The 135525-nt window shown below is 48.7% G+C and overlaps 1 protein-coding gene across 2 annotated transcripts; it reads right to left on the reverse strand.

Annotated features, from left to right (window-relative positions):
• Positions 1–48326: 48326 nt before the first annotated feature.
• Positions 48327–104585, reverse strand: LOC144339523 (SH3 domain and tetratricopeptide repeat-containing protein 1-like). 2 transcript variants are annotated; one of them, XM_077994201.1, is made up of 7 exons: positions 104401–104585; positions 58491–58671; positions 57164–57314; positions 53594–53716; positions 52707–52863; positions 51547–51743; positions 48327–48727 (listed from the first exon to the last, which is right to left on the reverse strand). In XM_077994201.1, the coding sequence occupies exons 5-6, from the start codon at positions 52840–52842 to the stop codon at positions 51640–51642; spliced, it is 240 nt and encodes a 79-aa protein (XP_077850327.1). In that variant the 5' UTR covers positions 52843–52863; positions 53594–53716; positions 57164–57314; positions 58491–58671; positions 104401–104585; the 3' UTR covers positions 48327–48727; positions 51547–51639. The 2 variants fall into 2 exon arrangements, with proteins under 2 accessions (XP_077850327.1, XP_077850326.1); XM_077994200.1 differs by lacking the exon at positions 52707–52863 and having other exon boundaries at positions 58501–58671.
• Positions 104586–135525: the final 30940 nt, after the last annotated feature.

Below are 135525 nucleotides of genomic sequence, written 5' to 3' on the forward strand. Positions count from 1 at the left end.
CTGCCCGAAGTCACGTAGTCCCATTCACTCGTTCACCTTGTCATTCAGCAAACATTTGGAAGCACGTATGGTGGGCGTTAGGAGTGAAGTAGGGCCGGGCGCGGTGGCTCAGCACCTGTAATCCCAGCACTTTGTGGGGCCCAGGCAGGTGGATCACTTGAGGCCAGGAGTTCGAAACCAGCCTGGCCAACAAGATGAAACCCAATCTCTGCTAAAAATACAAAAACTTAGCCGATCGTGGTGGCGCGTACCTGTGGTTCCAGCTACTGGGAAGGCTGAGGCAGGAGAATCGTTTGAACCCGGGAGGTGGAGGTTGTAGTGAACTGAGATGGTGCCACTGCATGCGCTCCTGCCTGGGCGACAGAATGAGACTCTGTCTCCAAAGAAAAAAAAAAAAATAATAGATGGGAAGTAGAAGCGAACTTAGGGCTTCCCTGAAGGAGCTTGGCCAAGGAGTACCTGAAATGTCTCTGCATCTCTTTAAGGTCTGATAAAGGAACCAGGAGCGAGCGCTAATCACTTCCCTTTCCTGCCTCAAAGCTTTCATGTGTTTGCTGTTCCCCGCCTGAAATGCCAAGTTCCAATGGTATTTATTTATTTATAGAAATGGGGTCTCCCTATGTTGCTCAGGCTGGTCTCAAACTCCTGGCCTCAAGCTACCCTCTCGTCTCAGCCTCCCAAAGTGTTGGGATTACAGGCATGAACCACTGTCCCCAGCCCTGATCGTCTTTAAAAACGTCTTTCCTCATCTTATTTGAGCTTCCTGCTTCATGTGCCCCCACACACTTGGTTTCCCTGTACTTCCATAGCTGCTCCTCGGTGGGTCCCGGGGACCCACCCCCTTCTCTGCCCAACTTGTATATGTCTGGGCTCAGGCCAAATGCCCTTCCATTTGCAGTGGGCACTGCCACAGGAAATCTCATGCCCTTCTGGGCTTCACAAACCATCCACATGCTCTGCTGCCTGCCAGAGACATCTATCCCAGTCAGATGCCCAGCCCTGACCTTTCCCAAAGCCCCAGCTGGACACAGGGAAGCATCTCAAATTTTCTGCGGGCCAAAACAGAGTGCTTTATTAGTGTCCTAACCTGCTCATCCACATTCTTCTGATTCTCTGTAAACAGCCCCTCCATCCACCCAGCTGCTCAGGTGAAAATCTCAAATCCTCCTCCAGTCCTTCCTCCCCGAACCTCTCATGCAGCCCTCTGCCTTCCTAGGACGCTGAGCACCCCTCACTCCCAGCGCCAGCTGGGGTGCTGTCTGAGTGGCTGCCACCCACGTGGCATGAAGTGTGACCTTTCGCCCGGTGTGGTGGCTTATGCCCGTAGTCACAGCACTTTGGGAGGCTGAGGCGGGCAGATCGCTTGAGGCCAGGAGACTGGGACCAGCCTGGCCAATACGGTGAAACTAAAATACAACAATTAGCCAGGCATGGTAATGCGTGCCTATCATCCCAGCTACCCTACCCAGGAGGCTGAGGCAGGAAAATTGCTCAAACCTGGGAGGCAGAGGTTGCAGTGAGCCAAGGTGACACCACTGTGCTCCAGCCTGGGCAACAGAGTGAGACTCTGTCACAAATTAAAAAAAAAAAAAAAAAAAAAAAGAAGAAAGAGAAGAAGTGTGACCTCTCTAAGGCAAGGCAGTGTCCCACTCTGATTCACTTCCATGTGTAAAACAGGACCTGCACCCTGAAGGCACTCACTCAGGGAGGCTGCTGGGATGGGTGGATGCACAGTTCAGGTCTTCATGGTGGTTGGGCCTGACCCCATCCCCATCGCTCTTCCCACACACACCTGCACACTCATCACTCCCACGCTCGCACCCACCACTGAAAACCTGGCCCCTAATCTGATTTGCCTAACAAGGTCCCCGGATGAACAACACATGCTTCCCTACCTCTCCCCTGCTAGGGCCCCACCGTGTTCTGGGATGTACTCAGGGATCAGGAGAACAAAACCTCAGGGGGTGAAAGGACATTCCAGGGTGCAGGCCTCTGCATCCCCCTCCATGCCCTCACCCCTGCCTGACACACCCTCACCCCTGTACTTGGCCAGCTCCTACCAACCCTTAAAGTCTCACCAAGTTCAGTGGTGACAGCCACACCCTAAAGTGACTGACCCCCCAATGACCTATGCCCTTGCATAGTCTTCCTGACCTTGGGTACGAGCAAAACCGGTGACTGGCTTCTAACCCATAGAGCCTGGCAAAAGCAATGGGATGTCATTGTCACAGTGCATCACCTTCCCACACTAGAGAGAAAGGTTCCGTCTGCAGGCGCTACAGGAGGGAGATGCTGTGCTGAGAAAGGACCTTTGGAGGGGCCCCGTAGGCAAGGAAGCAAAAAGCTGGGCCCTTGCTAAGCGGGTCCGAGGAAATGAATTCTGCCAGTAACCTCGGCAGACCTGGAAATGGATTCTGCCCTGGTGGAGCCTCAGATGAGGATGCAGCCCAGCTGCTTAGCGTGAGATCCCCAGCACAGGACCCACTAAAATGTGCTCAACTCCTAGCTTGCCAAAATTGGCTTAAAGGTGTGTGTTGTTTTAAGCTTCTAAGTGTTTAGTTATTGCCTATGAAAGTGTTAAAATATGAGACAATAACTTAGGTCCCCTACCCATCACACACATTCTGCTTTCTGGCATTCATCACAATTATACTTATTGATTTAAAATCTCCCTCTTGACTGGGTGCAGTGGCTCAGGAGTTCCAGACCAGCCTGGCCAACATGGTGAAACCCCATCTCTACTAAAAATACAAAAATTAGCTAGATGTGGTGGTGCAATCCTGTAATCCCAGCTACTCGGAAGGCTGAGGCAGGAGAATTGCTTAAATCCAGGAGGCAGAAGTTGCAGTGAGCCGAGATTACACCATTGCCCTCCAGACTGAGTGACAAGAACAAAACTCTGTCTCAAAAAAAAAAAAAAAAAAAAAAAAAAAAAATTGTCTCTTGCCACTAGCATGAAGGTCCCATGAGAAGAAAAATGGAAACTCTTGCTGATAACAGTGCCCCCAAATGCCCAGCACCGTGTAGCTCTAGGGCAGTTGGTCGATGGTGGACGCTGCTGGTTGGAGGGCCCAGCTGGCCCCCCCAGCTGCCTTCTCTCTGGTCATGTTCCATTATAGAGAACAGAATAGTTTCTTGCCTTTCCAGAGTCCCTCTTAGTGGGAATTGGCCAAGTGACATTGTCCTGCCCTGGGAGAAATAAGTGGAAGTTGGCCGAAAGGTTTCTAGCCTTGGTGTGCTAGGACGATTTGAACCAGGACATGACAGCTGACCGTCCATTGTTCGGGAATTCTGCAAGTTGGTTGTTCAACACATTCGGTACTTCAAAATATTAAATAATATAAACTTGCAAATTAAAAAATGCATTAGACCAGATGCAGTGGCCCACGTCTAACACATTGGAAGCCTGAGGCAGGAAGATCACTTGAGCCCAGGAGTTCAAGACCAGCTTAGGCAAAAAAGGAAGACCCTGTCTCTACAAAAAATTTTAAAATTCGCTAGGCATGGTGGTGTATGCATGCAATCCTAGCCACTCAGGAGGCTGAGATGGGAGGATCGCTTGAGCCATCTGTTCAAGGCTCCAATGAGCTATGATAGTGTCACTGCACTCCAGCCTGGGTGACAGAGCCAGACCCTGTCTCAGAAATAAATGTATTTCATATATTAATAAATTTATAATAAATGTATGTATATACACATTTATGTATTATAATTATATATTTAGATATAAATATATATTTCTTGTTTTATTTATTTATTTATTTATTTATTTTGAGATGGAGTTTAACCCTTGCCGCCCAGGCTGGAGTGCAATGACACAATCTGGGCTCACCACAACCTCCATCTCCCGGGTTCAAGTGATTTTCCTGCCTCAGTCTCCTGAGTACCTGGGATTACAGGCACGCACCACCATGCCTAGCTAATTTTTGTATCTTTAGTAGAGATGGGGTTTCTCCATGTTGGTCAGGCTAGTCTCGAACTTCTGACCTCAGGTGATCTGCCCACCTCGGCCTCCCAAATTGCTGGGATTACAGGTATAAGCCACTGTGCTCAGCCTATATATTTACATATTATAATTATGTATATTAATTTTATATAATTATATATAAATATAAATATAAAAACTTTCCTTGCGTTCTCTTGTTTCTAACTATAGTCAGTCCCATGACTTCAAATGCTATCTACATGTGATAATTTTAAATGTATATATATATATATACACACACATATATATATATACACACATATATATATATATATATATATAGTTTTTTTTGAAACAGAGTCTCACCCTGTTGCCAGGCTGCAGTACAATGGCGCAGTCTCAGCTCACTGCAACCTCTGACTCCCAGGTTCAAGCGATTCTCCTGCCTCAGCCTCCCAAGTGGCTGGGCTTATAGGCGCCCACCACGACGTCCAGCTAATTTTTGTATTTTTAGTAGGGACAGGGTTTTGCCATGTTGGCTAGGTTGGTGTCGAACTCCTGACCTTAACTGATCGCCCACCTCGGCCTCCTAAAGTGCTGGGAATACAGGCGTGAGCCACCTTGGCCAAAATATTTTTCTGTTTCCAAACATTTTACATGAGAGGAAAGCGGAGACTAAATCATCTGACACTCGACTGTAAAAAAAAAATCTTTGTACCTCTCTTCTTTTCATCTTTCCTAAGTGTACATATTACCAAAATGTCTTTAGGTTGAGGTCGCCCCGTGAAAACTTTACAGGGCGTTGTGTCCTCAGCCACACTCCTGTCTTTTCCTAGTCCTGGCATTTTAGAACTGTCTGGGGATGACCCAGGATACCCACAGTGGCCATGTCTATTGGAGGGTCTAGTGAGTATCAGCCCCAGGGTCATCTCATCTCCAAGGACAGCCTGAGGTAGGGGGTAGAGTCTCTCAGGGGAGCAGCTGGATGCTCTTGGCCTTAGAGGAATCTCCTGGTATAATTTCATCTAAAATGGTGACCCCTTAGGGTTATTAAAATTTTAGGACATTAAAATTAATAGACAATTCAACGTAGGATCCACGGTGGACACACAGCGTGTTTATGATTTTGTGAGTAATATCATCTCCCCCTCTAGACATTACGAACAGTATCAAAGGCAAGTGTACACCCTCTGCAATATAGGGAGGAATATCATCCTCTCCCCACCTGGATATTAGGAACAATATCAAAGGAGTGTTTTTGACCCCTGCGATATTGGGAGTAATATCATCCTCTCCCAGGTGGAAATTAGGAACAGTATCACCGGGGGCGTGTACACCCCCTGCCATATTGAAAGTAATGTCATCCTCTTCCCTCCTGGGTCATGGGAACAACATCACTGGGGGGTGTACATTTTCTGTGATAATGGGAGTAATATCATCTTCTGTGCCTTGGAATATTGAGGACAATATCACGGGGGGACGTGTACATCTTCTGCAATATTGGGAATGAAATTATCCTCTCTCCCCCTGCATATTAGGAAAGATATCACAGAGTGGGTGTTCACCTCCTGCGATATGGGGATTAATACCATCTTCTCCCCTTCCGGATATCAGGAAGAGTATCACACAGGGGTGTACAGTGTCTGCGATACTGGGAGTAATATCAACCTCTTGGCCTTGAAATATTAAGAAGAATATCACAGGGTGGATGTTCACTCCCTGGCATATTGGGAGTAATATCAGCCTCTCCCCTCCATGGATATTAGGAACAATATCCCAGGCTGGGTGTACACCTCCTGCTCTATGGGGAGTAATATCATCCTCTCCCTTCTAGGATACTCATAACAATATCACAGGGTAGGTGAACACAGCCTGCGATACTGGAATTATTGTCATGCTCTCCCCCTCCGAATACTACGAACAATATCACAGAAGAGCTGTACCCTCCCTGCAATATTGGGAGTAATATCATACGCTGCTTCTGTGGATATTAGGAGCAATATCACCAGGTGGCTGTCCCTTCATTGCTATGTTGGGAGTCATGTTTTGAGAAATTCAGAAATGCTTTCTCAAAAATGAATAAAGTGAGATTGTCACCTCAAGTAAAATAACAAAGAGTATCTGTTGCCAAAGATAAAATCTGAACTCAAGAGAAAATAAAAACTATAGAAAACTTATGTCTATCACAGTGAGCTTGACAGTTTCCTTATAGAGACTATTCTGATGAGATTGGTGGTAATATTGTTAAAAAATGATTTTTGACGTTGTATAAAAAAATTCGTTGAAATTGAAAGATCTATATAACTCAGTGAACCAGTATCTTCCAAATGTTACAAAATCATGCATAGATAAAATGTATTCAAAGTGCAGAATAAATCAGTGGAATTCCTGTAACAGAAGAAAAAGTCCATTGTTAAAGTTGCACAAAACTCCATTGTTAAGGCTGCAGATTCCACACTGAAATTAACTTCTAAGAAACTAGTACTTACGGAACTTAGGTATAGTATCACACCAGAAGCACCAATACCTGAAAAAGCTATTAAAATATTTCTCCCCTACACAGAGGCTGATTTTTCTTCACGAACTTCCACTAAAACAAGTTATTACAACAGGCTGAGTGTAGAAGCGGAGTGGATATGAGAATCCAGCTGTTTTCTATTAAGCTAGACATTAAAGAGATCTGTAAACTGTAAATGACATCACTCTCCTCACCACATTTTTGTTTTGTTTTGGAAAATGCATTTTTCATAAACTGTGTTATTTATATTAACATATAATATATTACTTTTACTTTTATATGAATAAATAATTTAAGACTTCCCCAGTATTATTATTTAATTTATTTTATTTTGAGATTGAGTCTCACTCTGTCACCCAGGCTAACGTGCAGTGGCACGATCTCAGCTTACTGCGACCTCACCTCCCATGTTCAAGCGATTCTCCTGTCTCAGCCTCCCAACTAGGTGGGATTACAAGCGTGCACCACTATGCCCAGCTAATTTTTTTATTTTTAGTAGAGATGGAATTTCTCCATGTTGGCCAGGCTAGTCTTGAACTCCTGACATCAAGTGATCTGCCCACCTCGGCTTCCCATAGTGCTGGGATTACAGGTGTGAGCTACCGTGCCCAACCCTGAGTATTATTTGTGAATATAGTAAATATCAATAAGCCACACTTCAAAAGCCATTTGGAATCCTCAATTTTTAAGAAAGTAGGTGGGTTCTGAGACCAAAATATTTGAGAACTTCAGATGTAGATTAGGCCTAAGAGAACTCGCCAGTGGCTCCACTGTACACGAGGCATTTTCCTCTCACTTTTCTCTTTGAGGCCCAAGTCCACACAAATTAAACAAAATAGAAAAATTAAATGGGGCCGGCCGTGGTGGCTCATCCCTGTAACCCCAACACTTTGGGAGACTGAGACAGGTGGATCGTTCGACTCCAGGAGTTCAAGATCAGCCTGGGCGACATGGTGAAACCTCGTCTCTACAAAAAATACAAAAATTAGCTGTGTGTGGTGTCACACCTGTAGTCCCAGATACTTGGGAGGCTGAGGTGGGAGGATCACCTGAGCCCAGGGAGGTTGAGGCTCCTGTGAGCCATGATTCTGCCACTGCATTCTAGTCAGGGTGACAGAAGGAGACCCTGTCTCAGGAAAAAAAAAAAAAAAAAAATATATATATATATATATATGTGTGTGTAAAACTTAAATATATATGTAATATTTACTATACATAATTTTTATATAATTATATATAATACTGTCTAAAATTTAATATATATAAATATATATTAAATATTTAATAATTACTAAATATACATATATGTCTGAAAGAAACGGCTAATATTTCCTGGTGTGTCTTCATGCCATAGAACATTGACTCTCATTTTCACCTCAGAACTATTCTGGAAGGCAATAGTTGATCAATCTCATTTTGGTAGAGGAAGGAAGAGGCTCAGAACAGTTAAGTAAGTTACCCAAGGTTACAGAGCTAGTAAGTGGATAGTAGCCCCATAGATTTTCTCAGCATTTCCCATGAGGCCAGGATGCATCTGATGATTATCGGAAATATTTAGGTCCAAAATACTTTTGCCTAAAGTATAAGCACAATTGAGGTGAAATACGGCTTTGATTTGTTTGAATTATCCCCATAACTGCCTTGGTATGGCTACTTTCCTGGGCCAGGGAAGACAATGGCATCACAGAGGTCCCCAAATTTCCTGCAAAATTCTATAAACCAGCTGGGCCTCTCTTTAAACTTCTTGGTATAAATCCTCTTCCAAAGGAAAAGGAGGGTTGGAGTTATTTTTTTTCTTTTCCTTCTGTTTTTGTTCTGGCATTCTCTTGTGAGTATGGAACTGATTACTAAATAGGGTCAAACAGCTTGAGTCGGGCTTCCTGTGTGAATGTGAACAGTGCTGATTTCTAGCCTTGCATTTGATATGTTATCTGTGGCGGCTGTGCCCGACGTTGAAGTTTCAGATGGCTTCCTTCAATTTCCTGTATTGTTGTAATTGTGGCTGTGTGTGCACATGTGCAGGTGTGGGCAGAGAAAGCAGTGAAGACAGAAGAGAGGATGTTTCTCTGTGTTTACTTGGATTTTGTGAAAGGTTTTTAGTTACATAGTGAGAGGGCCACATGTTTCAATGGAAAGAGCCCTGGTTAGCAAAAAGGAAGGTCCTCTCTTGTCTGCCACTAATTGCCTGTGTGGTTTTTGGCAACTATTTAGTCCTCGGGCCCAATTCTGCTTCCTCATAAGGCCCCTTCCAGCTCTGAAATTTTTTAACTCTGGTTTCTACTCAGAGCTTCACTTTCCAACTCCCCACACTTGGCTGTTCTAAAACGTTTGTTTTGCCTCCTGATTTTACTTTCCATGCCTTTTTTGTTCTCCTCCACTTCTCATTACTATCCCATAGCCTTTCGGATTTAAGTTCTTCTAGAAAAGTTCCTCCTTCCTCAGCAATTATTTTTCAGCTTCCGTTGTCTCTGGAAAAAAAAATACTATAAAAGGTCGCCTTTATCTTGGAAAGAAGATTCAGAATGTGTTGGCTTCCTGTTTTGTTGGTGAGATGTGTAGAGCTTGGAGATTGGACTGTGGGTCAGGATTCTCCGCTAAGCCTTACATGAGAGCTCAGAGCTGCTGGTCTGCCAGCCATTTCTCTCTCTGCTCTGTTTTTATTAAACTCAAATAAGTTCAAATATGCATGATAGGCCAGGCGCGGTGGCTCACGCCTGTAATCCCAGCACTTTGGGAGGCCAAGGCTGGTGGATCACGAGCTCAGGAGTTCGAGACTAGCCTGACCAACATGGTAAAACCCCGTCTCTACTAAAAATACAAAATTTAGCCGGATGTGGTGGTGCGTGCCTGTAATCCCAGCCACTGAGGAGGCTGAGGCAGGAGAATCGATTGAACCCGGAGGCGGAGGTTGCAGTGAATTGAGATCCCGCCAGTGCACTCCAGCCTGGGTGACAGAGCGAGACTCTGTCTATCTCTCTCTTTCTCTCTCTCTCTCTCTATATATATATATAAAATAAAATATAAATATATATATTCAGGATAATGGCATATCTAATTCATCTGCTTTTATGGCCCAGGATGAACGTTTAAATGGAACCCGGAAATGAAACTTCTCGTTTTTCGTCAGCTTCTAGTCCCAAGCTGATGGCGACCCCAGAGCCTCCACAAGTGGGTCTGGCGCCATCTGGTGGTGGGATGCGCTGATGCTTTGCTGCCTGATGGACAGAAAACGCAGTGCGTAATGAAGAAAACCTGCTGACTGAAATACACGCAGAGACTTAAACAAAGGACCGGTGACATTTGCAGCACATGACTCAGTAGCCCAAAAGTTCAAATTTGTTATTAAATATGCAAATTTGTGAAAGTTACAGAATCTTTGGGACCATGCAAAGTGAAGATTGATAATAGGTGTGTGCACTTTAGGCATGAGGCATGTTCAGTTTGTAACTTTGTAGTGAGATGCTTGTTCTTAGTATGGAATCCAGATGTTGTCTGCTGGTAATTTATGCTCCTGTGCAAAACGTGGGCAAATTGATTAATTTTTATCAATCTCATTTCATCTCGTTCTCATCTGTAAAAGATCATGTCTAAGGACCCTTACACGCTTTAAAAACTTTCAAGGAACCCCAAACATTGCAATATTCTGATTTCCTCTAGTGATTGTATGTGCTTCACATCCATGCTTTCTTCCATCCTCCAAGAGTTTAATGTTATCAGGAGGTGTGGAGGTAATACTAAGAATTGTCATTTATTGGATGCTGCTATGTTTTTTATACTATCTTAGGTAGTTTAACATTTTTAAAATTCTGGCTTACAAAAGTCTGTAACGTAAGTATCACTGTGCTCATTTTACAGATAAGGCATGTAAAGCTTACCGCACTCTGCTTTCCATGTTTACAAACTAAAAGATAAATGAGAAACAAGGAAGAAATATGCTAATTGTCTTTATAATTCAGCACAACACCATTTATAGTGTATTTACAGCTCAGTGCAATTTGCCACTTTGCAACAATACAAAATGTCAAGTATCCAAGCCACATCATCGCTCTGTCTTCACATACTGATAAAGCTGCTGCCACACCGAAAGTGTAGGAAGAGTTTTAAAAATGCCTTTTCCAGGGTGCCAGGGGAAACAAATATTTACCAAGACCAGAGCTGGTATTTCACAAATCTCTTTTCTGTGAGCTGAGGAGTGAGGAGAGGTGGAGTGACAAGCTGTCAAGTGTAATGACCATGTCCCAGATGCTGATGCAGGGATGGCGAGTGGCAGAGGACTATTGGCAGGTGTCTCGGGCATGGCACTAGAGCAGCACTCCATTTCTGTTGACCGGTTTGTTTGGGTCTTCCTTCTAAAAGTCAGTCATCCTTTTCCAAAGTGTGCTCTGTAAGGCATTCATACATTTTATATGGAAAATAAAGCTTTTGAGGCCGGGCGCGGTGGCTCAAGCCTGTAATCCCAGCACTTTGGGAGGCCGAGACAGGCGGATCACGAGGTCAGGAGATCGAGACCATCCTGGTTAACACGGTGAAACCCCGTCTCTACTAAAAAATACAAAAAACACCTAGCCAGGCGAGGTAGCGGGCGCCTGTAGTCCCAGCTACTCGGGAGGCTGAGGCAGGAGAATGGTGTAAACCCAGGAGGCGGAGCTTGCAGTGAGCTGAGATCTGGCCACTGCACTCCAGCCTGGGTGACAGAGCGAGAATCTGTCTCAAAAAAAAAAAAAAAAAAAAAGAAAAGAAAGCTTTTGAATGAAATACTGTGAGAAACAAGGGGCTGAATACAGTTAAATGAGTTTCTTTGCTCTAGTATAGGATTTCTTGAAACCTTTCATGTGTCAATGTGTACTTTTAACCTAATTTATAAATTAAATGTATTTTATTGTGTAAATTAAATACAGGTGATAGGGTTTGGCTGTGTCCCCACCCAAATCTCATCTTGAATTGTAGTTCTCATAATCCCCATGTGAGTCGGGAGGGACCTGGTAGGAGGTAATTGAATCATGGGGGTGATTGACCCCATGCTATTCTCATGATAGTGAGTTCTCACGAGATCTGATGGTTTTATAAGGGGCTTTCCCGTTCTCTCAGCTTACATTCTTCTCCTTGCTGTTACCATGTGAAGAAGGACATGTTTGCTTCCCCTTCCACCATAATTGTAAGTTTCCTGAGGCCTCCCTAGCCATGTAGAACTGTGAGTCAATGAAACTTCTTTCCTTTATAAATTACCCAGTCTCAGATATGTCTTTATTAGTAGTGTGAGAATGGACTAATCCAACAGGTCAAGGTTAAATAATTCAAATAACCCCAATAGCTGGGGAGCTGGGGATAAGGCAAAAAATGTAACCTTTCTCCCAGAGCTAGGAATCCTTCACCCTAACTACTTTAGCAGACTTGTGTGTGTGTAAATTTCTAAAACCTACCCTAGTAGCATCACCTTGCTTATGTGGTATCATAGTGCATTAAATCTGATGAATGTTGAAATAATGCTCTGTAGACGTCAAACAGCAACCCTGGTCCACACTTACATAGGGCAACAATGAACCCAGAAACAGCTTCTCTTTTGAGGAGGGCTTGTGCTCTCTAGGTGGTACACCCTCCTGCCATTGCAACCTTAGGTGACCCACCTGGCTCCTCGAGACATTGGGGTTTGTTTCCAATGGTTGAAATGAATGATCAAACCCACACTGACTTGATATCCAGACAGACTTTCCTATATCATAGATATTAGTCATCAACATTTTAGGGCATAAATTATGTTTCAGAAGTCTGTTGAGAATTCCTAGGCTGCTAAACACTTGGGAAAATCCCAGACCCTGATGCATTGCATCTTACCATTTGCTTTGTTTTGTTTTTTGTTTTTTGAGATGGAGTCTCACCTCATCACCCAGGCTGAAGTGCAGTGGCGCGATCTCATCTCACTGCAACCTCTGCCTCCTGGATTCAAACAATCCTCCTGTCCCAGCCTCCCGAGCAGCGCCCGCCATCACGCTGGCTAATTTTTAGTAGAGATGAGGTTTCACCATCTTGGCCAGGCTTATCTTGAACTCCTGACCTCGTGATCCACCCGCCTCGGCCTCCCAAAGTGCTGAGATTGCAGGCATGAGCTACTGCGCCCAGCCACATCTTACCATTTTAATAGCAACATCTTTACTTTGTGCCTGGAACTTTACAGGCAGGAACTTCATGAAGCCTCCCGGCAGCCCTATAAAGGTAGGGACATGTAACATCTTTGATGTATAGAAGATGAACTGAGTCAGAGAGTCGTTAAGCAACTTTCATCCCTAGACAACTTCCAGAATCTCTTAGTGACTCCTACTGTTTCCCCTAGTTAGCTTTTGATTCTCTCCATGAGATCTGCTCTCAGAACTTCAGCTGATCCTGATGCAGCCTTGCTGACCTATGGAATTTCCCCTCCTTTTCCAGTGCTTACCTCTCATTAGGACCTATGAGTCATTCCTCTGAGCATGACACACTGGGGCAAATGTCCGTGTCAAACTCTGTTAGAAGTTTCTATATTAAGATATAAAGAGAAAGAAGCAGAAAGCAAACTTTTATGTACACTCTGACTTCAGTTATGGGAAATGCATGGAAAAGAAAGCTGGAAGGAAGGACGGTGATGACATTGCATTAGAGTTGTAGGACAATGGATAGTTTTTTCTATTTTCTTAGTTTTATGAAATATGGTATATCAGTTATTAAATGAGAAAGGTTTACCTTCTTACTAATTTAAATATTTCTTTCCGAAAACTGAAATACGTCTATCAACTCAGATGGTTACCAGGCAATATCACAAAATTTGCATTTTTTTTTTTTTTTTGAGATGGAGTCTTGATCTGTTGCCCAGGCTGGAGTGCACTGGTGCAATCTCCGCTCACTGCAAGGTCCACCTCCTGGGTTCACACCATTCTCCTGCCTCAGCCTCCCAAGTAGCTGGGACTACAGGTGTGTGCCACCACGCCTGGCTAATTTTTTGTATTTTTAGTAGAGATAGGAGTTCACTGTCTTAGCTAGGATGGTCTCGATCTCCTGACTTTGTGATCCGCCCATCTCAGCCTCCCAAAGTGCTGGGACTACAGGCATGAACCACCATGCCCGGCCAATATGCAATATTCTTTAAAATAGTTACCATTTATCAATTGCTAAATAATTGTATCTTACATATGTAACCTTGAACCCCTGTAAGAACTGACCAAAGCAGCTATTATTATTATTATTATTATTATTATTATTGAGATGGAGTGTCACTCTGTCGCCCAGGCTGGAGTGCAATGGCACGATCTTGGTTCATGGCAACTTCTGCCTCCGGGGTTCAAGTGATTCTTTTGCCTCAGCCTCCTGAGTAGCTGGGACTACAGGTGCAAGCCATCACGCCTGGCTAATTTTTGTATTTTTAGTAGAGACAGGTTTCACCATATTGGCCAGGCTGGTCTGGAACTCCTGACCTTGTGCTCTGCCCTTCTCAGCCTCCCAAAGTGCTGGGATTAGAGGCATGAGCCACTGCGCCCAGCCCAAAGCAGTTATTATTATACACTTTTTGAAGCTGAGGAAACCAAGGCCTAGAGAAGGGCAGTGATTTTTTTCCAAGAACACATTGCTGGATTTGCACGGCCAGGCTCATGTTACTTCAAAGTGACCATCATCACCTAATCATTCACCTGGTTGAAACTTATTCTTTCCATTTTCAGGGTACCCAGAAATTTTGTTACTGTATCAAGATCACAGGAAGAGTGTTTGAGACATCACCAGAATCTACAGCCTCTGCTGGTGCTCCTGGGTTCAGCTTCTAGCATTACAGGTGTGCTAGCTTGTCTCCAAGATGGCACCCATGAGCCCTAAATTCCTGGATTGATGCTCTTGCCTAGTCCTCTATTGTGTCATATCAGGATTGTTCCAAGTAACCAATAGAACACAGCAGAGGTGATGGCATGTCACAAAGTTAGGTCATAAAGGACATCATGGTTTCCATGTTGCTGGCTTCCTCTTAGATAATTTTCTCTGGAGGAAACCCAACTGTGTGTTGTGAGAAGATTTAAGCCATCCAGGGAGAGATCCACATGGTAAGGAATGGAGGCCACCAGCCGACAACCATGCCGGTGAGGGATTTTTAGAGGCAGATCCTCCAGCCCCAATCAGGCCTTCAGATTACTGCATCCCACATAGATTACAATGTTGTGAAATGACACTGAGTCAGACTCATACAGCAAAACCACTGAACTCCTGACCCACAGACACTGAGATAAATGTTGCTTATTAAATCACAGAGTTTTGGGGGTAATTAGTCACACAGTGATAGATAATTGATAGACATTGCAGATAACTTGTCTCTTTAGTCCACAAGACTTTAGACAGAGAGGAACTCTACTTGAAGATCTATTCTTAAAGAACTACACCTGGTCAGGCACGGTGGCTTATGCCTGTAATCCCAACATTTTGATAGGTCGAGGCAAGATGATTGCTTGAGCCCAAAAGTTTGAGAACAGCCTGAGAAACACGGTGAAACCCCATCACCACAAAAAACTTTCAAAAAATTAGCCAGCCATTATGGTGTGTGCCTGTCATCCCAGCTACTTGGGAGGCTGAAGCAGGAGGATTGCTTGAGTCCAGGGGTCAAGGGGTCAAGGCTACAAGTGAGCTGAGATTGCACCACTGCACTCCAGACTGGGCAACAGAGTGAGACTCTGTCTCAAAAAAAAAAAAAAAAAAAAAAAAAAAAAAAAAAAAAGAACTACACCTGAGAAGAATTCTCTGTATTGGGATCTGATTTAAATAATTACATCCTGGACTTCAAACCTAGATATCCTGTACAAGTTTGAAACTTTTGGGAGGAGTTGAGAGGAATGAGAGTATTTTACATGTGGGAGAAATATAAATAATTTGTGGCCAGATGGTGGACTGTGATGATTTAAAATACATCCACTGATTATTTAATATTCCTTTCAAAAGATGGAACATAATTCCCCTCCACCTGAATGTGGGCTGGAGTTAGTGACTCGTTTGTGGTAAATAGAATGTAGAAGTGATTGTGTGTGATGTCAGAGGCTAGGTCATGAAAGTGATGGTGTCTTTCGGCTTGCTCTTACTCTTGGATGATCTGCTCTGGGGATAGTTGTGAGTAGGCCTGCAGCCCACAGCCATGTGAGTGAGCCTTTTGAAGAGTGGACCTTCCAGGCCCAGTCAAGCCTTCAGGTGACTGCAGCCCCAGCCAACATCTTGGGAGACCCTGAGTCAGAACCCCTGCTAAGTCACTTCCAGATCCCTAAGCCTCAGAAACTGTGAAGAAAAAAAAATGGATGTGGTTTTAAGCCCTAAGTTTGGGGCATAGTTTGTTATGTAGCAATAGATAATATGTCTGATATGGTTTAGCTCTGTCCCCACCCAAATCTCACCTTGAATTGTAGCTCCCATAATTCCTTCATGTTGTGGGAGGGACCTGGTGGGAGATAATTGAATCATAGGGTGGTTTCCCCCGAACTGTTCTCATGGTAGTGAATCAGTCTCACAAGATCTGATGGTTTTATCAGGGGAAACCCCTTTTGCTTGGTTCTCATTCTCTTCTCTTGTTTGCTGCCATGTGAGATGTGCCTTTCACCTTCCACCATGAGAGTGAGGCCTCCCCAGCCATGTAGAATGGTGAATCTATTAAACCTCTTTTTTTTTTTTTTTTTTTTTTTGGTAAATGGTCATGTCTTGGATATGATTTTATCAGCAGCATGAAAATGGACTAATACAATGTTATTGCTGAAAATTTGCCTTATAATATTTTCATATTTGGATGAGAAAAAAGATTTTGGATAAATCGAAGCAAACTCTTTTCATCCTAAGATAACAGAAACAGAGTAATTCGCCTCTATTCTTGCTCCTATTTTGTCCAATATAAGCCCAGAAATGCCTTTTGTCTTTATTGTCTAATTTTTTTATTGTAGAAATGTATTCAATCACTATATTTAGTTTAGAGAACTTTGCTGTAAACAGAACATTCACAATTTTTTTAAATATATATTTTCTGAATAGCTACTTTATAATGTACACTGGGCATCCAGAGGCTATAAAGATGAATGAGGTGCAGTTATTGTCTTCATGGAATTTAACCTACTCATGGACTATTAAATAATTAAAAAACAATAATATATATTAAAGTACCAAATGCCATATATCCATATATTCTAAATTGTCTATTACCCTTTTACTCCTATCTTTTCAACTTAGCCTTTGCAACTGAAATCTTTCTTAAATTTTAAGTACATTTTATTTTTAAAAATCTTTTAGAGATGGAGTCTCACTATGTCACCCAGACTGGTCTTGAACTCTTTGCCTCAAGCAATCCTCCAGCCTCAGCCTTTCAAAGTCCTGGGACTACAGGTGTGAGTCACCGCACCCAGCCAATTCATTTATAGCTGAATATACCACCAGGTGTGGTGGTGTATGCCTATAGTCCCAGCTTCTCCAGCTACTCAGAAGGCTGTGGCAGGAGGAGCCCTTGAGCCTAGGAGTTCTGGACTGCATTACAGCCTGGGAGACAGAGCAAGACCCCGTCTCTTAAATATATATATATATATATATATATATATATATATATATATATATACACACACATACACACACACATATATACATATATAAAATACAAAGTAAAAAACTCACATATCAAAGTGTGTACTCCTGAATTCACACAGTGACACACCCATGTATCCACACAGTGACCTACCCTTGTATCCACAATTAGATTTGGGAGCAGAACATTACCCAGCCCATATCCTGAGGAGCTGTTATTTTGCCTTCCATCGCCATACAAAAATTTTGCCAGTTTTTGAAATTTGTGAATGGAATGATATATGTAATTTTTGATTTGGCTTCTTTCACTTAAGTTACGCTTGTGAGATTTACTTTTGCTGTTCAGGGTAGCAGTAAATTCCCATAGGTCTATTACATTAAATTATATGAATACACTTGTATAAATACACTTGTCCATTCTACTGTTGATGGATAATTCGATGATTTCCAGGTTTGGGCTATAATGGAAAGTACTGCTAGGGACATACACGTACATATCTTTTGGTATCATAGAACTCTTTTTATCTGGTCTACACTGGCAGTGGAATTGCTGGGTCGTAGTGTACTGTCTTAGATTGGACTTTTAGCTCAGCTCTGTCTCCCTCTCTGTGTCCTTGCTGTCTGGCTTTTCAGTATCTCCTATTAGTAGAGTTTCAAGTTTTCCCACATCTCGTTCCACATCTGCAACAACATTTGATATTATAACTCTTTTTTTTTCATTTGAGATGTTCAGAAAGTGTGAAGAAAAAAAAAAAATGGATGTGGTTTTAAGCCCTAAGTTTGGGGCATAGTTTGTTATGTAGCAATAGATAATATGTCTGATATGGTTTAGCTGTGTCCCCACCCAAATCTCACCTTGAATCTTAGCTCCCATAATTCCTTCATGTTGTGAGAGGGACCCAGTGGGAGATAATTGAATCATAGGGTGGTTTCCCCCGAACTGTTCTCATGGTAGTGAATCAGTCTCACAAGATCTGATGGTTTTATCAGGGGAAACCCCTTTTGCTTGGTTCTCATTCTCTTCTCTTGTTTGCTGCCATGTGAGATGTGTCTTTCACCTTCCACCATGATTGTGAGGCCTCCCTAGTGTTTTATTATTTATTTTTTACCTAGGTTTTCTCTTTTTTTTTTTTTTTTGAGACGGAGTCTCGCTCTGTCGCCCAGGCTGGAGTGCAGCGGCGCAATCTCGCCTCACTGCAAGCTCCGCCTCCCGGGTTTACGCCATTCTCTTGCCTCAGCCTCCCGAGTAGCTGGGACTACAGGCGCCCGCCACCTCGCCTGGCTAGTTTTTTTCTATTTTTTAGTAGAGACGGGGTTTCAGTGTGTTAGCCAGGATGGTCTCGATCTGCTGACCTTGTGATCCGCCCGTCTCGGCCTCCCAAAGTGCTGGGATTACAGGCTCGAGCCACCGCGCCCGGCCTTTACCTAGGTTTTCTCCTGTGCTTGACAAGTCTGAAGGAATCAGAGAGGCAGAGACTGTGCAAAATATAAACTGCTCCTGAGTCTGAATAGGATGCATTAGAAGATGTAACAACTTGTTTGACAGACCCTTGTTCTCCCTGAACAACCAGATTTGTCCGAATTCCTACCTGGTTACCAAGTCATTAGTTACTAGTTGTTTGTTAGTTGACTAGTTAGTATCAACTCAGCATCGGTCCGTTCTGTATGGATGTATATGTATATATATAAGACATATATTTAAATATATATAAGGATGTGTATTTAAACGTGCTGATGGCCAGGTGTGATGGCTCACACCTGTAATCCCAGCACATTAGGAGGCCAAGTTGGGAGGATCGCTTGAAGCCAGGAGTTTGAAACCAGCCTGGGCGACATAATGAGACCTGTCTACAAACAAACAAAATAACTGGGTGTAGTGGCACACACATGTAGTCCCAGCTACTCAGGAGGCTGAGGCAGGAGGATCGCTTGAGCCCGGGAGATCGAGGTTACAGTGAGCTATGATTGCATCATTGCACTCCGGCCTGGGCAACACAGCAAGACCCTGTCTCTGAAAATAAAATAATAATAATAATAAATTGTCCTGGGCATATGAGGATTTTGATTCAGCATCCGGCTTTCATTGTCCAGAAGAGGGCAGCCTCGTTCCACGTTTTGTCTGTAGCCTCCCTGCAGACACCTCCTCCCTCCTCTGTTTGTTAAAGGGCAGGCTTTATTTGTTAAGCGCATGACAGCCTCCTGGGCAGCCAGGTGGGAACTTGGGAGGTATTTTTTCGCTTTGTTCTTTCTGGCTCTCTAACCAGATTCTAGTTAATTCCACCTGAGGTCTGGACGTGTCCTAGTTTCATTTCTAGACCTGCTGTCCCAGCTCCCTACTGTGTCTCCCAACCTCCTGCTGCAGACCCCTCAAATCTCAGACCCTCCCCTCCCCTCCCTCACCTTCTCTGTTTTCCAGAGGAATGTTTCCAAAGCACGTGCTCAAAAACGTTCCAAGGCTAGCATTTGAAGAAATAAATACATGTGATTAGGTTAAAGTCTAAATCCCCCGGTGGCATTCTTGACCGCTAAGAATCAAACTGCAATCCACTTCTCCACTTTCCTCTGCTTGTACTCCCCTCAAAAAACCCACGTTTCCGTGGAATAAGCAGAACTACGGTTTGAACAACTCTAGGTCCGAGTCTAAATGCAAAGCTCAATGTCTTTACTTTCCATCCATATGACCATGGCAAGGAAGTTAACCTCTATGAACCCTGGTTTTCATATCACTAGATGGGGCTCAGTGATACCTGCCCCTCATGGTTGGCATGAGCCATCTTGCCCAATTGCCAACCAAGTTTTTAAGAATCCTCCAATAATCCCCCAAACTCTCCCTTCTCTTTCAGATAGTGGGACTCTGTGCTCATGCCAGTAAGTAAAGAAGAAGGAGTAAGAAAGACACTGTGTGATCTAGTATTAATAAGGAAGTAAGTGATCAAGTTACTCCAGCTAGATCAGTAGAATCTATTATCAAGCACGTTGAGGCCGACAGCATTCACAAATTAACTGTCTACGTTTATACTCACTGATGACTCGTGTTTCCTTTCGAGGACAAGTAAGCTTTTTAAATGATCAAGACGTTTACATTAGTTTTGCTCTTCAATGGCTTTTCTCAAAAAAGATCCAAAGGCAAAAGTTAAATTTAAAAGAGCTTTCCATGTGACTACCCCAAAGAGAGATTATCAATCACCAAATTAAATATTTGTATACAAAATAATATCTGGATGCATAGATCCTTATGTTCATCAGATGAAGAGTGAAAGACTTATTAGTCACCACGCTTTATTTACACCCCTGTCAAAATTACATGAAAATATTTCTCTCCAAAGAACCATTCTAGAGAACCCTTTCATACAAAGTGGTGTGTGTACATCTAAGAGCTTGCTCAGTTTAGCTCAAAGGCTAAAGAGTTTAGTAAACTGAGTTCCACCACCTCATGACTTTTAAGTGGTACGTTACCACCAGAAAGAGACGACTTCAAGCACAGATTTCTAGCAGCAAGGCCAGGATTAAAAACCCATGTGACAACAGGCTTCAGAGAGAGGAACAATCCATTCCTAATTCAAAGGCCATCAAGCCCGAGTTGTAAGAACATTTTTGACTCTGAGGATCTTCTCTTTTCACCAAGAAAATCCCTTACAGCCATGGTTTAACATTCCTAAATTAAGAAATAGAAGAAACCAAATTAATTTTTAATTTATACTCCACTTTTTTATGTTTTCAATCGTCCACTACTGCAAGATGTACACTGAACGGTACAAGTCATGCGCATCATTTTCATCAGACAACCTCATCTACCAAAATGGTGATAACACAATCTTATTTTGAAGCCAAAAGAGAGTTATAAACATCAATCGTTTTCAGATATGCTTTAAAAATGTTCAAAAGTAACATCATTATTTTAAGTTACAGCACAATCATTAAAGGAAAAAAGAACCCAAGAACAAATAAAATTCGTTATTATTTTAGTTACTTTTAGTGGGAAAAATAAAACAAGATTTGGATTTTCAGCCAGGATAAAGTAAAAAGACTCTTGCCAGATGTCCATTTTCTCATTAATGAACTACTTGAGACTGTACTCCTGGGTCAACTTATTTCTGCTTCTCCTGTCTCTAGACCTATCTTAATTATATTTGTGTCTCAGGATCCATGACATCGATTTAAACAAACCCATGGGCAAATCTAAACACTGACCACACAGTGTCCAGTTTATTCATTTCTCTACAAAATGACAGAAATTCAGCCTTTAATCAGAAGTTGATTCTACCTAAATTCCTAATAAAACTAATAAAATGAAGTCACCTGGCCTGGCGCAGTGGCCCACGCCTGTAATCCCAGCACTTTGGGAGGCCAAGGCGGGCAGATCACGAGGTCAGGAGATCGAGACCATCCTGGTGAACATGGTGAAACCCCGTCTTTACTAAAAATACAAACAAATTAGCCTGGTGTGGTGGCGGGCGCCTGTACTTCCAGCTTCTAGGGAGGCTGAGGCAGGAGAATCTCTTGAACCCAGGAGGCAGAGGTTGCAGTGAGCCGAGATTGCACCTTTGCACTCTGGCCTGGGCGACAGAATGAGACTCTGTCTAAAAAAAATTAAAAAAAAAAAAAAATAGAAGCCATTAAAATGAACACATTTTTGTCAATGAGAAATAAACTTGTTTATTCCATGCTTTCAGGGTTCAATGAACTCTTAGAAAGCGTTTTCTGCATCCTGCTGGTTGTGGAAGTGTTTTCCCTGCAAAATGTTGTCAAGATGCTTAAAGAAGTGGTAGTTTGTTGGCAAGAGGTCAGGTGAATATGGTAGATGAGGCAAAACTTCATAGCCCAATTTATTCAACTTTTGAAGCCCTGGTTGTATGACATGTGGTCACGCGTTGTGGAGAACTGGGCCCTTTCTGTTGATCAGTGCCGGCTCCAGGTGCTGCAGTGTTCCGTGCATCTCATCGAATGGCGTGGCATACTTCTCAGATGTAATGATTTCACCAGGATTCAAAAACTGTGGTGGATCAGAAGACCGGCAGCTGACCACCAAACAGTGATCATGACCTTTTTTTGGTGCAAGTTTGACTTTGGGAAGTGGTTTGGAGCTTCTTCTCAGTCCCACCACTGAGCTGGCTGTTGTATGAAATGCACTTTTCGTGGCATGTCACAATCTGATCAAGAAATGGTTCAATGTTGTTTCATAGAATAAGAGAAGATGACACTTCAAAAGGATGCTTTTTAAAATATTTGGTCAGCTCATGAGGCACCCACTTATCAAGCTTTTTCAACTTTCCAATTGGCTTCAAATGCCGGATGACCATAGAATGGTCGACATTCAGTTCTTCGCCAACTTCTCGTGTGGCTGTAAGAGGATCAAATTCAGTGGTTGCTCTCAATTGGTTGTTATCAATTTCCGGTGGCTGCCCACTACCCTCCTCATCTTCAAGGCTCTTGCCTCCTTTGCAAAACTTCTTGAACCACTGCACTGTACATTAATTAGCAGTTCCTGGGCCAAATGTGTTGATGTTGTGAGTTGTCTCCCCTGCTTTAGGACCCATTTTGAACTCGAATAAGAGAGTCGCTTGAATTTGCTTTTTGTCTGACATCATTTCCACAGTCTAAAATAAATAAGTAATAAGTCATTAGCAATAAAAAGCAAGAAATGCCCATTAAAATGATGAATAACATAACCACATTTATTTAAGAAGGTATTCCAGTATCAAACAGCAAATTCCAAGAATGCAAAAACTGCCATTGCTTTTGTACTCACCTTATAGTAATTTGTGCGATTTCTTTTTTTCTTTGTTAGCCTGGCTTGATAGTGACCAATTTTGTTGATCTTTATGAAGAAACAGCTGTTGTTCTATTGAGTTCTTCTGTTGATTTTCTGTTTTCAGTGCCATTGACTTGTCATCTTGTTTTTATTTCTTTTGAGTGAATTTGGCTTATATTGTTCTTTTTCTTTTCTTTTTCTTTTCTTTTTTTTTTTTTTTTTTTGAGACTTAGTCTTGCTCTTTTGCCCAGGTGACCTCGCTCTGTCGCACGAGGTCAGGAGATCGAGACCATCCTGGCTAACACGGTGAAACCCCGTCTCTACTAAAAATATAAAAAATTAGCCGGGCGTGGTGGTAGGCGCCTGTAGTCCCAGCTACTCAGGAGGCTGAGGCAGGAGAATAGCATGAACCCAGGAGTTGGAAACTGCAGTGAGTTGAGATCGTGCCACTGCACTCCAGCATGGGTGACAGAGCAAGATTCCGTCTCAAGAAAAAAAAAAAAGAAAACATAGTAGCTGGGCATGGTGGTGCATGCTTGTAATCTCAGTTATTCGGGAGGCTGAGGCAGGAGAATTGCTTGAACCGGGACCCGGGAAGCGGAGGTTGCAGTGAGCCGAGATCCTGCCACTGCACTCCAGTGTGGGCTACAGAGCAAGATTCTCTCTGGAAAAAAAAAAAAAAAAAAAAAAAAAAATATATATATATATATATATATATATATATATATATATATGTATGTATTTGAAGTATTATCCAATGAGAGCAGGTGTTCTGGAAGACCTCATCTAAATACAGAATCTGAATGGGGGTCCATGTCACACCTGCCATTTTTTCATCTTTGCAGCTGGGCTTTTCTCCTCTTCTCTGCTGGATTCTGCTGTTTCCCACAAGGTGTTCAGAGAGTCTGCCCTGAATCCTACAAGCAGGAGATGAGAAACACACAGTGACACCAGCAGGAGAACATGAAGATGTGGTGACAGTTGTCCTCCTCCTGCAGAGTCCAGAGCAGTGCACTCCTACCACTGGTGCCCTAGCTAAGCCTGGGGGCCAGCATGCCCGATGATAGTCTGGGAGTGCTGCAGAGTCCCCACAATGGGCACCCAGCCTGTGCCCTTGCATTCTGCATGATCGTGGCCATTGTCACCTCAGAGCCCCTGTGTACAGATCAGTGCATCCTAGCAGAGCTGCATGTGAGGAAAGACCACGTGAGTCCCGGGAAAGAGCTGAGGCCCTGCAGGGGAAGGTGGCCAGGACCGAGACCTGATGCCTGTCTGGAGAATCGTCTGTGGGTGTGAGTGGCACTGTGGGGTCAGTGCCTGGGTTCTGCTGCTCCCCCTCCTCGAAGATCAGGGCCCAAGCAGGGGATGGCATGTGTGTGGCACCTGGAACTGCAGGGCCACTACACATGTGTGAGGCCATCATGGGGACCTGAACACGGTGTCGTCTGCAGACCCCACCCATCCATTGGCCCCAATTCCTGGCCAGCTTCTGCCAAGGTGAGAGGGTGGAATTTGGAAGGTGGGTGTAAGCTGAAGCCTGTCCCCCAGTGGCTGACATACAGTAGTGACACTCTCTGTGTGGGAGAAAGAAAGAGAGATCAGACTGTTACTGTGTCTATGGACAAAGACGAGGACATAAGAAAGTCCATTTTGATCTGTACTAAGAAAATTCTTCTGCCTTGAGATGCTGTTAATCTGTAACCCTAGACCCAACCCTGTGCTCACAGAAGCATGTGCTGTATTGACTAAAGGTTTAATGGATTTAGGGCTGTGCAGGATGTGCCTTAGTGAAAATGTGTTTGCAGGCAGTATGCTTGGTAAAAGTCATCGCCGTTCTCCAGTCTCGAGGACCCAGGGACACAGTGCACTGCGGAAAGCCTCAGGGACCTCTGCCCAAGAAAGCCTGGGTATTGTCCAAGGTTTCTCCCCACTGAGGCAGCCTGAGATATGGCCTCGTGGGAAGTGAAAGACCTGACCATCCCCCAGCCCGGCCCCCGTAAAAAGTCTGTGCTGAGGAGGATTAGTGGAAGAGGAAGGCCTTTTTGCAGTTGATATAAGAGGAAGGCATCTGTCTCCTGCTCATCCCTGGGAATGGAATGTCTCGGGGTAAAACCTGACCATACATTCTATTTACTGAGATAGGAGAAAACCACTTTATGGCTGGAGGCGAGACATGCTGGCGGCAATACTGCTCTTTACTGCACGGAGATGTTTGTGTAAAGTCAAACATAAATCTGGCCGACGTGCACATAGAGGCACAGCACCTTTCCTGAAACTTATTGATGACACAGAGTCCTTTGCTCACATGTTTTCCTGCTGGCCCTCTCCCCACCACTACCCTGTAGTCCTGTCACATCCCCCTTGCCAAGATAGTAGAGATAGTGATCAATAAATAGTGAGGGAACTCCAGAGACCAGTGCCGGTGCGGGTCCTCTGTATGCTGAGCGCGGGTCCTCCATATGCTGAGCGCAGGTCCCCTGGGCCCACTTTTCTTCCTCTATACTTTGTCTCTGTGTCTTATTTCTTTTCTCAGTCTCTCATCTCCACCTTTCGAGAAATACCCACAGGTGTGGAGGGGCAGGCCCCCTTCACTCTGATGCCACCCTTGCCCTCACCTAGCTCTCTCATACCTGGGATTCTAAGGGGTCTGCCCCAGGGTTGCATGTCCACTGCCAATCAGAGGTGAGCACGTCGATGCCTCCTGGATGTGGGGCTACTGGTGGTCAAGGCCTGGCAGTATGTGGAGGGTCTTCTCAGAGGGGCCATGGGGCCAGGGAATGGGATGGGGCGCTAACTCCTCCCTGCATAGGAACTGCAGCCCCCAGCCAAGCCCGCCCAAGTATTCCAGGTGCTGCCCATCCCGCATGCACACTGCTAGGCTCCAGGTGGCCTGGCAGAGAGGGATGGCCTGGTGGGCAGCTGAGAAGCCAGAATGAAGGGGGCGTGCACTGCCATCCGCAGTCTGGCAGCCACGAGCAGGGCGGCTGTTGCCTGGTGAGCGAGGGGGATTGGGGAAGGGCAGGCAGCCCAGTGGGCCTGATTTACCAGTGAATGAGCTGTGGGCAGAGCCGCTCCTGGCTGAGGGCTGGGGTTGGGACAGTCTGTTTGTACCTCCTGGGCTCCAGACTGCCAGCTGCCTGCCCAGGGTCTGAATGTCCTACTGTGACCTGTTTCCTCACCTGGCCCAGAGGACAGATAAGGAAGGCTTGTTTTGAGGATTAGGCAGGGTAATCCCAGTCAGCCCTCATTAGCTTGCCTATCCTCCAGGTCTTTTTGGTTTCTTTTTTCTCTTCTTTGTTATGAAACTCCGGAGAATTGTCCTCCAGCATGTCTTCAGCTGGGGAGGTGGAAAGCCTGGACCTTGCCCTTGGCTTCAGGGCCCCTTCTGCGTGCCCCCTCCTCCTAGGGTTTTTAAAAGCATATACTTAGCAACATACCCTGTACCTGAGAGAGCTGCAGAGAACCTCCTACGTGTCCAAACCAGAGCACTTTGTTCCCTGACCCCAGGCCCTCATCACACCCCAAATCCTTTCAGGTGGCCAGCTTCAGACAAGAGTCTGAACTCAATGCTTGTTTTCTGGGGTCTACACAGGCCCGTATGATGGGGCTACCTCCATTCTACCCCTGTGCCTCCCCCAATTCATTAGGGGCCTCAACTCCAGTGATTCCTAACTGGGAGTAAGGTTCCCCAGGCAAGGAATGCAGCCCTCCCCAGAATGCTGGCCTGGCCATGTCCCAGTGGACATCAGTCCTGGAGCAAGAGGTCCAAGGCAGGGAGTTTCACCCACCATTTCACCAGGTGTGGTGATCTTCCTGGGTTCCTAGCCTTCAAGATGGGATTTTTACACTCTGCCACAGTGGGGGAAACCGAGGCACAGGGCCAGTGAGCGGTAAAGAAAGAAAACCTCTGTGACTAGGAAACATGTCACTTGCCCAGCACAGCCGCGCCAGGATAGCACCCTTTGGGATGTACTGCTGAGCTGTTCTTGGCGCGTGGCATGGCACTGGGGTGGAGGTCAGCAGCTTGTGGAGTTGGGGGTGGGGGTGCTGGCAGGAACAGGTAATTTTGGACCCACCATGGGGAGGAGGGGGACATTGCCCCTTTCCCCACACCTTGGGCACAGCAGCAATTTTCTTCTCTGATGTTTGTGGGCACCAATGCCTATGTGGGTGTGGGTACATCCTCCCCTTTTGTTGGTGAAGAACCTTCCTGCAGCCGTTGGGGTGGGTATGGGCACCACATGTGCCTGGCAGCAGGGTGGGGCCTGCGGAGGCTTGGCTACTATATGTCTCACTGCCACCTCCCCAGAGGAAGCAGACCTTGTGCCCTAGCGCCCCTCATACCCAGTCCCTCACATTCTTCACTTGGCATCTCCCTGCCGGATTCTCCCAACTCAGCCCCTGCCAGGTTTCTCCAGGCCCTGTGGGCCCTGGGATGGGCTCAAAGGAGGCAGCAACTGTGCTGCCTGCCTCTGCCTGAAGTCAGGGATCCCTGGCCGCTACTGGCGTCTGGTGGGCAGGGTAGGTGGGGAGGTCAGGGGTCAGCTTTTCCACTCCCTAGCCTGCACTGGCGAAGCCACCAGGTGTAACTGGCCTGGAGGCTGATCTGTGTCCTCCACAGTCCCTTGATGCATTATATCAAAGCCAATCCTTGTGTGAATGACTTGGCCTGTTGTTACCGCCCAGGTCAAACCAGAACCGAAAGACTCTTGCACTCGGGCCCAGAGCCTGGGGCTGAGGCCGCCATGACCACCCTGTTCTCTTCCTTCTGGGGTCCCTAGGAAGCTCCCAGGACTGAATGATCCCCACAGAACACAGTGGCCAGGATGGGAGGGCTGGAGGTCAACTCCCCCCCGCCCCTACCACCACAACCAAAAGGCCCCATGGAGGTTGGCCCTGAGCTGTGGGTCCCTGTCGGATGCAGGTTCCCACGGATACTTCAGGGGGTGAGCATGGGTCCTCCTGGCTGATGGGAGTCTGGTGGGCACTGGGTGTGTGGGGCCTGTGTAGGTGGGTTGGACAGCACTGGGCCTAGCCAGGGAGCCGGGGACTGGTGTGGCCAAAGTGGGCAGCAATATGTTGCCAGAACAAAACTACAGTGCAACCAGCACAGCTGGTAGGGAGAAGGAGGCCTGCCTAGCAGGACCATCCACCCCTGTCCTGGCCCCAAGCCCAGACTGCCTGCCTGTACTGGACATTGCCTGGTCCAGGAGGCCTGGGCATGAGGGTCAGGTGGTGTGTCCCTGGGTTCCAGACTTTGGTGGTCCCTTGGGAGCTGAGCATCCTCTGGACAGGAGGAGGACTCGCGGTCCACTGTTTGTATCGGCCCCTGGGGGTGTGCCCCCACCCCAGCTTCTGAGCCTACACAGGGACGTGGCCAGGGCTCCCCCCCTGACCTATGGCTCCAGCTCTGAAAAGCTCACTGATGACTCTAACAGCTTCCTCCCCAAAGCTTGGGTCCTCGTCTGTGGGAATGGGGTGTCCCAGGCCCCCTGCAGGCAGGAACCCACCCCCAGCTCCTCTGGTGGGCCCTCCTGGGATTTCTTACCTACTGGCTTGTGAGACCCGGTTGGCCAAACTTGGTGTCCTATTTTTATTTTGGCCTTTTTCTTAGTGTGTGTTTTCTTTAACTACTGCTGTGTAGATCTTCTATTGGAGTTTTATGTAGAGAATCTTGCCCACCCAGAGGGCCCCCACCCCAGAGAGCCTCCACTTCGGCCCCCCCTGGGCTGGTCCTGCTTGTGCTCCGCTTGGTGTGAATGTTGAGTGTGATGGATCCACACGGCTGCTTGACCCTGCATCTCCTTCCTTGTTGCTGAGGCCGGTTCTGTTCTCTCTTTCTCCATGTGAATTGCACTTGAAGCCAAGATGAAGGATGAGAAGTGGTTGCTACGAAGGACCCTCCTGCAGTGAACCCACTGTGAGGAGGCTGCGCTGACCCAGCCTGTCATTTCCTTCTCTAAGCTCATTCCAGAGGTCGGCCAGGGGCAGAGGCAGCCCGTACCTGCCTGCTCTTGTGGCCCGTGAATCAAGAATGGATTTTACATTTCCAAATGCCTGAACAAATAAAAAAATAACAATTCATGACACTGAGAAGGTTCCATGTCCATAAGTAAAGTTTGATGTGGGTGCAGTCATGCCCATCTCTTCACAGGCCACCTGCAGAAGGCTGCTGTGGTGTAGCCATGGCAGAGTTGCATTCTTGAGGTAAAGATCAGTTGGCAAAGCTGAAAATACTGACTCCCGGCTCTTTAGGGAAACAGTTTCCAGTCCCTGGTTTAAGGACTGTGTGGCAAGACCCCAGGATCTTGGTCAGCTTGTTCCTCACTCAGGGCCTGCTGTGGCCTTCCCTAGTATGTCTGCAAAGTCTGCGTGCTATGGTGCCTCTCATGGGGGCATTGAGCTCTGTCGTGCTAGATTTCAGGGTGTCTGCCTCATGGTCACCTGTCTCACCAACAGACACCCTGTGGCCAGATTCAAACTAGCAGGAGCGGTTGGTCTTTGGCAGCAGGGATACCTTCAAGCTGAGCTGCCACCCACCCTGAGGTGGTCCCATGACACTCACTGTCTCGGTCAAGATTGGGGCAGGGGTGGTGTCCTGAACTGCCCTGCGATGTGGATCGTAATAGCCAGGGGGGAGAGGGGGTTGCTATTACTCCCCATATCATGGGGAGTGCCTCACCCCCTGCGATGTGGATCATAATAGCCAATTACTCCCCCCTGCAATGTGTGTCCATTATTAGCAGTCTCTTTTATTCAGGATATTAGGAACAATTTCACAGGTTGCGTGTACACAGCCTTCGACAGGAGAACGAATACCATCCTCTGCGCCTCCGGATATTAGGAACCATATCACACAATGGGTGTACACTTTTTGGGAGATTTGGGGTAATGTCGTCCTGTGTTTCCCTGAATATTCGGAGACATATCACAGGGCGGTTGTACACCCACTACTCTCTTGGAAGGAACATCATACTTTACCTACTGGAAATTAGGAGCAATATCACAGACTGGGTGTCAAGCCACTGTCATACTGGAAGTAATATCATGCTCTCCCCCACAAGTTATGAGGAACAATATCACAGGGGGGTGTGTACCTTCTCCGGTAGTGGGAGTAGTATCATCATCTCTTCCTTTAGATGACAGGAACAATATCACAGGCTGGGTGTACACCCCGTGTGTTTTTGGAAGCAATGTCATTCTCTCTTCTTCTAGGTTTTAGGATTCATATCACAGGCAGGATGTACACCCCTTGTTTTATTGGATGGAATCTCATCCTCTTTCAACCTGTATCTTTAGAACAATATCACATGGGGGCTGTCCATCCCTTCAATATTGTTAGTAATACCATCTTCTCCTTTCCTGGACATAAGAAATAATATCACTGGAGCGGTGTACACCCCTTGCAATGTTGGTAGTAATATCACCTCTCCCCTGTGGTTATTAAGGACAAAATCCCAGGGTGGCTGTACGGTTCCTACTTTATTGGGAGTAATGTCATCCATTCACCCCCTGGATAAGAGGAACCATATCACTGAAGAGGTGTCCACCCCCTTCGATATTGTCAGCCATGTCATCCTCTTCCTGCCTGGATATTAGGAACGATACCCCAGGGTTGCAGGCGGTGTATACCCCCTGCGATATCAAAACAAATCATGCTCTTTCCCGCTGGATATTAGGAACTACATCACAGGTGTGTGTGCCCCTTCTGGGATATCGGGAGTACTATCAGCCTCCACCCCTCTGCATATTAGGAACAATATACAGGGGACAGGGTGGTTACACCCCCTGCGACGTTGAGAGCAATATTCTTCTCTTTCCCCTGTACATTAGGAACCACATCACAGGGGTCTGTACACCTTCTGCGATATTGGGATTAATGTTATCCTCTCCCCCAACTGAATGTCAAAAACAATATCACAGAAGGATGTACACCCCCTACGATATTGCCACTGGTATCATCGTCTCCCTCCCAGGATATAGGGAACAATATCACAAGGGGGTGTACATCCCCTGCAATATTGGGAGTAATGTCTTCCTCTCCCCCGCTGACTATTACGAACAATGTCACAGAAGGAGTGTACAACCCCTGCTCTGTAGGGGGTGATATCCTCTCCATCCCTGGATATTAGGAACAATATCACTAGACAGTGTACACCTCCTGCAATATTGAGAATAATCCTCTCGTCCCCTGGATATCAGGAATCATATCACAGGGGTGGTGTACATCCACTGCGAAATCAAAAGAAATACCATCATCTGCACCTTTGGATGTTAGGGACAATATTATGGGGGAGGTCTACAACCCCTGCGATATTGGGAGTCATATCATTCTCTCTCACCCAGGATATAAGAAACAAGACGACCGAGGGGATATACAACCACTGTGACAGTTTCAATAATGTTATCCTCTACTCGATGGCTATTAGGAAAAACATCATAGAGGGGTGTACACTTTCTTCAATGTTGGGAGTAATATCATTCTCTCCCCGCCGGATATCAGAAACAAGTCTATTAATTATTAATATTAATAAATATAATAAAAATTAATAATAATAATCAATATTAATACTCATAATAAAGGTAGTAAAAATGAATACTGGTTAAAAATGTTAACAATTGGTATTAATAATTAATAGTAATATCACTATTAATAATAAAAGAATGATATCAGCAATTAATGTTGCTTAAGTCAATATTAAGAGATGTTGGTAATAAAATAATGATTAATATTACGAACTAATAATATTGTTAAGTGACATTAATATTCATAATTAATTTTAAGCGTGCATAATCATATATGTAAAATAATTATCCATAATTAATAATGGTATCCTACTAATAGTGTCATTGAAAATTATTAAAATTGATCATTGATGTTTAATAATTAATCAAATTATTACTCCTAATACCGCAAGGGGTGTACACCTAACTGTGATGTCATTCCTAATATCCAGTGACGGAGAGCATGATATTAGTTTTAATATCGCAGTAGGTGTACACTCAAGCTGTGACACCGATCCTAATATCCAGGCGGATAGAATATGACATGCCTCCCAACATAGCAATGAATGGACAGACACCTGGTGATACTGCTGCTAATATTCACGGAAGAAGCATATGATATCATTCCTAATATCACAGGGAGTGTACAGTTCTTCTGTGATATTGTTCCTAGTATCCAGAAGGGGAGAGGAGGATAATAATTCCAGTATCACAGGCTGTGTTCACCCGCCCTGTGATATTGTTATTAATATCCTGGAAGGGAGAGGATGATATGGCTCCCGATAGAGCAGGAGGTGTACAACCAGCCTGGGATATTGTTTCTAATATCCATGGAGGGGAGAGGCTGATATTACTCCCAATATGACAGGGGGTGAACATCCACCCTGTGATACTCTTCTTAATATCTCAAGGCCGAGAGGTTCATACTACTCCCAGTATTGAAGACACTGTACATCCCCGTGTGATACTCTTCCTGAAATCCGGAAGGGAAGAAGATGGAATTAATTCCCATATCACAGGAGTTGAACACACACTCTGTAATATCTTTCATAATTCGCAGGGGGGTGAGCCACCCCCCGCGAGGTGGGGACCAATAGCCACCCCCTCTCCCCCCCTTGGCTATTGGGAGCCACCTCGCAGGGGGGTGAGCCACCCCCCGCGAGGTGGGGACCAATAGCCACCCCCTCTCCCCCCCTTGGCTATTGGGAGCCACCTCGCAGGGGGGTGAGCCACCCCCCGCGAGGTGGGGACCAATAGCCACCCCCTCTCCCCCCCTTGGCTATTGGGAGCCACCTCGCAGGGGGGTGAGCCACCCCCCGCGAGGTGGGGACCAATAGCCACCCCCTCTCCCCCCCTTGGCTATTGGGAGCCACCTCGCAGGGGGGTGAGCCACCCCCCGCGAGGTGGGGACCAATAGCCACCCCCTCTCCCCCCCTTGGCTATTGGGAGCCACCTCGCAGGGGGGTGAGCCACCCCCCGCGAGGTGGGGACCAATAGCCACCCCCTCTCCCCCCCTTGGCTATTGGGAGCCACCTCGCAGGGGGGTGAGCCACCCCCCGCGAGGTGGGGACCAATAGCCACCCCCTCTCCCCCCCTTGGCTATTGGGAGCCACCTCGCAGGGGGGTGAGCCACCCCCCGCGAGGTGGGGACCAATAGCCACCCCCTCTCCCCCCCTTGGCTATTGGGAGCCACCTCGCAGGGGGGTGAGCCACCCCCCGCGAGGTGGGGACCAATAGCCACCCCCTCTCCCCCCCTTGGCTATTGGGAGCCACCTCGCAGGGGGGTGAGCCACCCCCCGCGAGGTGGGGACCAATAGCCACCCCCTCTCCCCCCCTTGGCTATTGGGAGCCACCTCGCAGGGGGGTGAGCCACCCCCCGCGAGGTGGGGACCAATAGCCACCCCCTCTCCCCCCCTTGGCTATTGGGAGCCACCTCGCAGGGGGGTGAGCCACCCCCCGCGAGGTGGGGACCAATAGCCACCCCCTCTCCCCCCCTTGGCTATTGGGAGCCACCTCGCAGGGGGGTGAGCCACCCCCCGCGAGGTGGGGACCAATAGCCACCCCCTCTCCCCCCCTTGGCTATTGGGAGCCACCTCGCAGGGGGGTGAGCCACCCCCCGCGAGGTGGGGACCAATAGCCACCCCCTCTCCCCCCCTTGGCTATTGGGAGCCACCTCGCAGGGGGGTGAGCCACCCCCCGCGAGGTGGGGACCAATAGCCACCCCCTCTCCCCCCCTTGGCTATTGGGAGCCACCTCGCAGGGGGGTGAGCCACCCCCCGCGAGGTGGGGACCAATAGCCACCCCCTCTCCCCCCCTTGGCTATTGGGAGCCACCTCGCAGGGGGGTGAGCCACCCCCCGCGAGGTGGGGACCAATAGCCACCCCCTCTCCCCCCCTTGGCTATTGGGAGCCACCTCGCAGGGGGGTGAGCCACCCCCCGCGAGGTGGGGACCAATAGCCACCCCCTCTCCCCCCTTGGCTATTGGGAGCCACCTCGCAGGGGGGTGAGCCACCCCCCGCGAGGTGGGGACCAATAGCCACCCCCTCTCCCCCCTTGGCTATTGGGAGCCACCTCGCAGGGGGGTGAGCCACCCCCCGCGAGGTGGGGACCAATAGCCACCCCCTCTCCCCCCTTGGCTATTGGGAGCCACCTCGCAGGGGGGTGAGCCACCCCCCGCGAGGTGGGGACCAATAGCCACCCCCTCTCCCCCCTTGGCTATTGGGAGCCACCTCGCAGGGGGGTGAGCCACCCCCCGCGAGGTGGGGACCAATAGCCACCCCCTCTCCCCCCCTTGGCTATTGGGAGCCACCTCGCAGGGGGGTGAGCCACCCCCCGCGAGGTGGGGACCAATAGCCACCCCCTCTCCCCCCCTTGGCTATTGGGAGCCACCTCGCAGGGGGGTGAGCCACCCCCCGCGAGGTGGGGACCAATAGCCACCCCCTCTCCCCCCCTTGGCTATTGGGAGCCACCTCGCAGGGGGGTGAGCCACCCCCCGCGAGGTGGGGACCAATAGCCACCCCCTCTCCCCCCCTTGGCTATTGGGAGCCACCTCGCAGGGGGGTGAGCCACCCCCCGCGAGGTGGGGACCAATAGCCACCCCCTCTCCCCCCCTTGGCTATTGGGAGCCACCTCGCAGGGGGGTGAGCCACCCCCCGCGAGGTGGGGACCAATAGCCACCCCCTCTCCCCCCCTTGGCTATTGGGAGCCACCTCGCAGGGGGGTGAGCCACCCCCCGCGAGGTGGGGACCAATAGCCACCCCCTCTCCCCCCCTTGGCTATTGGGAGCCACCTCGCAGGGGGGTGAGCCACCCCCCGCGAGGTGGGGACCAATAGCCACCCCCTCTCCCCCCCTTGGCTATTGGGAGCCACCTCGCAGGGGGGTGAGCCACCCCCCGCGAGGTGGGGACCAATAGCCACCCCCTCTCCCCCCCTTGGCTATTGGGAGCCACCTCGCAGGGGGGTGAGCCACCCCCCGCGAGGTGGGGACCAATAGCCACCCCCTCTCCCCCCCTTGGCTATTGGGAGCCACCTCGCAGGGGGGTGAGCCACCCCCCGCGAGGTGGGGACCAATAGCCACCCCCTCTCCCCCCCTTGGCTATTGGGAGCCACCTCGCAGGGGGGTGAGCCACCCCCCGCGAGGTGGGGACCAATAGCCACCCCCTCTCCCCCCCTTGGCTATTGGGAGCCACCTCGCAGGGGGGTGAGCCACCCCCCGCGAGGTGGGGACCAATAGCCACCCCCTCTCCCCCCCTTGGCTATTGGGAGCCACCTCGCAGGGGGGTGAGCCACCCCCCGCGAGGTGGGGACCAATAGCCACCCCCTCTCCCCCCCTTGGCTATTGGGAGCCACCTCGCAGGGGGGTGAGCCACCCCCCGCGAGGTGGGGACCAATAGCCACCCCCTCTCCCCCCCTTGGCTATTGGGAGCCACCTCGCAGGGGGGTGAGCCACCCCCCGCGAGGTGGGGACCAATAGCCACCCCCTCTCCCCCCCTTGGCTATTGGGAGCCACCTCGCAGGGGGGTGAGCCACCCCCCGCGAGGTGGGGACCAATAGCCACCCCCTCTCCCCCCCTTGGCTATTGGGAGCCACCTCGCAGGGGGGTGAGCCACCCCCCGCGAGGTGGGGACCAATAGCCACCCCCTCTCCCCCCCTTGGCTATTGGGAGCCACCTCGCAGGGGGGTGAGCCACCCCCCGCGAGGTGGGGACCAATAGCCACCCCCTCTCCCCCCCTTGGCTATTGGGAGCCACCTCGCAGGGGGGTGAGCCACCCCCCGCGAGGTGGGGACCAATAGCCACCCCCTCTCCCCCCCTTGGCTATTGGGAGCCACCTCGCAGGGGGGTGAGCCACCCCCCGCGAGGTGGGGACCAATAGCCACCCCCTCTCCCCCCCTTGGCTATTGGGAGCCACCTCGCAGGGGGGTGAGCCACCCCCCGCGAGGTGGGGACCAATAGCCACCCCCTCTCCCCCCCTTGGCTATTGGGAGCCACCTCGCAGGGGGGTGAGCCACCCCCCGCGAGGTGGGGACCAATAGCCACCCCCTCTCCCCCCCTTGGCTATTGGGAGCCACCTCGCAGGGGGGTGAGCCACCCCCCGCGAGGTGGGGACCAATAGCCACCCCCTCTCCCCCCCTTGGCTATTGGGAGCCACCTCGCAGGGGGGTGAGCCACCCCCCGCGAGGTGGGGACCAATAGCCACCCCCTCTCCCCCCCTTGGCTATTGGGAGCCACCTCGCAGGGGGGTGAGCCACCCCCCGCGAGGTGGGGACCAATAGCCACCCCCTCTCCCCCCCTTGGCTATTGGGAGCCACCTCGCAGGGGGGTGAGCCACCCCCCGCGAGGTGGGGACCAATAGCCACCCCCTCTCCCCCCCTTGGCTATTGGGAGCCACCTCGCAGGGGGGTGAGCCACCCCCCGCGAGGTGGGGACCAATAGCCACCCCCTCTCCCCCCCTTGGCTATTGGGAGCCACCTCGCAGGGGGGTGAGCCACCCCCCGCGAGGTGGGGACCAATAGCCACCCCCTCTCCCCCCCTTGGCTATTGGGAGCCACCTCGCAGGGGGGTGAGCCACCCCCCGCGAGGTGGGGACCAATAGCCACCCCCTCTCCCCCCCTTGGCTATTGGGAGCCACCTCGCAGGGGGGTGAGCCACCCCCCGCGAGGTGGGGACCAATAGCCACCCCCTCTCCCCCCCTTGGCTATTGGGAGCCACCTCGCAGGGGGGTGAGCCACCCCCCGCGAGGTGGGGACCAATAGCCACCCCCTCTCCCCCCCTTGGCTATTGGGAGCCACCTCGCAGGGGGGTGAGCCACCCCCCGCGAGGTGGGGACCAATAGCCACCCCCTCTCCCCCCCTTGGCTATTGGGAGCCACCTCGCAGGGGGGTGAGCCACCCCCCGCGAGGTGGGGACCAATAGCCACCCCCTCTCCCCCCCTTGGCTATTGGGAGCCACCTCGCAGGGGGGTGAGCCACCCCCCGCGAGGTGGGGACCAATAGCCACCCCCTCTCCCCCCCTTGGCTATTGGGAGCCACCTCGCAGGGGGGTGAGCCACCCCCCGCGAGGTGGGGACCAATAGCCACCCCCTCTCCCCCCCTTGGCTATTGGGAGCCACCTCGCAGGGGGGTGAGCCACCCCCCGCGAGGTGGGGACCAATAGCCACCCCCTCTCCCCCCCTTGGCTATTGGGAGCCACCTCGCAGGGGGGTGAGCCACCCCCCGCGAGGTGGGGACCAATAGCCACCCCCTCTCCCCCCCTTGGCTATTGGGAGCCACCTCGCAGGGGGGTGAGCCACCCCCCGCGAGGTGGGGACCAATAGCCACCCCCTCTCCCCCCCTTGGCTATTGGGAGCCACCTCGCAGGGGGGTGAGCCACCCCCCGCGAGGTGGGGACCAATAGCCACCCCCTCTCCCCCCCTTGGCTATTGGGAGCCACCTCGCAGGGGGGTGAGCCACCCCCCGCGAGGTGGGGACCAATAGCCACCCCCTCTCCCCCCCTTGGCTATTGGGAGCCACCTCGCAGGGGGGTGAGCCACCCCCCGCGAGGTGGGGACCAATAGCCACCCCCTCTCCCCCCCTTGGCTATTGGGAGCCACCTCGCAGGGGGGTGAGCCACCCCCCGCGAGGTGGGGACCAATAGCCACCCCCTCTCCCCCCCTTGGCTATTGGGAGCCACCTCGCAGGGGGGTGAGCCACCCCCCGCGAGGTGGGGACCAATAGCCACCCCCTCTCCCCCCCTTGGCTATTGGGAGCCACCTCGCAGGGGGGTGAGCCACCCCCCGCGAGGTGGGGACCAATAGCCACCCCCTCTCCCCCCCTTGGCTATTGGGAGCCACCTCGCAGGGGGGTGAGCCACCCCCCGCGAGGTGGGGACCAATAGCCACCCCCTCTCCCCCCCTTGGCTATTGGGAGCCACCTCGCAGGGGGGTGAGCCACCCCCCGCGAGGTGGGGACCAATAGCCACCCCCTCTCCCCCCCTTGGCTATTGGGAGCCACCTCGCAGGGGGGTGAGCCACCCCCCGCGAGGTGGGGACCAATAGCCACCCCCTCTCCCCCCCTTGGCTATTGGGAGCCACCTCGCAGGGGGGTGAGCCACCCCCCGCGAGGTGGGGACCAATAGCCACCCCCTCTCCCCCCCTTGGCTATTGGGAGCCACCTCGCAGGGGGGTGAGCCACCCCCCGCGAGGTGGGGACCAATAGCCACCCCCTCTCCCCCCCTTGGCTATTGGGAGCCACCTCGCAGGGGGGTGAGCCACCCCCCGCGAGGTGGGGACCAATAGCCACCCCCTCTCCCCCCCTTGGCTATTGGGAGCCACCTCGCAGGGGGGTGAGCCACCCCCCGCGAGGTGGGGACCAATAGCCACCCCCTCTCCCCCCCTTGGCTATTGGGAGCCACCTCGCAGGGGGGTGAGCCACCCCCCGCGAGGTGGGGACCAATAGCCACCCCCTCTCCCCCCCTTGGCTATTGGGAGCCACCTCGCAGGGGGGTGAGCCACCCCCCGCGAGGTGGGGACCAATAGCCACCCCCTCTCCCCCCCTTGGCTATTGGGAGCCACCTCGCAGGGGGGTGAGCCACCCCCCGCGAGGTGGGGACCAATAGCCACCCCCTCTCCCCCCCTTGGCTATTGGGAGCCACCTCGCAGGGGGGTGAGCCACCCCCCGCGAGGTGGGGACCAATAGCCACCCCCTCTCCCCCCCTTGGCTATTGGGAGCCACCTCGCAGGGGGGTGAGCCACCCCCCGCGAGGTGGGGACCAATAGCCACCCCCTCTCCCCCCCTTGGCTATTGGGAGCCACCTCGCAGGGGGGTGAGCCACCCCCCGCGAGGTGGGGACCAATAGCCACCCCCTCTCCCCCCCTTGGCTATTGGGAGCCACCTCGCAGGGGGGTGAGCCACCCCCCGCGAGGTGGGGACCAATAGCCACCCCCTCTCCCCCCCTTGGCTATTGGGAGCCACCTCGCAGGGGGGTGAGCCACCCCCCGCGAGGTGGGGACCAATAGCCACCCCCTCTCCCCCCCTTGGCTATTGGGAGCCACCTCGCAGGGGGGTGAGCCACCCCCCGCGAGGTGGGGACCAATAGCCACCCCCTCTCCCCCCCTTGGCTATTGGGAGCCACCTCGCAGGGGGGTGAGCCACCCCCCGCGAGGTGGGGACCAATAGCCACCCCCTCTCCCCCCCTTGGCTATTGGGAGCCACCTCGCAGGGGGGTGAGCCACCCCCCGCGAGGTGGGGACCAATAGCCACCCCCTCTCCCCCCCTTGGCTATTGGGAGCCACCTCGCAGGGGGGTGAGCCACCCCCCGCGAGGTGGGGACCAATAGCCACCCCCTCTCCCCCCCTTGGCTATTGGGAGCCACCTCGCAGGGGGGTGAGCCACCCCCCGCGAGGTGGGGACCAATAGCCACCCCCTCTCCCCCCCTTGGCTATTGGGAGCCACCTCGCAGGGGGGTGAGCCACCCCCCGCGAGGTGGGGACCAATAGCCACCCCCTCTCCCCCCCTTGGCTATTGGGAGCCACCTCGCAGGGGGGTGAGCCACCCCCCGCGAGGTGGGGACCAATAGCCACCCCCTCTCCCCCCCTTGGCTATTGGGAGCCACCTCGCAGGGGGGTGAGCCACCCCCCGCGAGGTGGGGACCAATAGCCACCCCCTCTCCCCCCCTTGGCTATTGGGAGCCACCTCGCAGGGGGGTGAGCCACCCCCCGCGAGGTGGGGACCAATAGCCACCCCCTCTCCCCCCCTTGGCTATTGGGAGCCACCTCGCAGGGGGGTGAGCCACCCCCCGCGAGGTGGGGACCAATAGCCACCCCCTCTCCCCCCCTTGGCTATTGGGAGCCACCTCGCAGGGGGGTGAGCCACCCCCCGCGAGGTGGGGACCAATAGCCACCCCCTCTCCCCCCCTTGGCTATTGGGAGCCACCTCGCAGGGGGGTGAGCCACCCCCCGCGAGGTGGGGACCAATAGCCACCCCCTCTCCCCCCCTTGGCTATTGGGAGCCACCTCGCAGGGGGGTGAGCCACCCCCCGCGAGGTGGGGACCAATAGCCACCCCCTCTCCCCCCCTTGGCTATTGGGAGCCACCTCGCAGGGGGGTGAGCCACCCCCCGCGAGGTGGGGACCAATAGCCACCCCCTCTCCCCCCCTTGGCTATTGGGAGCCACCTCGCAGGGGGGTGAGCCACCCCCCGCGAGGTGGGGACCAATAGCCACCCCCTCTCCCCCCCTTGGCTATTGGGAGCCACCTCGCAGGGGGGTGAGCCACCCCCCGCGAGGTGGGGACCAATAGCCACCCCCTCTCCCCCCCTTGGCTATTGGGAGCCACCTCGCAGGGGGGTGAGCCACCCCCCGCGAGGTGGGGACCAATAGCCACCCCCTCTCCCCCCCTTGGCTATTGGGAGCCACCTCGCAGGGGGGTGAGCCACCCCCCGCGAGGTGGGGACCAATAGCCACCCCCTCTCCCCCCCTTGGCTATTGGGAGCCACCTCGCAGGGGGGTGAGCCACCCCCCGCGAGGTGGGGACCAATAGCCACCCCCTCTCCCCCCCTTGGCTATTGGGAGCCACCTCGCAGGGGGGTGAGCCACCCCCCGCGAGGTGGGGACCAATAGCCACCCCCTCTCCCCCCCTTGGCTATTGGGAGCCACCTCGCAGGGGGGTGAGCCACCCCCCGCGAGGTGGGGACCAATAGCCACCCCCTCTCCCCCCCTTGGCTATTGGGAGCCACCTCGCAGGGGGGTGAGCCACCCCCCGCGAGGTGGGGACCAATAGCCACCCCCTCTCCCCCCCTTGGCTATTGGGAGCCACCTCGCAGGGGGGTGAGCCACCCCCCGCGAGGTGGGGACCAATAGCCACCCCCTCTCCCCCCCTTGGCTATTGGGAGCCACCTCGCAGGGGGGTGAGCCACCCCCCGCGAGGTGGGGACCAATAGCCACCCCCTCTCCCCCCCTTGGCTATTGGGAGCCACCTCGCAGGGGGGTGAGCCACCCCCCGCGAGGTGGGGACCAATAGCCACCCCCTCTCCCCCCCTTGGCTATTGGGAGCCACCTCGCAGGGGGGTGAGCCACCCCCCGCGAGGTGGGGACCAATAGCCACCCCCTCTCCCCCCCTTGGCTATTGGGAGCCACCTCGCAGGGGGGTGAGCCACCCCCCGCGAGGTGGGGACCAATAGCCACCCCCTCTCCCCCCCTTGGCTATTGGGAGCCACCTCGCAGGGGGGTGAGCCACCCCCCGCGAGGTGGGGACCAATAGCCACCCCCTCTCCCCCCCTTGGCTATTGGGAGCCACCTCGCAGGGGGGTGAGCCACCCCCCGCGAGGTGGGGACCAATAGCCACCCCCTCTCCCCCCCTTGGCTATTGGGAGCCACCTCGCAGGGGGGTGAGCCACCCCCCGCGAGGTGGGGACCAATAGCCACCCCCTCTCCCCCCCTTGGCTATTGGGAGCCACCTCGCAGGGGGGTGAGCCACCCCCCGCGAGGTGGGGACCAATAGCCACCCCCTCTCCCCCCCTTGGCTATTGGGAGCCACCTCGCAGGGGGGTGAGCCACCCCCCGCGAGGTGGGGACCAATAGCCACCCCCTCTCCCCCCCTTGGCTATTGGGAGCCACCTCGCAGGGGGGTGAGCCACCCCCCGCGAGGTGGGGACCAATAGCCACCCCCTCTCCCCCCCTTGGCTATTGGGAGCCACCTCGCAGGGGGGTGAGCCACCCCCCGCGAGGTGGGGACCAATAGCCACCCCCTCTCCCCCCCTTGGCTATTGGGAGCCACCTCGCAGGGGGGTGAGCCACCCCCCGCGAGGTGGGGACCAATAGCCACCCCCTCTCCCCCCCTTGGCTATTGGGAGCCACCTCGCAGGGGGGTGAGCCACCCCCCGCGAGGTGGGGACCAATAGCCACCCCCTCTCCCCCCCTTGGCTATTGGGAGCCACCTCGCAGGGGGGTGAGCCACCCCCCGCGAGGTGGGGACCAATAGCCACCCCCTCTCCCCCCCTTGGCTATTGGGAGCCACCTCGCAGGGGGGTGAGCCACCCCCCGCGAGGTGGGGACCAATAGCCACCCCCTCTCCCCCCCTTGGCTATTGGGAGCCACCTCGCAGGGGGGTGAGCCACCCCCCGCGAGGTGGGGACCAATAGCCACCCCCTCTCCCCCCCTTGGCTATTGGGAGCCACCTCGCAGGGGGGTGAGCCACCCCCCGCGAGGTGGGGACCAATAGCCACCCCCTCTCCCCCCCTTGGCTATTGGGAGCCACCTCGCAGGGGGGTGAGCCACCCCCCGCGAGGTGGGGACCAATAGCCACCCCCTCTCCCCCCCTTGGCTATTGGGAGCCACCTCGCAGGGGGGTGAGCCACCCCCCGCGAGGTGGGGACCAATAGCCACCCCCTCTCCCCCCCTTGGCTATTGGGAGCCACCTCGCAGGGGGGTGAGCCACCCCCCGCGAGGTGGGGACCAATAGCCACCCCCTCTCCCCCCCTTGGCTATTGGGAGCCACCTCGCAGGGGGGTGAGCCACCCCCCGCGAGGTGGGGACCAATAGCCACCCCCTCTCCCCCCCTTGGCTATTGGGAGCCACCTCGCAGGGGGGTGAGCCACCCCCCGCGAGGTGGGGACCAATAGCCACCCCCTCTCCCCCCCTTGGCTATTGGGAGCCACCTCGCAGGGGGGTGAGCCACCCCCCGCGAGGTGGGGACCAATAGCCACCCCCTCTCCCCCCCTTGGCTATTGGGAGCCACCTCGCAGGGGGGTGAGCCACCCCCCGCGAGGTGGGGACCAATAGCCACCCCCTCTCCCCCCCTTGGCTATTGGGAGCCACCTCGCAGGGGGGTGAGCCACCCCCCGCGAGGTGGGGACCAATAGCCACCCCCTCTCCCCCCCTTGGCTATTGGGAGCCACCTCGCAGGGGGGTGAGCCACCCCCCGCGAGGTGGGGACCAATAGCCACCCCCTCTTCCCCCCTTGGCTATTGGGAGCCATGGTGGACTCACAGCCTGGTTACCGTATTTTGAGTAGTATCGTCTGCCTCTCTGGAAATAATGAACTGTTTCACAGACAGGTGTACACCCTCAGTGTATTGCTCTTGGGGCAAGAATATAATTAATTAGTACTCATCAATGATCGATTTTAATATTTATCAGTAATACTATCAATTAATAATTTTTTATTAATTACAGATAATTGTTTTAAATAGATTATGATCTACTCTAAGAATTATTTTTAATATTAATGTCATTTATCAATATTATTATTTCTTAATATTAATTATTAATTTTTTGCCAACATCCCTTAGTATTGATTAGAGTTACATTAGTTGTTGATATCATCATTTTATTATTAGTTGTGTTAATATTATTAATTATTAATACTAATCGTTAACATTTTTCACCAGTATTCATAGTATCTTAGTTTTGATTTTCAATATCTGTGATTAATATTAATTTTTATATTTATTAATATTAGTTATTAATAATCTTGTTTCTGATATCCTGCCAGGAGAGGATATTACTCCCAGTGTCGCAGAAAGTGTACACCCCTCTATGATGTTATTCCTAGTAGCCAGGGGTAAAGCAGGACATTATTGAAACTACCACAGTGTGTGTACATGCCGTCGGTCATGTTCCTTCCATCCAGGGTGGGAGAGGTTGATATGACTCCCAATATCACCGTGGGCGTGGACCTGCACCGTGATATTTTCCCTAACATCTAAAGGTGGAGAGGGTGATGTTTCTTCCGATTTCGCTGGGGTTGTACACCACCCCTGTTCTATGTTTCCTACTATCCAGCTGGCGAGAGGATGATATCAGTCTCAATATTGCAGGAGGTGTACACTCCTTGGTGATATTGTTCCTAATATCCAGGGACGGAGAGGATGATATCACTCCCATTAAAGCAGGGGGTGTACACCTCTTCTGTGACATTGTTCCTAATAGCCAGCCAGGGAGAGGAAGATATTACCGCCAATATCGCAGGGGTGTACACCCCCTTATGATATTGTTCCTTACATCCTGGGAGAGAGACGATGATACTAGTGGCAATGTCGCAGGGGTTGTACACACCCACTGTGCTATTGTTCCGAATAACACGACATGACTCCCAATATCACAGGGGGGGAGGTACATCCTCCTGTGATATTGTTTCTTATATTCAGGGGAGAGGATGATATGACTCCCAATATCACAGGGGTTGTACACACCTCCTGCGATATTGTTCCTAATGTCCCGAAGGGGAGAGCATAATATTACTCTCAATATCTCAGGGGGTGTACACCTCCTTTGTAATATTTTTCTTAATATCCATGATAGGAGAGGATGATAGGACTCCCAGTATGGCAAGAAGTGTACAGCCGGCTGTGATATAGTTCCTTACATCCAGGTAGGGAGAGGATGATGTTACTGCCCATATCGTACAAAGTGTAAAACCCCTTCGATATTTTGCCTACAATCCTGAGGGGAGAGGATGATGTTACTCCCAATATCGAAGAAGGTGTACACCCCCCTGGGACCCTACGCCCAATATTCACGTTGGGAGACGATGACAATATGCCCAATATCGCAGGGGATGTACACCCACCCTAGGATATTGTTCCTATATCGAGAGTGGGAGAAGACGCTATTACTCCCAATAACGTAGGGGCTGTGGCTGTACACCCCTCCTGTGATATTGTTCTTTATATCCTAGGGAAGAGAGGATGATATTACACCCAATACCGCAGGGGGTGTACACCCACTCAGTGATGTTGTTCTTAATGTACTCCACCTCCCACCACGAGGGATATCGTTCCTAATATCCAGGGGAAGAGAGGATAACATTATGCCCAATATTGCTGGGGAGTATACACACCCTCTGTGATGTTGTTCCTAGTATCCAAAGGTAGAGACCATGATATTACTGGCCATATCGCAGGGGGTGTACACCCTTCTGTGATATCGTTTTTGACATTCAGTTGGGGGAGACGATCACATTAATCCCAATATCGCAGAAGGTGTACAGACCCCTGTGATGTGGTTCCTAATGTACAGGGGAAAGAGAAGAATATTACTCTCAATATCGCAGGTTGTGTATCCACCCTGTCCCCTGTATATTGTCCCTAATATGCAGAGGGGTGGAGGCTGACAGTACTCCCAATATCCCAGAAGGTGCACACACACCTGTGATATAGTTTCTAATATCCAGCGGGAAAGAGGCTGATTTTACTTTCGATATCGCACTGGGTGTACACCGCCCCCAACCCCGGGGTATCGTTCCTAATATCCAGGCGGGAAGAAGATGACATTGCTGACAATATCGAAGGGGGTGGACAACTCTTCTGTGATATGGTTCCTGATATCCAGGGGGTGAGTGGATGATGTGTACACCCCGCCTGTGATATGAATCCTAAAACCTAGAAGAAGAGAGAATGACATTGCTTCCAAAAACACACGGGGTGTACACCCACCCTGTGATATTGTTCCTGTCATCTAAAGGAAGAGATGATGATACTACTCCCACTACCGGAGAAGGTACACACCCCCCTGTGATATTGTTCCTCATAACTTGTAGGGGAGAGTGTGATATTACTTCCAATATGACAGTGGCTTGACACCCAGTCTGTGATATTGGTTCTGCACACCAACTCTGTGCCCCTCTTTTCCATGCGTTCTCTCCTCACTGTTGGAACCTCGGGGGAGGCTTTATCTCTGGTTACAGATGAAGAGACGAGGGGTCTGACAGGTTAAGCAAGTTTGTTACTGGAAAACGGTCCCGATCCAGACCCCAAGAGAGGTTTCTTGGATCTCACAGAAGAAAGAATTCGGGGCGAGTCCATCAAGTGAAAGCAACTTTATTAGGAAAGAAAAGGAATAAAAGAATGGCTACTCTGGCCGGGTGCAGCGGCTCACTCCTGTAATCCTAGAACTTTGGGATGCCGAGGCAGGTGGATCACCTGAGGTGAGAAGTTCGAGACCAGCCTGGTCCAACATGGCAAAACCCTGTCTCCACTAAAATACAAAACATTAACGGTGTGGTGGCAGGTGCCTGTAATCCCAGCTACTAGGAAGGCTGAGGCAGGAGAATCGCTTAACCCAGGAGGCGGAGGTTGTAGTGAGCCAAGATCATGCCATTGCATTCTAGTTCGGCCAACAGAGCAAGACTCCATCTCAAAAAAGAAAAAAAAAGAAAAAAAAAGAAAAAAAAGAATGGCTGCTCCATAGGCAGAGTGGCCCCAAAAGCTGCTGGTTGCCCATTTTCATGGTTATTTCTTGATCATACGCTAAACAAGGTTTGGACTATTCATGAGTGTTCCAGGAAAGGGGTGGGCAATTCCCAGAACTGAGAGTTTCTGCCCTCCCTTCCGAGACCATGTAGGGCAACCTCCAGATGTTGCCATGGCATCTGTAAACTGTTGTGGCGCTGGTGGGAGTGTCTTGTAGTAGTTAAGGCATTATAATTAGCACATAATGAGCTGTGAGGGCAATCAGAGGTCACTCTCGTTGCCATCTTGGGTTTGGGGCTTTGGCCAACTTCTTTACTGCAACCTGCTTTATCAGCAAGGTCTTTATGACCTGTATCTTATGGGGACCTCCTATCTCATCCTGTGACGAAGAATGCCTAGCCTCCTGGGAATGCGGCCCAGCAGGTCTCAGCCTCCCTTTTCCCAGCCCCCATTCAAGATGGAGTTGCTCTGGTTCACGTGCCTCTGACAAGTTGGCCTGGGTTGAGTGTTCCCTAGTGTGTGGTTGTTGGAGCTGTTCCTAGCAGTAACAGGTATTGTCAGTAGGAAACAGGCCTCTGTTAGCCCTGGGGCTGGCACTCTGCCCAAGTATGTCGGCCTCATTTTAGTGGTGACAAAACTGGGGCTCAGAGACATCAACTCCCTCATCTCGAACCCCCAGACTGTCAGTGGTGGGCTGGGGTTATGAATGTGGGGCTTGAAGACCCATCGTCTCCTCTGGTCCCCCAGTCTCTGCTGCCCAGGAGAAACAGGATCCCAGGATCCAGGCCCCTCATGGCACCAGCCAGGGTGGGTGGAGATGAGGAGGCACAGTTCCAAAGCCCCCCGGATTCTGAGGCAGGTCGGGGGCCGAGAGCAACCCGGACCTGCGGACCCCACCCCGAGAAGAATGGCTGCAGGTCCGGCCCAGCGGGCAGGAGGTCTGTGTCCTCAGTCAACGTGACGGCGCTTCCCGCTCCTCCAGCCAGCCAAGGCCGTGCCGTCTTCACGTTTCCAGTCATGCGGCCTCCTCTCCAATTCCCAAGCCCAACCCACAGAGACAGCGATCTGGGGTCAACGTGAGGTTTGTCAGCAGCTCTGACCCGCTGCTTCCCGCCAGCCCCGCGGCCCGTTCTGGAAAGCTCTCTGCTGTCCCCTGGTGGGGAGGCTCGGGGCAGGGCTCTGGTTGCAAGCATGGGGTCCCAGAACCTCCTGGCTCTGTCACCTCTGCTGGGTGGAACACCAACCCAGGACTGAAGCAGCAGATGGGTGCCTGATTCCTTATTATCAGAGCTCCGCCCACTGACAAGTCCCTCTCCGGGCCTCAGTTTCCTCTTCCATTAAACAAGGGGCTTGGGGGATACAAAGGAGAGGTAACAGCTTAGTGAGGATGGGAGGTTTCTTCTGGGGAGACGAATACATTTATGAAACTTGATGGCGTGAGTGGTTGCACAGGACTGTGAATGCACAAATGCCACATTATTTGCGTTGAAATAGTTAATTGCATGCGATGTGAACGTCACCTCATTTAAAGTGTTTAAAAGAGGGGCCTGGGAGAGTGCAGTGTATGCGAGAATCGCGTGGGACACCCACAGTCTCTAACCTCGGTTTCCTTGCCATAAACTGGCAGAGACCGTGTGAGCTGTGTTCCTGGGGCCCAGAGATTCTAAGAAGGAAAACCTGGGTTTCCAGGGACTGGGATGAGGGCTGGAGGCCGGAAGGGGAGGGGTATGTGGGGACGGCTGGGGGGCAGCCCAGATAAGGCTTTCAATACTGGGTACCAGCATCTACACAGGCGAAGATCCCCGCATCTCACTTCCCGCAGGGCTGACCAGTGGCCAGAGGTGGGACTGGCCAGGCCTGGCCCAACCAAGTCTGGGAGCAGAGGACACTGAGTGAGGGATCCCTGGGGCCACCCTCACTGGCCTGTGGCTCTCCTGACACCACAAGAGAGGTCCAGGAGCTGACCTTGGGTCCTAATGGGGGACATCTTCCTGGCTGCAGGCTGGCAGGGTGGTGTGGTGGTCAGTGTACTGGGCTCTGTGTCTCCGCCCCTACCTGCTGTGTGACGGTGGGCCAGACACCTAACCTCTCTGTGCCTCTATTTCTTCAATGGCGAACAGGGACACTAGCAGCCCCCACATCCAGGCACAGTGGCCTGAAGGTTAAAGGCAAGGGTGGCACGAGACCTACAGCAAGAACTCTGAGCAGGGAGAGCAAGGAGCTGCCCAGAGTTCCACCACCATCTCCCCCCTGGCCGCCGAGGAAACCGAGGCTCATGATGACCTGGCCCAGGTCTGTTGGACTCACAGTTGTTCTCATCCCCAAGATCAGAGGGCTGCCACCAGGGAAGGAGATGGCCCCCAGACACAGCCCAGGAAGCACACAGGGAAGGATGCCCTGGGGACTTCGGTATGTTATTGCAAAAAAAAAACCATTTATTGCTATTTGAACCCTGCTTTCATGCCTCCATTTCCCAGAAAATGAGCCACGGGAGACACCAGGAGAGGGAGGAGACCATCCTCCTTGCACAAAACCCACTCCCTCGGATGCTGTCCTCAGCGAGGGTGGCTGGGGGCCAACCAGGGGGCCCACCCGCAGAGTGGCAGAGGAGGCAGGTTGACCCTGTGGACGTTGAGCTCTGTGGCGAAGGTCCTGGCCTTCTGGTAGAAGAAGAGCGACTTCTCACGGTCCAGGAGGAAGTTGTGGGAGATGGCGGCCGGCCGCGTGTAGATCTTCAGCTGTGCCTTCTTGTTGCCCAGGTCCACGGCGGCTGCCAGTGCCAGCTGGTAGTACCCGGCTGCATCAAACAGGTCCTGAAGGGGACAGGTCATGCTCAGCAAGAGGGGGACTTGGAGCCCGTCTTCCCAGAGGCCGTTCCTGTCTCCAGGTCATTCCACATGTCCAGCCAATGCTGGCTCACCCCATGAACCCCGAAGCCTGTGACACTGCTGTGGTCTCAGCTGCAGGAGGTGGGGACGACACTGACACCCCGGAAGCCTTCCTGACTGCCCCTACGCCCCACTCACCCCAAGTGTCCTGCCCCAGTGCCACCCTCTCTGCAGGCAGTGGCTGCTTTCCCCATGGGCTGAGGTCAGGGCAGATCCTGCCTGCTCTGAGAGTTCCATGCAGGGCCCGTGGCTCCAAGCCACAGCAGGGGCACAGCGTTGAGTGACCCAGGCTCCCCTCTGGCCCCTGTCCATGCTGACCATTTCCAGGCCCTCCACGGGACAGGCCAGGTACAAAACCATCTCACAGGTGTTCTATCTGGCAATGTTCCCTGAAATATTGACGGAGTGTGACTCCCCAGACATCCACTCCCATTTTCAATGCATCTTTGGCTCAAACTCACCATCCCTGGGTTGGGATGCCGTCTCCCAGACCTCCTCCTTGACCCTCCCATCCCCCACCCGGCTTCTCCCCAGGCGCCTCCTCCACATGGGGTCACCCAAGGGACCTCTCTAAGACCCATGCCTAGCCTGTCCCTCTACCATCTCAAGATGACTCCCAGGGCCAAGGACAAAGTCCAAGATGCAGCAGTCCATTCCCCCACTGCCCCGCCCCACACACGGCGCAGGGGCGTGAGAAGGCCCCGAGTCACCGCCACTGCTCATCCAATGCCCCTCGGCCCAGCCGAACACTGGGCTCTGTGCTGGGTGCGTGGCTGAGCCTAACGTCCTTGCTCCCAGTCTGAGGGACCTGGGAGTGAACACTGACCACACAGGGTGGCCCGGGCTGTGGCAGAGGGAAGCCCAGGAGCCTGTGGGGGGCCCAGGAGGCCCCAGACTCAGCCAGGGGTGGAAGGCAAAGGCTTCCTGAAGGGGTGGGGACATCCCAACTAAACAGGAAGGAGCCAGCCAATGCATATGTCTCTGCGTGTGCCTGTGCATGTGTCTGTGCATATGTGGGTGCCTGTGTGTCTGTGCGTGTTTGTGTGCCTGTGTGTGCGTGTCCGTGTGTGTGCCTGTGTGCATGCCTGTGTGTGTGTGCGCGCCTGTGTGTGCGTGTGCCTGTGCCCGTGTGCATTTGCGTGTGCATTTCCATGTGCCTGTAGTGTGTGCAGCAGCTAGTGAGTGGCAGGCTGAGCCAGGACACACCTAATCCTCCCTATTCCAGGGCTCGCTCTCACGTGTAGACTAAAGGGGACCCCTTTTTAGAGGCAATTGGCAAAGATGCCCATTTACCCCTGCCTCTCTGCCAGCCTTCCAGGCCCCATGCAGCCCGGCTTTTTCTCCTACTCCTCTGGGCCCTGGGTCCAGAGCCTACTATACAAGGAGGAGGGTGTAGTCTTGGAAAGACAGCCGCCCTTGGGGAATTCCAAGTGGGCCTCCCTGTGGGAAGCTGGCCTGCGCTGACAGCATAGTCACGATGAGGCCCAGAGGGCTGTGCATAGGAAGGAGGTGAAGGAGGGCTGTGCATGGGAAGGAGGTGAAGGAGGCCTCTGCCCCTCAACCCCAACCGTGGACTTTGGCCTCTCAGGTACTACTTGGCCCTTTCCTTCCTCCTGGGCAAGCGGAGTGGGTGGCAGGCTTGACCAAAAGAGATAAAGGCCTCTTCTGGGAGGCCCGTCCCCCTGGGTCCCAGGCGAGCCCCTGAGCGGTGAGCAGCGTCCCTCTGGGTCTGACACTTGGCACCTCCCTGTCTGGCTGGGACTTGGGAGGCCACAGGGACCACTTCTGACCACCAAGTGTCGCCAGCACTGGGCGGGGGCCTCCCGGGCAGCCCCAGGCCTGCGGTGGGGGATACGGGGTGGGGTCTTAGGGCTGCCCCAGCTCCTCATGTTGTTCTAAGGCCCCCAAGATCTCGGCCCCAGGACTGGAGTGCCCTGGCCCCTCAGCCCATAAGGAGCACTGACGCGGTGCCGGTGCGATGCTGAGGAGGGGCGGTGCCTGCTGGGCAGAGGGGTGGAGACACCCCAGGTCTGAGTCTGACAGTCCCAGCTCTCCACCCCTGCAGGGCTGGGGGCAGAGGGAGCACAGCACCTCCCCTCGAGACAGACCCGACCCAGCAAGGCCTCAGCCTGGCTGGCTCAGGCCCCACCGCACCTGCCCCGAGCTGGGGTTTCCCTGTCTGTGAACCCAATGGTAAGACACTGGTCCCACCCCACCCTTCCTGGGTGATGTGAAGATTCAAGGTGTCTCGGGGCTCCAGGAGGGAGTTGCTCAGTGCAGGCTGGCACCCTGGGCAGGCTTCCTAGACGAGGCGCCAGGATTTGGGTTGGATCTTGCAACGTTGATTCAATGTGAGGATGATGCCGTCCTCCGAAATGTCCTTCTCCCGACCCTGTTTTCTTTGTTAAATGCAACTTGACACTTGACTGTCAAGAATCAGCTTTGGTGTCATCTCCTCCAGGAGGGCCCCCCGACTACAATCCTCCTTCTTTACCCAGAGGACACCATTGCCCACTCATGTGTCAGCCTCCCGGGCTGAGACAGTTCTTGAGGGTGGGGCCTGGCCAGCTTGGGAGCTGGGTTGTATCTGCTGACCTTGCCGGCTCCTCCAGCCACGTGCAGAGCTCCAGGGAGGCCACTGGGCCATTCCTAAGGAAGGCTGGAACCCAGGCCTCTGGGGTCTGGGTGGAGATCCCACTCCAAGGGGGCCAGGAACACCCCAAGCCCTGCCCCTCCCCACCCACCTTCAGGTCGTAGAAGATGATGTCACCGAGCACCAGGTACACCTTCACGTAGTAGAGGGTCTCCTCGTCGAACTCTAGCGGCGAGTTGCAGAGCTACAGGACCTTGAGGTAGAAGTGCTTTGCCAGCTTGCCATGACCCAGCTGATGGTGCAGGGCGGCCAGCCGGTGGTAGGCCATGCGCTCGTTCAGCTGGTCCCCTGGGGTGCAGGCCAAAGGGGCAGGTGTGAGGACGTGGCTCCCTGGGGCAGGGAGGGCACAGGCCCCTCAGGAGCAGGTATGCAGACCCCAGGCAGCACACCTGGCTTGCCTCCAGGCACCTGCGGTCACCTGGGCAGCTCTGGCCAGTCCCTTCTGGGTTCCCAGACTCACTTTCCCATCTGCAAAGCAGAATTAATAAGGCCTGCCCCTGTCTACTGTGAGGCTTTGGCAAAGTCGGACTTGGATGGCCCAGCTCTGTGCCTACACATAGCCACCTGCCTATGCTCACTGGTTTTAACCAGGGGAGCCCAAAAGCCATGCAGTCCAGGTGCTCCCAGGCACCCCAGCTCCAGGCAACCCACAGACATAACATCCGACTCCTCCTGGGTGTGTCACAATCAGAGCCCCCTACTTTGGGGAGTCAGCTGCACACCTACTGTGTACTGGGCCACAGGGCACAAGGCGCTGGGGCATGTGGCCTGCCTAGGGTTCCCTGTCTCTGGAGGGGGACAGATGACCCTGGCACAGCACCAGGGGATGCCCGGCCTTAAGGGGCAGACTGTTGGAAGGGGAACTGGGATTTTATCAGCCAGAGAGCTGTGTGGTTGATGAGGGTGGGAAGGGTACAAGAGAAAGGGAATATGCCACTCGGCCTGGCACATACAGGGACCAACGAGATGCCTGGCATGTCTGGAAGGCAGAGGGCACACTGGGCGGCCCTTGTGGTCAGCAGCGGGAACAGGCAGAGGAAACAGAGCTCAGTCAGGCAGGGAGCTCTGCGCTGCGTGAGAGACCTCGGGCAGTGCCCCACAGCCGGACGGGGAAGCCAGTTGGGTAGATCTGCCTGCCTGGACAGGAGACCAGGAAAATCCAGCAGCTGTTTCAGCTCCTGCCCTGCAGACCTGGAGGCTGGGCTCTGGCAAAGTGTGGGTCCTGGCAGGGTGGGGGCTCAGGGGACTTACCCAGAGTGATGCTGAGTGCTAGGGCCACGTAGGCAAACTCCAAGCACTCCTGGGGATTTTCCAGTGTGGCCAGCAGTGCCACCAGCTTGTTGCACAGCTGTAGCTGCAGCGCCGCCTTGCGGTTGCCCGTAGTCATTGCCAGGGCCAGGACCCGGTCCTACCACACAGGCAGGTGGCTCAGGTTTCCCGTAGCACCCACCTTGCCCAGCGCCCTCCTCAGAGCTCAAACATGTGCTTGGAGCTTCCCACACCCCAGCTACCCCTGCACCTCCACACAGCTCTGTGCTCTGGGATAACACACAGTTCAGACACCCAAGTTGGGGGCTGAAGAATCACCTGAGGCCCATCCAGCTACACCCGGCAGCCTCAGACCCGTCTCTCCCACCTGGGCACCGGGGGTCTGACTCAGGGGAGCCAGCACTCCTCTCTGCTCTAAAAACACCACATTTATCTGTGCCCAGGGCTGAGCCACACCGTGAGCTCAGAGGAAGGGAGAAGCCATCCCACTTCCGGGTGCATGCAGACCTGGGCCTCCCACTGACATGCTGTGTGTCCTCTGACATGTCCCTGTGCCTCTCTGAGCCTCAGTTTCCTCATCTGAAAGATGGGGACAGAACTTTCCGCTCATGGTTGCTTGAGATCATCAGGTACAAGGGTAGAGCCATTGTCACATCCAGGCCCCGAGCGTTTTTCCCGGGCAGGGGCACGGTCAATATCATGCCCGGTGAGACCACTTGGAAACTAGCATGTGCATGGGTGGCCCTGCCTCCAGGTGGGAGGCCTCTGCCCTGCCACACCTGTGCCTCAGCCCTCCAGGTGCCCCCCTGAGGCCCACCCACATCAGCCCACAGGCCAGCTCACCCACATCAGCCCACAGGCCAGCTCACCCGGTAGAAGGACACAGCTTTCTCCCGCTCCCAGGCCCCACTGACGAAGATGTCTCCAGCTGCCTCAAACAGCTCCAGCCCCAGGTTGGGGTCGCCTGTGTACAGGAACACATTCTGTGCCACCTGAAAGGAGACAGAAGTTCCCTCAAGACCCACACCTGGTGAGGTAGCCACGCCCACCTTTTCCAGCCTCCTTCCTCTCACACACTACAGGTACACCTGAGCATTTTTCAGACCCTGTGCATTAGGGCTGCCCCCACCACTGGCATGAGGACAATGAACTGATGCACCTGAGTGCCAGGAGATGACTGAGCAGCTGCAGCCCAGGAGCCCGACACCTGTGAATCCTACCACCAGGGCTAGCCGTAGCCCACTCCCCCTGCACTCAAACCAGTCTCCGTGGCCCCCAGATTGCTGGGAGCCCATCCCCTGGCTCCTTTCTGCGTTGCCACATCCCTGCCACATCAACAGTGTTTGTGGGTGGGCCTGGTCCCCTCTTGGCCATGAGCTCTTGATCCCTCTCCTCAGCTCAAGGAGGTATACAGCAGGTGCTCAGTAATGAAAGCTTCACCAGGCTTGTGGGCTTCACAATTTGTTCCAGATCACACTGTGTTTGGGAAAGCCTCTGAAAACAGCCACTATGATAGATTCATTTTGTAAGGAAATGTGCCACCTGGTGCTTGGAGCAAGTTCTTCTGTGTGTTAACTGAGTGGTCACATTATTTGAGCATGTGCTGTATTTGAGCAGGTGCTGGGCACTGTGAGGGGCCGCGCCTCTGCCCTCAGGGAGAAGATGCTGGCCACTGGGGGAGGATATGAGGGAACCAGTTGGAGGGAGGAAAAAGGCACACAACAGGTGCTCAGCAGTGGCTTAGGAATGAGTGGATGGATGGATGAATGGATGAGGAGATGTAGACACATGGATGGATGGATGAGTGTGTAGATAGATTAATGCTGGGATGGATGGATGGATGGATGGATGGATGGATGGATGGATGGATGGACGGATGGACGGGTGGGTGGATGGATGGGTGGATGGGTGGATGGATGGATGGATGGATGGATGGATGGATGGATGGATGGATGGGTGGAATGATGTGTGTATGTCTGTATGTATGTATGGGTGGGTAGATAATGTATGGATGGGTGGAGGGTAGATGATGTATGTGCATATGGATGGATAGATGGTGGATAGATGAATGTATGGATAAACAAACTGACAGATAGATGAATGGAGGGATGGATTAATAGGTAGATTGGTGGGTGGATGGATGAATGATGGATGGATGGACGAACAGTGAATGGATGGATGGGAGAAAGGATGGATGATGGAAGGATGGATGGATGGATGAATGGATGATGGATGGATGGAAGGATGAACAGGTGGATGGATGGATGATGGAAGCATGGATGGATGATGGAAGCATGGATGGATGATGGATGGATGGATGAATGGATAAAAGGATATGTGGATGGATGATGGATGGATGGAAGGATAAACAGGTGAATGGATGGATGATGGAAGGATGAACAGACAGATGGATGGAACAACAGGTGAATGGATGGATAGACGGGTGAATGGATGGATAAAAGGATGGGTGAATGATGGATGGATGAATGGACAGATGGATGGACAGATGGATGGATGAATGGACAGATGGATGGATGATGGATGGATGGATGGATGGATGGATGGATGATGGATGGATGAACAGATGAATGGATGGATGATGGAAGGATGGATGGATGAATGGATAAATGGATAGATGGATGAATGATGGATGGATGAACAAGAGGTGAGTGGATGGTTGATGGAAGGATGGATGGATGACAGATGGATATATGGATGAATGGATAAATGGATGAATGGATAAATGGATGAATGGATAAATGGATGAATGGATGAATGATGGATGAATGGTGGATGGATGAATGGTAGATGGATGGAAGGATGAACAGGTGGATGGATGGAAGGAGGAACAGGTGAATGGATGGTTGATGGAAGGATGAATGGACGGATGGATGGATGAACAGGTGAATGGATGGATAGACAGGTGAATGGATGGATGATAAATGGATGGATGATAAAAGGATGGATGATAAAAGGATGGATGGATGAATGGACAGATGGATGGATGATGGCTGGATGGATGATGGATGGGTGGATAAATGGATGGATGGATGGATGATGGATAGATGGAAGGATGAACAGATGAATAGATGGATGATGGAAGGATAGATGATGGAAAGATGGGTGGATGATGGAAGGATGGATGGATGGATGAATGGATAAATGGATGGATGGAAGGATGAACAGGAGGTGAGTGGATGGATGATGGAAGGATAGATGGATGATAGATGGATGGATGGATATATGGATGAATGGATAAATGGATGGATGGATGGATGAATGATGGATGGATGGAAGGATGAACAGGTGAATGGATGGATGATGGAAGGATGGATGGATGAATGGACGAACAGGTGGATGGATGGTGGCTGAATGAATGGATGATAAAAGAATGGATGAATGATGGATGGACGAATGGATGGATGGATGGATGGACGATAGATGGATGAATGGAAGGATGAACAGGTGAATGGAAGGATGAACAGGTGAATGGATGTATGATAGAAGGATGGATGGATGGATGGAAGGATGAGCAGGTGAGTGGATGAATGATGGAAGGATGGATGGATGATGGATAGATGGAAGAATGAACAGGTGAATGGATGACGGAATGATGGAAGAATGGACGGAGAGATGGATGAACAGGTGAATGGATGGATGGATGATAAAAGGATGGATGATGAATGAATGGATGGATGGATGGACAGCTGAATGAAAGCATCATGGATGGATGGAAGATGGTTGGATGGATAATGGAAAGACGGATGGAAGGATGGATGGAAGGATGGACGAACAGGTGAATGGATGGACGAAGAGGTGAACAGAAGCATGATGGATGGATGGATGGATAGAAGGATGAACAGTTGGATGGATGATGGAAAGATAGATGGAAGGATGGATGGATGGACGAACAGGTGAATGGATGGATGGACAGGTGAATGGATGGATGATAAAAGGATGGATGGATGATAGATGGATGGATGGACGGAGGGATGGATGGATGGACGGAGGGATGGATGATGGATTGATGGATGGATGCGTGGAAAGACAAATAGGTGAATGGATGGATGATGGAAGGATGGAAGGATGGATGGATGGATGATAGATGGATAGATGGAAGGACCCACAGGTATATGGGAAGATGATGGAAGAATGGATGGATGATGGATGGATGGATGGAAGGATGAGCAGGTAAACAGATAGATGATGGAAGGATGAATGGATGGGTGGATGGACAGGTGAATGGATGGATAGACGGGTGAATAGATGGATGAGAAAAGGATGGATGAATGATGGATGGATGGATGGATGGATGGATGGATGGACAGATGGATGGATGGATGGATGAACAGGTAAATAGATGATGGAAGGATGAATGGATGGGTGGATGGACAGAGAGTGAACAGCACAGGGGTCCTCCTGCATCCCTTGCCACTCACCTGGATGTACAGGTCCACCAGCTCGCTCTGCTGCAGGCTGTAATAGATCTTCCCTGCTTGCAGCCAGGCACGCGCCTCCTTCTCTTTCTTCTGAAGATCAATGAAAATCCCCAGACTTCATTTAGTGTAGTCCAGAGTGGATTTGTAGGCCCTGGAATCAGACACAGGTGTCAGAACAAGGGCTTTCATCCTCCTGGAACCAGTCTGCCTCCTCCTGTGGGTCTGGTGACAGATGAATCTGGAATGTGCGGACTGGGAACGGCCCTCTTGTGTGTGCAGTGTTCTGCCCTTCCCAAGCTGCTAGGAGGGCCAGGGTGAACACACACAGCATGGAAAAGATGAAGGACATCCTTCTGAGGGAATTGAGCATCATGCTGCCCTGTAGCAGGAGGAGTGTGCTAGTCCATCTCCCCTGCCTCCCAGACATGGCCTGTGTCTTCTCCACACGCACCAGGAGCCGTTAGTGTTCAGAGGCTATCTGGGCCGATGGTTCTCAAGGTGTGCAGGTATCACAGTCACCCGGAGGCCTGTCCCTATAGCTTGCTGGCCCTGCCCACAGAGCTTCCGGCTCCACAGGCCTGGGGCAGGCCCTAGAACTCCCACTTGCCACAGGCTCCTAGGTGACATAGATGCTGCTCTGCTGGTCCAGGGACTACACTTTGAGAAGCATGGCTCTAGCACACTGGCCCATTTTCCTTCTGTGAACCTGAGACCAAGACTGGAGCCAGTCTCCCAGGTCCCCATGGAATCTGGCTCCTTCCCTGCTCTCTCAGTAAGTCCGACACTCGAGGGGGTGTGACTGCAGCAATGTCACTGGGCCCTGTGGGTGGGGTGGCCAGGGCCATGGTTACCCCACCAGGTCAGGATGCTTGGGGGAAGCCGAGTAGGCCACATATGGGATGTGAGACCTTGAAACCCTGCCCCAGGGAAGCAGGTGACACAACTGGCTCTGTCTTCTGTGGGAGAGAAGCCACAGGTGGCTGCTGTGGTCACATTTAAGGGGACAGATGAAGGCCAGGAGTGAAGATTCAGGGCAGGCAGAGGTCAGATGACAAAAGCCACCATAGTAGGAAGAACAGCCCAGAGTGCACGTACTGCCTCTGCTGGGGTGGAGATGACCTTTGACCCAACAAGGGAGGCTCAAGCTGGGACTCACGGGCCAGCAGCAGCCCTGGAACGACCCCAGGCCCACCAGCTCAAAGCATCTGATGCCAAGGAACCAAATGATCAAAAGGAGAGGGGCTGCTAGGGTCCTGGGCCAGCTTTCTTGTGCCCCCCTCCCTGCCCTGCCCGTCCCCACCTCCACCACCGCAAAGCCAGCCCTTACCGCTCGGTACCCAGGGACAGGTAGAGCTGACTGATGGTCTCCAGGGGCTGCCCCTCCAGCACCTTGTCGGCCACCTTGCGGGCCAGGGAGAGCTGGAGCTCATGGTAGATGACACACTGGGCCTCGCTGGGCATGACGGTGCCGTAGAAGTAGCACAGCCGCTGGACGGCCCACAGCTGGCCTGGGCAGAAGACAAAATGGAAGATGTTAGTCTCCCAGCGTCGAAGCGAGGCTGGCTGGGCTCGGAGGCCCCTGCGCCATGCTTGCCTCTTTCACACCTCTGTGAGCCTGGGCCCCATAGGTGGGGAGACTGAGCACAGACAGGCCATGCACCCATTTCAGGACAGATTCCGAACACACAGTCACATGGGCACACCTTGGTGCAGATGCTCATGGTAGAGGCCGGCCTTCTTTACAACTCCCAGGGCCGAGGTCCTGGCCAGGCTCGGCCCCTGCACCAGGCCATCTATTTCTGCTTCACAAAGCCTCTCTGGCCAGGACCACGGCCGCCTTCAGCCTGAGCTGATGAGGCCAGGGGCACAAGTAGCCCCTGTCGCAGATGGAACCCTGAGAGAGCAAAGCCAAGCGTCATGTCTGCCACATACGGCATCATGTTGGGGGAACGGGGTTCAAAGCTGGGCCCTGGCGGTGGAAAGCTTCTGATTTTCTAGTGCCAGAAACATTCCGGAGATTAACACAAGAAACCAGGTACGCCGAATGGACATCTGTTACACACACCACCCAACAACAGCTGAATACACAGTCCTCTCGAGCACCCATGGGACATTCCCCATGACAGACCATGTGCCAGGCCACAAAATGAGCCTCAGTGAATGGAGAAGGTCTGAGACCAAAGCAGAGGTGTTCTTCAGCTGTACTGGCATGAAACTGGAAATCAACAGTGAAGGAAATGTGACAAATTCAAAAATATGTGGAAATTACACACTCCTAAACAACCAGTGAGTCAAAGAGACCATCAGGGAAACTGAAAACTAATTTGAGAAGAATGCAAACAAATGCACAGCCCGGGCCAGCGCGGTGGCTCACGCCTGTCATCCCAGCACTGTGGGAGGCCGAGGCGGGAGGATCGCTTGAGTCCAGGAGTTTGAGAACAGCCTGGGAAACATGGTGAAATCCCGTCTCTATAAAAAAATAAAATATAAAAATTAGCCGGGTAGGGTGGTGCACGTCTGTAATCCCAGCTACTCGGGAGGCTGAGGCATGAGAATGGCTTGAACCTGGGTAGAAGTTGCAGTGAGCCAAGATTGCACCACTGCACCCCACCCTGGGCAATAGAGCAAAACTCTGTCTTTAAAAAAAAAAAAATAGCACAGTGTACCAAAAATTCCAAGATGCAGCTAAGGCAGTGCTGAAAGGGAAATTTATAACTGTAAATGTCTACATTCAAAGAAAGAAGAAAAATCTCAAATCAAAAACCTAACCTTCCACCTTGAGAAACTAGAAAAAGAATGAACTAAACCCAAAGCAAATAAAAGGAAGAAAATAATAAACATGAGAGTGGAAATGGGAAGTAAAAATACAGAGAATGGAAAAACAAAAGAGATAATCAACAGAACCAAAAGTGGGTTTTTTGAAAATAATAACAAAATTGACAAATCTTTCACCAGACTGACCAAGAAAAGAAAGAGGGACACAAATGACTGAAATCAGAGACTGAGCACCATGGCTCACGCCTGTCATCCCAGCGCTTTGTGAGGCCGAGGTGGAAGGATCACTGAGGCCAGCATTCAAGACCAGCCTGGGGGAACATGATGAGACCCCATCTCTAATAAAAAGAAATAAATAAAAAATTAAAAACCCAAGTTTCTAAAATGAGAAATGAAAGAGGAAACATTATTGCCAACCTGACAGAAATAAAAGGATTCCATGAAAACACTACGAACAACTCTACACCAACAAATCAGACCATCTAGACACAACAGCCAAACTCCTAAAATGACACAAACTACCAAAAATGACTCAAAAATGACCCCAAGTAAGCATGTGGGGTATCAGCCCCGCCCTCGGTCTCCTCGACCGTTCAGCGCAGGGTGGGGAGATAGGGAAGCATGATCCCTGTTCCCTGGCCTGCATTTCCAAGTCTGAATCCCCCAGCACCCTGGGGAGGGCCTCGTAGGAGGAGGTGCCACAGGCTATTGTGCCAGGAGCCACGGGAGGCTGCAGTGGGGGTTGGGGCGCTGGATTCCTGGAGGGTCTCCTTCCAGTCAAAGAATGCCCCTGGGGAAGAAGCCTGGGTCTGAACCTCCCAACCCTCCTTGGGCAGATGTGTGGGACCGGGGCCCCTTCACACGGTCCTTCCCAAAATCTCATCCCTCCTAGGGCCAGGAGTGGGTGCCAGGCCTGTGCTGGGAAATGGGCAGATTTGGCCACAGCCCCTGGGGCTCTGGTCCAGGCCACAGGAGGCAGCTCTGAGTGGTCTCACGATGCCATGACAAAGCGCTGCAAGGCAGAGGGGACCCACAACAGTATCCCTTGTCTCGGCCATTTCCCTGGACTCAACTTCCTCATCTATCCTCTGCGGCCTAGATTTCGGACAGCCCTGCCCACCTACTGTCCATTCACTGCTCAGTCTGCAGTGACTATTGGATAGCACTCCATGGCTCCCCAGTGCTCTTGGGGAAAAGGCCAAGCCACAGCCTGAGGCCCCAGGCCCTGCTTAGCTCTCCAGAAGAGCTTCTCACCATCCAGCACCCAACCCACGCACTCCTAACTCTGCACCTCCCTGCATAAGCCCTGCTCACTCACCCCCGCTCACACCCCACTTATCCCCGCTCACACTTCTGCTCACTCACCCCAATCACACCTCCGCTCACTCACCCCCACTCACTCATCTCCACTCACACTCCCGCTCACTCACCCCATCACACCTCCGCTCACTCACCCCCACTCATCTCCACTCACACTCCCGCTCACTCACCCCCATCACACCTCCGCTCACTCACCCCCACTCAGTCATCCCCGCTCACACTCCTGCTCACTCACCCCCATCACACCTCCACTCACTCACCCCCACTCACTCATCTCCACTCACACTCCCGCTCACTCATCCCCACTCACTCACCACCGCACCCCACTCATCCCAGCTCACACTCCTGCTCACTCACTCCCATCACACCTCTGCTCACTCACCCCCACTCACTCATCCCTGCTCACTCACCCCCATCACACCTCCGCTCACTCACCACCACTCACTCATCCCCGCTCACACTCCCGTTCGCTCACCCCCACTCACTCACCCCCACTCACTCACCCCCACTCAATCACCCCCACTCACTCACCGCCGCTCACACCCCCTTCATCCCCGCTCACTCACCCCCACTCGCTCACCCCTGCTCACACCCCACTCATTCCCGCTCACACTCCCACTCTCTCACCCCCATCACACCTCCACTCACTCACCCCCACTCACTCATCCCCGCTCACTCACCCCCACTCACTCACCACCACTCACCCCCACTAGCTTATCCCTGGTCCTTCACACAGGCTACACCACCAGCCCCTCCCCCACCACCTATTACTTGACTAAATCCTCTCAACCCTCTGGTCCCAGACTAAGAGTCTTCCCTAACCCGGGGCCAAGTGCTGCCCCGCCATCACGCCACTCACCCTTTTGTGGCTTCTCTGGCCTAAAGCTCACATTCTCACGCTCAGTCCCTGCCACCCGAGGACCCCACAAGCCCCATTTATGGGTGGGGCCTGGCACACACTGCACAACGAGCTGCTTTTGCATGAACTGCTCTGCGGCTTTGGGCAATCACCCGCCCCATGTCCTCTGTGAAGTGGGATGACAGGTGCGCAGGCTGCCAACACACCAAGCAGATAACACGGGCACAAGAACCGGCGTTCAGGGCCTGGCTCATGGAGGGGCCCCAAGTCCCAGCTCAGCAGAGCCTGTCTTGATCCCAGGGTTATGGCTAGGGATTCCCAGCATGCAGGACTTTCCGTGCTCAAGGCAGCATGGTCCCTGGGCAAAGTGGGAAGAGCTGGCTGCCCCAGTAGGGCAGAGGGCCTGGCCCTGCGTGGGAACCGCCTGTCTCCAGGGCGCTTGCCAACATCTGCTGCTGGCCATGACTCAGCACTTTCGATGGTAGAAAAACCACCACTTGTTTCTGAATCACAAACCCCAGGTGTGCCCTGACGCGAGTGGCCCCGGAAGGCGCACAGGAGGAACCGGGGCACTCACTCTCCACAAGGCCCATCTCCACAGCGACCAGAAGGGCCCACTCATAGTAGCCCTTGCCCTGCTGGGCCGGACCCTGGTGGGTGCAGAGGTGGCCCAGCTGCAGGAGCACGTGGGTGAAGTCCCGGCCACACTCCCTGCAGGGCAGCCTCGAGAACAGCCTCACGGCCTCCAGGAGGTGGTGCTGGGCCAGCCTGCTGGCACCCGCGTGCAGACATAGGGTCCCGAAGTTGGCCAGCACCACTGCCTGGTTCCTCCGCTGGCCCAGGTCCTGAGCCACCCGCAGGGTACGGTAGTAGCCCTAGGCTGCCTGTCTCATCTGGCCCAGCAGGGCAAGGGCTACTATGCCTTCAGAGCCACGTCTCTCTCTTGTCATCTAACCCATTTAAACTCTCCTTTCAAACTATATGCCAGACCTAACCACTTCTCACCTTTCTCATCATTTCCAACCAGGTCCAGCCCTCATCAGAGCGCTCTGGGTTACTGCAAAAGCCTCCCAATCGCCAGGCACAGTGGCTCATGCTTGTAATCCCAGTACTTTGGTAGACCAAGGCAGGTGGATCATCAGAGGTCAGGAGTTCAAGACCAGCCTGGCCAACATGGTGAAACCCCTCTACTAAAAATACAAAAAATTAGCCAAGCATGGTGGTGGGTGCCTGTAATCCCAGCTATTCGGGAGGCTGAAGCAGGAGAATCACTTGAACACAGAAGGCAGAGGTTACAGTGAGCCGAGATCGTGCCATTGCACTCCAGCCTGGGTGACAAGAGCAAAACTCCATCTCAGAAGGTTTAAAAAAAAAAAAAAAAAAAAAGCCTCCCAACCTACCTCTCTCCTTCCACCTTTCACCCTGCCCTGCATTCTACCTTCCACTCTCAAACATTTCAGAAAAAAAAAAAAAATTATATCCACAGAGAGAGAAAGAGAAAGTGCAAATGGGGTAAAATGTTTGGGGAATCTGAGGGAAGAGTATATGGGAATTCTCTGTACTATTTTTGCAACTTTTCCATAAGTCTAGATTATTTTGAATTCAAGAGTTAAACAAAGAAAAAACAAAAACCAAAACAAAAACAAAACACTATCTCCCTTTGTGAATCCATCCTGTCTTTCCCCTGGCAACTGAAGGACACTCTCAACTAAGCACATCTATTTTTTCATGAACACTAAAAGAACCCTTGACTAGTTTTGACTTTCTGTGCTTGGCAGTAGAATTTCATATATATGTGTGTGTGTACATATATGTGTGTGGTGTGTGTGTATATACAGAAAGGGAGAAATATATATGTGTATATATATATAAATATATTGTAAATTTACAATGGTAATGTGTATACATATAAATATATGTGTGTGTGTAGATATATATAATACATACCCCATAGCCTGTCCTTAACCAGTTCTAAACTTAGTCGGAAAAACACATACCTAAGCAGAGAATTTCAAAATAATATGATGAACATTTTGATAGAGGGATGTGTTGCTATGGAACATGCTGCTAAGACACAAAACCTCCTAGATGGGGCAAAGAATGAACGAAGTTTTGCACCTATAGGCACCCCCTCTGATATCCCCTCAAACGTTTATATTTATATGCATTTGTTTCCCCCAGGACCCCCGTTTCATAAGGGTTAGTCCTAGAGCCTAGCAAGTTCCTACTACAGCTGGCACACATATGCCATTCAAGAAACAGTGGCTGAGTGAATGACGAGTTAAGAACCATTTGTCAGCCAGTGCTCAGTAATACAAAATGCACTGGTATGCAAATTATATTTTTGTTGAAAGCAAGGGCAGGATCACAAATTATCTTTCCAGAGAGAGCAAACCTCAAAAGCTTCTTTACCCTACTAAAGCACGTTATAAGAAGCTCCCCTTATATAAAAGAAAACCTCCTCATTCGTTATCAATGGCATGGAAACCTAATAAGCCTTCACCTCTGATGACATCTCTTCCATCCCCAGGGCTAGAAGAAGGAGGTTCCGGAAACCCTGGTAGTTGTGAAGGTGGCTCCCAGCTCTGACAGTCTTGAACCCTGTGGGTGCGGGGGTCACACAGCAGAAGAACAACAGAGGGAAGCATCATCAGGCTTTGAATATGTTTGAACCAGAGATGGCAAATAGGCTGCAGCCAACTGAAAACACCAGAGATTCATGGTGGCCACCTGAGGGGTTGTGCTCTTAAAAAACAAAAATTAAAATTAAAAATTAAAAAATTAAAAAAGGAAGGGGTCAAGAATCCATCAGGTCTGACTGAGATGTGTATCAGTGACTAACACCCCATATGGCAAAAGTACTCCGGTGCGCTTTGGGTACTCACAGCTTCAGCAGTATTCAAAGGCGTGTGCTTCCCTAAGACTAAGCCACGGGAATACCCCCAGCAACAATGCCAGGAGAAATGTCTAACATGGATTTGGCTAGAAATACAGTTGTCTTTAACAAATTAACACTGAATAAATCCTGACTTATTAGAGCCTGCGAGAATGACATTCTCAATGATAACAGTTATCACTACAATCTCCAAACATCTGCGATCCTGCGAGGAGGAACTGTGACAGCGCAGGCCACGTGTCCAGACTGCTTCCCAGACTGCCTGTTACAGAATAAAAGAAATGAAACCCCCCCTAAGAATGTCTTCACTCACATTTAGCCAGTTGTTCCTTTGTGTGCATCTCTGTGCTAAAATGGCCATTCTTCCCCACAGCCTGAAGTCATACGCTAAAATAAATGAGACTCACATGAAGCCAGAAATGTGCAGATGCCAAGGAAACCAACACAAACAAAATGGGCTGGAGAGTGTGGCCAGGAGGATGGTACTTCCCAGGAAGCAATTACTTCATCTCTGCCCATGAAGCAGGCAGCTGTCACTGTCCCCCAGGCCCACGCCAGCCACTCGAAGTAGGTTCTAACCAAACTACCTCCAACAATCAACATAAATACACCACACAATTGGCTTCTGAAAGGACACCTTGCAACCAACAAGAAACTGCTAGCACAACTTTGAAAAACTGTGCAACTAAAATCCTTGGAAAGGGATCAACACTGCCACATTTTGACTCAAATACTGTTTCGTGGTAGCACTGCAATAATTCACTGAAACAAAAGAATGAATGAGGAACATTATATAAATGAATATAAAAGAATGAATGAAGAATGAACATTATATAAATGAATGTTTATATAGGAATCAGAGGAAGCATGACTAATCATTTAAAGAAATAGGTCAAGAAACTGCTAGGTTCAGATGCTACCGTGAGACACTGTCAGGGCCTTAGGCAAATTCACTTCTCTTGGTCCTGTTTCTAGGTTCATCAAAAATCAGCTTCGGATTAGGGAATCTGTTGCTTTCCAATGCCTTCCTTCTGCGATTCCAGCCCAGATTTTAGGACTGCTCTCCCACTTGGTATATGAAAGCACTTTCTATGTATAATAGCAAGAGTACATTTCTGTGTTGAATGCGGTTTGGGACCTACTCTATGAGGCAGAATATCATCATATAATTTTAAGCATGACAACAAGACACATTCTAGATAAGGATAACACATAAGGCGTGGCCATACACCTGTGCGTGCCTGGCAGGGAGATGGGGAAGTCTCATTTAATGAAGCCGGGGTGCCTGTTGCACCTTAACATCCTCAGTCCACATCAAGTTCACAACGTCCTTCTGACATCAAACCACAGGTATCACATACTTTTCCATACTTTCCACCCAAGATTAAAATATGCAGAGCACCGTGATAAACACACCTCCATCCCCAGCATGTGGGCTCACATTCTGTAGAATTACATACTTTCGGGGCAAAATGGTGACCAGGTTGTAGCGGCAAGCAAGACTGGGCTCCGTGGGGACAGCAGGCCCTGCAGCAGCCATCACTCCTGTCGCCACAGTCTGATGCAGCTGCAGAGAAGCTGTGGCTGAGGCCATTCACTTTGTGAGAGAACCGCACAGGAGGGAAAAGGTAGGGAAGAGGGCAATGTCAGGCTTCTGAGCCCAAGCCAAGCCATCGCATCCCCTGTGACTTGCACATATATGCCCAGATGGCCTGAAGTAACTGAAGAATCACAAAAGAAGTGCAAATGCCCTGTCCCGCCTTAACTGATGACATTCCACCACAAAAGAAGTGAAAATGGCCGGTTCTTGCCTTAAGTGATGATATTATCTTGTGAAATTCCTTTTCCTGGCTCATCCTGGCTCAAAAAGCTCCCACACTGAGCACCTTGTGACCCCCACTCCTGCCCACCAGAGAACAACCCCCCTTTGACTGTAATTTTCCTTTACCTACCCAAATCCTATAAAACGGCCCCACCCTTATCTCCCTCCACTGACTCTCCTTTAGGACTCAGCCCGCCTGCACCCAGGTGATTAAAAAGCTTTATTGCTCACACAAAGCCTGTTTGGTGGTCTCTTCACACGGACATACATGACAGGCAGGTGCAGAGCCAGGGAAGGATCTGTGATGAGAACAGAAAGGAATGCGCCTCCCTGTACACACACTCGGATTTTATGACAATGTGGGTAGGGGGCTGAACTGGATGCCTGAGAACATTCCTCCAAGTTCCTTTGCTGATTTTCTAAATATTGGTGTAAAATCTGAATTCAGAAAATTTTTTTAAATCGCTTCAATCAACATCTTTGTCTGGTGCTCAGCATCAGGTCTACATGATTATCTAGAAAACCAACTTCAGTTCTAAGGCTCACGTCCTCCTACAGTGTCCCAGGGATTTTACAAGGGAACGCACCTCTCATTCGCATCAAGAACACACACAACTACCATTAAATAAATGCTTAATTTGCTTACACAATTTTTTAAACACCCAGATTTGAAATACAATAAAGAAGACAACTTTTTGATAGCTCTGCTTGCCAACTGGGAACTGCAGGTGGAGAAAATAACCTGCCATGATTTCTAACCAGTCAACCACCTGTCTTCCCTGGCTGCAGTAGGAGCAATCTTTCTGAGCTCAGGATGAAAAAGAACCCAGCTGGTTAAGGGACAGATAATCATCAGTTCTCAGCAGGCCTCCCAGGAATCCCCATGTGATACGTAGAAGTAAAAAGCTATCAATGACCAAGCATCTGGACGCTTATCCCACCTTGCCATCTGCTTCTCCTGCCATGCAAATATAAAATTAATAAGCCTGCTATTAGAGAACAGAGTTGGTGCTGCATCTGTCTTCCTAAAATTACGGATAATTACCAGCCCACAATGGCTTCTAATCAGATTTGAGTGGTCCCTTAGACAGGAAGCTAAAGTGCCTCAGCCCTAAACTGAGAAGAAAACAGAAACTGGAATGTTCTAGGTTTGATTTTTTCCCCCTTGTTCTAAAGTTGCTGTTCCCAAATCTCCTTCTACTGTCTTGTTTATAAAATGTATGAGAAACAGGGAAATTAAAAGACACTATAGAAATGGCCACTTTTTCTAGGTACAAACTTCGTTAACATGATTTTCAGTTGCTGGGCTTTTTCTCCACAAACTGTGAGCCTGGAGTACATTTTTCTCCCTCGTGGTTACACATTCAGAGTCAGGGAAAGTGGCTTTAGCAGTAAAGAGGGGAGTGCAGTGAGAAGTGACTGGGCACTGAGAAGGGCAGACAGGGACTCTACCTCGGTGTCCTGCAGCATTCCTGGGCCTCGGCCTTTACTTTTCTATCTGAACAAGGGATCTAAAGGCCCGTGATTCTAGGCCACGACAGCTCTTCATACACACATACGCAAATATCACACGCCTATGTGAAAAGCTGTGACACTTGGCTGATTCCCTGAAGAAGTTATCTTGTATCATTTCTACTCAAGTACTCCACCTCCTTCCAGACAAGTATCTGAGGATGATGGGCTATCCCACAGCAATGTGTGTAACCTCTCCTGCTTATGATCCCTGTTCACATAGCATTTTCCAAAAGCATTTGGTGTGAAGTGACAGAAGAAAGAAGAAGAAGGTTCTTTTAGCCCATTCATTCATTCATTCATTCATTCAACAAATATTGACTGACTACGTGCCAGGCACTGGTGATATAACAAGGAACATATATATTTTTGTAGGTAGAGACAGACAACCAAAAAGTATGTTAAAGAGTGATCAATGCGGTAGAGGAAAATACACCAGGAAACAGGAAAGAAGAATACCCCTAGCCACCCTACACTGGGGTGATGCCAGCGTTACAAAATGGAAACAGCGGCCTGGCACGGTGGCTCACACCTGTAATCTCAGCTCTTTGGGAGACTGACGCAGGCAGATCATCTGAGTTCAGGAGTTCAAGATCAGCCTGACCAATACGGCAAAACTCTGTCTCTACTAAAAACATAAAAATTAGCTGGAGGTGGTGGCACACACCTGTAATCCCAGTTACTCAGGAAGCTGAGGCACAAGAATCACTTGAACCTGGGAGGCAGAGGTTGGAGTGAGCCGAGGTCGCGCCACTGCACTCCAGCCTGGGTGACAGAGCAAGACTCTGTCTCAAAAACAGTAAAAATAAAAATAAAATGTAAACAGAGAATAAGATACCAAAAGAAAGAATGTGAACGATTAATTGTAACAAAAGCCTTTGTAAGCTGATACTTTCCTTCCTGGATCCTTGTACCTTACAAATGGAAAAAAACGGTGGGTAGGGGTAGCATCAAAATGATGGTGATGTTTTAAGATGGCTTTGGGTTTCAGATGTCTGACAGCCATACTTGAAAGGACACAAAGATAGATGTGTACCCGCCCCCCATCCGCTACACCCTTGTTCTGCTCTCTAATCTTTGCACATACCAGAGATTTCGTAAGTTCTGTGAGTACCTGGTTTTCTGCACGTACCAGAGATTTTGTTTTGCACATACCAGAGATTTTGTAAGTTCTGAGGCAAGGTCACAAGACGTGTTTAAGTAAGATAAACTCTTGCTGCCATAAACCTGCTCTCCCGCCTCAAAGTTTGAACCAAAATATCAGAAATGGCAGGAACCAATCATAGTTAGCCAAATCGCCTTGTTCAAACACTAGCCAATCATATATCTGATTTGTATAATAACTCTATGCCCACTTTTCTTAGACTATATAACATTGTTCGGAGCTGAGTGGGGGAGCTTTCCTGCCCGTCTCGTTTCACGAGCGAGGGAGAGTTCCAGGTTCGAACCTGTAATAAAGATCCTTGCTGCTTAGCTTTGACTCTGGACTCTGGTGGTCTTCTTCGGGGAATAAATGGTCTGGGCATAACATACTCATGTACTTCAAGGAGAAAGCTCTAGCTCTATAAGCCATCTGGGCAATGGTTTAATGTCTTTTTTTTTTTTCAGAGGGTTTTTAAAGTACAGGAAAACGTGTGTGTTTATTTGGCTGCTCTGTGCCTGCACACGTGCAAGCTGTGCTAACAGGTTTTTCCATGTTTTGCTGAATTTGCCAGCTTGCCATAAACAGGCTTCCATGTCTTAATTGTCTATAAATGGCACAAACACACAAAAATGCAAATCAAGACAAGCTGTCCCTTCAACTGCTGCTGCCATGATGACAGCGAGCGACAATTGGCCAAATCAATACATGGAGACTGAAGCTGTCCGGCAGAGAGCACAGGGCCGACTGCTTTTCCCATAGCATTTAAAGAAACAAGCGGAAACAGCTCTCCACACAGGACAGACACGTCCTTTGTTCTTTGAATAAATGCTGCCAATGCCCAAAATACTTTCTCCATCACACTATCTATATGGAATTCAAGTTCCTTCCAATACCATGAGTAACGCCAGTGATAGACTATGTTTAGCCATAATGACCCATTAGCATTCTTTTTCCTCTAAAATGTTGAAATAATAACATTGAGTGTGCACTCACGAGGTGCCAGGCTCTGAGTTTGATCTCGTTTAGTTCTCATTGAAATCCGGTAAGATCAGTACCATATTCTCTCATTTTTCATAGATGAGGAAACTGAGTCACAGAAAGGCTAAGTAAGTTGTCCATGGTCACAGGTTATTTAGGAACTTTTCTCCAAACTTTCAAAAGTTAACTACTGCCACTATTACAAATGGGTTTCTGTTTGTTTGTTTTTCTTTTTTTTTTGAGACAGGGTCTTGCTCTGACCAGACGAGTGCAGTGGCGTGATGATGTTTCACTGCAGCCTCAACTTCCCGGACTCAAGTGATTCTCGCACCTCAGCCTCTCCAGTAGCTGGGATTACAGGCATGAGCCACCACACCTGGCTAATTTTTTAATTTTTATTTTTTGCAGGGATGGGGCTTCACCATGTTGCCCAGACTGGTTCCGAACTCTGGGCTCAAGAGATCCTCCCAGGTCGGCCTCCCAAAGTGCTGGGATTACAGGTGTAAACCACTGTGCACAGCCCTACAAATGCGACTTGTACAAAGTCAGAGCAGTGAGCAGGAAGAGAACAGAGACTTCAGTGAGTCTCCTGGATGTTGCAACACCATATCCCTCCTCCATACCGTAATGTGTCTACACCCACCAAGCTCCTAGACGTTGAAGGCAGGCCAGCTCAGAGACGAAACAGCAGTAAAGAAAGAGAAGATGCAGACATGCGTCTTGATTTCAGTTCGAGCGTGCGTCTCTCCCCTGCAGCTGCACAGGCAGAAACCAGGGGCCGTGAGTCTGAGGCAGTGTGTTTGGTTCCTGGCAGGTAATCTTTTGGGAGACCATCCCATACAATTAGTGTTACACTTCTCAAAAAGGAAGTGAGACTTTTATAGAAAAATCGAGAAAGGTCTAATAAAACCACAAAAGGATAATATAACAACAAATTAAATTCATCTGTCCAAACTGAAATCCCAAAGCCCTCTGGGCACACAGCTGCTTTTCTGAGCTGAAATTCAGCTCCAGCTAAGAAACAGGTCAACTTTTCTAAAAAGATTTCTTTTTCACATGCCTTCAATAATAATTCCTTTCCCTCACTTGTCATTTTCCAGATTTAATGGCTCCGTTGGCCTTCCTCTTATTTAGGCCATGAGCACTGACTGCATGTCTGCTACGGCCGGGACTCCAAGGGAGGCACCCTAGGGAACACAGATGACGGCAGCACAGCGACACCCTCAAGGAGCACACACGGGGAAGGCAAGACGATACCATCGCAGCCTTCAAACAGAAAAGAACTTGGCCTCCATACCCCGTCCCATTTCTAGAAAACAACGATGCTGAGTCAGTAACATTTACCGAACAGCCTGCAGTGTGGAGGCAGGCACGAGGGGGCTCCATGCGGGGAAGAGCACCTTCAGAAGGGGGCATGCAAGCAACGTGGAGGCAGGAGACACTCCCACGCACAAGGGCCAGCCTGGGGGCCTGCAGAAATGCCCATGCATCTGGGAGGAGGGAGAGAGGACAAGATACTTAAATGCTCCAAAATGAATAGAAGCCTCCCAAGAACCTCCCCCAAAATGGGGCAGGGATTTACAAAAGATCAAACCGAGCATGCGCAGTTACCTGAGCATAGCGCCACCAGAGCGAGCTATCGAGGAAGAAACAGGGTCACTAGAAGCCTGAGCCTCTACTCCCAGCTCTGCAACTCATTCACCCTATGACCTTGGTGAAGGCTCTTAGCTTCTGTGAGCCACAAGAGAATCACGGGAAAACAGAAGATAGGAAAACTGCTCTGCCTTTTTCACAGAACTGCTGAGGGAATAAAATCAGATAATGGATTTTTAAATTCTCTGTGAATTACGAAGCAAAATACAAACGTATGAAATCATTCTTACCATTAATAACAGCACTGTAAAATTAAGAGCAGAGTTAAGACCACAGCATTTTCCACCCCCCGACTCCCGAGAGAAATAGTGAGTCCAGCTGATGTATTTGGGCAACCCCAGTATCTAGGCCTTGAGAGCCTCAAACAGCTCAGGAACTCTGACAGTATCACTCCAGCCCAGTGCTCATTAAGTTCTCCAAGACAGCCACTGACATAAAATACTACAGCTTTTTCAGCTGGGCTTGAAGCCCTCCAAGCTCACAGCACAGCTAAACAATGAAGAAGAGGTTTTCTGCTACTAGGCTCAAAAGCTGGCTTTTGTAGATTCCCATAGAAAGAACATTCAAGGCCAGGCATGGTGGCTCATGCCTGTAATCCCAGCAATTTGGGAAGCCGAGGCAGGAGGATCACCTGAGGTCAGAAGTTCAAGAACAGCCTGGCCAATATGGTGAAGCCCCGTCTGTACTAAAACTACAAAAATTAGCCGGGGCATGCTGGCGAGCACCTGTAATCCCAGCTACTCGGGAGGCTGAGGCAGGAAAATCGCTTGAACTCAGGAGGCCGAGGTTGCAGTGAGCTGAGATCACGCCACTGCACTCCAGCCTGAGGGACAAGAGCGAAACTCCACCTCAAAGAAGAAAAAATAAAGAGCATTCTTTTTTGCTGATGTTAAATTTCCTGTGCTTAATACAGAGAAATCATACAACACTGAAATCCTGAAAAACATATCATAAAAAGCATTTAGTGACTGAAAAGACATTCAATATAACCTGTAACAGTGAGTTCCCCTCCTCTTTCCAGCCAGCTCCACTAATGCTGTGACCCTTAACAATGCTTTCACTAACACAGAGAAAAATTAATAGGACCGCTTACCCCTCTCAGCTGACAGCTAAACCAGTGCTTCTCCCTGGGCTCACTAAAGATGACCTTTACCTAAAACCAGGCTGCAACGACCCTGTAGATGTTGACTAACAATTTCAAAATTCCCATATTCTTTGTCCACTCCTAAGGAAGATGAACTGAAGCCAGGTGTCTCCAAGTCAGAACTAACAGAGGCCTTAAACATCAGATGGCCCATCCCCTTCTTTGACAACCAGGGGATCTAAAGCTGAGCTTATGGAAGAAAACAGCCTGGTTAGGAACAAAGCGGATACCAAAGCCTAGTCACTTAACCTCTGGTCCAGAACTCCTGCGACAATCCAGCACCCATATAGGATGAGTCTCCCTAACCAGAAACACCGAAATCCACAAGTGTGGATTTTGAGTGCCGACGTGACGCTCAAAGAAATGTTCATTGGAGCAGCTCAGATTCTGGATTTTTGAATTCAGGATGCTCAACCAGCAAGTATAATACAAATATTCAAAAATCCAAAAATGCAAAAAAATCTGAGACACTTCTGGTTCCAAGCAGTTTGGATGAGGGATATTCAACCTGCATTTTTTTTTTTCCTCTAATGAAGGAAATTAAAAATGAGGACCGAGCAAAGTCATTCAATCCATACTAAAGTCATTCAATAGTTTAATTAGTACCCATTTAAAGTTAAGTGCTACCCGCAGATATTTAAAAGGATGAACACATACATGCCTATAATCCCAGAACTTTGGAAGGCCGAGACGGGAGGATCACCTGATGTCAGGAGTTCAAAACCAGCACAGCTAGCATGGTGAAACTCCATCTCTACTAAAAATGCAAAAATTAGCCAGGCATGGTGGCGCACACCTGTTATCCCAGCTACTCGGGGGGCTGAAGCAGGAGAATCGCTTGAACCTGGGGGGAGCACGTTGCAGTGAGCCGAGATCACACCACTGTACTCTAGCCTGGATGACAAAGCAAGACTCTGTCTCAAAAAAAAAAAAAAGAAAAAAGAAAATTAATTTAAATTGTGTTTTCACATCGAGCCCATGTTCCCAGAACACAAGCCCTGCTCTATGCTCCAAGGGCACACAGGGTGCCCCTTTATCAATACTCACCATATTCCATGGCAGCCATTGGCACATGTCTGTCCATCACACTAGACTTCCTGTGCATGAGGCAGGGATCATATATTATTACCTTTCTGTCCCCAATGTCTGGCCTAGAAGACACTCAGTAAATGATTACTGAACTAAGTCAGTTACTAAGACATGTTTAACTTGTATTAACAAAATTGATTCAATACGTTTGCCAATGCAGCGTTCATACCACACAGCTTAAATCTCAACCTGCGGATTTATCTTGTGTTCTGCTAGATTATCACCTATTAACATTCAGGAGGCACCTAGTATGTGCTAGGCATTACTAATTGCTGGGGACCTAGCAGTGACAAAACAACATTCCTTGTTCAAAGAGGAGTTCTAATATAAAGAGGAATAGAAGGAACAGGCTAGATTGATGAGAGAGCTAAGAAAAGGACAGGCTGCCATGGGAAGCACCTGGTCTTGTCTGGATGGTACATAGTTAACGAAGTCTGAGTGCTTCATATGGCATAAGATCATCTCCTCCAAAGAAGCGAATGAAGCTTTGACTCCCCAGTACCGGAAGTCACCATAAAGGTGCACACAGCCACATGCTTAGTGTAGGAAGTGAAACCAACCAACCAAACAAAGCTCCAACTTCCAGAGGCAACAGTCCAATTATGAAATCCTCTGGCTACGTTCAATTGAAATTCAAGGTATTCAAGAGGCTAATATTTAAGTGATAAATTAACCCAACCACTTAAAACTAAACTAGTCTTTGGTTCAAGGGGTAAGGGTATATGCTACCTTTACAAATTTATTAGCTCTTAATATTTACATTTAAATATGATGATGATGGTGTAATAATAACTTTACTTAGTTACTATGTGTTAGGCACCAAACTAAGCACTTTACACACACATTTGCACAATCCTGTGAGATGATAATGACTCCTTGTCATCCCATTTCATAGCTGAAAGTCAGGTTTATATAAGCTTAAAAACTTGCCCCAGATGACACAGCTAGTTAGCAAGACCCAGGCAGCCTGACTCCATAGGCCTTGCTTAAAGAAGTAATATTTATAAACTGTCCAGCACAGCGGTGGTACAAACAAGAGTTTAATAAATGCCTAAAGAGTACTTCATACCCAAAATTGTTTCCCACCAATCAAACTACACTTACTCTGGTTCTGTGTAACCAACTGTCAAATCATTGTTCCATGAAGAAAAGGTGGAAAGGGTAGAGATCAGAATAGAGTGAATAACTGGTAAATATACTTCATGGCAGGTAGTAACAGGAGGTGGCATTTACGCTATTTCTACATTTGTTTGCATAAGACTTTTTTTCACAGTTCTAAAGCACAAGAACCATTCTAAGCTGGTGAAAGCATAAGGCATGTCTATGATCCAGGACTCCAATTCACTGTGGATCAGTGGATCTCAACTTTTATGGTATATCAGTTTTTAACAGCACTATAGCTGCCCAGGCTCCATTCCTGCAGATTCTATTTCAACTGGTCTGGAGTAAGCACGCATGCTTTTTTCAGTCCCCCAGATGCAGCTAGGTTTGCAAACCACTGTCCAAGATGCTCTCACACTTCCGCTCAGTTCAACACACACTCACTGAGATTCTAAGCACTATGAATTGGGCTAAGTTAACAAGTCAGGCTTGACTCCCTAATAATATTGGCAAAGAAACCAATATCAGAAATTTATTCCAGTCCAAACCAAATAAATTGCCGGGTGAAAAAAATGCCCAGGCAAAGTTTGCCACACAAAACAACTTCCTGTATCTTCCCGGTCCGTAGCCTAGAGACTGACTCTGAGCCATGAGAATTCAGAATCAGGGGAAAATGCCAGTCTGAGGCATCTGCCACACTCCTAGCACACCCCCAAAAGCGCCCAGCTACATTTCACATCCACTGTCCTAACAGGGGTCGAAATAGGGAAGAGCAGTGCAATACAGAAAACAGAGCCTGCTGGGTGCCAAAAGGCTGGGGAATTCCAGTCCTAGCCCTGCTACCAATCAGTCTGGTCACTTCTCTCTGGTCCTGGTGTGGCCAACAGTTACGCGAGAGGGTGAGGCATAAAAACACAGATGTCAGGCAAGCTCCAGCATCCAAAATACATAGAAATTAAAAAGCATTAAGGTGATATCAAGGAATATATGCCATCAACCAGAAAAGTAACTGAAGTATTCCTTTTCCCATTCATAAGAAATCAAATGTGGAAGCAGAAAATTGAGCAATCAGCCTACCAAGTTGACTGGGGCAACAGAATACACTCACGGATTCTGTTCAAAACAGCGGGGGTGACAGACCAAAAGGAGAATGGCAGAGTGTCCCTCTCTCCTCTGTCCACCCATGCCACCAGCACGTGAGTGCGTCCACACGCAGCGCCCAGTCTCCTGTTCCACTGACGCCAGCGTCCACTCACCGCAAGCCTACTAAGTGCCACATCTGCTCTGATGCTCCCTCATCTCATCACCATAGACATCCCTGCTGGAGGTGAGTATGTGACAGACGAAAATCACAGAGGCCTAGGGAGGTTGAGACCCGCATTCCCACTGCGGTGAGGGTGTGCTTGAGAGGGACCCCACGGCTGGGCTCTCCATGCTGCTCTCCTCAGTAATCACTCCCAGACCAGAGCAGCAAGGGGGAATTTTCTTCCTCTCACTATTTTCAGCCCCTTGGCTGACCCAGCATTCCCCAGAAAGCTATCGAGTTCTGGAAGCTCTGAGGCCACAAAGCCATAAACGCAGGGGACACACAGCCCATCTGTCTCTAACGGGTCTTTTACTTGTCATGCTGGTCATTTCTAAGAGCAGATGGGTTAAGAAACACTTGGCAAGTTACCACGAAATGACCCCTCCACTCCTCCCTGGGGGAAGGCTGATTAGCGAGCAGTCAGGCCGGCTTTCTTCCCCCACTCCCTGCATTCCTGTCCCTAAGGAGCCACAGACAATCCCACCAAATATAGGCAGGAGACAGCCACCACCTTCCTACAGCTGGAGGGGGGAAGGGTCCTCTCGGGCCTTTCTAACTGCATGAAAACCAAACTGTGAGCCGTACTGACCCGGGCCTCACCCATGTTGCAGGCATGTACAACACAGGCACCCAGTGGTATCATCAGGCAGAACTATGAATGTGCTTTCCATCATTTTCATACAATGATTCCAGAACCGCTATTCACACAGCTCCACTTCTCACACATACGACGTGCTTCACGGATTACACAGCATTTTCACCATGCCCCTCATCCGCTCCTCCCAGCAGCCTTGTGTGATCCCTTCAGTATGCTTCCTCATCTCCATTTCTTAAGAAATGGAGTTTCTGAGGTTATGAAACCAAAACTTTCCCAAGAACATCCAGCTAGTGTTAGAACCAGGATATGAGGGCTTCTGATTCTACAACCAGTATTTGTGCCACTATTCCACATGGGCCCCTCCAGGGATTTCTGCCTGATCTTAAAATGCAGACAGCAAATCCGTCTCTCTAGAGTCCTGGGGTTCCCTATAGACAAGAACTAAAACTTCTAACAGGAAGTTTATACTTATTTGGAAGGCTACCTGGGATATTTCTTTTAAGTTAGTTTGTTCATGTTTTGGAAAGATTGTTCCAATGACAATGCGGGGCATGAATTGTAGAAAGGATTCCATGATGAGGCAGAGTAACAGTTTGGTGGCTCTTACAATAGTTCAAATGAGGCATGAGGCGCAACCAGAAAGGACAGAGGGAAAACGCATTGGAAAGAAATGCAAAATGAAGTCCACTCAGACCCAGGATGGAAAAAAGGGGATTAAGCATGATAGTGGTTTCTAGTTTGAAAGACTGATGAACAACGATGTCATTAACTACTGCAGAGTGGTATCTGGGGCCTGGGTGCACCAGTTTGTTTAACCATTCACCTGCTGAACAGTCTCCAGGCTGTTTCCAGGTTCTAGCCTTTATAAATAATGCTGCTATGAACAGATACATAAAGGCTTTTGTGTGAACATAAGTCTTCATTTCTCTGGGATAACTGCCCATGAATGTGAGTGCTACATCCTATGGCAATTGCACATTTAGTTTTTTCAGAAACTGTCAGCTGTTTTCCAGAATGGCTGTACCATCTTCCATTCCCACCAGCCAAGTGTGAGTGATCCCATTTCCTTGCATCCTCACCAGCACTGGTCTTGTTACTACTTTTTATTTTAGGCATTCTGATAGGTGTATAGTGATGTGGCTTTAGTGTGCATTTTTCTGATGGCTCATGATGTTGAACATCTTTTCCTGTGCTTATATGTTATCTGAAATGTCTCTTCAGGTCTTTTATTCATTTTCAAAGTAGATGATTTGGTTTCACTGTTGAATTTTGATAGTTCTTTATGTATTATAGATATGAGTCCTTTATCAGACATGTGGTTTGCAAATAGTTTATCCCAGTCTCTAACTCCTCTTTTCATCTTTATTTTGCACTGTACATTTTAGTCCATGATCCATTCTGAGTTAATTTTTGTACGAGGTATGAGGTTTAGATCAGAGTTCAGGTTTTTTTCCTATGAATAATCAGGTAGCCAGTAACTTTTTTTAAGAGACAAGGTCTCACTCTGTCACCCAGGCTGGAATGCAATGACAAGAACAGAGCTCACTGCAGCTTTGACTCCTGGGCTCAAGTTATCCTCCTGCCTCAGCCTCCTGGAGTAGCTGGGACCACAGGCAGGTGCTACCAAGACCAGTAAATTTTTTAGTTCTTGTAGAGACAGGGTCTTGAGCCATGTTACCCAGGCTGGTGTGGAACTCCTAGGCTAAAGTCATCATCCCACTTATATGGGGCCAGGCAGTGGCACATGACTGTAATCACAACACTTTGGGAGGATGAAGCAGGAGAATCACTTAAACCCAGGTATTCCAGATCAGCCTGAGCAACAGAGGGAGGCCCTGTCTCTGCAAAAAATTTTAAACATTAGCTGGGCATGGTGTTGTACACCTGTGGTCCCAGCTACTTGGGAGGCTGAGGTGGGAGGATCTCTCGAGCCTATGAGGCTGAGGCTGTAGTGAGCCATGATTGCACCACTACATTCCAGCCTGGGAGAAAGTGAGACGCTGTCTCCAAAAAACAAACAAACAAACAAACAAAAAATGCTAGAGCATCACCCATATGAGACAGGTATTGTCTTTTTGAAAATTTAATTACAGTTATATAATAGACATGTAAAATGTCCACTTTGAAAGCTTGAAAAATATATAACTCTAAGTATTCTTACCTTAAAATTCTGATTCCTACCTAAGATATCGCATACTGTTTACATAAGTATCACAATGCCTGGACAACAACTAAAAATGTGTACGAGGGAGAAAAATGAGCATGTATGCCTATTAATTAAGGTATATTTCCCCCTCATTACACAAAAAGTCATCACGGCAAACCCCTGTGACTGTATCTAAAGCAAGCCTACAGTTTTACTTCTCTGTATACTAAAATGCAAGGCTAAAATTCAAATACTAAACATTTCCTGAAGCCAAGGGTAGTTTACTTAAAATAAATGTCCAGGGTCTATATCAAAAATATGAAAAAGCTAGCTACTTAGCCATTGCAATCTAAGTTCAGCTTTTTCTTTTTAAATTGACACATAATTGTGCACTCTACATATGTATGGAGTACACATAGTGATGTTATAATACATGTAATGTATGTGATCAGCGTAATTAGCATATCCACCATCTCAAACATTTATCATTTCTTTGTGTTGGTAACGTTCAATACCCTTCCTCCAATTATCTGGAAATATATATATATACACATATATATATATATATATATATATATATTTTTTTTTTTTTTTTTTTTTTTTTTTGAGACAAAGTCTTGCTCTGTTGCCCAGGCTGGAGTGCAGTGGTGTGATCTCAGCTTACTGCAACATCTGCTTCCCAGGTTCAAGCTATTCTCCTGCCTCCGCCTCCCTGGTAGCTGGGGTTACAGGCACCCACCACTATGCCCGGCTAATTTTTGTATTTTTAGTAGAGATGGGGTTTCCCCACATTGGCCAGGCTGCTCTCAAACTCCTGACTTCAGGTGATCCACCCACCTCAGCCTCCCAAAGTGCTAGGATTACATGCATGAGCCATGGTGCCCAGCCTGAAACTATATATACTTGTTAACTATAGTCGTCCTATGTTATAAAACACTAGAACTTACTCCTATCTAGCTATAATTTTGCATCCTTTAACAAATTTCTCCCTATCTCCCTCTTCCCCCACCCTTCCAACACTCTAGGATCCTCTGTCTACTTTCAACTTCCATGAGATCTACTCCTTTTGCCTTCCACATAAGAGAACATATGCTGTGTAACTTTCTGTCCCTGGCTTATTTCACATAATATCTTCCAGTTCTATCCACATTGTTGAGAATAACAGGACTTCATCCTGTGTTATGGCTGAATAGTACTCCACTGTGTATAAAGACTACATTTTCTCTATCCATCATCTGCTGTTGGACACCGAGGCTGATTCCATACTTTGGCTATGGTGAACAGTGCTGCAGGAAACACAGAGGCGTGGATGCCCCTCCAACACTGATTTCCTTTTCTTTGGGTATCTACACTGTAGTAGGACTGCTGGATCACACTGTAATTTCATTTACAGTTTTCTGAGGGACTTCCATACTGTTTACCATAGTGGGTGCCCTAGCTTACTCTTACTCTTTTTCATTTTTCTCTTTGAGACAGAGTCTCACTGTTGTCCAAGCTGGAGTACAGTGGTGCAATCTCGGCTTGCTCACTGTAGCATCCGCCTCCCGGGTTCCAGTGGTTCTCATGCCTCGGCCTCCTGAGTATCGGGGATTACGGGCGCCTGCTACCGCACCTGGCAAATTTTTGTATTTTTTAGTAGAGATGCGGTTTCACCACGTTGGCCAGGCTGGTCTTGAACTCCTGGCCTCAAGTGATCCGCCCACCTCAGTCGCCCAACAGTGCTGGGATTACAGGTGTGATCCACCATGCCCAGATAATTTTTGTGTTTTTAGTAGAGACGGGGTTTCACCATGTTGGCCAAGCTGGTTTCAAACTCCTGACATCAGGTGATCTGCCCGTCTCGGCCTCCCAAAGTGCTGGGATGTCCGCGTGCACCCCGTGCCCAGCCAGCTGCTCTAGTTTACACCCCCCTACACCCTGTAAGAGCTCCCTTGTCTCCATATCCTTGTCAGCACTTGTTATTTTTTGTCTTTTTGATAATACCCATCCTAATCGGTGAGATGATACCTCACTGCGGTTTTGATTTGCATTTCTCTGATTATAAGTGATACTGAACATTTTTTTCACATATTTTTTGGCCATTTGTATGTCTTCTTTCAAGAAATGTCTGTTCGGTTGGGTGTGGTGACACAAACCTGTAAGCCCAGCACTCAGAACGCTAAGGCAGGAGGACAGCTTGAGCCTAGACCAGCCTAGGCAGCATAGCAAAACCCTAGCTCAAAAAGAAAAAAAAAAAGAAATATCTGTGTCTGTTCAGCTTTTTGACCTCCAAAAATTAAGAGCCCATTTTGGAATCGGACGACCTGCCTGATTCAGAGACAATCTGTGGGCCGGGCGCGGTGGCTCAAGCCTGTAATCCCAGCATTTTGAGAGGCCGAGACGGGCGGATCACGAGGTCAGCAGATCGAGACCATCCTGGCTAACCCGGTGAAACCCCGTCTCTACTAAAAAATACAAAAAAACTAGCCGGGCAAGGTGGCGGGCGCTTGTAGTCCCAGCTACTCGGGAGGCTGAGGCAGGAGAATGGCGTAAACCCGGGAGGTGGAGCTTGCAGTGAGCTGAGATCCGGCCTGGGCGACAGAGCGAGACTCCGTCTCAAAAAAAACAAAACAAAACAAAACAGAGACAATCTGTGTTTGGTTCTACTCTGCTACTTCCTATGTGACTTTGGGAAGTTCCCTTAGCCACTTTGAGCTCAACTTCCTCAACATTAACCAGGAATAAGTACCACCTGCCTCTGCTGGTTAATGCTGAGGACTGAAAGGAGAACCTCAACGCCACTTGACCATGCTGCCTGGCGGAAGCCCTTCAATGCGAGACTGGTAGGATCATCTGAAGCTAAGTACAACTTTCCTTTCCACTGTCCTAGGCTCACTCTGCATGCGATTAGAAAGGAATAGCGAATAAAGGAAACCAAAATAATTGCTTAATTTTTAATAAGAAATTTTTAAAAAGTGGGGGTGGTGGCAAAATAGGAGGGAGAGGAGGGGAAGGAAAAGCAGCCAGTCACAAGTTCTAGTCCAGGGCTCATCCCCGGCCTCCTCACTCAGGCAATCACCAGTCCCCACCTCCTGGGGAGGAGTACTTTCTCCGCTGGCTTCACCTATAGGGAAGGCACTGACACAGGTGTTCAGAAACCAGGAGCACCTTGAAATGGGCAATATGCTTTGGGTAGGAGACCTACAATTTCCCCAAAGAAACCACGGCACAAAAGTGACCCACATAGGAGGGACCAATGGCTGTAAATACTTGGTGGCAAAAACTGATGTCATACCTTCTGTACAGGAGACAAACACCCAAATAAAATTTGCCAAAATAGCAGAGAAAAAAATACAGCAGACATCCAGTGCCATTCTGTTACAGAAATATTTATATTCCAAAGCCAGGGACCTCTCTGGAACACTGTCTTTATTTCTACGTTTCATGGAAGATGTTTGAGTGCACTCACGTGTGTCTCAACAAACCTCCAGTCCCTGCTCTAAACCCTGTGACTCCTCAGCAAAACCCAAAAACAAGTATCAGTTTTCCTTCCAAATGGGAAATTTCCTGACACAGTGAAACCAGCATCAAATCCACGTATTATGAGATAGCTGATTACAGGCGAAGCCCTCTAGTCCCAGGATGACTCCTCTCCTGCAGGAGCGGGAAGGATGGGCATAGCACTGGCCTTCCAGACCACATCTCCAGGCAGTTTGAAACCATGGCTGTTCAGGTGAGCCATGATAAAAATCAAACCAAGTATCTCTGAAAAGTGTACATGTCAAGAACCAGACCTCGGACCAGACTCAGCAGAAATGGATGTTGCAAGGTTTGTTCAGAGACCTCCTCTCCATACCCCCTTCTCCCCGGGACCTCCCTCCTTGCACTAGCGGTCCAGGGCCAACGGACCGCTCCCTTACCTCTAGCCCAGTGCATTTTCAGGACCAGCTCCCAGACTGTACCAGACCCTGAAATGTATTCGCTGAATGCACTATTTCTTGAAATGATCATAAATCACCTGACTATAACAACAATTGTTTTAAAAGTGTTCTCTCTCTCTCAAGAATCGTGCCATGAGTTTGAGCAAGCAGCTTTGCTTCTCTCTACTGCAATTCTATCATTTGCAAAATGTTAACAATTACTGTGTTCACCCATAGCATTGTTGTAAAAAGCCTTAAGACCCACTTCATGTAGCCTGCCTGGAGCACAGACCCTGCCACATGGTAAATGCCCACTGAAGGTGAGTTATCTGTAGCTATTATTACCTGCCACTCCAGCGAACAAAAGGAGTCGATCAGGTCTCATCGTATCACCCTGAAAGGATGTCCATGTAGACTGCGGAGTGGGAGTAGGGGAACTCAATGTCTATCAGGTACTATTTTGTTTTTTACTATGTGTACATGTATATTTGTAGGTACACTGGAAAAGATCTGGAAGGAAATACACCCAGTGTTAATAGTGACTACCCCAAAGACACATTCATCCAAACACACAGGAGAAAAACACTCACTATCTTTCTGTCTTCCAAATCATTTGAACTATTTTCAATAAGCATCTATGGCTTTTGTAAAGTTTTTGAAAGGAATTTATTGCATTTTTTTTCTGGAGAAACAAGCAGGAGCACGAAAAAGGTGGAAACAGAAGGTAAAATGGAATGGGACTCAATGGAATTGAGTCCCAGCCAGGCTCAGCAGGCTCACAAACCACGCACCTCTCACTACAACTCAACACCAGCTCTCTCTTCTGTTGGTCCAATGACCCAAGACTTAGAGATAAAATGTTTATTGTGATCACATCAATCACACCAAGGAGCTTGGAACCACCCTTTCAAACTCCTCTGGTTCTGTGTACCTGCCCAGGGCTGTTAGCTTTCCTCCTGTGTCTTTGGCTGGCCTATAATCCCCTAGTGGTGGAAATGCATCCTGACACTTAGCCATCATCCCCACAACACTCAGCACCGCATAGAGACCAGGGCAGTGATGCCCACTCGGACTGTGATTCTACTTATAAAGCAAAGGACCAGGGGCCAGATGCGACTTGTCTTTGGTAACTCACCAGCTGTTGCTTGAACCAGAACAAAGCCAGGTCTCCTGATGTCCAGAAAAGAGCTAGTGCCTGTCCTGCTAGAAACATGGTGAAAATGTTTTGCTTGCTGTGAAAAGACGCACTACTGGAGAAGATGGGTGCAACTTCTCATGGAGCCACTCAGCCCAGATCACCAGGAAACAGGGCTGCCGGATAAGACACTAAGCCCAGATCACCAGGAAACAGGACTGCCGGATGAGACACTAAGCCCAGATCACCAGGAAACAGGACAGCCGGATGAGACACTTGGCCCAGATCACCAGGAAACAGGACTGCCGGATGAGACACTAAGCCCGTCCACTGGAAAGGAAATCTGGCTGGGCAGTAGAGGGAAATTCACACAGGTTACCCCGGCCCAACGGCAGCAACAACGTGAACAAAACAAAAAATACCTGACTGGAAAGCCGTAGCCTGGCTAGCAAATTCAAAACAGAGCCACAATCCTAGCAGCACATATCACTGCAACACAGAGCTTCAGTCAGTGTGCGCACACTTTAAGTAGAAAGGTAAAATGTCCATGTTTTTGGAACAAAGGACTATTTTTATGTGTGTGTGTGATGTCAGAAGAAACTGTTGGCAAGGAAATAGAAATAGGCGCCCTTACACATTGACAGTGAGATAACAGTATGGCCCTAACAGAAGGGAATTGAGCAACACCCATCAACATTTAAAATGTGCAGAACCCTGGATCCCACAATTCCATTCCTAGCAATGCATCCTATGAATATATTGATGCAAATATGCAAGAATTATGTACAACTCAGCATTGATTAATCCAAACGGTTGGGAATAACCTAAATATTTACCAGTGGGGAACTGGTGGAGAACACTGTTTATCTTATGCCAACACCTGTGTTTTAAAAAGAAGATACATAGGCTGGGTGCAGTCGCTCACACATGTAATCCCAGCACCTTGAGAGGCTGAGGCAGGTGGATCAAGAGGCCAAGATATCCAGACCATCCTGGCCAACACGGTGAAACCCTGTCTCTACTAAAAATACAAAAATAATCTGGGCATGGTGGCGCGCGCCCATATCCCAGCTACTCAGGAGGTTGAGGCAGGAGAATCGCTTGAACCCAGGAGGTGGAGGTTGCAGTGAGCTGAGATCACGCCAGCCTGGTGACAGAGCAAGACTCCATCTTGGAAAAACAAACAAGCAAACAAACAAAACTGGCAACAGTGGTCACAGAGCAGTGATGGGAGTAGGACTGCCTTTCACTCTCCAGGACCTTTTGAATGTCGCTCATATTACATACTCAAAATATATGACTACAGTAAATATTTTCAGAGTAACTATGAAAAACTGGGGAAATAATATCTAACACACAGGACTGCTGCATAAAGGATGAAAAACATTAATCACTATCAGAGTTCAAAGGAAGAAAGATTAATTCTAGCTTGGATGTCAGAGCGGGGATCATGTAAAGGAAGTGAGTATTTCAAGTCTTGAAGGATGGAGAAGATTTAAAGAGGCAGAAGTGTGGAGATGATGTCCCAGATGGAGATAAGAACATAGGCGAAGACGATGTCCCAGGTGGAGATAAGAACACAGGCAAAGACGATGTCCCAGACGGAAATAAGAACACAGGCAAAGACGATGTCCCAGACGGAAATAAGAACACAGGTAAAGACGATGTCCCAGACGGAAATAAGAACACAGGTAAAGACGATGTCCCAGACGGAAATAAGAACACAGGTAAAGACGATGTCCCAGACGGAAATAAGAACACAGGTGAAGACGATGTCCCAGATGGAGATAAGAACATAGGCAAAGAAGATGAAGAGATGAGAAGGTATAAATTCTAAATGCAGCTCTCAGGCTGGGCTTCAGAACAGGGCTTAGGCAACAAGTTGGAATGCAAGGCTGATGGCGGGAACGGAAACACTGAAACCCAACTTGCATATCACGCCCAGATCATGAGCCTTGAATGCCAAGCCAGGGAACCCATCCTTGATCTTAACAACAAAAAATCACTGGGGTGGGTGTGGAGGCTCATGCCTGTAATCCAGTGCTTTGAGAGGCTGAGGTGAGAAGACTGCTTGAGGACAGGAGTTTGAAACCACTCTCGACAACACAGCAAGACTCTGTCCTTACAAAAAATTTAAACATTAGCTAGGCAGGATAGCACACCTGTAATCCCAGCTACTCAGGAGGCTGAGGCGGGAGGATCACTTGAGCCCAGGAATTTAGGGTTACCGTGAGCTGTGATTCTGTTGCTGCATTCCAGCCTGAGCAACAGAGCAAGGGCATGTCTCAAAAATAAAATGAAATAAAATCACTAAAAGTTTGTATAGACATAAAGTATAAAATCATACCATATATGATTTAATCCAGATATATAATATAAATTAGAGGGGGAAAAGAGAAATTAGGAAGCTATTATAAGAAGACAAGACTCAACTAAGACATGAGCAAAGGCCCTTGGCTCACAGCGCTATCTTTATATAAAGGAATAAACTACCACATTTATTTTCATGGCATCACCAACTTAGATACAGGCTACAGTATTCTGGAACCATCTCTGTATCAGTCAAATCAGATGGCCATAATACTATAGGCAAATACCATAAAAAACACCATAAAAATACTATAGGCAAATACCATAAAAAAATGTAAAAACTGTGTGGTTTAAACATTAGTTTATTTCTCCCAGCTCTGGAGGCTGGAAGTTCAAGATCAAGGTGTCGGCCAACTCAGTTCTGGGAAAGGGACCTCTTCCTGGCTTGCAGATAGCCACCTTTCTTCTTGTTTCCTCACACCAGGGCAGTGGGAGCTCTCTGCTTTCTCTTTTTTTTTTGAGACAGAGTCTCACTCTGTCACCAGGCTGGAGTGCAGTGACACAATCTCAGCTCACTGCAACTTCCGACACCCTGGTTCAAGCAACTCTCCTGACTCAGCCTCCCGAGTAGCTGGGATTACAGGCACGTGCCACCACACCCAACTAATTTTTGTATTTTTAGTAGAAACGGTTTCAGGATGGTCTCAATCTCCTGATGTCGTGATCTGCCCACCTCGGCCTCCCAAAGTGCTGAGATTACAGGTGTGAGCCACCACACCCGGCCTGGTTTCTCTACTTCTAAGGGCACTAATCCTGTCAGACCAGGGCCCACGCTCATGACCTCATCTAACCCTAATCACCTCTCAAAGGTCCTATCCCCTAATACCATCACACTGGCAGTTAGGGCTCCAGTACAAGAATCTGGAGGGGACATAAACATTCGGTTTATAACAATGTCTTTTCAATCCTGTTGAAAAAAACAACCAAATGAGTAGGCGACAAAGTACCTTATATGTAAACAAGTCAGAACTTTTCATATTTCTGCGAACACATTAAGGTCAATTTAAAATGTCTGATAACAAGAGTCAGAAGCAGAGATAAATGAAAGTTAAGTTACTCTGCATTTTAGGGCCACCTTGAGTTGTCTTCCAATGACATTGTGGCACAAAGAACACTGCTTTCTATTCTTGGTTTTGCCACCAAAGAAGCTGGAACATTTCCCTGTATTTCCGTTTATCTTGAAAATCACTGGGCTGACCTAGCAGACCTCCAAGGTCCCTTCCATTCACAAATTCCACAAATAGCTTCCTACCAACAGAGGCTACACAAATAAACTACACTGACCAAGGGGAAAGCTAACACTAGCAAACAATGAGATGCACACAAGACAAGACGTATAGAGAAGTGGATCAACCACAAACTGGTGGACGATGAGCCGGCGGGGGATAAAAACACATTCCCTAACGATGGACAGACAGGCAATGGCGCTGAGGTAGTATTGTTGAAGATTTCCTATTTTACAACTTCAAGATAAATGGCCCAATTGTTTATATTCATTCTGATTAAATGTGAACGTGAAAACTTCCTCCAGGGGACACAGACATCTAAAAAGTTCCCAATGTATCCAATTTGTCATTTGATATTTTTACTGACAAGAAAAATGAGGGACTGAATATACAAACAGAACATGCCTGATCATATGTATAAAGACAGAACTCAGACCACAACCTGTAGCTGCCCACCCAGGAAACCAATCCCCTATCTACAGTAAACAGCCAGGAGGCCAGCCAGGCTAGCACATCAGACAGGAAGCCGAACTGCTCTCTCTCCACAACCCAGAAACTAAACCATGATTCTGACCCACGTGGCCAGGACTTGACTCAAAACTGACATCCACCCTAATTTTGGCCCCTATTTCCATTTAGGATAATTCAAAGAAAGCCAAATACGCCCCTAACGAATCACATAGGACACCCCACTTCTGCACAGCCGCCTCCAGCCCCCACAACAGCCTCCACTGAGAGCCGTTCTTTTCCATCCTGAAGCTTCCCCACTCCTCATCTGCCACTCACTTGCATGTCAGTCTCTGTCACACGCAAGTGATGGTGCCGACTCCCTTGCCACAGCAGCTCTGAGAAAGTCATCTCTGCCTGTCTCATGTGGGCGGCCTTCCTTTATTTTCCCCAAATAATCAGTCTTAAATGAGGGGCTTCTCTCTATATGGCCCAGCTACACAATTCAGAAGCCCAGCATGGCAATTCCAAGCCTGGAAAGACCATACACCCCTCAGGTCTTCTTTCCACAAAACACAGCTTCCTTGAGTTCTTCAGTCACTCCCCACCAACCAGGGAAGGAACCACGTGTTATGGAAAGATCAAGGGTCTTGAAGTCAAACTTCTGAGTTCATCAAGTACTTCATCTTTCCACTTAACAAATTACATGGCCTTGGCCAGGCGTGGTGGCTCACACCTGTAATCCCAGCACTTTGGGAGGCCGAGTTGGGCGGATCACCCAAGGTTGAGAGTTCAAGACCAGCCTAACCAACATGGAAAAATCCCGTCCCTACTAAAAATATGAAATCAGCCTGGTGTGGTGGCTCATGCCTGTCATCCCAGCTACTCGGGAGGCTGAGGCAGGAGAATCACTGGAACTTGGGAAGCAGAGGTTGTGGTGAGCCAAGATCATGCCATTGCATTCCAGCCTAGACAAGAAGAGCAAAACTCTGTCTCAAAAAAAAAAAAAAAATGACGTGAACTTTAACAATTTTCTTAACTTCTCTAAGCCTCTATCTTCATCTTCAATAAAATAATTTTACCTCTAAGATTGCATTAAATGGAATCCCACATGTAAAACAGCTGACAAATATTAGGGGCCCAACAGCTGTGCGCTCCTACTGCCGCCCCACTTTACCCCAAGGGAGAAGCGCAAGATGTCCAGAAAAAGCCTGTTGATCCCTACACCTCAGCATCCTGTGTTCACACAAGGCGCAGTGGCATCCAGACTTACCTGGGTCACCCAAAGACAAGCCATGTTTTGATTTGTCAACTTAGGTACACGTGGCTTCTAACGTTCACCATATATGATCCATAATTTAGAAGAGATTTTCCTACACTACCCCGCGGTTCTATTTTAGCAGACTTAGATGTGCCATAATAGCTCACTCTCTTAAGCCCTCTTCAGTATCAAAAACGAAACTTTAATCTGTAACACAGTTATCAGCCGTGAAAGTGGAAAAGGTACCTATGAGTCAAAATGACCCTCTGCCCCCCTCCGTCCCACCCTACAAAAAGCTGTTCAGGAGTATTTGGGCTGCTTACGAGAATGCTGTCTGTATTCCCAGGGACAGACAAATGCCTACCCTGGTTAGAAGCTGCACTGCTCAGCCTCCAGGGTAGAAAGCTCCCCACACCCTCTACCCAAGGAGAAGAGAAGCAAATGGGGTGGCCAGGCTCCAGTACGTGGACTGTTTAGTGTGGTTTCTGCAGTCCAGGTCACCGCCATGGGTGAAGCTTTTCCTTCCTTCTTTTCCAACCAAGTGGCCAAGGTCCTACGGCTGCTGTAGGGCCTCTTCCCCAGGATGAGACAGCCCAGCCATTCCCCTTCCCTCTTTTTTTTTTTTGAGATGGAGTCTCACTCTGTCACCCAATCTGCACTGCAGTGGTGCAATCTTAGCTCACTGCCACCTCTGCCTCCCGGGTTCAAACAATTCTCCTGCCTCAGCCTCCCTGGTAGCTGGGGTTACAGGCGCCCAGCACCACGCCCAGCTAATTTTTATATTTTTAGTAGAGATGGAGTTTCAACTTGTTGGCCAGGCTGCTCTCGAACTCCCGACCTCAGGTGATCCACCTGCCTCGGCCTCCCAAAGTGCTGGGATTACAGGCATGAGCCACCACATCTGGCCGAGTCAGCCCAGCCATCCTGACTTTTTGTTCTGGCAAAATTACTCTCTTCCACGTCTGCCTTCCAAGTAGCTAAATCAGAGATCTGGCCTTGGGGCAGGCTTGAAGAATCCCTGTGTTTTGGTCCTCAAGAGGTCCTACCACGGTCTGGGACAATTCCAAGACTTGTGTTCTTAAAGAGGAAAGAAACCTCACATACACGGCTCTCGCAGAGCTCAGGCAGAGCTCAGGCAAGCCTTGGGAGGCGGCCCTAAGGTTTGGGTGTGCCATCTATGATAACAGCTAAGAGATCTGAAGCCAGCTGTCTGGGTTCCAACCTCAATTCCAACAGCACTGGCTGTGTGATGTTAGACAACGTCCCCAGCCTCTCTGTGGTTCAGTTTCCTCACTCTAAAAGGGCCACAATAATAGAGCTGCTCTAAAAATTAAGTGAATTGGTGCATATAAGGTATTCAGAACAATGCTTGGCACATGGGGGAGTTCAATAGACACGTAATGAACAGAGTAACTTAGCAATTAGTAAATATACTCATCCAGGCCAGGCGCGGTGGCTCACGCCTGTAATTCCAAAACTTTGGGAGGCTGAGGCGAGAGGATCACTTGAGCCCAGGAGTTTGAGACTAGCATGGGCAACACAGCAATATTCCATCTCTACAAATGTGTTTCTGTAACATATATGTATATATAGACTCATATATTCACAGTGTATTTATAATACACAAAATAGCGGAATACAGACTTAACTATTCACAATGGTTACTTCTAGAGAAGGGGAAATGCAAGTTTCAGCTTTTTATGCTACACATATATTCTTGTATCATCTGAAATATTTAAGCAAATTGTATGTATAAATTTGCCCCCAAACACATAGCAGAACAATGTAGTTTTGACTCAAAAATCTTCAAATCATGATGGAATTGTCCTGTGAAAGTAAAGTTATAGAGATGAAAAGTCTCCCTCCAGCCTAAATGCTCTTTCATATGACCTATATTACACACACCAATGCAGATGCCCCAATCCTTTCTCCACTGTCATAAGAATTTTTCAGTGAACTGTATACCCCTTTACAAACTAGATGATAGTTAGAGTTACCAGGCAAGAACGTGGATCCAGTTCTGCTTTTTCAAAGCCCAATGTTCCTCACATAATAGCAATGCATTCTTCAACCGGTCAACTGCCCCCAACACCTGAGCTCTCTGTTGTACACAACTCAGCGAGGCCTGGGAGAAAGCAGGTGCAAATTTCACTTACTCAGTAACAACACATCCCACCTGATTCCTCTGCTGGGCTAGTTCTCAAGTCATCTTTTTCTAAGCTTTCATTCAGCTCTACCACATGTACCTAGGCTGGGTAAAATACTTTACCAGGCTTTTTTTTTTTTTTTTGAGATGGAGTTTCACTCTCTAGCCCAGGCTGGAGTGCAGTGACACCATCTCGGCTCACTGTAACCTCCACCTCCCGGGTTCAAACGATTCTCCTGCTTCAGCCTCTCAAGTAGCTGGGACTACAGGCACACCCAGGACTACCACCACACCCAGCTAATTTTTGTATTTTTAGTAAAGATGGGGTTTCATCACATTGGCCAGGCTGGTCTCAAACTCCTGACCTCATGATCCGCCCGCCTTGGCCTCCCAAAGTGCTGGGAATACAGGCGTAAATCACCGCACCTGGCCTACTTTACCAATTTTATTCCTGAATTAAACCTGTTATTACTATCAATAATGTCAATCAGTGCCATTTCATTCACCGTATGACACACACAAAGCACTCCATACTCGCTCCACCTATCTGCTTTTCTGCAATGGCCACAGTGTTCCCCATCTTACATGAGAGGCACAGACAAAGACAATGACTTCTCCAAGGTTTTGTAATTCACAATCAGTGGCAGAACCAACATGACCAACCACGTCTGGCCAAGGCCTGTGTTTCAGCCACACCATCTGGTTGCTGCCCCTAAGGCTCAATGGGCAAGTAACAGATCACTCCGATTGCAGAGGCTTCAGAAATGCCTTCCACCATGGTACAATGGACGGTTCGCTCTCAGAAGGGGAGGCAGGGGTGGGAATCAGCACACAGTTCTGCTAGGTTTCTCATACAGGGCACAGACTATGTATTTTGTGCCTTGCTTTGCAGGTGAAATGTCTCCTGCCCCCTGTACAACAGCTTTCTTTGTCCTCTCCACATAAAAGTACAACTGAGTTCCTCAGGGAAAGGCAGTGATCACTGCCCTGTGCCACACCTGACTGATGTCCAAACAAGTGGACACACAGGCTCTTCTCTTATGGCCCAGGCTGCCCCCATCTGCTAAGCATCAAAAACTACACGTAGGATTTGCAGAACATGAATGACATGGAGGTGACTGCTTTATCTCTGTTGAAAACTTACTGCACTCTCTTAAAAAAAGGGAATTCAGGAAAAACTGAACATTTGAGGCTGGCTGGCTGTAATCTTCAGCTGCTGAGAAAGCCTCAGCTGCTCGGTTCCACTGTGGAAATCCAACTCCTCCCTCAAAGTCCAACTCAAGTACACCTCCTCTGCGGAGGCAGTACTTGACTGCCCCTTCCTCCCTTTCACAAGCATGTGTTCCCTCTGCAGTCCCAGAGCATTCTATCACCACCTCTGGAGCCACGCTGTCCCAGCCTACAGCCAGCTCAGTGCACAGCTGCCTCTCCCTTTGTGTACCTGCAGGCCCCACCTGGGCTGCAAGGCTGCCTTCTTCTCCTCCACACAGGCGGCACTCAGGAACTACTGAATGAGGGAGGGAGTGGATGAGCAAGATCAGCCAAGGGCTACAGGGAGTGACCTGCAGCTCCCAGCAGGAACAGCCCCTGCCCTGCCAATCCGGAGGTGCTGGCTCTGTTCTCAGCAGGGCTGCTAAAAGCTCCCTTATAACAGCTCTAGGCCACAATGGTCAACTTGGTGTCAGGCCCTAGAGACACCGAAACTCCTAACAAATAAAGAGGCCACGTATGCAGCATGCTCGCTAAAAGCACAGGCTTCGGGCCGGGCGCGGTGGCTCAAGCCTGTAATCCCAGCACTTTGGGAGGCCGAGACGGCGGGATCACGAGGTCAGGAGATCGAGATCATCCTGGCTAACACGGTGAAACCCCGTCTCTACTAAAAAATACAAAAATCTAGCCGGGCGAGGTGGCGGATGCCTGTAGTCCCAGCTACTTGGGAGGCTGAGGCAGGAGAATGGTGTAAACCCGGGAGGTGGAGCTTGCAGTGAGCTGAGATCCAGCCACTGCACTCCAGCCTGGGCGACAGAGCGAGACTCTGTCTCAAAAAAAAAAAAAAAAAAAAAAAGCACAGGCTTTGGAGTCAGAGCTTGAATTCCGCTTATTATGTGACCTTGAGCAAGTTACTCAATGCATCAGTCTCATTTTGTCACCGGCAAAATGAGGACATTATCTGCCACACAGTGTTGCTGAAAAAGTAAGAGAGGTGACAGACGCAAAGTGCTTGGCACTTACTTACTCTTATTGGTTTATTACAAAGAAGAGAACACGGGAACAGCCAAATGCAAGAGAGGCACAGGGCACACCACGGGGCAGAGAGGTCGGGGCTCCCATGCCGTCCCTGGAAGTGCCACCTCCCCAGCACCAAATGAGTTCACCAAACCAGAAGCTCCCCAAACCCAGTATTTAGAGGGTTTTATGGAGTTTTAATAACATCAACATGATTAAGTCACTGGCTACCCATGACTAGCTCAATCTCCAGCCTGTCTCGTCTCCCCTCCCAGAGGTAGGTGTGGGGCTGACATGTCCAACTCTATAATCATGACTCATCTTTCTGGCAACCAGCCCTGATCCTGAACCTGTCTAGGGGCCGAAGCCCCCTGTCATCTCATTATCATACAAAAGACACTCCTATCACCCCAGAGATTCCCAAAGTCTTAGAAGCTCTTGTGTCAGGGATTGAAACCTAAGACCAAATATTATAACCAATGATGTTCCTATCACTCAGGAAATTACAAGGGTTTTAGAAGCTGTGGGCCAAAAACCAGGAAGAATACTAAATATATACACTATTATACTATGTATCCCACTATCAAAATAATTTTTTTGAGACAGAATCTACCTCTGTTGCCCAGGTTGGAGTGCAGTGGTGCAATCTCAGCTTATGGTGCGATCTCAGCTCACTGCAACCTCCACCTCTCAGGTTCAAGCAATTCTTGTGCCTCATCCTCCTGAGTAGCTGGAACTACAGGTGTGCAACACTACAACTGACTAATTTTTGTATTTTTTAGTAGAGACGGAGTTTCACTGTGTTGGCCAGGCTGGCCTTCAACTCCTGGCCTCAAGTGATCTGCCCACCTCGGCCTCCCAAAAATCTGGGATAAGTCACGAGCCACCGTGCCTGGCCTCACTATCACAATAATTATACTGAGAGGATGGGGGAGAAAAACGTGGGCAACAGGAGGAGCGGGGAAGGTAAGCAGCCTGAATCCTTGTCTTCCATAGTAGGACACCTCCCTGTCTTTCACACAATCTAGAAGAACGAGCTAAAACATAAACACAGTAACCTCCAAGGAGCAGGGATCAGAGTGGAGAAGGGTAAGGTGGGGGATTGCTGGGTTTTGTCCTAAGCCTTGTTAATTTCTGACTCTTAGAGCTGTAGGCCTGTACAACTTTGCTAAAAATGAGTATTTACCTGTAATCCCAGCACTTTGGGAAGCCAAGGTGGGCGGATCACGAGGTCAGGAGATCGAGACCATCCTGGCTAACACGGTGAAACCCCGTCTCTACTAAAAATACAAAATACTAGCCAGGCGTGGTGGCAGGCGCCTGTAGTCCCAGCTACTCAGGAGGTTGAGGCAGGAGAATGGTGTGAACCCAGGAGGCGGAGCTTGCAGTGAGCTGAGACTATGCCACTGCACTCCAGCCTGGGCGACAGAGCGAGACTCCATCTCAAAAAAAAAAAAAAGAGTATTTAGTTTTTAAACAAAATCTGATACTTGACCAACAACAATAGTATATTAAGAGATATGGTTTTTTGTTTTTGTTTTTGTTTGAGAGAGGGTCTTGCTCTGTTGCCCGGGCTGGAGTGCGGTGGTATAATTCTAACTTACTACAGCCTCAAATTATTGGGATCAGGTGATCAACCTCTCGAGCAGCTAGAACCACAGGTGTGCACCACCATGCCCAGCATTCTTTCTCTCTTTTTTTTTTTTTTGGTAGAGGTGGAGGTCTCGCTATGTTGCTGGTCTTAAATTGCTGACCTCAGTGGATCCTACTGCCTCAGCCTCCCTAAGTTCTGGGATTACAGGTGTGAGCCACTACACTAGGCCAAAGTGGTGTATTCTAAAATTTTTTGGAATCCAACCACTTTGAAAAAGTATGGAGAACTATAAATCATCTCCCCATAAACACACATGGATGCAGATACACAAAATTGTTGCACAGGATTTTGGGGACTTCACAAAGTCCTGAAAGCAAGGTTAAAAACCTTAGGATTATACATTCTGGTTTCTTTTTTTTTTTCTTTTCTTTTTTTTTTTTTTTTTTTTTTTTTTGAGACAGTCTTGCTTTGTCATTCAGGCTGGAGTGCAGTGGCGTGATCTCCGCTCACTGCAAGGTCTGCGTCCCAGGTTCACGCCATTCTCCTGCCTCAGCCTCCCGAGTACCTGGGACTACAGGTGCCCGCCACCATGCCTGGCTAATTTTTTGTATTTTTAGTAGAGGCAGGGTTTCACCATAGCCAGGATGGTCTCAATCTCCTGACCTCGTGATCCACCCTCCTTGGTCTCCCAAAGTCTGGGATTACAGGCGTGAGCCACCGCGCCCGGCCCTAGATTCTGGTTTATTAAAGGAAATGCATTTCAAGTCAGAGTTTGTAATTTATTGCACAGGAAAATAAAAACTTAGTTAAGAAAATCAAAAACACCCACATGATAAAATGAGGTCCTACTTGGTTTTAAACTACTTGGTGACCACCATCAGTTGTTTGCTTGACCACAGGATGCACCTAATTCCTAACTACGAATAAAGGTACAAACATTGTTTATTGGGCTTTTGGCTTCAGCCTTGAAACAATCAGATTCTCTCAAACTCAGGAATGTGAATCGCTGTTGGGTTGATGCAGCTGTTTCCATTCTAGAAATGGACCTGGAATCATGTACTTTTCGCCCATGAAGAGTCCTTTGTGTAAAACTTGAAAAGGGAAGGTCCCAAATTCCCCATATGGTGTTTCTTCCAGTAGAGGAATTACTCTAATGACTTCTTAGCAAAACTTACATGATCAGGGCAGGCCATCAAAATACTCCAGAAAACAAAGTTTAGCTTCATTTCTGATGGACCTGTCTCCACTGCTATCAGTCTCACCAACAACCTCACATCACGTCAGAGGAACGGTTTTTTCATTTAAGAAGGATCTTCATGGCTGGGTGTGGTCGCTCACGCCTGTAATCCCAGCACTTTGGGAGGCCAAGGCGGGCGGATCACGAGGTCAGGAGTTTGTGACCAGCCTGGCCAACATACTGAAACCCCGTCTGTACTAAAAATACAAAAATTAGCCAGGCTTGGTGGTACATGCCTGTGGTTCCAGCTACTCAGGAGGCTGAGGCAGGAGAACTGCTTGAACCTGGGAGGTGGAAGTTGTGGTGAGCCAAGACTGCACCACTGCACTTCAGCCCGGGCAAGAGAATGAGACTCCGTCTCAAAAAAAAAAAAAGGATCTTCATGTTCCTGCCAATTTGCAAAACAAACAAACAAACAAAAGATATCTGTTAACCAGAGGCAACAAAAAGCACCTCCCAGGCTGCTGTAGTAAGTGGATCAGTAACTGTGGTGGGAGATTCCAGCCCCCGAGACCTGTGACTATGTCGTGCAGCAAAAGGGCTTTGCCACAGGCCTTAGGAAGAGTATCCTGGGCTATCCAGGGAGGTCCAATCTAATCCCATGAGCCTCTAAGAGCATAGAACTGGCCAGGCGCAGTGGCTCACACCTGTAATCTCCACACTTTGGAAGGCTAAGGCAGGCGGATCACGAGATCAAGAGATGGAGACCATCCTGGCTAAAATGGTGAAACCCATCTCTACTAAAAATACAAAAATTAGTCGGGTGTCGTCGCGGGCAACTGTAGTCCCAGCTACTCAGGAGGCTGAAGCAGGAGAATCACTTGAACTCAGGAGGTAGAGGTTGCAGTGAGCTGAGATCACGCTACTGCACTCCAGCCTGGGCAACAGTGCGAGATTCCATCTCAAAAAAATATTTTAAAATAGGGAATAGAACTTTCTCCGAGTGCAAGAAGAGAAATGCACACAGGGGAACTGGAGAGCCTGACCAGGTCCCTGGCCTACCTAGTCTTGAGCTGATGGGATTACGTGCAAAGACCAGATAGAGGCCTCAGGAGCTGAGGGCAGCTCCCAACAGATGGAGAGCAAGGGAACAGACACCTCAGTCCTGCAACCACAGGGAACTATATTTGGCCAAAAGCACTTGGAAACAATTCTCCAGTGAGGAATGCAGCCCAGCCCACATGGTGATTTTTGCCCAGTCACATCCACGTCAGCCTTCTGCCCCACAGAACTGTGAGATGATACAATTTCAATTGTTTTAAGTCACTAAATTTGTGGAAATGTGGTAAAGCAGCAACAGAAATGAATACAGTGATTCACGTGGAAACCCCTAGAAGAGTGTCTGGCACAGTGTTGACACCTGACAAGCGTTTCCTGATTTCCTTACATCGCAAGGCAGGGCTGGCCACACTCCATCCAAAACAATAAATGATAGACTTGTTCTGACAAAACAGATTCAGTGAATTATAAATGGCCCAGAATACCTACAAATTTTAGGTTTCAGGTAAGTGATTGCCTTTCTTTTCACTTAGAAGCCTCCCAACGCTCATCTTACTGATAAACTCTAAGTACCAGGCAGGAGACTAAACACCAGACAAACCCAGCCCCAGATGCCCCAAGGGAGCCCATCCCAGCACTCACTCCGCTGCACTGAAATGATGTCCAGGTCAGTTTATCCCACTAGACCAAGAACTCCAGCTCTCCATGTGAGTCACCAGTGTTGCCTCTGCATCTCTGCTTCTAGGATGGTGCTTCTGCACTTCACAGGAAATCTGTATCAATGTTTGTCAACACTATATATGGCAGTGTCACTTAATATCTGCACAGAAAACATAAATTCTTTGAGGACCAGGGCCGGGTTTATTAGCCTTTGTACTCCTACTGCCACTGTCTGAGACATCAGAGGCACTCGGTAGAAGTTGGTGAAGAGAAAGAAAAGGCAGAGGAGAGACAGGAAAGCAGGACCAACACCGCAGACACAGATTCTGAGGTGGCTGGAGGAGAGGCAGGGCAGAGAAACTTCCTGGATGCTGGAATGGGGTTCACTGTGATACCTGCTGCTGGATTTCAAACGTCAAAGGTGACGCTTTGCTGACCTTGACCTCTGACTGCCCTTTAGCTTTCCCAACCTCAACACAGGGCACTTAGAAACTGAGATGTCAAGAAATTATGCTTCATTGAACCATGGGAATGTTATGTACATGGACGTTCATTACTGCATTTTTTACATGGGAATGTAAATAATTGAAGAGATTGTTAAAGGCTAAATCATGCACATTCAATAACTTTGTAAAATATTAATGATAACTGAAACACAAATTTTGATGTTCCCCAAAAATGCTAACATATAAAACAATACTGGCCAATTAAAGATAGAAAACAATCCTAATGAAGCTCCCCAACAGACACATTAAAACTTCTCTGTACATTAAACATTTGGGATTTCAAAGGAAAACCCAGATTCATTCCATTCTTAATACGTCGTTTAAAAAAAAAAATCTTAGGTAATACAATATTTCATTTAAAATTTACAAAATTCCATTACATTCATAATTTCGTTTGATCCTCAAAACAATCTCCTGAGTTAGGCAGAACAGGTATTACTAACAACTAACTCCATTTTACAGGTAAGGGAACTGAAGTTCAGAAAGTACTTGGACTTAACAAAAGCTTTAATAGGGCCACATATCGAAACCAAATCCTCTGCTCAAAAGAACTAGAATAAGTTATCTTTTACATATTATTCATACTTATATCCTGTCAATATCCAAAGATGTTTTGAAGTAGGCTGCAATAATAGACACCTATCCAATAAAAACATTAAAATGAAAAACAGGGGGAAAAAAAAACAGCAGGTGACATGGGAGACAGACGAAGGTAGATAGCAAAGACTGAGACTTATAATCTAAGAAAACTTCATCTCTGACCTTCCAGTTCCAGGGAGATAACGCTAAAGGAAACAAGATGGTTTATAGACTCAAACTGACAAAAGAGAGGTTGCATCAGTTCTTAACTCTGAAACACTCCTAGCAGCCACAGCAAATCTCTAGGACAACATACCAATGGCATCAAAGCAAGAGTATACTTCAGTGATAGAGTGAATTAAGTTCCCTGTTTGGGACCCAGGCCAGGGCTAGAGAAAAGAACTCTGAAATGTAGAGCTCAAAAATACATCCTCTGTCGGCCAGGCGCAGTGGCTCACACCTGTAATCCCCAGCACTCTGGAAGGCCGAGGCGGGCAGATCACGAAGTCAGGAGTTGGAGACCATCCTGCCTAGCACAGTGAAATCCTGTTTCTACTAAAAATACAAAAAATTAGCCGGGCATGGTGGCAGGCTGCGGTAGGAGAATGGAGTGAACCCAGGTGGCGGAGCTTACAGTGAGCCGAGATCCTGCCACTGCACTCCAGCCTGGGCAACAGAGCAAAACTCCGTCTCCAAAAAAAAAAAAAAAAAAAAAAATATATATATATATATATATACACACACACACCCTCTGTCTTCTCCATACCCTTGTGTCCCCTTCCGTGAGAGACTTCCTTTCATTTAATGCATATAAAAATCAAGCCTACTCTAAATGAAAAATACTTTGACACAGAAGCAGCATTAACTAGTTAAGTTTTATTAAGACATTAATAAAATCTAGAAAACCATAAAGAAAATCTGGTCGTGTTTTGAAGCCCTCTCCTAAGATCAGATTCCCCAAAAGAACAAAGTGCATGGGGCATATAGCAAAGATCTTTTCCTAAACTAAGATAAGAATGCAAATCAAAATAAAGGCAAAATCCTACTGAGTGAAGCAATAATTGTAATTCAGTAGCTCAAGACTTGACCAAATGGCTATTTTTAATCCCTATAATCATCCAAATACCTAGGAATAGCAGAGAAAATTGTGTCTCCTTTCTACAAAGACACATGGTTTTAAGAAACTCAAGCACATCAAATTCCCACCTTACCAAACAGATAAATTGGAAAGGAGCTTAGTATTTTATTTTTAAATTATTTATTTACCTTTTTATCTTTTAGACAAAGGGTTTCACTCCGTCACACAGACAGGAGTGCAGTGGTATGATTACAGCTCACTGCAGCTTCTAATCTTGGGCTCAAGTGATCCTCGCACCTTAGCCTCCTAAAGCGCTGGCATTACAGGTATAAACCACAGCACCCGGCCTGACTATTTTAAAGAATTAATTACCATATTCCTTAGAATTGTAACTCCTTTATAGGTCATTCAACATGTGATGCAATTTTTTATAAGTGGTTTTTTTTTTTTTTTTTTTTTTTTTTTTTTTTTTGAGATGGAGTCTCACTCTGTCACCCAGGCTGGAGTGCAGTGGTGCAACCTCGGCTCACTGCAAGCTCCACCTCCCGGGTTCAAGTGATTCTCCTGCCTCAGCCTCCCGAGTAGCTGAGACTACAGGTGTGTGCCACCACATTCAGCTAATTTTTTGTTATTTTAGTGGAGACGGGGTTTCACCGTGTTAGCCAGGATGGTCTCCATCTTCTAACCTCGTGATCTGCCTGCCTTGCCCTCCCAAAGTGTTGGGATTACAGGTGTGAGCTACCACACCCGGCCACAAGGGGTAATTTTAAACTATGCTTCAAACCATTACACAAAGCCAAGTACATCTACTCAAGGCACTCTCAAATTTCCATTTACTCCCATTTTACTCACCAAAAAAAAAAAAAGTTAAATTGGAACGTATTTCACATGACACTTAAAAGATCAACAAACTGCTCCTGAAAAGGTCTGAGCTCAACAACTCCATTAATGAGAAAAAAAACAAACCAACTGGATATAGGGAAGATGCTACACATAAAACACAATTGTGAAGAATATGCAAGATATTGCCAAAAAGCTGCTTAAGCTTTCATCATAGATACTTGTCCTCAACTCTGAGATAAAGTATATACTCATGTAACTAAACTCGTTTAAAAGGAAACAAAGGGGAAGAAGAAAAAGAACTTCCACTTTAGAATCCGCATTTTCAAAGGCCTCCATTATTTACACCATTGCGGGGAAGAGAATTTTTCTCTGCTATATTTGCTTGAAAGAATTAAAGGTGTGGGGCAAAAATTCTTGGAAATTATGTAGTTTATGATCCTCAAAAGTGAGAAAAATGAAGCCCAGAAGAGAAGGCCTTCCAGGAGAATTCCAGAGCCGGAGGTAGACCCAGTACATTGTTTTTGTTTTTGTTTTGAGAGGAAGTCTCACTCTATGGCCCAGGCTGGAGTGCAGTGGAGCCATTTCACTCACTGCAACCTCCGCCTCCTGGGTTCAAGCTATTCTCCTGCCTCAGCCTCCTGAGGAGCTGCGATTACAGGCGCCCACCACCACGCCCAACTAATTTTTGTATTTTTAGTAGAGACAGGGTTTCACCATGTTGGCCAGGTTGGTCTCGAACTCCTGACCTCAAGTGATCCGCCTGCCTAGACCTCCCAAAGTCCTCGGATTACAGGCGTGAGCCACCGCACCCGGCCGACCTGGTAAGTTTTAATCAAGTACTCTGAACTATGCAACAAACACTAGGAAGTAATAGAAAAAAAATTAATCTAAAAACCCTCTGGAGAGTCAAAGAATTGCAGATTTAAAAGAGCATGAATAGTTGGATTCATGGTATTGAAAAAGGACCTCGCATTTACCAGCATGCACAAACTGCCTGCGCACCTCTATCAGAGCATTTTTCAAGCTGTGCTACAGTTAACTTGTACTACCCAAAGCCAATCTGTCCCTGCAGATCATAAGCTCTTAAAGACCAGGACTTCAGGAGAACAAGCAAAACTTCAGAGAGAAGGGAGCCACAGAAACAGAGTTCATAGCAATGGGTCGGCAGGAGCTGATGACTGGAGGTGCGCGGTAGCCTTGGGGTCTGGGACAGCGGAGGGCAGAGAAGGCAAAAGGGCCTGCATGACATGCTACAGGGCTAGGAGCCACAGCTGCGGTCATTAGTTCAGTTTTGTCTCCTATGCCTGTTACTTATACACCATCTTTTGTTCAGAAAGAACTTCAGGTTGAGTATTTGGACTCCTTGAGCCTTCTGCTGTTTGTCTCCGGGACGTTTAACACTCTTAAAAGGGGAAAACTGTCCAGTTCGATTTTCCTTCCTGGGACATTACAGGTTTTTCAAAAGTTTGATGAAAGCATTCACTAAGGAGTGATTCCACTTTCTTTGGTGTCTGAGAAATACACGTCTGAGGGGCAGCATCAGGTCTCCCCACCCACGGACCTCACCCTGGCTCTCCCCTCATAAATCTGACCTCTAACTGTAACTGCCTTGGCCTCATTCCGTGGGTGTGGATGCTCCTGCTTGAAACGCATTTTCCAGCCCGCCAAATTCTTGGGAGAGTTTCTTCCACTCTCCAAGCGCTGAGAGCTACAAAGTTCAATCTGGCTTTCCAGATTTTTTTTCCTTACCATTACTAACGGAAGAAATCAAGAAGCGCGGGGCAGAAGGGCCCTGCTCCCTCCAATCAGAGCCTAGCCCGGGGCCAGAGCAGGAAGCGCGGCGGTGGGACGCGCGGTGACAGCCCCTCGCCCCCCGGGACCCGCCAGCCAGGGCAGAGGTCAGTGCGGTCTGTGTGGCCGCTGCGCGACAGCTCTGGGCCCGCGCCTCTCGCTTCCTCCCGCCAGGCAAGTGAGAGGATAAACCATGGGGCGGGGGCAGTGCGCCCCCACCAACCGCGCCCCCCGCGCACGGACCCCCACTACACGCGCGTCCCAGGCGGGGTCGACCCAGACGAGCCACGGAGCGGCGCGCAGCCCCACTAGCAGGGCGGCCAGGACCCACGCGCGCGGGTCCACGCAGCCACCTATATAGGTGACAAAACACTCAGGAAGCCGTCATGCGGGGCCGGGAAAGAGCCCCCACCCTGAGTCACGGACTCCCTCGTCCGAAGGTTCGCGCAGTCCCCTCGGTGAGTCTGGCGAAGCAGTCTCGCTGCCAGGGAGGGCAGGGAGGGCGGCGGAGTCTCCCACTCGCGGTGACCCGGCCCCGCCCCACGAGTGGGACCTCGCAGGGCCCCCTCTGCCGTACGCGGGGACCAGCCACGCCGCGGGGGACCGGGCAGAAGCCAGCGCCCGGGTCCATGCAGCCCCCTCCGCGACAGACGCGGGGAGCCGAGGAGCAGTAGGGACCGGCCCCCACCCGCAGGGCGACCAGGACCCCCGCGCGGGCCCACCCGGTATCGCAGCAGGCGCGAAGCCCCCGGTGCCACCCGAGCCCGAGACAAAGCCCAGGCGCAAGGACCCCGGATCCCGACCTCGGACCCTGCGGAGCCCAGCTTGGAGCCGCCACGCCCGGGGCAGAGACCCCCGCCCGGTCCGGAGACCCCGTCGCCCGTCCCGCCGTCTCACCTCAAGCCGCCGCCTCGCAGCGCTAGCTCCTCGCCGCGGCGCCTGGGCCGACTGGAGCGCAGCTGAGCAGCCGACAGAGCCGCCGCAGCCTCAACAATGGAGCCCCGGGGCGGGGCCGCCGCCGCCGCTTCAGCCCGTGTTCCCCGCTCAGGATCCGGCTCGGATCAAGGAGCTGCACCTGGCGCGGGGCCCCGGCCGGGAAACACACCGCGCAGGTGCACACCGTCCCGCCCGCCGCCCCGCCCCCAGCGGTGCCGGTCGCCCAGGGCCCGCCCCCCGACCAATGGGGAGCGAGCTGCGCGGAGAGGGCGGGGCCTGGGGGGAACAAAGGGAGGTTGGGCGGGGCGGCGCTGGGACTGGGCGTGCGGGGTCCTAGGGGAGGACCGGACGCAAGAGCTGGCCGGATCCTGGCCTCCTAGAAGACCCAGCTCAACGTCCACCTGGAGTCTGCTCTACAGGACGCGCTCATCTCAAGCCCAGAACTCAGGCTTTTAGGGCAGAGAGCGAGAGACAGGCTTGCTTTACAAAAAGGGAAACTGAGGTCCAAGGAATAGGATGGCCTGCTGCCCGAAGTCACGTAGTCCCATTCACTCGTTCACCTTGTCATTCAGCAAACATTTGGAAGCACGTATGGTGGGCGTTAGGAGTGAAGTAGGGCCGGGCGCGGTGGCTCAGCACCTGTAATCCCAGCACTTTGTGGGGCCCAGGCAGGTGGATCACTTGAGGCCAGGAGTTCGAAACCAGCCTGGCCAACAAGATGAAACCCAATCTCTGCTAAAAATACAAAAACTTAGCCGATCGTGGTGGCGCGTACCTGTGGTTCCAGCTACTGGGAAGGCTGAGGCAGGAGAATCGTTTGAACCCGGGAGGTGGAGGTTGTAGTGAACTGAGATGGTGCCACTGCATGCGCTCCTGCCTGGGCGACAGAATGAGACTCTGTCTCCAAAGAAAAAAAAAAAATAATAGATGGGAAGTAGAAGCGAACTTAGGGCTTCCCTGAAGGAGCTTGGCCAAGGAGTACCTGAAATGTCTCTGCATCTCTTTAAGGTCTGATAAAGGAACCAGGAGCGAGCGCTAATCACTTCCCTTTCCTGCCTCAAAGCTTTCATGTGTTTGCTGTTCCCCGCCTGAAATGCCAAGTTCCAATGGTATTTATTTATTTATAGAAATGGGGTCTCCCTATGTTGCTCAGGCTGGTCTCAAACTCCTGGCCTCAAGCTACCCTCTCGTCTCAGCCTCCCAAAGTGTTGGGATTACAGGCATGAACCACTGTCCCCAGCCCTGATCGTCTTTAAAAACGTCTTTCCTCATCTTATTTGAGCTTCCTGCTTCATGTGCCCCCACACACTTGGTTTCCCTGTACTTCCATAGCTGCTCCTCGGTGGGTCCCGGGGACCCACCCCCTTCTCTGCCCAACTTGTATATGTCTGGGCTCAGGCCAAATGCCCTTCCATTTGCAGTGGGCACTGCCACAGGAAATCTCATGCCCTTCTGGGCTTCACAAACCATCCACATGCTCTGCTGCCTGCCAGAGACATCTATCCCAGTCAGATGCCCAGCCCTGACCTTTCCCAAAGCCCCAGCTGGACACAGGGAAGCATCTCAAATTTTCTGCGGGCCAAAACAGAGTGCTTTATTAGTGTCCTAACCTGCTCATCCACATTCTTCTGATTCTCTGTAAACAGCCCCTCCATCCACCCAGCTGCTCAGGTGAAAATCTCAAATCCTCCTCCAGTCCTTCCTCCCCGAACCTCTCATGCAGCCCTCTGCCTTCCTAGGACGCTGAGCACCCCTCACTCCCAGCGCCAGCTGGGGTGCTGTCTGAGTGGCTGCCACCCACGTGGCATGAAGTGTGACCTTTCGCCCGGTGTGGTGGCTTATGCCCGTAGTCACAGCACTTTGGGAGGCTGAGGCGGGCAGATCGCTTGAGGCCAGGAGACTGGGACCAGCCTGGCCAATACGGTGAAACTAAAATACAACAATTAGCCAGGCATGGTAATGCGTGCCTATCATCCCAGCTACCCTACCCAGGAGGCTGAGGCAGGAAAATTGCTCAAACCTGGGAGGCAGAGGTTGCAGTGAGCCAAGGTGACACCACTGTGCTCCAGCCTGGGCAACAGAGTGAGACTCTGTCACAAATTAAAAAAAAAAAAAAAAAAAAAAAAGAAGAAAGAGAAGAAGTGTGACCTCTCTAAGGCAAGGCAGTGTCCCACTCTGATTCACTTCCATGTGTAAAACAGGACCTGCACCCTGAAGGCACTCACTCAGGGAGGCTGCTGGGATGGGTGGATGCACAGTTCAGGTCTTCATGGTGGTTGGGCCTGACCCCATCCCCATCGCTCTTCCCACACACACCTGCACACTCATCACTCCCACGCTCGCACCCACCACTGAAAACCTGGCCCCTAATCTGATTTGCCTAACAAGGTCCCCGGATGAACAACACATGCTTCCCTACCTCTCCCCTGCTAGGGCCCCACCGTGTTCTGGGATGTACTCAGGGATCAGGAGAACAAAACCTCAGGGGGTGAAAGGACATTCCAGGGTGCAGGCCTCTGCATCCCCCTCCATGCCCTCACCCCTGCCTGACACACCCTCACCCCTGTACTTGGCCAGCTCCTACCAACCCTTAAAGTCTCACCAAGTTCAGTGGTGACAGCCACACCCTAAAGTGACTGACCCCCCAATGACCTATGCCCTTGCATAGTCTTCCTGACCTTGGGTACGAGCAAAACCGGTGACTGGCTTCTAACCCATAGAGCCTGGCAAAAGCAATGGGATGTCATTGTCACAGTGCATCACCTTCCCACACTAGAGAGAAAGGTTCCGTCTGCAGGCGCTACAGGAGGGAGATGCTGTGCTGAGAAAGGACCTTTGGAGGGGCCCCGTAGGCAAGGAAGCAAAAAGCTGGGCCCTTGCTAAGCGGGTCCGAGGAAATGAATTCTGCCAGTAACCTCGGCAGACCTGGAAATGGATTCTGCCCTGGTGGAGCCTCAGATGAGGATGCAGCCCAGCTGCTTAGCGTGAGATCCCCAGCACAGGACCCACTAAAATGTGCTCAACTCCTAGCTTGCCAAAATTGGCTTAAAGGTGTGTGTTGTTTTAAGCTTCTAAGTGTTTAGTTATTGCCTATGAAAGTGTTAAAATATGAGACAATAACTTAGGTCCCCTACCCATCACACACATTCTGCTTTCTGGCATTCATCACAATTATACTTATTGATTTAAAATCTCCCTCTTGACTGGGTGCAGTGGCTCAGGAGTTCCAGACCAGCCTGGCCAACATGGTGAAACCCCATCTCTACTAAAAATACAAAAATTAGCTAGATGTGGTGGTGCAATCCTGTAATCCCAGCTACTCGGAAGGCTGAGGCAGGAGAATTGCTTAAATCCAGGAGGCAGAAGTTGCAGTGAGCCGAGATTACACCATTGCCCTCCAGACTGAGTGACAAGAACAAAACTCTGTCTCAAAAAAAAAAAAAAAAAAAAAAAAAAAAATTGTCTCTTGCCACTAGCATGAAGGTCCCATGAGAAGAAAAATGGAAACTCTTGCTGATAACAGTGCCCCCAAATGCCCAGCACCGTGTAGCTCTAGGGCAGTTGGTCGATGGTGGACGCTGCTGGTTGGAGGGCCCAGCTGGCCCCCCCAGCTGCCTTCTCTCTGGTCATGTTCCATTATAGAGAACAGAATAGTTTCTTGCCTTTCCAGAGTCCCTCTTAGTGGGAATTGGCCAAGTGACATTGTCCTGCCCTGGGAGAAATAAGTGGAAGTTGGCCGAAAGGTTTCTAGCCTTGGTGTGCTAGGACGATTTGAACCAGGACATGACAGCTGACCGTCCATTGTTCGGGAATTCTGCAAGTTGGTTGTTCAACACATTCGGTACTTCAAAATATTAAATAATATAAACTTGCAAATTAAAAAATGCATTAGACCAGATGCAGTGGCCCACGTCTAACACATTGGAAGCCTGAGGCAGGAAGATCACTTGAGCCCAGGAGTTCAAGACCAGCTTAGGCAAAAAAGGAAGACCCTGTCTCTACAAAAAATTTTAAAATTCGCTAGGCATGGTGGTGTATGCATGCAATCCTAGCCACTCAGGAGGCTGAGATGGGAGGATCGCTTGAGCCATCTGTTCAAGGCTCCAATGAGCTATGATAGTGTCACTGCACTCCAGCCTGGGTGACAGAGCCAGACCCTGTCTCAGAAATAAATGTATTTCATATATTAATAAATTTATAATAAATGTATGTATATACACATTTATGTATTATAATTATATATTTAGATATAAATATATATTTCTTGTTTTATTTATTTATTTATTTATTTATTTTGAGATGGAGTTTAACCCTTGCCGCCCAGGCTGGAGTGCAATGACACAATCTGGGCTCACCACAACCTCCATCTCCCGGGTTCAAGTGATTTTCCTGCCTCAGTCTCCTGAGTACCTGGGATTACAGGCACGCACCACCATGCCTAGCTAATTTTTGTATCTTTAGTAGAGATGGGGTTTCTCCATGTTGGTCAGGCTAGTCTCGAACTTCTGACCTCAGGTGATCTGCCCACCTCGGCCTCCCAAATTGCTGGGATTACAGGTATAAGCCACTGTGCTCAGCCTATATATTTACATATTATAATTATGTATATTAATTTTATATAATTATATATAAATATAAATATAAAAACTTTCCTTGCGTTCTCTTGTTTCTAACTATAGTCAGTCCCATGACTTCAAATGCTATCTACATGTGATAATTTTAAATGTATATATATATATATACACACATATATATATATATACACACATATATATATATATATATATATAGTTTTTTTTGAAACAGAGTCTCACCCTGTTGCCAGGCTGCAGTACAATGGCGCAGTCTCAGCTCACTGCAACCTCTGACTCCCAGGTTCAAGCGATTCTCCTGCCTCAGCCTCCCAAGTGGCTGGGCTTATAGGCGCCCACCACGACGTCCAGCTAATTTTTGTATTTTTAGTAGGGACAGGGTTTTGCCATGTTGGCTAGGTTGGTGTCGAACTCCTGACCTTAACTGATCGCCCACCTCGGCCTCCTAAAGTGCTGGGAATACAGGCGTGAGCCACCTTGGCCAAAATATTTTTCTGTTTCCAAACATTTTACATGAGAGGAAAGCGGAGACTAAATCATCTGACACTCGACTGTAAAAAAAAAATCTTTGTACCTCTCTTCTTTTCATCTTTCCTAAGTGTACATATTACCAAAATGTCTTTAGGTTGAGGTCGCCCCGTGAAAACTTTACAGGGCGTTGTGTCCTCAGCCACACTCCTGTCTTTTCCTAGTCCTGGCATTTTAGAACTGTCTGGGGATGACCCAGGATACCCACAGTGGCCATGTCTATTGGAGGGTCTAGTGAGTATCAGCCCCAGGGTCATCTCATCTCCAAGGACAGCCTGAGGTAGGGGGTAGAGTCTCTCAGGGGAGCAGCTGGATGCTCTTGGCCTTAGAGGAATCTCCTGGTATAATTTCATCTAAAATGGTGACCCCTTAGGGTTATTAAAATTTTAGGACATTAAAATTAATAGACAATTCAACGTAGGATCCACGGTGGACACACAGCGTGTTTATGATTTTGTGAGTAATATCATCTCCCCCTCTAGACATTACGAACAGTATCAAAGGCAAGTGTACACCCTCTGCAATATAGGGAGGAATATCATCCTCTCCCCACCTGGATATTAGGAACAATATCAAAGGAGTGTTTTTGACCCCTGCGATATTGGGAGTAATATCATCCTCTCCCAGGTGGAAATTAGGAACAGTATCACCGGGGGCGTGTACACCCCCTGCCATATTGAAAGTAATGTCATCCTCTTCCCTCCTGGGTCATGGGAACAACATCACTGGGGGGTGTACATTTTCTGTGATAATGGGAGTAATATCATCTTCTGTGCCTTGGAATATTGAGGACAATATCACGGGGGGACGTGTACATCTTCTGCAATATTGGGAATGAAATTATCCTCTCTCCCCCTGCATATTAGGAAAGATATCACAGAGTGGGTGTTCACCTCCTGCGATATGGGGATTAATACCATCTTCTCCCCTTCCGGATATCAGGAAGAGTATCACACAGGGGTGTACAGTGTCTGCGATACTGGGAGTAATATCAACCTCTTGGCCTTGAAATATTAAGAAGAATATCACAGGGTGGATGTTCACTCCCTGGCATATTGGGAGTAATATCAGCCTCTCCCCTCCATGGATATTAGGAACAATATCCCAGGCTGGGTGTACACCTCCTGCTCTATGGGGAGTAATATCATCCTCTCCCTTCTAGGATACTCATAACAATATCACAGGGTAGGTGAACACAGCCTGCGATACTGGAATTATTGTCATGCTCTCCCCCTCCGAATACTACGAACAATATCACAGAAGAGCTGTACCCTCCCTGCAATATTGGGAGTAATATCATACGCTGCTTCTGTGGATATTAGGAGCAATATCACCAGGTGGCTGTCCCTTCATTGCTATGTTGGGAGTCATGTTTTGAGAAATTCAGAAATGCTTTCTCAAAAATGAATAAAGTGAGATTGTCACCTCAAGTAAAATAACAAAGAGTATCTGTTGCCAAAGATAAAATCTGAACTCAAGAGAAAATAAAAACTATAGAAAACTTATGTCTATCACAGTGAGCTTGACAGTTTCCTTATAGAGACTATTCTGATGAGATTGGTGGTAATATTGTTAAAAAATGATTTTTGACGTTGTATAAAAAAATTCGTTGAAATTGAAAGATCTATATAACTCAGTGAACCAGTATCTTCCAAATGTTACAAAATCATGCATAGATAAAATGTATTCAAAGTGCAGAATAAATCAGTGGAATTCCTGTAACAGAAGAAAAAGTCCATTGTTAAAGTTGCACAAAACTCCATTGTTAAGGCTGCAGATTCCACACTGAAATTAACTTCTAAGAAACTAGTACTTACGGAACTTAGGTATAGTATCACACCAGAAGCACCAATACCTGAAAAAGCTATTAAAATATTTCTCCCCTACACAGAGGCTGATTTTTCTTCACGAACTTCCACTAAAACAAGTTATTACAACAGGCTGAGTGTAGAAGCGGAGTGGATATGAGAATCCAGCTGTTTTCTATTAAGCTAGACATTAAAGAGATCTGTAAACTGTAAATGACATCACTCTCCTCACCACATTTTTGTTTTGTTTTGGAAAATGCATTTTTCATAAACTGTGTTATTTATATTAACATATAATATATTACTTTTACTTTTATATGAATAAATAATTTAAGACTTCCCCAGTATTATTATTTAATTTATTTTATTTTGAGATTGAGTCTCACTCTGTCACCCAGGCTAACGTGCAGTGGCACGATCTCAGCTTACTGCGACCTCACCTCCCATGTTCAAGCGATTCTCCTGTCTCAGCCTCCCAACTAGGTGGGATTACAAGCGTGCACCACTATGCCCAGCTAATTTTTTTATTTTTAGTAGAGATGGAATTTCTCCATGTTGGCCAGGCTAGTCTTGAACTCCTGACATCAAGTGATCTGCCCACCTCGGCTTCCCATAGTGCTGGGATTACAGGTGTGAGCTACCGTGCCCAACCCTGAGTATTATTTGTGAATATAGTAAATATCAATAAGCCACACTTCAAAAGCCATTTGGAATCCTCAATTTTTAAGAAAGTAGGTGGGTTCTGAGACCAAAATATTTGAGAACTTCAGATGTAGATTAGGCCTAAGAGAACTCGCCAGTGGCTCCACTGTACACGAGGCATTTTCCTCTCACTTTTCTCTTTGAGGCCCAAGTCCACACAAATTAAACAAAATAGAAAAATTAAATGGGGCCGGCCGTGGTGGCTCATCCCTGTAACCCCAACACTTTGGGAGACTGAGACAGGTGGATCGTTCGACTCCAGGAGTTCAAGATCAGCCTGGGCGACATGGTGAAACCTCGTCTCTACAAAAAATACAAAAATTAGCTGTGTGTGGTGTCACACCTGTAGTCCCAGATACTTGGGAGGCTGAGGTGGGAGGATCACCTGAGCCCAGGGAGGTTGAGGCTCCTGTGAGCCATGATTCTGCCACTGCATTCTAGTCAGGGTGACAGAAGGAGACCCTGTCTCAGGAAAAAAAAAAATATATATATATATATATATGTGTGTGTAAAACTTAAATATATATGTAATATTTACTATACATAATTTTTATATAATTATATATAATACTGTCTAAAATTTAATATATATAAATATATATTAAATATTTAATAATTACTAAATATACATATATGTCTGAAAGAAACGGCTAATATTTCCTGGTGTGTCTTCATGCCATAGAACATTGACTCTCATTTTCACCTCAGAACTATTCTGGAAGGCAATAGTTGATCAATCTCATTTTGGTAGAGGAAGGAAGAGGCTCAGAACAGTTAAGTAAGTTACCCAAGGTTACAGAGCTAGTAAGTGGATAGTAGCCCCATAGATTTTCTCAGCATTTCCCATGAGGCCAGGATGCATCTGATGATTATCGGAAATATTTAGGTCCAAAATACTTTTGCCTAAAGTATAAGCACAATTGAGGTGAAATACGGCTTTGATTTGTTTGAATTATCCCCATAACTGCCTTGGTATGGCTACTTTCCTGGGCCAGGGAAGACAATGGCATCACAGAGGTCCCCAAATTTCCTGCAAAATTCTATAAACCAGCTGGGCCTCTCTTTAAACTTCTTGGTATAAATCCTCTTCCAAAGGAAAAGGAGGGTTGGAGTTATTTTTTTTCTTTTCCTTCTGTTTTTGTTCTGGCATTCTCTTGTGAGTATGGAACTGATTACTAAATAGGGTCAAACAGCTTGAGTCGGGCTTCCTGTGTGAATGTGAACAGTGCTGATTTCTAGCCTTGCATTTGATATGTTATCTGTGGCGGCTGTGCCCGACGTTGAAGTTTCAGATGGCTTCCTTCAATTTCCTGTATTGTTGTAATTGTGGCTGTGTGTGCACATGTGCAGGTGTGGGCAGAGAAAGCAGTGAAGACAGAAGAGAGGATGTTTCTCTGTGTTTACTTGGATTTTGTGAAAGGTTTTTAGTTACATAGTGAGAGGGCCACATGTTTCAATGGAAAGAGCCCTGGTTAGCAAAAAGGAAGGTCCTCTCTTGTCTGCCACTAATTGCCTGTGTGGTTTTTGGCAACTATTTAGTCCTCGGGCCCAATTCTGCTTCCTCATAAGGCCCCTTCCAGCTCTGAAATTTTGTAACTCTGGTTTCTACTCAGAGCTTCACTTTCCAACTCCCCACACTTGGCTGTTCTAAAACGTTTGTTTTGCCTCCTGATTTTACTTTCCATGCCTTTTTTGTTCTCCTCCACTTCTCATTACTATCCCATAGCCTTTCGGATTTAAGTTCTTCTAGAAAAGTTCCTCCTTCCTCAGCAATTATTTTTCAGCTTCCGTTGTCTCTGGAAAAAAAAATACTATAAAAGGTCGCCTTTATCTTGGAAAGAAGATTCAGAATGTGTTGGCTTCCTGTTTTGTTGGTGAGATGTGTAGAGCTTGGAGATTGGACTGTGGGTCAGGATTCTCCGCTAAGCCTTACATGAGAGCTCAGAGCTGCTGGTCTGCCAGCCATTTCTCTCTCTGCTCTGTTTTTATTAAACTCAAATAAGTTCAAATATGCATGATAGGCCAGGCGCGGTGGCTCACGCCTGTAATCCCAGCACTTTGGGAGGCCAAGGCTGGTGGATCACGAGCTCAGGAGTTCGAGACTAGCCTGACCAACATGGTAAAACCCCGTCTCTACTAAAAATACAAAATTTAGCCGGATGTGGTGGTGCGTGCCTGTAATCCCAGCCACTGAGGAGGCTGAGGCAGGAGAATCGATTGAACCCGGAGGCGGAGGTTGCAGTGAATTGAGATCCCGCCAGTGCACTCCAGCCTGGGTGACAGAGCGAGACTCTGTCTATCTCTCTCTTTCTCTCTCTCTCTCTCTATATATATATATAAAATAAAATATAAATATATATATTCAGGATAATGGCATATCTAATTCATCTGCTTTTATGGCCCAGGATGAACGTTTAAATGGAACCCGGAAATGAAACTTCTCGTTTTTCGTCAGCTTCTAGTCCCAAGCTGATGGCGACCCCAGAGCCTCCACAAGTGGGTCTGGCGCCATCTGGTGGTGGGATGCGCTGATGCTTTGCTGCCTGATGGACAGAAAACGCAGTGCGTAATGAAGAAAACCTGCTGACTGAAATACACGCAGAGACTTAAACAAAGGACCGGTGACATTTGCAGCACATGACTCAGTAGCCCAAAAGTTCAAATTTGTTATTAAATATGCAAATTTGTGAAAGTTACAGAATCTTTGGGACCATGCAAAGTGAAGATTGATAATAGGTGTGTGCACTTTAGGCATGAGGCATGTTCAGTTTGTAACTTTGTAGTGAGATGCTTGTTCTTAGTATGGAATCCAGATGTTGTCTGCTGGTAATTTATGCTCCTGTGCAAAACGTGGGCAAATTGATTAATTTTTATCAATCTCATTTCATCTCGTTCTCATCTGTAAAAGATCATGTCTAAGGACCCTTACACGCTTTAAAAACTTTCAAGGAACCCCAAACATTGCAATATTCTGATTTCCTCTAGTGATTGTATGTGCTTCACATCCATGCTTTCTTCCATCCTCCAAGAGTTTAATGTTATCAGGAGGTGTGGAGGTAATACTAAGAATTGTCATTTATTGGATGCTGCTATGTTTTTTATACTATCTTAGGTAGTTTAACATTTTTAAAATTCTGGCTTACAAAAGTCTGTAACGTAAGTATCACTGTGCTCATTTTACAGATAAGGCATGTAAAGCTTACCGCACTCTGCTTTCCATGTTTACAAACTAAAAGATAAATGAGAAACAAGGAAGAAATATGCTAATTGTCTTTATAATTCAGCACAACACCATTTATAGTGTATTTACAGCTCAGTGCAATTTGCCACTTTGCAACAATACAAAATGTCAAGTATCCAAGCCACATCATCGCTCTGTCTTCACATACTGATAAAGCTGCTGCCACACCGAAAGTGTAGGAAGAGTTTTAAAAATGCCTTTTCCAGGGTGCCAGGGGAAACAAATATTTACCAAGACCAGAGCTGGTATTTCACAAATCTCTTTTCTGTGAGCTGAGGAGTGAGGAGAGGTGGAGTGACAAGCTGTCAAGTGTAATGACCATGTCCCAGATGCTGATGCAGGGATGGCGAGTGGCAGAGGACTATTGGCAGGTGTCTCGGGCATGGCACTAGAGCAGCACTCCATTTCTGTTGACCGGTTTGTTTGGGTCTTCCTTCTAAAAGTCAGTCATCCTTTTCCAAAGTGTGCTCTGTAAGGCATTCATACATTTTATATGGAAAATAAAGCTTTTGAGGCCGGGCGCGGTGGCTCAAGCCTGTAATCCCAGCACTTTGGGAGGCCGAGACAGGCGGATCACGAGGTCAGGAGATCGAGACCATCCTGGTTAACACGGTGAAACCCCGTCTCTACTAAAAAATACAAAAAACACCTAGCCAGGCGAGGTAGCGGGCGCCTGTAGTCCCAGCTACTCGGGAGGCTGAGGCAGGAGAATGGTGTAAACCCAGGAGGCGGAGCTTGCAGTGAGCTGAGATCTGGCCACTGCACTCCAGCCTGGGTGACAGAGCGAGAATCTGTCTCAAAAAAAAAAAAAAAAAAAAAAAAAAAAAAAAAGAAAAGAAAGCTTTTGAATGAAATACTGTGAGAAACAAGGGGCTGAATACAGTTAAATGAGTTTCTTTGCTCTAGTATAGGATTTCTTGAAACCTTTCATGTGTCAATGTGTACTTTTAACCTAATTTATAAATTAAATGTATTTTATTGTGTAAATTAAATACAGGTGATAGGGTTTGGCTGTGTCCCCACCCAAATCTCATCTTGAATTGTAGTTCTCATAATCCCCATGTGAGTCGGGAGGGACCTGGTAGGAGGTAATTGAATCATGGGGGTGATTGACCCCATGCTATTCTCATGATAGTGAGTTCTCACGAGATCTGATGGTTTTATAAGGGGCTTTCCCGTTCTCTCAGCTTACATTCTTCTCCTTGCTGTTACCATGTGAAGAAGGACATGTTTGCTTCCCCTTCCACCATAATTGTAAGTTTCCTGAGGCCTCCCTAGCCATGTAGAACTGTGAGTCAATGAAACTTCTTTCCTTTATAAATTACCCAGTCTCAGATATGTCTTTATTAGTAGTGTGAGAATGGACTAATCCAACAGGTCAAGGTTAAATAATTCAAATAACCCCAATAGCTGGGGAGCTGGGGATAAGGCAAAAAATGTAACCTTTCTCCCAGAGCTAGGAATCCTTCACCCTAACTACTTTAGCAGACTTGTGTGTGTGTAAATTTCTAAAACCTACCCTAGTAGCATCACCTTGCTTATGTGGTATCATAGTGCATTAAATCTGATGAATGTTGAAATAATGCTCTGTAGACGTCAAACAGCAACCCTGGTCCACACTTACATAGGGCAACAATGAACCCAGAAACAGCTTCTCTTTTGAGGAGGGCTTGTGCTCTCTAGGTGGTACACCCTCCTGCCATTGCAACCTTAGGTGACCCACCTGGCTCCTCGAGACATTGGGGTTTGTTTCCAATGGTTGAAATGAATGATCAAACCCACACTGACTTGATATCCAGACAGACTTTCCTATATCATAGATATTAGTCATCAACATTTTAGGGCATAAATTATGTTTCAGAAGTCTGTTGAGAATTCCTAGGCTGCTAAACACTTGGGAAAATCCCAGACCCTGATGCATTGCATCTTACCATTTGCTTTGTTTTGTTTTTTGTTTTTTGAGATGGAGTCTCACCTCATCACCCAGGCTGAAGTGCAGTGGCGCGATCTCATCTCACTGCAACCTCTGCCTCCTGGATTCAAACAATCCTCCTGTCCCAGCCTCCCGAGCAGCGCCCGCCATCACGCTGGCTAATTTTTAGTAGAGATGAGGTTTCACCATCTTGGCCAGGCTTATCTTGAACTCCTGACCTCGTGATCCACCCGCCTCGGCCTCCCAAAGTGCTGAGATTGCAGGCATGAGCTACTGCGCCCAGCCACATCTTACCATTTTAATAGCAACATCTTTACTTTGTGCCTGGAACTTTACAGGCAGGAACTTCATGAAGCCTCCCGGCAGCCCTATAAAGGTAGGGACATGTAACATCTTTGATGTATAGAAGATGAACTGAGTCAGAGAGTCGTTAAGCAACTTTCATCCCTAGACAACTTCCAGAATCTCTTAGTGACTCCTACTGTTTCCCCTAGTTAGCTTTTGATTCTCTCCATGAGATCTGCTCTCAGAACTTCAGCTGATCCTGATGCAGCCTTGCTGACCTATGGAATTTCCCCTCCTTTTCCAGTGCTTACCTCTCATTAGGACCTATGAGTCATTCCTCTGAGCATGACACACTGGGGCAAATGTCCGTGTCAAACTCTGTTAGAAGTTTCTATATTAAGATATAAAGAGAAAGAAGCAGAAAGCAAACTTTTATGTACACTCTGACTTCAGTTATGGGAAATGCATGGAAAAGAAAGCTGGAAGGAAGGACGGTGATGACATTGCATTAGAGTTGTAGGACAATGGATAGTTTTTTCTATTTTCTTAGTTTTATGAAATATGGTATATCAGTTATTAAATGAGAAAGGTTTACCTTCTTACTAATTTAAATATTTCTTTCCGAAAACTGAAATACGTCTATCAACTCAGATGGTTACCAGGCAATATCACAAAATTTGCATTTTTTTTTTTTTTTGAGATGGAGTCTTGATCTGTTGCCCAGGCTGGAGTGCACTGGTGCAATCTCCGCTCACTGCAAGGTCCACCTCCTGGGTTCACACCATTCTCCTGCCTCAGCCTCCCAAGTAGCTGGGACTACAGGTGTGTGCCACCACGCCTGGCTAATTTTTTGTATTTTTAGTAGAGATAGGAGTTCACTGTCTTAGCTAGGATGGTCTCGATCTCCTGACTTTGTGATCCGCCCATCTCAGCCTCCCAAAGTGCTGGGACTACAGGCATGAACCACCATGCCCGGCCAATATGCAATATTCTTTAAAATAGTTACCATTTATCAATTGCTAAATAATTGTATCTTACATATGTAACCTTGAACCCCTGTAAGAACTGACCAAAGCAGCTATTATTATTATTATTATTATTATTATTGAGATGGAGTGTCACTCTGTCGCCCAGGCTGGAGTGCAATGGCACGATCTTGGTTCATGGCAACTTCTGCCTCCGGGGTTCAAGTGATTCTTTTGCCTCAGCCTCCTGAGTAGCTGGGACTACAGGTGCAAGCCATCACGCCTGGCTAATTTTTGTATTTTTAGTAGAGACAGGTTTCACCATATTGGCCAGGCTGGTCTGGAACTCCTGACCTTGTGCTCTGCCCTTCTCGGCCTCCCAAAGTGCTGGGATTAGAGGCATGAGCCACTGCGCCCAGCCCAAAGCAGTTATTATTATACACTTTTTGAAGCTGAGGAAACCAAGGCCTAGAGAAGGGCAGTGATTTTTTTCCAAGAACACATTGCTGGATTTGCACGGCCAGGCTCATGTTACTTCAAAGTGACCATCATCACCTAATCATTCACCTGGTTGAAACTTATTCTTTCCATTTTCAGGGTACCCAGAAATTTTGTTACTGTATCAAGATCACAGGAAGAGTGTTTGAGACATCACCAGAATCTACAGCCTCTGCTGGTGCTCCTGGGTTCAGCTTCTAGCATTACAGGTGTGCTAGCTTGTCTCCAAGATGGCACCCATGAGCCCTAAATTCCTGGATTGATGCTCTTGCCTAGTCCTCTATTGTGTCATATCAGGATTGTTCCAAGTAACCAATAGAACACAGCAGAGGTGATGGCATGTCACAAAGTTAGGTCATAAAGGACATCATGGTTTCCATGTTGCTGGCTTCCTCTTAGATAATTTTCTCTGGAGGAAACCCAACTGTGTGTTGTGAGAAGATTTAAGCCATCCAGGGAGAGATCCACATGGTAAGGAATGGAGGCCACCAGCCGACAACCATGCCGGTGAGGGATTTTTAGAGGCAGATCCTCCAGCCCCAATCAGGCCTTCAGATTACTGCATCCCACATAGATTACAATGTTGTGAAATGACACTGAGTCAGACTCATACAGCAAAACCACTGAACTCCTGACCCACAGACACTGAGATAAATGTTGTTTATTAAATCACAGAGTTTTGGGGGTAATTAGTCACACAGTGATAGATAATTGATAGACATTGCAGATAACTTGTCTCTTTAGTCCACAAGACTTTAGACAGAGAGGAACTCTACTTGAAGATCTATTCTTAAAGAACTACACCTGGTCAGGCACGGTGGCTTATGCCTGTAATCCCAACATTTTGATAGGTCGAGGCAAGATGATTGCTTGAGCCCAAAAGTTTGAGAACAGCCTGAGAAACACGGTGAAACCCCATCACCACAAAAAACTTTCAAAAAATTAGCCAGCCATTATGGTGTGTGCCTGTCATCCCAGCTACTTGGGAGGCTGAAGCAGGAGGATTGCTTGAGTCCAGGGGTCAAGGGGTCAAGGCTACAAGTGAGCTGAGATTGCACCACTGCACTCCAGACTGGGCAACAGAGTGAGACTCTGTCTCAAAAAAAAAAAAAAAAAAAAAAAAAAGAACTACACCTGAGAAGAATTCTCTGTATTGGGATCTGATTTAAATAATTACATCCTGGACTTCAAACCTAGATATCCTGTACAAGTTTGAAACTTTTGGGAGGAGTTGAGAGGAATGAGAGTATTTTACATGTGGGAGAAATATAAATAATTTGTGGCCAGATGGTGGACTGTGATGATTTAAAATACATCCACTGATTATTTAATATTCCTTTCAAAAGATGGAACATAATTCCCCTCCACCTGAATGTGGGCTGGAGTTAGTGACTCGTTTGTGGTAAATAGAATGTAGAAGTGATTGTGTGTGATGTCAGAGGCTAGGTCATGAAAGTGATGGTGTCTTTCGGCTTGCTCTTACTCTTGGATGATCTGCTCTGGGGATAGTTGTGAGTAGGCCTGCAGCCCACAGCCATGTGAGTGAGCCTTTTGAAGAGTGGACCTTCCAGGCCCAGTCAAGCCTTCAGGTGACTGCAGCCCCAGCCAACATCTTGGGAGACCCTGAGTCAGAACCCCTGCTAAGTCACTTCCAGATCCCTAAGCCTCAGAAACTGTGAAGAAAAAAAAATGGATGTGGTTTTAAGCCCTAAGTTTGGGGCATAGTTTGTTATGTAGCAATAGATAATATGTCTGATATGGTTTAGCTCTGTCCCCACCCAAATCTCACCTTGAATTGTAGCTCCCATAATTCCTTCATGTTGTGGGAGGGACCTGGTGGGAGATAATTGAATCATAGGGTGGTTTCCCCCGAACTGTTCTCATGGTAGTGAATCAGTCTCACAAGATCTGATGGTTTTATCAGGGGAAACCCCTTTTGCTTGGTTCTCATTCTCTTCTCTTGTTTGCTGCCATGTGAGATGTGCCTTTCACCTTCCACCATGAGAGTGAGGCCTCCCCAGCCATGTAGAATGGTGAATCTATTAAACCTCTTTTTTTTTTTTTTTTTTTTTTTGGTAAATGGTCATGTCTTGGATATGATTTTATCAGCAGCATGAAAATGGACTAATACAATGTTATTGCTGAAAATTTGCCTTATAATATTTTCATATTTGGATGAGAAAAAAGATTTTGGATAAATCGAAGCAAACTCTTTTCATCCTAAGATAACAGAAACAGAGTAATTTGCCTCTATTCTTGCTCCTATTTTGTCCAATATAAGCCCAGAAATGCCTTTTGTCTTTATTGTCTAATTTTTTTATTGTAGAAATGTATTCAATCACTATATTTAGTTTAGAGAACTTTGCTGTAAACAGAACATTCACAATTTTTTTAAATATATATTTTCTGAATAGCTACTTTATAATGTACACTGGGCATCCAGAGGCTATAAAGATGAATGAGGTGCAGTTATTGTCTTCATGGAATTTAACCTACTCATGGACTATTAAATAATTAAAAAACAATAATATATATTAAAGTACCAAATGCCATATATCCATATATTCTAAATTGTCTATTACCCTTTTACTCCTATCTTTTCAACTTAGCCTTTGCAACTGAAATCTTTCTTAAATTTTAAGTACATTTTATTTTTAAAAATCTTTTAGAGATGGAGTCTCACTATGTCACCCAGACTGGTCTTGAACTCTTTGCCTCAAGCAATCCTCCAGCCTCAGCCTTTCAAAGTCCTGGGACTACAGGTGTGAGTCACCGCACCCAGCCAATTCATTTATAGCTGAATATACCACCAGGTGTGGTGGTGTATGCCTATAGTCCCAGCTTCTCCAGCTACTCAGAAGGCTGTGGCAGGAGGAGCCCTTGAGCCTAGGAGTTCTGGACTGCATTACAGCCTGGGAGACAGAGCAAGACCCCGTCTCTTAAATATATATATATATATATATATATATATATATATATATATATATACACACACACATACACACACACATATATACATATATAAAATACAAAGTAAAAAACTCACATATCAAAGTGTGTACTCCTGAATTCACACAGTGACACACCCATGTATCCACACAGTGACCTACCCTTGTATCCACAATTAGATTTGGGAGCAGAACATTACCCAGCCCATATCCTGAGGAGCTGTTATTTTGCCTTCCATCGCCATACAAAAATTTTGCCAGTTTTTGAAATTTGTGAATGGAATGATATATGTAATTTTTGATTTGGCTTCTTTCACTTAAGTTACGCTTGTGAGATTTACTTTTGCTGTTCAGGGTAGCAGTAAATTCCCATAGGTCTATTACATTAAATTATATGAATACACTTGTATAAATACACTTGTCCATTCTACTGTTGATGGATAATTCGATGATTTCCAGGTTTGGGCTATAATGGAAAGTACTGCTAGGGACATACACGTACATATCTTTTGGTATCATAGAACTCTTTTTATCTGGTCTACACTGGCAGTGGAATTGCTGGGTCGTAGTGTACTGTCTTAGATTGGACTTTTAGCTCAGCTCTGTCTCCCTCTCTGTGTCCTTGCTGTCTGGCTTTTCAGTATCTCCTATTAGTAGAGTTTCAAGTTTTCCCACATCTCGTTCCACATCTGCAACAACATTTGATATTATAACTCTTTTTTTTTCATTTGAGATGTTCAGAAAGTGTGAAGAAAAAAAAAAAATGGATGTGGTTTTAAGCCCTAAGTTTGGGGCATAGTTTGTTATGTAGCAATAGATAATATGTCTGATATGGTTTAGCTGTGTCCCCACCCAAATCTCACCTTGAATCTTAGCTCCCATAATTCCTTCATGTTGTGAGAGGGACCCAGTGGGAGATAATTGAATCATAGGGTGGTTTCCCCCGAACTGTTCTCATGGTAGTGAATCAGTCTCACAAGATCTGATGGTTTTATCAGGGGAAACCCCTTTTGCTTGGTTCTCATTCTCTTCTCTTGTTTGCTGCCATGTGAGATGTGTCTTTCACCTTCCACCATGATTGTGAGGCCTCCCTAGTGTTTTATTATTTATTTTTTACCTAGGTTTTCTCTTTTTTTTTTTTTTTTTTTTGAGACGGAGTCTCGCTCTGTCGCCCAGGCTGGAGTGCAGCGGCGCAATCTCGCCTCACTGCAAGCTCCGCCTCCCGGGTTTACGCCATTCTCTTGCCTCAGCCTCCCGAGTAGCTGGGACTACAGGCGCCCGCCACCTCGCCTGGCTAGTTTTTTTCTATTTTTTAGTAGAGACGGGGTTTCAGTGTGTTAGCCAGGATGGTCTCGATCTGCTGACCTTGTGATCCGCCCGTCTCGGCCTCCCAAAGTGCTGGGATTACAGGCTCGAGCCACCGCGCCCGGCCTTTACCTAGGTTTTCTCCTGTGCTTGACAAGTCTGAAGGAATCAGAGAGGCAGAGACTGTGCAAAATATAAACTGCTCCTGAGTCTGAATAGGATGCATTAGAAGATGTAACAACTTGTTTGACAGACCCTTGTTCTCCCTGAACAACCAGATTTGTCCGAATTCCTACCTGGTTACCAAGTCATTAGTTACTAGTTGTTTGTTAGTTGACTAGTTAGTATCAACTCAGCATCGGTCCGTTCTGTATGGATGTATATGTATATATATAAGACATATATTTAAATATATATAAGGATGTGTATTTAAACGTGCTGATGGCCAGGTGTGATGGCTCACACCTGTAATCCCAGCACATTAGGAGGCCAAGTTGGGAGGATCGCTTGAAGCCAGGAGTTTGAAACCAGCCTGGGCGACATAATGAGACCTGTCTACAAACAAACAAAATAACTGGGTGTAGTGGCACACACATGTAGTCCCAGCTACTCAGGAGGCTGAGGCAGGAGGATCGCTTGAGCCCGGGAGATCGAGGTTACAGTGAGCTATGATTGCATCATTGCACTCCGGCCTGGGCAACACAGCAAGACCCTGTCTCTGAAAATAAAATAATAATAATAATAAATTGTCCTGGGCATATGAGGATTTTGATTCAGCATCCGGCTTTCATTGTCCAGAAGAGGGCAGCCTCGTTCCACGTTTTGTCTGTAGCCTCCCTGCAGACACCTCCTCCCTCCTCTGTTTGTTAAAGGGCAGGCTTTATTTGTTAAGCGCATGACAGCCTCCTGGGCAGCCAGGTGGGAACTTGGGAGGTATTTTTTCGCTTTGTTCTTTCTGGCTCTCTAACCAGATTCTAGTTAATTCCACCTGAGGTCTGGACGTGTCCTAGTTTCATTTCTAGACCTGCTGTCCCAGCTCCCTACTGTGTCTCCCAACCTCCTGCTGCAGACCCCTCAAATCTCAGACCCTCCCCTCCCCTCCCTCACCTTCTCTGTTTTCCAGAGGAATGTTTCCAAAGCACGTGCTCAAAAACGTTCCAAGGCTAGCATTTGAAGAAATAAATACATGTGATTAGGTTAAAGTCTAAATCCCCCGGTGGCATTCTTGACCGCTAAGAATCAAACTGCAATCCACTTCTCCACTTTCCTCTGCTTGTACTCCCCTCAAAAAACCCACGTTTCCGTGGAATAAGCAGAACTACGGTTTGAACAACTCTAGGTCCGAGTCTAAATGCAAAGCTCAATGTCTTTACTTTCCATCCATATGACCATGGCAAGGAAGTTAACCTCTATGAACCCTGGTTTTCATATCACTAGATGGGGCTCAGTGATACCTGCCCCTCATGGTTGGCATGAGCCATCTTGCCCAATTGCCAACCAAGTTTTTAAGAATCCTCCAATAATCCCCCAAACTCTCCCTTCTCTTTCAGATAGTGGGACTCTGTGCTCATGCCAGTAAGTAAAGAAGAAGGAGTAAGAAAGACACTGTGTGATCTAGTATTAATAAGGAAGTAAGTGATCAAGTTACTCCAGCTAGATCAGTAGAATCTATTATCAAGCACGTTGAGGCCGACAGCATTCACAAATTAACTGTCTACGTTTATACTCACTGATGACTCGTGTTTCCTTTCGAGGACAAGTAAGCTTTTTAAATGATCAAGACGTTTACATTAGTTTTGCTCTTCAATGGCTTTTCTCAAAAAAGATCCAAAGGCAAAAGTTAAATTTAAAAGAGCTTTCCATGTGACTACCCCAAAGAGAGATTATCAATCACCAAATTAAATATTTGTATACAAAATAATATCTGGATGCATAGATCCTTATGTTCATCAGATGAAGAGTGAAAGACTTATTAGTCACCACGCTTTATTTACACCCCTGTCAAAATTACATGAAAATATTTCTCTCCAAAGAACCATTCTAGAGAACCCTTTCATACAAAGTGGTGTGTGTACATCTAAGAGCTTGCTCAGTTTAGCTCAAAGGCTAAAGAGTTTAGTAAACTGAGTTCCACCACCTCATGACTTTTAAGTGGTACGTTACCACCAGAAAGAGACGACTTCAAGCACAGATTTCTAGCAGCAAGGCCAGGATTAAAAACCCATGTGACAACAGGCTTCAGAGAGAGGAACAATCCATTCCTAATTCAAAGGCCATCAAGCCCGAGTTGTAAGAACATTTTTGACTCTGAGGATCTTCTCTTTTCACCAAGAAAATCCCTTACAGCCATGGTTTAACATTCCTAAATTAAGAAATAGAAGAAACCAAATTAATTTTTAATTTATACTCCACTTTTTTATGTTTTCAATCGTCCACTACTGCAAGATGTACACTGAACGGTACAAGTCATGCGCATCATTTTCATCAGACAACCTCATCTACCAAAATGGTGATAACACAATCTTATTTTGAAGCCAAAAGAGAGTTATAAACATCAATCGTTTTCAGATATGCTTTAAAAATGTTCAAAAGTAACATCATTATTTTAAGTTACAGCACAATCATTAAAGGAAAAAAGAACCCAAGAACAAATAAAATTCGTTATTATTTTAGTTACTTTTAGTGGGAAAAATAAAACAAGATTTGGATTTTCAGCCAGGATAAAGTAAAAAGACTCTTGCCAGATGTCCATTTTCTCATTAATGAACTACTTGAGACTGTACTCCTGGGTCAACTTATTTCTGCTTCTCCTGTCTCTAGACCTATCTTAATTATATTTGTGTCTCAGGATCCATGACATCGATTTAAACAAACCCATGGGCAAATCTAAACACTGACCACACAGTGTCCAGTTTATTCATTTCTCTACAAAATGACAGAAATTCAGCCTTTAATCAGAAGTTGATTCTACCTAAATTCCTAATAAAACTAATAAAATGAAGTCACCTGGCCTGGCGCAGTGGCCCACGCCTGTAATCCCAGCACTTTGGGAGGCCAAGGCGGGCAGATCACGAGGTCAGGAGATCGAGACCATCCTGGTGAACATGGTGAAACCCCGTCTTTACTAAAAATACAAACAAATTAGCCTGGTGTGGTGGCGGGCGCCTGTACTTCCAGCTTCTAGGGAGGCTGAGGCAGGAGAATCTCTTGAACCCAGGAGGCAGAGGTTGCAGTGAGCCGAGATTGCACCTTTGCACTCTGGCCTGGGCGACAGAATGAGACTCTGTCTAAAAAAAATTAAAAAAAAAAAAAAAATAGAAGCCATTAAAATGAACACATTTTTGTCAATGAGAAATAAACTTGTTTATTCCATGCTTTCAGGGTTCAATGAACTCTTAGAAAGCGTTTTCTGCATCCTGCTGGTTGTGGAAGTGTTTTCCCTGCAAAATGTTGTCAAGATGCTTAAAGAAGTGGTAGTTTGTTGGCAAGAGGTCAGGTGAATATGGTAGATGAGGCAAAACTTCATAGCCCAATTTATTCAACTTTTGAAGCCCTGGTTGTATGACATGTGGTCACGCGTTGTGGAGAACTGGGCCCTTTCTGTTGATCAGTGCCGGCTCCAGGTGCTGCAGTGTTCCGTGCATCTCATCGAATGGCGTGGCATACTTCTCAGATGTAATGATTTCACCAGGATTCAAAAACTGTGGTGGATCAGAAGACCGGCAGCTGACCACCAAACAGTGATCATGACCTTTTTTTGGTGCAAGTTTGACTTTGGGAAGTGGTTTGGAGCTTCTTCTCAGTCCCACCACTGAGCTGGCTGTTGTATGAAATGCACTTTTCGTGGCATGTCACAATCTGATCAAGAAATGGTTCAATGTTGTTTCATAGAATAAGAGAAGATGACACTTCAAAAGGATGCTTTTTAAAATATTTGGTCAGCTCATGAGGCACCCACTTATCAAGCTTTTTCAACTTTCCAATTGGCTTCAAATGCCGGATGACCATAGAATGGTCGACATTCAGTTCTTCGCCAACTTCTCGTGTGGCTGTAAGAGGATCAAATTCAGTGGTTGCTCTCAATTGGTTGTTATCAATTTCCGGTGGCTGCCCACTACCCTCCTCATCTTCAAGGCTCTTGCCTCCTTTGCAAAACTTCTTGAACCACTGCACTGTACATTAATTAGCAGTTCCTGGGCCAAATGTGTTGATGTTGTGAGTTGTCTCCCCTGCTTTAGGACCCATTTTGAACTCGAATAAGAGAGTCGCTTGAATTTGCTTTTTGTCTGACATCATTTCCACAGTCTAAAATAAATAAGTAATAAGTCATTAGCAATAAAAAGCAAGAAATGCCCATTAAAATGATGAATAACATAACCACATTTATTTAAGAAGGTATTCCAGTATCAAACAGCAAATTCCAAGAATGCAAAAACTGCCATTGCTTTTGTACTCACCTTATAGTAATTTGTGCGATTTCTTTTTTTCTTTGTTAGCCTGGCTTGATAGTGACCAATTTTGTTGATCTTTATGAAGAAACAGCTGTTGTTCTATTGAGTTCTTCTGTTGATTTTCTGTTTTCAGTGCCATTGACTTGTCATCTTGTTTTTATTTCTTTTGAGTGAATTTGGCTTATATTGTTCTTTTTCTTTTCTTTTTCTTTTCTTTTTTTTTTTTTTTTTTGAGACTTAGTCTTGCTCTTTTGCCCAGGTGACCTCGCTCTGTCGCACGAGGTCAGGAGATCGAGACCATCCTGGCTAACACGGTGAAACCCCGTCTCTACTAAAAATATAAAAAATTAGCCGGGCGTGGTGGTAGGCGCCTGTAGTCCCAGCTACTCAGGAGGCTGAGGCAGGAGAATAGCATGAACCCAGGAGTTGGAAACTGCAGTGAGTTGAGATCGTGCCACTGCACTCCAGCATGGGTGACAGAGCAAGATTCCGTCTCAAGAAAAAAAAAAAAGAAAACATAGTAGCTGGGCATGGTGGTGCATGCTTGTAATCTCAGTTATTCGGGAGGCTGAGGCAGGAGAATTGCTTGAACCGGGACCCGGGAAGCGGAGGTTGCAGTGAGCCGAGATCCTGCCACTGCACTCCAGTGTGGGCTACAGAGCAAGATTCTCTCTGGAAAAAAAAAAAAAAAAAAAAAAAAAAAAAAAATATATATATATATATATATATATATATATGTATGTATTTGAAGTATTATCCAATGAGAGCAGGTGTTCTGGAAGACCTCATCTAAATACAGAATCTGAATGGGGGTCCATGTCACACCTGCCATTTTTTCATCTTTGCAGCTGGGCTTTTCTCCTCTTCTCTGCTGGATTCTGCTGTTTCCCACAAGGTGTTCAGAGAGTCTGCCCTGAATCCTACAAGCAGGAGATGAGAAACACACAGTGACACCAGCAGGAGAACATGAAGATGTGGTGACAGTTGTCCTCCTCCTGCAGAGTCCAGAGCAGTGCACTCCTACCACTGGTGCCCTAGCTAAGCCTGGGGGCCAGCATGCCCGATGATAGTCTGGGAGTGCTGCAGAGTCCCCACAATGGGCACCCAGCCTGTGCCCTTGCATTCTGCATGATCGTGGCCATTGTCACCTCAGAGCCCCTGTGTACAGATCAGTGCATCCTAGCAGAGCTGCATGTGAGGAAAGACCACGTGAGTCCCGGGAAAGAGCTGAGGCCCTGCAGGGGAAGGTGGCCAGGACCGAGACCTGATGCCTGTCTGGAGAATCGTCTGTGGGTGTGAGTGGCACTGTGGGGTCAGTGCCTGGGTTCTGCTGCTCCCCCTCCTCGAAGATCAGGGCCCAAGCAGGGGATGGCATGTGTGTGGCACCTGGAACTGCAGGGCCACTACACATGTGTGAGGCCATCATGGGGACCTGAACACGGTGTCGTCTGCAGACCCCACCCATCCATTGGCCCCAATTCCTGGCCAGCTTCTGCCAAGGTGAGAGGGTGGAATTTGGAAGGTGGGTGTAAGCTGAAGCCTGTCCCCCAGTGGCTGACATACAGTAGTGACACTCTCTGTGTGGGAGAAAGAAAGAGAGATCAGACTGTTACTGTGTCTATGGACAAAGACGAGGACATAAGAAAGTCCATTTTGATCTGTACTAAGAAAATTCTTCTGCCTTGAGATGCTGTTAATCTGTAACCCTAGACCCAACCCTGTGCTCACAGAAGCATGTGCTGTATTGACTAAAGGTTTAATGGATTTAGGGCTGTGCAGGATGTGCCTTAGTGAAAATGTGTTTGCAGGCAGTATGCTTGGTAAAAGTCATCGCCGTTCTCCAGTCTCGAGGACCCAGGGACACAGTGCACTGCGGAAAGCCTCAGGGACCTCTGCCCAAGAAAGCCTGGGTATTGTCCAAGGTTTCTCCCCACTGAGGCAGCCTGAGATATGGCCTCGTGGGAAGTGAAAGACCTGACCATCCCCCAGCCCGGCCCCCGTAAAAAGTCTGTGCTGAGGAGGATTAGTGGAAGAGGAAGGCCTTTTTGCAGTTGATATAAGAGGAAGGCATCTGTCTCCTGCTCATCCCTGGGAATGGAATGTCTCGGGGTAAAACCTGACCATACATTCTATTTACTGAGATAGGAGAAAACCACTTTATGGCTGGAGGCGAGACATGCTGGCGGCAATACTGCTCTTTACTGCACGGAGATGTTTGTGTAAAGTCAAACATAAATCTGGCCGACGTGCACATAGAGGCACAGCACCTTTCCTGAAACTTATTGATGACACAGAGTCCTTTGCTCACATGTTTTCCTGCTGGCCCTCTCCCCACCACTACCCTGTAGTCCTGTCACATCCCCCTTGCCAAGATAGTAGAGATAGTGATCAATAAATAGTGAGGGAACTCCAGAGACCAGTGCCGGTGCGGGTCCTCTGTATGCTGAGCGCGGGTCCTCCATATGCTGAGCGCAGGTCCCCTGGGCCCACTTTTCTTCCTCTATACTTTGTCTCTGTGTCTTATTTCTTTTCTCAGTCTCTCATCTCCACCTTTCGAGAAATACCCACAGGTGTGGAGGGGCAGGCCCCCTTCACTCTGATGCCACCCTTGCCCTCACCTAGCTCTCTCATACCTGGGATTCTAAGGGGTCTGCCCCAGGGTTGCATGTCCACTGCCAATCAGAGGTGAGCACGTCGATGCCTCCTGGATGTGGGGCTACTGGTGGTCAAGGCCTGGCAGCATGTGGAGGGTCTTCTCAGAGGGGCCATGGGGCCAGGGAATGGGATGGGGCGCTAACTCCTCCCTGCATAGGAACTGCAGCCCCCAGCCAAGCCCGCCCAAGTATTCCAGGTGCTGCCCATCCCGCATGCACACTGCTAGGCTCCAGGTGGCCTGGCAGAGAGGGATGGCCTGGTGGGCAGCTGAGAAGCCAGAATGAAGGGGGCGTGCACTGCCATCCGCAGTCTGGCAGCCACGAGCAGGGCGGCTGTTGCCTGGTGAGCGAGGGGGATTGGGGAAGGGCAGGCAGCCCAGTGGGCCTGATTTACCAGTGAATGAGCTGTGGGCAGAGCCGCTCCTGGCTGAGGGCTGGGGTTGGGACAGTCTGTTTGTACCTCCTGGGCTCCAGACTGCCAGCTGCCTGCCCAGGGTCTGAATGTCCTACTGTGACCTGTTTCCTCACCTGGCCCAGAGGACAGATAAGGAAGGCTTGTTTTGAGGATTAGGCAGGGTAATCCCAGTCAGCCCTCATTAGCTTGCCTATCCTCCAGGTCTTTTTGGTTTCTTTTTTCTCTTCTTTGTTATGAAACTCCGGAGAATTGTCCTCCAGCATGTCTTCAGCTGGGGAGGTGGAAAGCCTGGACCTTGCCCTTGGCTTCAGGGCCCCTTCTGCGTGCCCCCTCCTCCTAGGGTTTTTAAAAGCATATACTTAGCAACATACCCTGTACCTGAGAGAGCTGCAGAGAACCTCCTACGTGTCCAAACCAGAGCACTTTGTTCCCTGACCCCAGGCCCTCATCACACCCCAAATCCTTTCAGGTGGCCAGCTTCAGACAAGAGTCTGAACTCAATGCTTGTTTTCTGGGGTCTACACAGGCCCGTATGATGGGGCTACCTCCATTCTACCCCTGTGCCTCCCCCAATTCATTAGGGGCCTCAACTCCAGTGATTCCTAACTGGGAGTAAGGTTCCCCAGGCAAGGAATGCAGCCCTCCCCAGAATGCTGGCCTGGCCATGTCCCAGTGGACATCAGTCCTGGAGCAAGAGGTCCAAGGCAGGGAGTTTCACCCACCATTTCACCAGGTGTGGTGATCTTCCTGGGTTCCTAGCCTTCAAGATGGGATTTTTACACTCTGCCACAGTGGGGGAAACCGAGGCACAGGGCCAGTGAGCGGTAAAGAAAGAAAACCTCTGTGACTAGGAAACATGTCACTTGCCCAGCACAGCCGCGCCAGGATAGCACCCTTTGGGATGTACTGCTGAGCTGTTCTTGGCGCGTGGCATGGCACTGGGGTGGAGGTCAGCAGCTTGTGGAGTTGGGGGTGGGGGTGCTGGCAGGAACAGGTAATTTTGGACCCACCATGGGGAGGAGGGGGACATTGCCCCTTTCCCCACACCTTGGGCACAGCAGCAATTTTCTTCTCTGATGTTTGTGGGCACCAATGCCTATGTGGGTGTGGGTACATCCTCCCCTTTTGTTGGTGAAGAACCTTCCTGCAGCCGTTGGGGTGGGTATGGGCACCACATGTGCCTGGCAGCAGGGTGGGGCCTGCGGAGGCTTGGCTACTATATGTCTCACTGCCACCTCCCCAGAGGAAGCAGACCTTGTGCCCTAGCGCCCCTCATACCCAGTCCCTCACATTCTTCACTTGGCATCTCCCTGCCGGATTCTCCCAACTCAGCCCCTGCCAGGTTTCTCCAGGCCCTGTGGGCCCTGGGATGGGCTCAAAGGAGGCAGCAACTGTGCTGCCTGCCTCTGCCTGAAGTCAGGGATCCCTGGCCGCTACTGGCGTCTGGTGGGCAGGGTAGGTGGGGAGGTCAGGGGTCAGCTTTTCCACTCCCTAGCCTGCACTGGCGAAGCCACCAGGTGTAACTGGCCTGGAGGCTGATCTGTGTCCTCCACAGTCCCTTGATGCATTATATCAAAGCCAATCCTTGTGTGAATGACTTGGCCTGTTGTTACCGCCCAGGTCAAACCAGAACCGAAAGACTCTTGCACTCGGGCCCAGAGCCTGGGGCTGAGGCCGCCATGACCACCCTGTTCTCTTCCTTCTGGGGTCCCTAGGAAGCTCCCAGGACTGAATGATCCCCACAGAACACAGTGGCCAGGATGGGAGGGCTGGAGGTCAACTCCCCCCCGCCCCTACCACCACAACCAAAAGGCCCCATGGAGGTTGGCCCTGAGCTGTGGGTCCCTGTCGGATGCAGGTTCCCACGGATACTTCAGGGGGTGAGCATGGGTCCTCCTGGCTGATGGGAGTCTGGTGGGCACTGGGTGTGTGGGGCCTGTGTAGGTGGGTTGGACAGCACTGGGCCTAGCCAGGGAGCCGGGGACTGGTGTGGCCAAAGTGGGCAGCAATATGTTGCCAGAACAAAACTACAGTGCAACCAGCACAGCTGGTAGGGAGAAGGAGGCCTGCCTAGCAGGACCATCCACCCCTGTCCTGGCCCCAAGCCCAGACTGCCTGCCTGTACTGGACATTGCCTGGTCCAGGAGGCCTGGGCATGAGGGTCAGGTGGTGTGTCCCTGGGTTCCAGACTTTGGTGGTCCCTTGGGAGCTGAGCATCCTCTGGACAGGAGGAGGACTCGCGGTCCACTGTTTGTATCGGCCCCTGGGGGTGTGCCCCCACCCCAGCTTCTGAGCCTACACAGGGACGTGGCCAGGGCTCCCCCCCTGACCTATGGCTCCAGCTCTGAAAAGCTCACTGATGACTCTAACAGCTTCCTCCCCAAAGCTTGGGTCCTCGTCTGTGGGAATGGGGTGTCCCAGGCCCCCTGCAGGCAGGAACCCACCCCCAGCTCCTCTGGTGGGCCCTCCTGGGATTTCTTACCTACTGGCTTGTGAGACCCGGTTGGCCAAACTTGGTGTCCTATTTTTATTTTGGCCTTTTTCTTAGTGTGTGTTTTCTTTAACTACTGCTGTGTAGATCTTCTATTGGAGTTTTATGTAGAGAATCTTGCCCACCCAGAGGGCCCCCACCCCAGAGAGCCTCCACTTCGGCCCCCCCTGGGCTGGTCCTGCTTGTGCTCCGCTTGGTGTGAATGTTGAGTGTGATGGATCCACACGGCTGCTTGACCCTGCATCTCCTTCCTTGTTGCTGAGGCCGGTTCTGTTCTCTCTTTCTCCATGTGAATTGCACTTGAAGCCAAGATGAAGGATGAGAAGTGGTTGCTACGAAGGACCCTCCTGCAGTGAACCCACTGTGAGGAGGCTGCGCTGACCCAGCCTGTCATTTCCTTCTCTAAGCTCATTCCAGAGGTCGGCCAGGGGCAGAGGCAGCCCGTACCTGCCTGCTCTTGTGGCCCGTGAATCAAGAATGGATTTTACATTTCCAAATGCCTGAACAAATAAAAAAATAACAATTCATGACACTGAGAAGGTTCCATGTCCATAAGTAAAGTTTGATGTGGGTGCAGTCATGCCCATCTCTTCACAGGCCACCTGCAGAAGGCTGCTGTGGTGTAGCCATGGCAGAGTTGCATTCTTGAGGTAAAGATCAGTTGGCAAAGCTGAAAATACTGACTCCCGGCTCTTTAGGGAAACAGTTTCCAGTCCCTGGTTTAAGGACTGTGTGGCAAGACCCCAGGATCTTGGTCAGCTTGTTCCTCACTCAGGGCCTGCTGTGGCCTTCCCTAGTATGTCTGCAAAGTCTGCGTGCTATGGTGCCTCTCATGGGGGCATTGAGCTCTGTCGTGCTAGATTTCAGGGTGTCTGCCTCATGGTCACCTGTCTCACCAACAGAGACCCTGTGGCCAGATTCAAACTAGCAGGAGCGGTTGGTCTTTGGCAGCAGGGATACCTTCAAGCTGAGCTGCCACCCACCCTGAGGTGGTCCCATGACACTCACTGTCTCGGTCAAGGTTGGGGCAGGGGTGGTGTCCTGAACTGCCCTGCGATGTGGATCGTAATAGCCAGGGGGGAGAGGGGGTTGCTATTACTCCCCATATCATGGGGAGTGCCTCACCCCCTGCGATGTGGATCATAATAGCCAATTACTCCCCCCTGCAATGTGTGTCCATTATTAGCAGTCTCTTTTATTCAGGATATTAGGAACAATTTCACAGGTTGCGTGTACACAGCCTTCGACAGGAGAACGAATACCATCCTCTGCACCTCCGGATATTAGGAACCATATCACACAATGGGTGTACACTTTTTGGGAGATTTGGGGTAATGTCGTCCTGTGTTTCCCTGAATATTCGGAGACATATCACAGGGCGGTTGTACACCCACTACTCTCTTGGAAGGAACATCATACTTTACCTACTGGAAATTAGGAGCAATATCACAGACTGGGTGTCAAGCCACTGTCATACTGGAAGTAATATCATGCTCTCCCCCACAAGTTATGAGGAACAATATCACAGGGGGGTGTGTACCTTCTCCGGTAGTGGGAGTAGTATCATCATCTCTTCCTTTAGATGACAGGAACAATATCACAGGCTGGGTGTACACCCCGTGTGTTTTTGGAAGCAATGTCATTCTCTCTTCTTCTAGGTTTTAGGATTCATATCACAGGCAGGATGTACACCCCTTGTTTTATTGGATGGAATCTCATCCTCTTTCAACCTGTATCTTTAGAACAATATCACATGGGGGCTGTCCATCCCTTCAATATTGTTAGTAATACCATCTTCTCCTTTCCTGGACATAAGAAATAATATCACTGGAGCGGTGTACACCCCTTGCAATGTTGGTAGTAATATCACCTCTCCCCTGTGGTTATTAAGGACAAAATCCCAGGGTGGCTGTACGGTTCCTACTTTATTGGGAGTAATGTCATCCATTCACCCCCTGGATAAGAGGAACCATATCACTGAAGAGGTGTCCACCCCCTTCGATATTGTCAGCCATGTCATCCTCTTCCTGCCTGGATATTAGGAACGATACCCCAGGGTTGCAGGCGGTGTATACCCCCTGCGATATCAAAACAAATCATGCTCTTTCCCGCTGGATATTAGGAACTACATCACAGGTGTGTGTGCCCCTTCTGGGATATCGGGAGTACTATCAGCCTCCACCCCTCTGCATATTAGGAACAATATACAGGGGACAGGGTGGTTACACCCCCTGCGACGTTGAGAGCAATATTCTTCTCTTTCCCCTGTA

Source organism: Macaca mulatta, chromosome 2, assembly GCF_049350105.2.
Source record: "Macaca mulatta isolate MMU2019108-1 chromosome 2, T2T-MMU8v2.0, whole genome shotgun sequence".
NCBI lineage: Eukaryota > Metazoa > Chordata > Mammalia > Primates > Cercopithecidae > Macaca > Macaca mulatta.

What these genes read in the sequence shown, in the direction of transcription:
- LOC144339523 (XM_077994200.1), bottom strand. Translation starts at nt 58,624, where the DNA reads ATGCCCAGCGAGGCCCAGTGTGTCATCTACCATGAGCTCCAGCTCTCC. An exon ending in TGGTGGACCTGTACATCCAG is followed by an intron (nt 53,717 to 57,163) that starts GTGAGTGGCAAG and finishes GTCTCCTTTCAG; the next exon opens with GTGGCACAGAATGTGTTCCT. An exon ending in AAGCTGTGTCCTTCTACCGG is followed by an intron (nt 51,744 to 53,593) that starts GTGAGCTGGCCT and finishes CCTGCACCCCAG; the next exon opens with GGGACCAGCTGAACGAGCGC.